Genomic DNA, 116,734 nt, shown 5'->3' on the forward strand with positions numbered 1-116,734 from the left:
CTGGCGATGCACTCCAGAGGACGAGCCAGGACATCACTTCATCTGCCTCCGCCACTTTGTTGACTTCTCCCTCATCCTCCCCTGTTTCTGTCTTATCTCCTTCTCCTGCACCATCAAAGGCACCATCAGGCGCTTCTTTACAACAACCCACCATCTCTCAGACATTGGAGCGCCGGCAGAAATACACCGCTAACCACCCACCCACGCAAGCCTAGAACGCCAACATCGCTAAACTGCTGGCCCAGGAGAGGTTGGCGTTCCGGCTTGTTGAAACTCCCGCCTTCCCGGACCTGATGGCAACTGTGGCACCTCACTATGCCGTCCCTAGCCGTCTCAACTTCTCCCGGTGTGGCGTCCCCGCCTTGCACCAGCACGTGTCACTCAACATCAGGTGGGCCCTTAGTTCCGCGCTTTGCTGCAAGGTCCACTTGACCACCGACACTTGGACAAGCGCCTGTGGTCAGGGATGCTGCAGTGCTTATCTTTAATGACAGGCAGGGTGAATGTGGTGGAGTCTGTTCCCCGGGTGCAAACTGGGGTGGCCTATCTCCTCTCCCAGGCCAAAATTCATGGCAGGAGTAGACTGAAACCCTACGACGCTGCAACCTCCACCACAGCTACTAGCGGCAAACGCTAAAACACTGGTGTGGGGAGACGTCAGCAGGCGGTGCTGAAGCTCATCAGCTTGGGGGACAGACAGCACAGTGCCTCCGAGGTCAGGGATGCCATCCTGGCTGAGATGGCATTTTTTTTTCCCTGCTACACCTGGGGCCTGGCATTTTTACGCCTGTGATAATGGCTGGAACCTGGTAGCGGCTCTGGAGCTTGCCAGCCTCCAACACGTTCCATGTTTGGCCCACGTCTAACCTAGTGGTGCAAAGTTTTTTAAAAACATACCCAAATGTACCGAAGCTACTGTTGAAAATGCGGCGCTTGTGCGCCCACTTTTGCAAGTGCACAGGAGTCGCTGCTAGCCTAAAAACACTCTAGCAAGGCCTACATCTGTCCAAACACAGGCTGTTGTCCGTCATTCACACACGCTGAAACCCTACAATACCATATCTTGAGCAGGGTGTGTGAGCTGCACAGACCTTTGATGGAGTTCCATCTACAAAACCCAAGGGTTCCTCAAAGTCAGCAACCAAAGTTTCTGCACCATGAGTTTCCAGGGGTGGCAGAGTTATGGCTAGGGGAAGAGGCATGGATAGGGATGATGTCTAGGGGCAAAAGCAGTGTGGATGTGGAGGCAAGCTAAGCAGGAAAAACTGGGGGTACAAGCTAAGGCATGGACTGGGGTGATGTCTAGGGGCAAAAGCAGTGTGGATGTGGAGGCAAGCTAAGCAGGAAAAACTGGGGATACAAGCTAAGGCATGGACTGGGGTGATGTCTAGGGGCAAAAGCAGTGTGGATGTGGAGGCAAGCTAAGCAGGAAAAACTGGGGGTACAAGCTAAGGCATGGACTGGGGTGATGTCTAGGGGCAAAAGCAGTGTGGATGTGGAGGCAAGCTAAGCAGGAAAAACTGGGGGTACAAGCTAAGGCATGGACTGGGGTGATGTCTAGGGGCAAAAGCAGTGTGGATGTGGAGGCAAGCTAAGCAGGAAAAACTGTGGGTACAAGCTAAGGCATGGACTGGGGTGATGTCTAGGGGCAAAAGCAGTGTGGATGTGGAGGCAAGCAAAGCAGGGAAAATGGTGGCTAGAGGCAAAGGGATGTCCATAGGCAGCAAGGGCAAAGATGCAAAACTCTCCCGTTTCAAGAATTTTCCTGACTTGTTTCCCCACAAAACATTCCTGGGAGGAGGGCTGAAACACCACCCTCCTCCTCCTCCGCTGTTAGATTTACCCCAGCTACGAGCTGAAAACGCTGCAACACTGGTGTGGGGAGACGTCAGCAGGCTGGGCTGAAGCTCATCAGCTTGGGAGACGGACAGCACACTGCCTCTGAGGTCAGGGATGCCATCCTGGATGAGATGGCAATTTGTTTATCCCCGCTGCCCCTGGGGCCAGGTTTTTTAGCTTGTTGGAGGGCTCTGGAGCTTGCCAGCCTCCAACACGTTCCATGCCTGGCCCACATGTTCAATGTAGTGGTGCAATGATTTTTAAAAACATACCCCAAATTAGCTGAGCTAAGGGTGAAAGTGCGGCACTTGGACACCCACTTTCCCAAGTCTACAGTACCTGGAGCTAGCCGCAATACACTCCAGCAAGGCCTACATCTGCCTGAAGCACCTACTGTTGTGCGAGGTCACCACACGCTCTAACCCTAGATACCGTATGTTCAGCAGGGTGTGTGAGCAGCAGAGACCTTTGATGGAGTACCAGCTACAAAACCCAAGGGTTCCTCAGAGTCAGCTCCCTCACTTTCTGCACCATGAGTTTCCATGGGTGGCAGACTTATGGCTAGAGGCACAGGCATGGATAGGGGTGATGTGTAGGGGCAAAAGCAGTGTGGATGTGGAGGCAAGCTAAGCAGCAAAAACTGGGGGTACAAGCAGCCGGTGACATCATCACTGACAAGCACAGCTGTCTGTCAGCTGACAGGCTGACTTTCACCAAAATGAACAGACAATGGATAGACTCATCATATACATGTCAGTTACATGACAAATTTAGTGCAATTTGCAAGTCCAAGATGGTTTGGAGATCTGCGGAGAGGAATCTCACCACCTCTTGCGGGTGCCATCATTTGGAAGGCAAGCCCTGGGCTCAGTGGGTGAGAGCAAGCGCAGGATAATCGTCGTTTGGCCTGGCGGCCACTGCCTCTTCCACTGTTGACAGGGCTGGCGCTGCAGTCCAGACCAGGAGCCAGGACACCTCCACATCTGCCTCTGACACTTTGGGGAGTTCACCCTTATCCTCACCTTTTCCTGCCATTTCTCCTTTTGCCCGCGCCATCATGCGCCTCTTCCCAGCAACTCCCCATCTCCCAAGCCTTTCATTTCATGCTAAAGTACAGCGCAACCCACCCACATGCCCAAGGCTTCAACGGCCTCATCTCAAGAAATCTGGCCCAGGAGATGTTGGAATCCCGGCTGGGGGACACTCTGCCCTTTTTGGGCAGAGTGTCTACTGCGCCACCGCACTGTGCCGTCCACACCAGCACTTTCCCCCAAACATGAGGCGGTCCCTAAATTCAGCGCTTAGCCCTAAAGTTCCATGTGACCAGTTACGAATGGACAAGTGCATGCGGACAGGGACGCTACCTTTCAATTTGGGCACAGTGGTTGAATGTAGTTGAGGCGTGGACCGGGTCGCAAAATGTGGTGGCCTGACTTGTCTCCCCACACAACATTCCTGGGAGGAGGGCTGAAACACCACCCTCCTCCGCTGTTAAATTGACCCCAGCTACGAGCTGGAAACGCTGCAACACTGGTGTGGGGAGACGTCAGCGGGCCGTGCTGAAGCTCATCAGCTTGGGGGCCAGACAGCACACTGCCTACAAAGTGAGTCATGCCATCCTCGATGAGACGGCAATGTGGTTTTTGCCACTGCACCTGGGCCCAGGCATGTTGTCATGTGTGATAATGGCCGTAACCTGGGATTGGCTCTGTAGCTTGGCAGCCTGCAACATATTCCATGCCTGGGCCACGTTTTTAACTCATTGCTGCTAATCTTTTGAAAAAGGTACCCCAATGTTCCTGAGCTACTGGTGAAAGTGTGGCGCTTGTGCGGATAGTTTTTAAAGTGTATAGTTGCCGCTGCTAGCCTCTATGCACTCCTACAACGCCTGTACCTGCTGGAACAACGGCTGTTGTGCGACGTCTCCACACTGCTGGCACTAAACATATCATGTGTTGAGCAGAGTGTGTGAGCAGCACAGACCTTTGATGTAGTTCCAACTCCAAAACCCTCGGGTTCGTCAAAGTCAACTCCCTCAGTTGCTCAACCATGAGTGGCCATGGGTGGCAGACTTATGTGAAATCCCATCCCATCCATTGCACTGGACACGAAACATTAGCATGCGCTCAGCACAACTTCGGATATGGCAGATGCGTTAAGCAGGGTGCAGGGTACAACACAGACCAGGCCCGAGCACCAGGAACAGGTGTTAGAAATACTGCAGCATCTGCCATTTCCTTCCAATTTTGGGGTTTTGGACCCGCCACCGACTTGTCTGGACCTAAGTGGGGATCATGAGACACAGTTGCCATCAAGGCAAGCTGTGGTCATGTGCGGTTTGCAGTAAGGGGGCAGTGCGCAATTGGAAGAGGAGTTGGTGGATGACGAGGCCACCGACCCCACATGGACAGGGGTGATGTCTAGGGGCTAAAGCAGTGTAGATGTAGAGGGAAGCTAAATCAACAAAAAACCTGGGTAGAAGCAAAGGCATAAACTGGGGTGATGTTTAGGGGTGAAAGCAGAGTAGATGTGGAGGGAAGCTAAGCAGCAAAAACAATGGGTAGAAGCAAAGGCATGCAAAACTCTACCCTGTTGGAAGACTTATTCCTAGGTCTGGAACACGTTAATGGCCCCCCTGGACAAATTACTGCCACTCAGGGGCCTAGTGTCACCAGGAGGGACAAGTATAGGCGCATGTTGTGGGAATACCTGGCCGACACCAGCTCTGTCCTCTCCGATCCCTCTGTGCTCTACAGCCTAAACTTATTTTCTCATCTTTTTTTCTGAACTGCACATCTCTTGCCTGCTTCCTTTGGGATCTTAGAAATGGTGGTCCACTTCCACAGATGGTAACTTCAATAGACAGTGTAACGGGAGTAGCTGAGGGATCGCTGTCTTAACCACTTTTTGGCACAAAATTAACTTCCAAAGCCAAATATGGTGCAAGTATATGATGCAAGGACACCTACACACCTATCTCTGACACATTGGGGAGTTCACCCTCATGCGCCCTTTTGGCCTGCACCATCATGCGCCTCTTCCCAGCCACTCCACATTTCCCAAGCTTTTCATTGCAGGCAGAAGTACAATACAACCCACCCCCATGCCCAAGCCTGTAACAGCCTCATCGATAAACTGCTGGCCCTGGAGATGTTGGTGTTTGTTTATGCTTCTGGAGACCCAGGCCTTCCGTCAGCAGATGGCAGCTGGGGCACCTCCCTATGCTGGGCCTAGCCGTTACTACTTCTCTTGGTGTGCTGTCTCTGCCTTGCGCCTGCATGTGTCCCATAACATCAGTCGGGCCCAGAGCTCTGCGCTTTGCTGCAAGGTCCACTTGACCACCGACACATGGACAAGCGCCTGTGGTCAGGGATGCTGCAGTGCTTATCTTTAATGACAGGCAGGGTGAATGTGGTGGAGTCTGTTCCCCGGGTGCAAACTGGGGTGGCCTATCTCCTCTCCCAGGCCAAAATTCATGGCAGGAGTAGACTGAAACCCTACGAAGCTGCAACCTCCACCCCAGCTACTAGCGGAAAACACTGTAACACTGGCATGGGGAGATGTCAGTAGGCCGTGCTGAAACTGATCAGCTTGGGGGACAGACAGCACAGTGCCTCCGAGGTCAGGGATGCCATCCTGGCTGAGATGGCATTTTTTTTTCCCTGCTACACCTGGGGCCTGGCATTTTTGCGCCTGTGATAATGGCTGGAACCTGGTAGCAGATCTGGAGCTTGCCAGACTCAAACACGGTCCACGCATGGCCCACGTTTTCCAACTTGTTGGTGCCATGTTTCTTTGAAACCTACACCATTGTGCCTGATATACAGGTCAAAGTGGGGCCATTTTCGTAAGTGAGAACTAGCCTCTGCTAGGCAGAAAACATTCAGAGCACACTCCTCTCATCTTCGCACCGTTGGCTGGCGGAGGAAGACGAGGGGGTTGGAGTGGCATCTGATGTCCCTATCCCACACGAGGCTAGAGGGTGCACTTCAGTGCATCCCATTGCTTCACCACAAATGGTGTGAAGGGGAGTGGAAAATGGAGGAAATGGAGAGTGACCCTTACAGTTGGGGCCAGCAAAGGCATGCCAAGTAACACACTGGCACACATGGCTGACTTCATCTTGGGTTGCTTTTCAACACATATTTCACATCATGAAGAACAAATAATACTGGATTTTTTCAAGCCTCGAACCCCGGTCTAGGTCTAATGTCTGTTCCTTTCTTATATTAGGGGAGAGGGAAAAAAAATTACTTCAGTGATACGTTTAGCGTACATAGACTGACTATTAATGTGTATCCCACTTAGTGTTGTTAGGGTTACACACCGTCACAACCTGGCTAAAGCTTCTATAGCTGTTAATAAAGTCAACATAACTTTACGGTATCCAAAAAGACAGCTGGTACCGACAGAGAGCAAGACAAATGTCACCCAAAGCTGTGAGCTCTGAACACCCACAGTGACTTTGGCGTCATCATCATTATAAGGGAGCGGGTGGTAATAAATAACTTGGCAGTGCCTAAAACCCAAAAAGCTTATACAACTATATTTACATTAAGATACACAAATGAAACATTTCAGTAGCATGTCATGAGACAAGCTGATAAGCTCTTCCTTTGTGCAGTGCTATTTGAAAGTTAAACGCTGCCTTTATTTTAATTCTGGAGAAGGTGCAGACATTAGATTTAGAACATGTTGTCTTCATTGTCCAAATCCTCTATATAGGTAACGTGTTTTTCGGGCCGAGCTGTCTGGGAACGAGCTGGTGCAGCACTGACAACCTGGGTGAATATGGCAAGAGCCTGAGATGTAGGGTGAATGAATCCCCAAATTATTTGTGGAATTCCCAGTGAGACAATGGCACTGTATACCAGTATTAAAAATTGTGGGTGCACATAACCCCCATATATTCTTTGAATTCCCAGTCAGACAATGGCACTGTATACCAGTATTAAAAATTGTGGGTGCACATAACCCCCATATATTCTTTGAATTCCCAGTGAGACAAAGGAACTGTATAGCAGTATTAAAAATTGTGGGTGCACATAACCCCAATATATTCTTTGAATTCCCAGTCAGACAATGGCACTGTATACCAGTATTAAAAATTGTGGGTGCACATAACCCCCATATATTCTTTGAATTCCCAGTGAGACAAAGGAACTGTATAGCAGTATTAAAAATTGTGGGTGCACGTAACCCCCATATATTCTTTGAATTCCCAGTCAGACAATGGCACTGTATACCAGTAGTAAAAATTGTGGGTGCACATAACCCCAATATATTCTTTGAATTCCCAGTCAGACAATGGCACTGTATACCAGTAGTAAAAATTGTGGGTGCACATAACCCCCATATATTCTTTGAATTCCCAGTGAGACAAAGGAACTGTATAGCAGTATTAAAAATTGTGGGTGCACGTAACCCCCATATATTCTTTGAATTCCCAGTCAGACAATGGCACTGTATACCAGTAGTAAAAATTGTGGGTGCACATAACCCCAATATATTCTTTGAATTCCCAGTCAGACAATGGCACTGTATACCAGTAGTAAAAATTGTGGGTGCACATAACCCCCATATATTCTTTGAATTTCCAGTGAGACAAAGGAACTGTATAGCAGTATTAAAAATTGTGGGTGCACGTAACCCCCATATATTCTTTGAATTCCCAGTCAGACAATGGCACTGTATACCAGTAGTAAAAATTGTGGGTGCACATAACCCCCATATATTCTTTGAATTCCCAGTGAGACAAAGGAACTGTATAGCAGTATTAAAAATTGTGGGTGCACGTAACCCCCATATATTCTTTGAATTCCCAGTCAGACAATGGCACTGTATACCAGTAGTAAAAATTGTGGGTGCACATAACCCCCATATATTCTTTGAATTCCCAGTCAGACAATGGCACTATATACCAGTAGTAAAAATTGTGGGTGCACATAACCCCAATATATTCTTTGAATTCCCAGTCAGACAATGGCACTGTATACCAGTAGTAAAAATTGTGGGTGCACATAACCCCCATATATTCTTTGAATTCCCAGTGAGACAAAGGAACTGTATAGCAGTATTAAAAATTGTGGGTGCACGTAACCCCCATATATTCTTTGAATTCCCAGTCAGACAATGGCACTGTATACCAGTATTAAAAATTGTGGGTGCACATAACCCCCATATATTCTTTGAATTCCCAGTCAGACAATGGCACTATATACCAGTAGTAAAAATTGTGGGTGCACATAACCCCAATATATTCTTTGAATTCCCAGTCAGACAATGGCACTGTATACCAGTATTAAAAATTGTGGGTGCACATAACCCCCATATATTCTTTGAATTCCCAGTCAGACAATGGCACTATATACCAGTAGTAAAAATTGTGGGTGCACATAACCCCAATATATTCTTTGAATTCCCAGTCAGACAATGGCACTGTATACCAGTAGTAAAAATTGTGGGTGCACATAACCCCCATATATTCTTTGAATTCCCAGTCAGACAATGGCACTATATACCAGTAGTAAAAATTGTGGGTGCACATAACCCCAATATATTCTTTGAATTCCCAGTCAGACAATGGCACTGTATACCAGTATTAAAAATTGTGGGTGCACATAACCCCCATATATTCTTTGAATTCCCAGTCAGACAATGGCACTGTATACCAGTATTAAAAATTGTGGGTGCACATAACCCCCATATATTCTTTGAATTCCCAGTCAGACAATGGCACTGTATACCAGTATTAAAAATTGTGGGTGCACATAACCCCCATATATTCTTTGAATTCCCAGTGAGACAAAGGAACTGTATAGCAGTATTAAAAATTGTGGGTGCACGTAACCCCCATATATTCTTTGAATTCCCAGTCAGACAATGGCACTGTATACCAGTAGTAAAAATTGTGGGTGCACATAACCCCCATATATTCTTTGAATTCCCAGTCAGACAATGGCACTATATACCAGTAGTAAAAATTGTGGGTGCACATAACCCCAATATATTCTTTGAATTCCCAGTCAGACAATGGCACTGTATACCAGTAGTAAAAATTGTGGGTGCACATAACCCCCATATATTCTTTGAATTCCCAGTGAGACAAAGGAACTGTATAGCAGTATTAAAAATTGTGGGTGCACGTAACCCCCATATATTCTTTGAATTCCCAGTCAGACAATGGCACTGTATACCAGTATTAAAAATTGTGGGTGCACATAACCCCCATATATTCTTTGAATTCCCAGTCAGACAATGGCACTATATACCAGTAGTAAAAATTGTGGGTGCACATAACCCCAATATATTCTTTGAATTCCCAGTCAGACAATGGCACTGTATACCAGTATTAAAAATTGTGGGTGCACATAACCCCCATATATTCTTTGAATTCCCAGTCAGACAATGGCACTATATACCAGTAGTAAAAATTGTGGGTGCACATAACCCCAATATATTCTTTGAATTCCCAGTCAGACAATGGCACTGTATACCAGTATTAAAAATTGTGGGTGCACATAACCCCCATATATTCTTTGAATTCCCAGTCAGACAATGGCACTATATACCAGTAGTAAAAATTGTGGGTGCACATAACCCCAATATATTCTTTGAATTCCCAGTCAGACAATGGCACTGTATACCAGTATTAAAAATTGTGGGTGCACATAACCCCCATATATTCTTTGAATTCCCAGTCAGACAATGGCACTGTATACCAGTATTAAAAATTGTGGGTGCACATAACCCCCATATATTCTTTGAATTCCCAGTCAGACAATGGCACTGTATACCAGTATTAAAAATTGTGGGTGCACATAACCCCCATATATTCTTTGAATTCCCAGTGAGACAAAGGAACTGTATAGCAGTATTAAAAATTGTGGGTGCACGTAACCCCCATATATTCTTTGAATTCCCAGTCAGACAATGGCACTGTATTAGAGATGAGCGAACACTAAAATGTTCGAGGTTCGAAATTCGATTCGAACAGCCGCTCACTGTTCGAGTGTTCGAATGGGTTTCGAACCCCATTATAGTCTATGGGGAACATAAACTCGTTAAGGGGGAAACCCAAATTCGTGTCTGGAGGGTCACCAAGTCCACTATGACACCCCAGGAAATGATACCAACACCCTGGAATGACACTGGGACAGCAGGGGAAGCATGTCTGGGGGCATAAAAGTCACTTTATTTCATGGAAATCCCTGTCAGTTTGCGATTTTCGCAAGCTAACTTTTCCCCATAGAAATGCATTGGCCAGTGCTGATTGGCCAGAGTACGGAACTCGACCAATCAGCGCTGGCTCTGCTGGAGGAGGCGGAGTCTAAGATCGCTCCACACCAGTCTCCATTCAGGTCCGACCTTAGACTCCGCCTCCTCCGGCAGAGCCAGCGCTGATTGGCCGAAGGCTGGCCAATGCATTCCTATGCGAATGCAGACTTAGCAGTGCTGAGTCAGTTTTGCTCAACTACACATCTGATGCACACTCGGCACTGCTACATCAGATGTAGCAATCTGATGTAGCAGAGCCGAGGGTGCACTAGAACCCCTGTGCAAACTCAGTTCACGCTAATAGAATGCATTGGCCAGCGCTGATTGGCCAATGCATTCTATTAGCCCGATGAAGTAGAGCTGAATGTGTGTGCTAAGCACACACATTCAGCACTGCTTCATCAAGCCAATACAATGCATTAGCCAGTGCTGATTGGCCAGAGTACGGAATTCGGCCAATCAGCGCTGGCCAATGCATTCTATTAGCCCGATGAAGTAGAGCTGAATGTGTGTGCTAAGCACACACATTCAGCACTGCTTCATCAAGCCAATACAATGCATTAGCCAGTGCTGATTGGCCAGAGTACGGAATTCGGCCAATCAGCGCTGGCTCTGCTGGAGGAGGCGGAGTCTAAGGTCGGACCTGAATGGAGACTGGTGTGGAGCGATCTTAGACTCCGCCTCCTCCAGCAGAGCCAGCGCTGATTGGCCGAATTCCGTACTCTGGCCAATCAGCACTGGCTAATGCATTGTATTGGCGTGATGAAGCAGTGCTGAATGTGTGTGCTTAGCACACACATTCAGCTCTACTTCATCGGGCTAATAGAATGCATTGGCCAGCGCTGATTGGCCGAATTCCGTACTCTGGCCAATCAGTGCTGGCCAATGCATTCTATTAGCTTGATGAAGCAGAGTGTGCACAAGGGTTCAAGCGCACCCTCGGCTCTGATGTAGCAGAGCCGAGGCTGCACAAGGGTTCAAGCGCACCCTCGGCTCTGATGTAGGAGAGCCGAGGGTGCACTTGAACCCTTGTGCAGCCTCGGCTCTGCTACATCAGAGCCGAGGGTGCGCTTGAACCCTTGTGCACACTCTGCTTCATCAAGCTAATAGAATGCATTGGCCAGCGCTGATTGGCCAATGTATTCTATTAGCCTGATGAAGTAGAGCTGAATGTGTGTGCTAAGCACACACATTCAGCTCTACTTCATCGGGCTAATAGAATGCATTGGCCAGCGCTGATTGGCCAGAGTACGGAACTCGACCAATCAGCGCTGGCTCTGCTGGAGGAGGCGGAGTCTAAGATCGCTCCACACCAGTCTCCATTCAGGTCCGACCTTAGACTCCGCCTCCTCCAGCAGAGCCAGCGCTGATTGGCCGAATTCCGTACTCTGGCCAATCAGCACTGGCTAATGCATTGTATTGGCGTGATGAAGCAGTGCTGAATGTGTGTGCTTAGCACACACATTCAGCTCTACTTCATCGGGCTAATAGAATGCATTGGCCAATCAGCGCTGGCCAATGCATTCTATTAGCGTGAACTGAGTTTGCACAGGGGTTCTAGTGCACCCTCGGCTCTGCTACATCAGATTGCTACATCTGATGTAGCAGTGCCGAGTGTGCATCAGATGTGTAGTTGAGCAAAACTGACTCAGCACTGCTAAGTCTCTGCATTCGCATAGGAATGCATTGGCCAGCCTTCGGCCAATCAGCGCTGGCTCTGCCGGAGGAGGCGGAGTCTAAGGTCGGACCTGAATGGAGACTGGTGTGGAGCGATCTTAGACTCCGCCTCCTCCAGCAGAGCCAGCGCTGATTGGTCGAGTTCCGTACTCTGGCCAATCAGCGCTGGCCAATGCATTCTATTAGCCCGATGAAGTAGAGCTGAATGTGTGTGCTTAGCACACACATTCAGCTCTACTTCATCAGGCTAATAGAATACATTGGCCAATCAGCGCTGGCCAATGCATTCTATTAGCTTGATGAAGCAGAGTGTGCACAAGGGTTCAAGCGCACCCTCGGCTCTGATGTAGCAGAGCTGAGGGTGCACAAGGGTTCAAGTGCACCCTCGGCTCTCCTACATCAGAGCCGAGGGTGCGCTTGAACCCTTGTGCAGCCTCGGCTCTGCTACATCAGAGCCGAGGGTGCGCTTGAACCCTTGTGCACACGCTGCTTCATCAAGCTAATAGAATGCATTGGCCAGCACTGATTGGCCAGAGTACGGAATTCGGCCAATCAGCGCTGGCCAATGCATCCCTATGGGAAAAAGTTTATCTCACAAAAATCACAATTACACACCCGATAGAGCCCCAAAAAGTTATTTTTAATAACATTCCCCCCTAAATAAAGGTTATCCCTAGCTATCCCTGCCTGTACAGCTATCCCTGTCTCATAGTCACAAAGTTCACATTCTCATATGACCCGGATTTGAAATCCACTATTCGTCTAAAATGGAGGTCACCTGATTTCGGCAGCCAATGACTTTTTCCAATTTTTTTCAATGCCCCCAGTGTCGTAGTTCCTGTCCCACCTCCCCTGCGCTGTTATTGGTGCAAAAAAGGCGCCAGGGAAGGTGGGAGGGGAATCGAATTTTGGCGCACTTTACCACGTGGTGTTCGATTCGATTCGAACATGGCGAACACCCTGATATCCGATCGAACATGTGTTCGATAGAACACTGTTCGCTCATCTCTACACTGTATACCAGTATTAAAAATTGTGGGTGCACATAACCCCCATATATTCTTTGAATTCCCAGTGAGACAATGGAACTGTATAGCAGTAGCAAAAATTGTGGGTGCACGTAACCCCCATATATTCTTTGAATTCCCAGTCAGACAATGGCACTATATACCAGTAGTAAAAATTGTGGGTGCACATAACCCCAATATATTCTTTGAATTCCCAGTCAGACAATGGCACTGTATACCAGTAGTAAAAATTGTGGGTGCACATAACCCCCATATATTCTTTGAATTCCCAGTCAGACAATGGCACTATATACCAGTATTAAAAATTGTGGGTGCACATAACCCCCATATATTCTTTGAATTCCCAGTCAGACAATGGCACTGTATACCAGTAGTAAAAATTGTGGGTGCACATAACCCCCATATATTCTTTGAATTCCCAGTGAGACAATGGCACTGTATACCAGTAGTAAAAATTGTGGGTGCACGTAACCCCCATATATTCTTTGAATTCCCAGTCAGACAATGGCACTATATACCAGTATTAAAAATTGTGGGTGCACATAACCCCCATATATTCTTTGAATTCCCAGTCAGACAATGGCACTGTATACCAGTAGTAAAAATTGTGGGTGCACATAACCCCCATATATTCTTTGAATTCCCAGTCAGACAATGGCACTGTATACCAGTATTAAAAATTGTGGGTGCACGTAACCCCAATATATTCTTTGAATTCCCAGTGAGACAAAGGAACTGTATAGCAGTATTAAAAATTGTGGGTGCACGTAACCCCCATATATTCTTTGAATTCCCAGTCAGACAATGGCACTGTATACCAGTAGTAAAAATTGTGGGTGCACATAACCCCCATATATTCTTTGAATTCCCAGTCAGACAATGGCACTATATACCAGTAGTAAAAATTGTGGGTGCACATAACCCCAATATATTCTTTGAATTCCCAGTCAGACAATGGCACTGTATACCAGTAGTAAAAATTGTGGGTGCACATAACCCCCATATATTCTTTGAATTCCCAGTGAGACAAAGGAACTGTATAGCAGTATTAAAAATTGTGGGTGCACGTAACCCCCATATATTCTTTGAATTCCCAGTCAGACAATGGCACTGTATACCAGTATTAAAAATTGTGGGTGCACATAACCCCCATATATTCTTTGAATTCCCAGTCAGACAATGGCACTATATACCAGTAGTAAAAATTGTGGGTGCACATAACCCCAATATATTCTTTGAATTCCCAGTCAGACAATGGCACTGTATACCAGTATTAAAAATTGTGGGTGCACATAACCCCCATATATTCTTTGAATTCCCAGTCAGACAATGGCACTATATACCAGTAGTAAAAATTGTGGGTGCACATAACCCCAATATATTCTTTGAATTCCCAGTCAGACAATGGCACTGTATACCAGTATTAAAAATTGTGGGTGCACATAACCCCCATATATTCTTTGAATTCCCAGTCAGACAATGGCACTATATACCAGTAGTAAAAATTGTGGGTGCACATAACCCCAATATATTCTTTGAATTCCCAGTCAGACAATGGCACTGTATACCAGTATTAAAAATTGTGGGTGCACATAACCCCCATATATTCTTTGAATTCCCAGTCAGACAATGGCACTGTATACCAGTATTAAAAATTGTGGGTGCACATAACCCCCATATATTCTTTGAATTCCCAGTCAGACAATGGCACTGTATACCAGTATTAAAAATTGTGGGTGCACATAACCCCCATATATTCTTTGAATTCCCAGTGAGACAAAGGAACTGTATAGCAGTATTAAAAATTGTGGGTGCACGTAACCCCCATATATTCTTTGAATTCCCAGTCAGACAATGGCACTGTATACCAGTATTAAAAATTGTGGGTGCACATAACCCCAATATATTCTTTGAATTCACAGTCAGACAATGGCACTGTATACCAGTATTAAAAATTGTGGGTGCACATAACCCCCATATATTCTTTGAATTCCCAGTGAGACAAAGGAACTGTATAGCAGTATTAAAAATTGTGGGTGCACGTAACCCCCATATATTCTTTGAATTCCCAGTCAGACAATGGCACTGTATACCAGTAGTAAAAATTGTGGGTGCACGTCACCCCAATATATTCTTTGAATTCCCAGTCAGACAATGGCACTGTATACCAGTAGTAAAAATTGTGGGTGCACATAACCCCCATATATTCTTTGAATTCCCAGTCAGACAATGGCACTGTATACCAGTATTAAAAATTGTGGGTGCACATAACCCCCATATATTCTTTGAATTCCCAGTCAGACAATGGCACTGTATACCAGTATTAAAAATTGTGGGTGCACATAACCCCCATATATTCTTTGAATTCCCAGTGAGACAAAGGAACTGTATAGCAGTATTAAAAATTGTGGGTGCACGTAACCCCCATATATTCTTTGAATTCCCAGTCAGACAATGGCACTGTATACCAGTATTAAAAATTGTGGGTGCACATAACCCCCATATATTCTTTGAATTCCCAGTGAGACAAAGGAACTGTATAGCAGTATTAAAAATTGTGGGTGCACGTAACCCCCATATATTCTTTGAATTCCCAGTCAGACAATGGCACTGTATACCAGTATTAAAAATTGTGGGTGCACATAACCCCCATATATTCTTTGAATTCCCAGTGAGACAATGGAACTGTATAGCAGTAGCAAAAATTGTGGGTGCACGTAACCCCCATATATTCTTTGAATTCCCAGTCAGACAATGGCACTATATACCAGTATTAAAAATTGTGGGTGCACATAACCCCCATATATTCTTTGAATTCCCAGTGAGACAATGGAACTGTATACCAGTATTAAAAATTGTGGGTGCACATAACCCCCATATATTCTTTGAATTCCCAGTGAGACAATGGAACTGTATAGCAGTATTAAAAATTGTGGGTGCACGTAACCCCCATATATTCTTTGAATTCCCAGTCAGACAATGGCACTGTATACCAGTATTAAAAATTGTGGGTGCACATAACCCCCATATATTCTTTGAATTCCCAGTGAGACAATGGAACTGTATAGCAGTATTAAAAATTGTGGGTGCACGTAACCCCCATATATTCTTTGAATTCCCAGTCAGACAATGGCACTGTATACCAGTAGTAAAAATTGTGGGTGCACGTAACCCCCATATATTCTTTGAATTCCCAGTCAGACAATGGCACTATATACCAGTATTAAAAATTGTGGGTGCACATAACCCCCATATATTCTTTGAATTCCCAGTCAGACAATGGCACTGTATACCAGTAGTAAAAATTGTGGGTGCACATAACCCCCATATATTCTTTGAATTCCCAGTGAGACAATGGCACTGTATACCAGTAGTAAAAATTGTGGGTGCACGTAACCCCCATATATTCTTTGAATTCCCAGTCAGACAATGGCACTATATACCAGTATTAAAAATTGTGGGTGCACATAACCCCCATATATTCTTTGAATTCCCAGTCAGACAATGGCACTGTATACCAGTAGTAAAAATTGTGGGTGCACATAACCCCCATATATTCTTTGAATTCCCAGTCAGACAATGGCACTGTATACCAGTATTAAAAATTGTGGGTGCACATAACCCCCATATATTCTTTGAATTCCCAGTGAGACAAAGGAACTGTATAGCAGTATTAAAAATTGTGGGTGCACGTAACCCCCATATATTCTTTGAATTCCCAGTCAGACAATGGCACTGTATAGCAGTATTAAAAATTGTGGGTGCACGTAACCCCCATATATTCTTTGAATTCCCAGTCAGACAATGGCACTGTATACCAGTATTAAAAATTGTGGGTGCACATAACCCCCATATATTCTTTGAATTCCCAGTGAGACAATGGCACTGTATAGCAGTAGCAAAAATTGTGGGTGCACGTCACCCCAATATATTCTTTGAATTCCCAGTCAGACAATGGCACTATATACCAGTAGCAAAAATTGTGGGTGTATATAGCCCCAATTCTATTGCTAGGGGACTTGCAGGGTATTTCTGAGGTGAAGGTGGGGGGGCACACCGTTGGAACGGGGATTTGGGGTGTATATATGGGGTATACGGGAATACACTGTCAGTGTGTTCCATTCAGGATCCTGGGAAAGCTGGGTTGCGGCGATTGAGCCCGTCAGTGCCACGTTACACTGACAAGCTTCTCCCTGGAATTGAAGTTATATGTAAGCCCAATATATTCTTTGAATTCCCAGTGAGACAATGGCACTATATGGCAGTAGCAAAAATAGTGGGTGTATATAGCCCCAATCCTATTGCTAGGGGACTTGCAGGGTATTTCTGGGGTGAAGGTGGGGGGGCACACCGTTGGAACGGGTATCGGGGGTATATATCGGGTATACGGGAATACACTGACAGTGTATTCCATTCAGGATCCTGGGAAAGCTGGGTTGCGGCGATTGAGCCCGTCAGTGCCACGTTACACTGACAAGCTTCTCCCTGGAATTTAGCTCTTATAAGAGCTGTTGGTTGTCTTCTCCTTCCTATCCTAGCCTGTCCCTGCCTACCCAGAATCTAACCCCTAGCTAACTGGACGGAAACCTCCGTCCTCGGTGAATTGCAAGCTCAGAATGACGCGAAGCTGGGCGGCGCTGTTCTTTTAAATTAGAGGTCACATGTTTTCGGCAGCCAATGGGTTTTGCCTACTTTTTTCAACGTCACCGGTGTCGTAGTTCCTGTCCCACCTACCCTGTGCTGTTATTGGAGCAAAAAAGGCGCCAGGGAAGGTGGGAGGGGAATCGAGTAATGGCGCACTTTACCACGCGGTGTTCGATTCGATTCGAACATGCCGAACAGCCTAATATCCGATCGAACATGAGTTCGATAGAACACTGTTCGCTCATCTCTAGCTACTATCGGTCTACCAGGAGGTTTCTGTAGCCTTTTGTGAATTTTGGGTAAGGTGTAAAATACTGGTGTAACGGGGGACGTGTTGGTGAGGAATTGTACTGTGTCGTCATCAATTGTACCTAATTGTTTGTGTAGTTGTAATGTTGCTTGAATTCTATCCCTAATACTTCCCAATGGATCTATTCTTAGGGGTTCATATACCTCCCTGTTATTCAATTGTCCCATGATTTCCTCGACATAGTCTGCTTTGTCCATAATCACCGTCGCACCCCCTTTATCCGCTGGTTTGATAATCAGTGATTTATCCTCCATGACAGATCTCAGGGTCTCTCTTTGTTCGGGTGACAAATTCGAGACGCACGAAAGTCTTTTACCTTCCACCTCCCTCCGTAACGAGTGGACGTCCCGTTGAATTAAATTGATTGTGGCTTCTACGGCCGGAATATTCTTTGGGGGCTGGAAGCTGCTCCTATTCCTAAGTCCAAGTGACTTAGAGGAGATGAGTCCCTGATTCTCCGTGACTGGGGCCCTGGTACTAACAGGTTGAGTCGAAAAAAAGGCTTTCAGACGTAACGATCTGAAAAACCTTTGTAAGTCCAGGTCGGTTTGAAACAAATTAAACTTATATGAGGGGCAAAATGACAAGCCTCTCTGCAACAGATCGATGAGCGTGGGTTCAAGGGTCTTAGAGCTAATGTTGATAACCAGCGATTCGTGACCTACCTGGGATCTTGTAGGGATCACAGCTCTTCCCCTGTTCTCACGGTTCGTTCCACGTTGCCTCATATTGCCTCTCCTGGCGGTGGTGGAGGATACCGGGCCACGGTCTCTCAAAAAAGAACGTGTAGAATCAGAATCTGAAGTGGTCGGAGATATGGACCTTGGATGGTTGGAAGGGCCATCTCTGCGGAACCCATCCTGCCATTTATAAACTCGGTTGTAGTTATAGTCGTCAAGGTCGCGTTGAAATTTCTTTCTTTTCTGCGCCTCAACCTCTTTACGATGTTCAGACAATGTTACTCGTAGAGCCTCCTTAGTAGATTCGAATTCAGTTTGGGAGCATGTGCTCCTTAGTTGTTGTTCGGTGGCTTCAACCTGTGACCTGAGAGAGATAATGGATTTCTGGAGGAAGGAGATAGTTAGTAACATTAAATCATATGAACATTTATTGAGAATCATCTCAAATTGCTGTGTATATGAAGTGTCATCTCGGAAGATTGTGGGAAAGGTGGACATCCGTAATCCCCTTGGTATCCTTTGGACCTTGACGTACTCCGCCAGTGTGGCACAATGTAATTCCAAATTTATGAGCTTTTTTGAGTCCTTTTCCAGATCTCTTTGTCGTAATTCAGCAGGGGCTGATGCCAGGAAGTCCCTGGATATCGTAACTTGTGCTAAGATATTAGCAGTTTCCTCCGGGTTGTACGATAGCGTGAAGCGTGATGAATCACCACCTTCCATTATAAAGGGAAATAACAATATAGTAGGTATAATGGATGTGGTTAGATGAGAGGTGGGTAAGGGTCCCAACCCGTACGTAGTATAATAAAGAGTCCCACCAAAAGTAACTTCTTTAGTGTGAATACTTTAATATCGGAAGTTTTGAACAGAGTTGGTGAAAACGATACATAAACGTTTTCGGCCCAGATGGCCTTCTTCAGACTCTACAAGTGAAAGAAGTACCAGACAAAACAACTAGTGAGTGTTTCACCAAAAATTTTCTCATTTTACAATCTATACAAAAATTTGACCATAACCAACTGTACAAGCTATACATACTGTACCCACCTCTCATCTAACCACATCCATTATACCTACTATATTGTTATTTCCCTTTATAATGGAAGGTGGTGATTCATCACGCTTCACGCTATCGTACAACCCGGAGGAAACTGCTAATATCTTAGCACAAGTTACGATATCCAGGGACTTCCTGGCATCAGCCCCTGCTGAATTACGACAAAGAGATCTGGAAAAGGACTCAAAAAAGCTCATAAATTTGGAATTACATTGTGCCACACTGGCGGAGTACGTCAAGGTCCAAAGGATACCAAGGGGATTACGGATGTCCACCTTTCCCACAATCTTCCGAGATGACACTTCATATACACAGCAATTTGAGATGATTCTCAATAAATGTTCATATGATTTAATGTTACTAACTATCTCCTTCCTCCAGAAATCCATTATCTCTCTCAGGTCACAGGTTGAAGCCACCGAACAACAACTAAGGAGCACATGCTCCCAAACTGAATTCGAATCTACTAAGGAGGCTCTACGAGTAACATTGTCTGAACATCGTAAAGAGGTTGAGGCGCAGAAAAGAAAGAAATTTCAACGCGACCTTGACGACTATAACTACAACCGAGTTTATAAATGGCAGGATGGGTTCCGCAGAGATGGCCCTTCCAACCATCCAAGGTCCATATCTCCGACCACTTCAGATTCTGATTCTACACGTTCTTTTTCGAGAGACCGTGGCCCGGTATCCTCCACCACCGCCAGGAGAGGCAATATGAGGCAACGTGGAACGAACCGTGAGAACAGGGGAAGAGCTGTGATCCCTACAAGATCCCAGGTAGGTCACGAATCGCTGGTTATCAACATTAGCTCTAAGACCCTTGAACCCACGCTCATCGATCTGTTGCAGAGAGGCTTGTCATTTTGCCCCTCATATAAGTTTAATTTGTTTCAAACCGACCTGGACTTACAAAGGTTTTTCAGATCGTTACGTCTGAAAGCCTTTTTTTCGACTCAACCTGTTAGTACCAGGGCCCCAGTCACGGAGAATCAGGGACTCATCTCCTCTAAGTCACTTGGACTTAGGAATAGGAGCAGCTTCCAGCCCCCAAAGAATATTCCGGCCGTAGAAGCCACAATCAATTTAATTCAACGGGACGTCCACTCGTTACGGAGGGAGGTGGAAGGTAAAAGACTTTCGTGCGTCTCGAATTTGTCACCCGAACAAAGAGAGACCCTGAGATCTGTCATGGAGGATAAATCACTGATTATCAAACCAGCGGATAAAGGGGGTGCGACGGTGATTATGGACAAAGCAGACTATGTCGAGGAAATCATGGGACAATTGAATAACAGGGAGGTATATGAACCCCTAAGAATAGATCCATTGGGAAGTATTAGGGATAGAATTCAAGCAACATTACAACTACACAAACAATTAGGTACAATTGATGACGACACAGTACAATTCCTCACCAACACGTCCCCCGTTACACCGGTATTTTACACCTTACCCAAAATTCACAAAAGGCTACAGAAACCTCCTGGTAGACCGATAGTAGCCTCTACAGACTCGGTCCTGTCACCTCTAGCAATCTTCTTAGAAAAACTACTGACCCCACTCACTAAAAATACAACCTCGTTTCTACTGGACACCTCAATGTTTCTCACATACATTCGCGCAAACAACCCGATCCCTGCTCACACGATTCTGGCATCCTTTGACGTGGTGAGCCTCTATACCTCCATCACGCACAGCAAAGGCATTCAAGCCACCAGGAAACTTCTGGCAGATTCCACACTACCCCCGCAAGTAACATCATTGGCAATAGATTTACTTAGAATTGTTTTGGAGGAGAACTACTTCCTCTTCCAAGACAGCTATTACAAACAGAGACAGGGTACCGCCATGGGGTCGAATGTGGCCCCACCATACGCTAATGCTTATATGGCAGACTTCGAGGAAACATGGATATACCCACATCCACTGTTTACCAGTCATTGCACTCTATGGAAAAGATACATAGACGACATCTTTTGTCTATGGACAGGCAGCCTGGAGTCTCTTCTTCTCTTTAGGGATTACATTAACAGCATATGGCCAGAGCTTAAATTCACCCTAACCCATAGCAAAAGATCCATTAGTTTCCTGGACACAATGGTCAGTATGGATGACCACGGTAACCTATCTACCGACCTGTTTGTAAAGGAGACAGATAGGAACAGCTTACTCCACTATTCGAGTTTTCACCCGCTTGCAACAAAAAAATCTTTACCAAAATCCCAATTTACCAGAGTCAATCGCATAGTAGATAACCCCGACGTGAGAGCAGTTAGGATTGAGGAAATGAAAAATAGGTTCATCGCACGAGGGTACCCACAATCCATTGTAGATAGCGCCAGATCTAATAATACACAAGGGGTCACCAGGACAAAACCTAAACGCATTCCGTTCATCCACACTTACCACCCCTTCAACTATAAAATTCACCGGATTATCCGCAAACATTGGGGCACATTGAAAAATTCCTATCCCAACGTTGAAGAATTCCAGAATGGGTTCATGCCATGTTACAAGCGACCTCGCAATATACGCGACACTGTGGTTAAGGCGGACCTTGGTTCTAGTGTAAGAGTCCCCAGGCAGACATTCCTGGACACGCCCAGGAAGGGCACCTTTCCGTGTCTAGGGTGTCTGCAATGTTCTAACATTTTGAGGGGGGACAGAATTTACCACCCCCTCTCTGGACGCACTTTCCCTTCAAGGGGTTTTTTCACCTGTGAATCTACGTACGTAGTTTATTTGATTAAGTGCCCGTGCGGTCTCGCATACGTTGGGGAGACCACCCAGCGTGTGCGAGACCGCATACGCCAACACAAGTCCAATATCCGTTGCCGTTTAGTACATCTTCCAATTCCAGCCCACTTCATCAATCAGAATCACAATATTGCTCAGCTCAGATTTCAGGTGCTTGAACAGGTGGACCCACCAAGGAGAGGTGGGGACAGGATCCGCCTTCTGAAACGCAGGGAAGCCTTTTGGATATATACTCTTCAAACTATGGAACCCTTAGGGTTAAATAGGGAATATGACATCGCTGCTTTCCTATGAATTAGGAGCATTTATACTAACATTTTCTTCATCTTTTCCAGAATCGCCGCTAAGACACTTCGGTGACAGCATCTAAGAGGTATCCTTGGTCAACCTTCTGTCACATTACCTAGGTTTCATTATTCTACCTTCTCTTCTCTCCTCCAACTTTCTCTCCTTCTTGTTTTGTATTACTGACCCCTCATTCTCCATATTATATCTTTGGTGACCTGTATCATTGTATCTTCGGTATCCTCTGTTACTATCTGATGTGTCATACTATTATACACATACACTAACATTCACACTAACATTCTCCAAGATTACGGCTGCAGCACTCTACCGGGTAGCTGCTATACATGTAGCGTCTGCATTACATACTCTGGTAGTCATAACAACAGTACCGCCCCTCTCCACACGATCGCAGGGCCGCTCCGTCCCACCCCCATTGACTTACACGGGACGCGAGCGTGGCCGTGCGTCATTACGCACGGCGCGCATGCGCCGTGGTGACTGGGCGGGCCGGTTCAGCGCACGATAAAACGCTGACCGTCCGCATTATCTACCACGCCACCAATGATTCAGGACGCATCACGCACAGCTCCCTAAGGTAAACATAGTATAGAGACGTTAGGCTTGTTGTTTGATTATTACTACAGACCAGCAACTATTGTCCATTATACCCTAGGAGACACTGCACCACCAATGCTTTACTCCTTCAGGCATACCATAGGCGTCATCTTGCAGGTAATATAATTTCACCTGTACTCTTACCGTTAGCTATATATGCTTTCTAGCCTGTTTAGTTTGCTTTAGCCAACATATCCATTATGTTTCTGTTGCAGCCCACTCTGCATCTCTAAACAAACAGCTGACCTGGCCATTTTACTGATTTCTATCCATACTAGGGTAAGCCAGTATCTCATTTGATACTGTTAATAGTATTCTCTCGCTATGTAGTTCTGATGCTATGGTTTATTATTCCATTAGGGTCATCATCCCTGTTCATAGTCTATTACACCACCTGTGTCCATCTTAGAGACACATTTTTGAGGGTGAGCGCCTGCATATTTGCATCATTTCATATAGATTCAGTGCTTTAGTGGAATACTCCACATTCTATTATCACACATCAAATTTCTTCCTACAGGCATATCCCTCTTCTGCTTGGGCTTTCCCTAAATTGTCTACTCCTTTTCAGCTAAACTGATACGGTATGTTCTACAATTATTCTCTATGTATAGTAACTATTCCTATCTGATTAACACAGGGTATTATGGCACTCAAGGGATGATCTTAATTTGCTCACCAAGAACGGCTTATTCACCAAAAGCTTCTCTCTGACTCTATCTTTTTCCCTCTGCGTGACCAAGGACCTCAATTATGTTTGTGCATAAGACAGCGTTTTGTATATAAGATAGCTATCTTTGATTTCATGTATTCCATGCCATTTGGGAGAATCTCCTGGTATATCTGCTTGTTTCCGGGATCCTCGTGATATTTCATCTTGAGTGATGATTATGTATATTTTGTACAGTATGTATAGCTTGTACAGTTGGTTATGGTCAAATTTTTGTATAGATTGTAAAATGAGAAAATTTTTGGTGAAACACTCACTAGTTGTTTTGTCTGGTACTTTTTTCACTTGTAGAGTCTGAAGAAGGCCATCTGGGCCGAAAACGTTTATGTATCGTTTTCACCAACTCTGTTCAAAACTTCCGATATTAAAGTATTCACACTAAAGAAGTTACTTTTGGTGGGACTCTTTATTATACTACGTACGGGTTGGGACCCTTACCCACCTCTCATCTAACCACATCCATTATACCTACTATATTGTGTTTTGAGTGATTTCTGGTATCTCTGGGGGCTGCTGGTATCTCTGTTTTTGTTTGTATGCTCTGCTTCCTGCTATCTAACTTCCTCACTAGTCCTCTCACCTTTCTTCCCCCTCCTTCCTCACTCCCACCCCCTGTCTCTCTAACTATCCCAATCTTTCCTACCTACTCAGCCCAACCCCAAACCCATGGTACATACTTACCCCTCCATGTTTCTTCCGGCAAGATGGCCCCTCCTCCTGTACTGCTCCTGTACTCCTCTTCAGCTGCGGCGAGACACCTCTACTGCACATTTTTGGAAACGCAGCACAGGTGAATTACAAGTGGCAGTGGCACGCACAGTTTAGAAGAGTGTGCACACAGACAGCAGGAGGAGGAGCTGTCTTGCTGGAAGAAGCCTTGGATGGGTACGTATGAGTGGAGTGGATGGGGGGGGCGGACAGCAGTGACAATCCGCTTCCGGAAATTGAGAAACGGATCGTCACCGGATAATCAGAAAATGTCACATGACCACCCCAGGGATATGGGTAACTATACCTTTTTGATAACCAAAGTTATTAGAAAGTAGGAGGGCAGAGGGGGTTTAGAGTAGTGTAGGGATTTTAAGTTATCCCGGAAAACTCCTTTAAATAGAATCAATTTGACAGATCATACTTTCCATTATTATGCAATTAAGCTCTACTGAGATAGACATTTTACCAAACGTGACCTCTGAGGATTTATAACCTAGTATGGTTCTCTGGAGGTGACTACTGGAAGACCTTTTTTAACACCAGGGATGGACATAAAGATAGACCTTGGAAATGTAATCTTTTTAGAATCCTGCTGGAAACTTTACAGGCTCATGGCTCTAGATCGGCTCCGCTCTGACTGCCTGACTTGTTATATGTAAATATTTCCCAAGGACTCTCCTTTGTAATTCTATTTGTATATTACCATGTGCAAATAAGATGCTATTGACTCCCCATAAAATTCCCCTTGTCTTAATTAGATTAGGTTCGTCTAATCAATCCCCCATCCTGTTAGGTAGTACATTATATTGCAAGAGAACCTTTCACGTCCTCAGGTACATGCAATTTAATACACCACTAGAAAGCCAACAGTTGGCTTTCCCATTCTGTGCCCCCAGTGAAGAGCTTTCGGAGCCGTTACCGTAGCTTTTCAGTGTCAGAAGGGCATTTCTGACAGTCTGTCAGGAACACCCCTTCTAACATTAGCGTCTATTGCGCTGTACTGTGAGAGGGGGCGTTCCTTACTGCCCAGCGATGATGCTGAGCAGTGAGGAACGCCTACCCTACTCCTGATAGTACTCGTCCATAAACGAGTCATCGCTAAGCGGTAAGGAATGTCCCCTCCCACAGTACAACACAATAGACACTACTGTGAGGAAGAGTGTTCCTGACAGACTGTCAGAAACGCCCCTGTGAAACTGAAGAGCTACGGTACTGGCACCAATAGCTCTTCATCGGGGGCACAGAACGGGAAAGCCGGTAGTGTTCTGAATTCAGTGCTCTGTCGCCTTTCTAGCAGTGTTTTACACCGCATGTTCCCTAAGACATGAAAGGTCCTCTTTAAGTACATTTACAGCTTTCCAATAAGTACAAACACCTTACAAATGTCTGTATAGTCTGCAACATATGAATCATGGAACTTCAATGATCAATAAATAGGTCATGTTTTGGTTTCCATACAATTAGCATCTTGTAAGATAATTTATGTAAACATGTTTGCAAGTGCCCTCCCAGTGGGCTGACCCAAAATGGTTCCTAGAGATGAGCATCTCGGTTGGCAATTAACCGAATTTGACTTGAATATTCCAAATTGTTCAGTTTTTAACAAAACCAACCAATTTAGAATTAGTCTGAACTAAAATGGCTGTTTTTGGTAAATTATTATACTCTGAGGTCTCTTCCTACCCCAGAGTATAATAGCTGGAGAGTTAATTAAAAAAAATTACACTCACTTTCCGTTATCAATTTTTTTATCTTTCTTTTTTTTCCCCCACTATAGTGGTGTTAACCATAAAGCAAAATTAATTATTATAGTTTTTTTTTTTTTTTTTACATTAAAGTTTATTGAAGGTTTTCAAAGAAATTTTTTACAACAAAGGGGAAAGGGGCAGCAGGGGGAGAGGAGGGAAGGGGAAAAGACCTGGGGCAACAATCCAGGTCCGGAGGGGGCCAGGGAGGGGGGTGGGTAAGTAAGGGGGGTAAGCATAGACTCTGACGCAGCAGAGTCAAACATAAAACAGAAAATTGTCAAGCAACAGTATCAATCAAGTGCAAAGAAACAGGTACACAAGACTCAAGGACACAAACAAACAACAATCTCACAGGGGAACAGAGGGAAAGAGGGAACGGAAATCAGCAGAATAATAGAAATAGTCCCAGAGCAGCCAAGTCTGACGATGATGCCCTTCGTCAGGGCGAAGCTGGGCCATTCAATTTTCCATAGTGCGTAGATGCAGGAATTCCTTCAGCCAAGAAAGGAGTGTGGGAGGGGTCTGAAACTTCCAGAGTCTGGGGATAACAGATCTGGCAGTTACCAGCATGAACCCCAAGAGCCTGCGGACCGACTTTCTAAATTTGCGCGTGAACAAGGAGAGGAGAAGAGGAGCGGGATCATCCTGTAGATCTACCCCTGTAACTTGGTGAATAACCCGCCTAACCCCATTCCAGAAAGGGCGCAGGAGGGGGCATCCCCACCAAATGTGGGCCATCGTGCCTTGAGCAGATAGACATCTCCAGCACCTATCAGATGTGGAGGGATAAATAGCATTGAGGAGAACCGGAACTCTGTACCATCTGGAGAGGATTTTGTAGTTCGTCTCCTGAGCTCTGCAGGATATCGAGAACTTATGACACGCAGTGAAGGCCGATGACCACACACCCAGCGGGAACGAAACCCCTAACTCCCTCTCCCAACTCCCCACAAAGGCCGGGAGAGGAGCTTCAGGATCACCCAGCAACACCTCATACAGGAGAGAGATGGTGTGGACAGGAGGGGACGAGGACAGACAGAGACGTTCAAGAGGAAGTAGAGGTTTATGGAGGTCGTTAAAACGTTTCAAAGAAGAGTAGAAATGGGAGAGCTGGGTAAGATGCCAACACGAGGAGACAGAATCGGGATGCAGAGAACGGGCCAACAGATCCGCACGTGGGAGAAGCGAAGGGGACGAGATGACATGCCGAAAACGGAGGACCGGATCGTCAACGGAGTGACCCAGGAAGGGGGAGTCAAGTGCAGCAGGGAAGTCCGGATTACCAGATATCGGGGTCATCAGTCCGTCGTTTCTAAACAGCTTCCTCATGTCCCCATACGGCACACCCCAAGCGTTTGGCGCGATACAAAAGGGAGAGGGAAGACTCTATCCTCCGTCCAGTATTTTTTGTGCAGCCAGGGAAGGGCGGTAAGAGGTAGGGGGCTCAGAGAGCCCTCCAGGGTGACCCAGAGTTTAGAATGGGAGGCGTGGTGCTAGTCAAGGATACGTGTCGCAACTGCAGCCAGATCCGCGCAATCCGGGACTGCCAGGCTGCCACTCTGTTTTGACCGAGACAACGTCGCCCGAGCAATGCGTGAAGGCTTCGAACCTCAAATAAACTTATTGAAGGCCTGCCCCAGAACAGAGAAGAAGCATGATGGAAGAAGGCAAGGAACAGTCTGAAACAGATAATTATTATAGTTTTATTTTGATATGTTTTCAAGGGAAACTGAGTGATTTAGAATTTTTTATTTATTTTATATTTATTTTCCTTATTTTTTTATACTGTAATTATTAGACCCCCTAAGGCAGGGGTGGGCAATTAATTTTCCCATGGGGCCACATAAGAAATTGAAACTATGCTAGAGGGTCACGCTACGGCAAATTTAACTCCACCCACTTCTATGTTGACTCCGCCCATTCCCAATCATCTTTCCATGTGCCCCCACAAAGTATAATCCTCCTACAGTCACCCGTACATTATATGTCCCCACATTATATAGTATAACATTCCCCTTCCATCTCTGCCCCTAGGTTACTAAGACACACACAGACACAGACAGACAGACACACACACATACATACAGACAGACACATATAGACACACACATACAGACACAGACAGACACACACATACAGACAGACAAATATAGACACACACACATACAGACACATATAGACACACACACATACAGACACACAGACAGACACACACATATAGACACACGCACAGACAGACACACACACATACAGACACACACACATACAGACACACACATACAGACAGACAGACACACACATACAGACACATATAGACACAGACAGACACACACATACAGACAGACACATATAGACACACATACAGACAGACACACACATACATACAGACAGACACACACACATACAGACACAAATAGACACACAGACAGACACACACACATACAGACACACACATACAGACACATAGACAGACACATATAGACAGACACACAGACACATATAGACAGACGCACACACAGACACACACACACATACAAACAGACAGACAGAAAGACACATATAGACACACACTCTCTCTCTCCACCCTGCATCCCCCCTCCCCTCTCAGTACCTTATGACACACACCACATGTCTCCATCTTCTTGCACTGTCCTGCCGGCACTAAGACACACCTCCCTTAGTCAAGCTGTGCGGGCTGGACTGAATCAGTCAGAGGGCCTGATATGGCCCGCGGGCTGGGCTTTGCCCAGGTCTGAAAGCTCAGAACGGAGTCCGGGCGCTAGTGTGAATCCAGTGTAAGTCTCATTCAATTGAATGGGGCTGAACAGCAACAGCAAGCACAGCTACTGTATAATGTATAAAATTGTGCTTTTTTTCAGTGACAAGACCATGCTTGTTCAAACACTGCTTCTCTTCAAACATTTGATCTCAGGTGTCAAAGGATAGGACCTCAATCTTAGGCTCTATTCACATCTGCATTTGGGTTTCCATTCGGGAAGTCTGCTTAGGGGCCCCCAAACTGAAACCTATATGCATAAAAAAGCAGTTACCTAAGGAAATCCATGGACCCCATAGACTATAATGGGGTCCGTGTGGTTTATGCACAAAACATGTGGAGAGAAAAGTGCACAGTGGAAAATTAAAATACAATATCAATGGTAGACTTGCTGTTCCTTCACATTCCACTCCCTATAAAAGTCAATCAGCATATCTCATCAAGTAATAAACAAGCCCTAGTACAACAATATGGATGGGAAACTATAAAAGGCTGTAATAATAAAACAGTGTTGGCACTTAAAGAGTTAAATCCTCAGCTGTTTATGTCACCATAGTAACTGCAGCCACTTACAGCCAATAGGATTGCGGGATCTGAGTTTGAAAAATCAGTTGACTGGTGTCAGTTCCTCCTCCTTGGTGATGGAGGTGAGCGCTCGGCTCTGCTCAGCAAGATAGTAACCCTGGGGGGACGTCTTTGGTAAGAGAGCAGGGCCTAATCCTAATACTGAAGACCTTATCATATATTACACATATTATACATAGGTGGGGGATGGGGTGAGTTGTCAGTAATGACCAGTATTAGCCTCTGTTCACATGAGCTTCATTGTACATTTTTATGCTCATTTATGTAACAAATACAACACATTTCTGTAATATTTCTTCCTCTGGCCGGTGGAATCCGTTTTCATCAGTTTTCTCTGCTCAGTCAGTTTTGTGTTGTTATGGGGCAGGCAGAACAGCGCAGTCAGCACTGCTATTCCACATAGTTAGAGAACTCAACATATAGGCTCAACAGATATCAAAAACTTGGCTGCTATATACCCGTAGTCAGTATATAGATAGTATGATTATTTTTACTTTATAGGAAATTACAACCTGAAATGTAAACTGCAGTATATTACAATGGTGATCTATAGGTGATAAATCCACCTGATAGATGTTCATACTACCATTGTCAATGTTTTTTGCTGCCATCCATCATAGGATGACAGCAAGGGACATTAACTGTGACAGACACAGACGGAGCCCCCTCTATCTTGTCCATTTCCACTGACTCCAATGTAAACAAAATGATGGTCGCTGTCTTCTGTGATAGTTCTTTACTTTTGCCATGGAGTATGCACAACTTTTCTGCCGTCAGAAAACTGAAAAACATGGCAGAAGAAAGCTCCTATTATGTTTATACATTGGGGTGAGTGCAGACAGGAGGGTCCATTTACATCTGTCATTTAATGTCCGTTGCTCTCATTCTCTGATTGGATTAAAGGGGTTGTCCCATCACAAGGATCCTATCTATACTGCTTGTTAATGTGGATGTAAGACTTTTCCTAAATACATTGCTTCAGCAAAACTGCTTTGTTTGTCCACTATCTTACTTTATTCAATTCATTGTTGACACAGCCCTTGACTTATCTGCTCAAAAGTCTAGTGATGTATCTGCCTGCTCTCAGGGGGGAGGGAGGAGGGGCTAAGTGCAGGGAGCCAGCCTATGTATCTAGCTATTCCGATGTCTGCACCACATGGCCTAGCTTTCTGCACTCAGATAGGGGAGGGGAGCTGCTTTCATTTCTGAATGTCTTCTGTTCTCCCAGTTATCAGGCTAGCTAATTCAATTGTGTTCATTATGGCAGAGACAGGCAGTTTCTGTATGTAACACAGAATGGAGTTGCTCCTGCCTGTACTTCATAGTTCAATATTGTGCATATAGTGTTGTTTAAGGACCTTTGATGACATCACAGACCCTTCAGCCACACCATAGGATCACGCTATGCGGTGGGCGGAGCTACATACTAATTTGGGGCGGAGCTAAACGGCAGGGTGCATGTGAAACCCCGCCCACCAAATGATGCAAGAAACCAGGAAGAAAGAAGATTTTACAGCAGTGAAGACTGGTGAGTATGCGAGGTGGGAATACCCCTTTAATGACTAATAACATTGCTTATACTTGTAGCTCTGCATCCCCCCTCCACCATCACCCTGTCGGGTTCTCCATATTAACATGAATGTTGTTGGTGTCTAACTTACACGGTTTTATCATTTTTTTTTTTTCTTTTTTTTTTTTTTTTTACAAAGGACAAAACAGATTGAAAACGGTATCAAGGTACCCCGTATGTAATGTCTATATGGGAGATCTTCATATCCATGTATACATATATGTGCATATCTTTATTTTATGAGACTATATTAGTCATACCAACACTACTGTTGGTGTCCGCTCAGCAGTGTCCTTTGCTATTGTCCATACAAGATTTTAGCAACAGACACTAGCTCGTCCGTTTGCAATTTCCATTGATTTCAATGGGATTTTATCTTTCGTCCTTTAGTGTCCGTTTGTGGCCTTAGGTGTCCATTTACAACCATGTCCGTTTTTTTGTTTGTTTCTTTTTAAAACAGACACTTTCTGAGTGGACACCAAAGGTAGTGTGAACCCTACCTAATATTGACTATTCAGAATTCTGAATGTTTATGTTATCTACATGTCCATATATGAATGTCTCTCTCTCTCTCTCTCTCTCTCTCTCTCTCTCTCTCTCTATATATATATATATGTAAGTATATAAGTAATATGTATATCTAAATAGTGTGTGTAAGGTGTATGCATTGTGTATACTATATATAGTCAGTATTAGCCACTACAGTTATGAATTGCCTTTTTGTCCCATTTGAGTTTAGCCCCAAAGCACTGAATAATAGGAAGGCAGTGGCAACTATCAGTAGCAGTTGCCCCACTATGATTTCATTCTCTATTGTGACACAGTTATGTCACACCACAAGGATAATATTCACACTGTTAGTGTTAGAGCAGTGTTAAAACAAAAAAATCCAAAACATAGTGGACCCAAGCAGCTTCCATAGTTCTGTGCTTTGGCGTTAAATTCACATGGGCCAATCACTGAATGTTTGATGACCACTATGATATGTAATTCCTCTGTTGTACAACTAATGGTCTGTTTATCACTGTATGCAGCAGCAGAGGTGGTTTGATCGGGGCTGGGTGAAGGAGGTGGTAGGCACTGCCAGGCAATTCATTTGAATTGATGGACAGCTCCTGCTAAGGATTTCTGGCATGTTTCTAGCATGAGCCAAGATTGCTGTATTTCAGATGTAACCGATTTACTGATCACAGTTGGATTGCTCTACTGCCTGCAATGTTGTATTGTGGCGACAGGCATTTAACTTGGATGGTCAGTTAATTGGATTGTCTTGGATTGTCACCTGAAATGCTGCACAGCACCTGCCTCCTCCATCCTCACCAGCCCCCTATGCTGCTGCCTACAATGAAAAAATAATTTGTGGCATAGTGGAGGAAGACGCTGCCTGTCATTTCTTCTGTTAAGAATTGTGGCATGTGCAATATTTTCCAGACTTGCTAAGAATTTCCAAGAATTCTAGCCAATCAACAACTTCTTGGTCAAATGTTGTGACAGGTAGCATTCACATGTGGTTGTGATAGCTGACTGCTGCATGAAATTTCTAAGGATCGGGCCTGTTTTTTTGTAGTAACTAGGACGTCATGGGTGGGGAGTCCCCAATGAAAAACTTGGACAGAGAGCATTGCCAGAACCTATTCTAGAAAGTAGGTTGTCCAAATTTCTTAGGGTTAATCATATAGGGGAGTAGGTCCAAAGGCAGGGTAGGACGTGATGCAGAAAGAAAGGAGTATGTTTTCTGCAGAGTGTACCTGGCCGTGATTATATCAGAGAGGAGAGAGTTAGTAGTAGGGGTGGGAGTTAGGATACCTCAGAGTGATAGTTTGTCTGATAAGAACATGAGGGAGGTTTCGAGTTGTATAGCTAGATTGTCACTGGAAAATTGTGTTAAGAGGATCCAGCTCTCTAATTAATGGGTGTGGTAATAGGTGAGTAGGTCTGGGAGTCCAACTCCTCCATTAGTAGGTGGTTGTAGAAGCTGGGAGTATTTGATCCTGGAGCATTTCTGTTACCACAGGAAAGTAGTGATCATACACCTTACCTTGTCAAAGAAAGATATAGGAAGCCACACTGGAGTGTACATAGTAGGTATAAAAGTTTGGGGAGAATGTATGTTATAAGTTTAGTCAATTGTTTCTGGATGTCTTGGAGCAAGGGGTAATAATTGTATGAAAATAAGTTTGCTGGGTCTCGAGGAATACAGACGCCTAAATACTTGATGTCCGTCTGGTGCGAATGGTAAGAGAAGTTTTGTTTAAAATAAGACACCGTGGATTCCTTCTCAGTGATGTTCAAGATTTTTGACTTAAGTTTATTATGAAATTTAAGACAAACCTGAAGGATGAGAATAGGTCATTGAGAAGGGATATCAAGTTTGCATGGTTGGTTATAAGAACCAATTATCAGTTTTGTGAGTGAAATCTCCCACTGTGATACCAGGTATCATCAGCTCTCAATATCAAATTGGGGAATACAACACTGAGCCTGTGCATGTTTCAGGTCATCCATAGTGGAGATGATGATACAGCGACTAGATAGCATGAAGGGAAAGTCAAAAGGGAAGGTCCACCGATGGGCCATATTTTGTTGTCGGAGTCAGGGTTTAAGCTTTTTCATTTTTGTAGAGTCATTGGAGACAAAAACTTGTGTAGTTTGTTTCTATTTATACAATATGTATATTAGTAGCCAAAATGTATACATATATCTACACTAAAGCCTCTTAAGATGACCATACAAATTTCATTGCAATAATGACCTTCTGGTCTTCTAGAGGGGTGATCCTCTCAAGAGAAGATGGCTAGTATGTACACTATATGGCAGAACTAAACATTTGTCACTGGAAATCTGTTCTAAATAAAGGGGAGGTCTTCTTAGAATGGTAAAATATATGTATTGTATGTACAGATCTAGCAGAGTTAAACCGAACCTCTGCAATTGGTTAAACCGCTGTAGAGTGATCTTATCACAGAAGACAAGAAAAAACAAAAAATGTTTTTCCAATGAAGATATCACACTGCAGCAATTTAACAAATTGGAGAAGTTTGAGTTAACTCTACTACATCTGTATATGTACATATATATGTATAGATCTAGTCATGTATGTAAGTACTGTCCACTTATGCAATACACCAGGCATACTCTATAGAATTTTTGTAATGTGAGTGAATGATATGTATAAATATATAGGTATATATTTTTAGACATTTCTGTAATGCCAAGTTTACGTCTGTACTGGATGTGCCCCATTGATAATGGGATTTTTTTGGCTTCATCATTTTAAACATCAAACACTTCCATTGTTTTGCTCTTATACAGAACAACAGAAGCCAAGATGGGAACATAGCCATTGTACCAAAGGAATAATCTCTAAATAGCATATATAAGATGTATATAAAGATTTGAACTAGCATTTGGATGTAGACATGTGAGTAAGCCCACCTTTGTATTAGGTATATAGGAAGGGGTAATAGGCTACTTTAAAAGTGTCTCACTCACCCAAAAACGCCACCGCGACCCTTCAAAGTTGTCGCCTGGTCCACTATCGGGTCGGGCATGACGTCAGCGCAGGTAGTTAGACGCCACACCTATTGCTGCATGGCGGTGTGTGGGTGGGATAGGGAGCCAGCACAGCGGCCCATAGGTTGGCACCGAATTGTGGGGACATGGTGGTTGCCCGCATGCTTCCGAAGGCCACTGACATGCCACCCGGCCACACATTGCCTCAGGCCGGCGTAGCATGCAGCAAGCACCCGGCCTGAACAAACCCAGGTGCACCTACCCTTGAACTCTGCGACCGGGAACACACACAGCATGGAAAGGACCGCACACACGGAAAGGACACACAGCTCCCCAGCATCTACATGGTGAGTGCTGCGGGAACAGGGATCGCCGGCTTGCTTAAGGGGGAGAGGGGTGGGGGGGGGCACGGGTGATCGGTACGGGGGGGGGTGGCTGGTTTGGGGGAGGTGCTGGTGGTAGGGGGCCGGGAGGGTCGGGTTTTCACACCAGAGGGTAGAAGGCAAGTAGGGGGGAGGGAACATGTGGAAAGGGAGGGGGGAAACCGAGCTCACGGGTGGGTGGTGCTGGGGGGAAAGGGGTAGATGTAGGAGGTGACTGGAACTCTAATGGGGGAAAGGGGACCGGGGACGCGGGTGGGGGGTAAGGAGAGAGTCGGGGGCATGAGTGGAGGGAAAGGGGAGGTCCGGAGGTGGAGCAGCAGGGCCGTGGGGTCCCGGCCCACGACACTGTGGGAGGTGACCGCGCTGGCTGCAAGGAAAGGGCCGTGGGGGGCCACGGGCCGCGCTGCAGGTGGATCGCACAAGGGTGAGGGGACAGCAGATGAAGTCGTGGGTTATAGCTAGAATGTATATATATTTATACTTAGTGGTTTCCCTCTCTGACTCATAGAGTGGGGTTTTGAGCAAAGGTTCCCAGTCTAAGCTATGTATATGGCCTCAAAACAATATGTGGATTGGAATTGTACAGTTCAGACAATGTTATAAGATATTTCCCCTTAGTATTAGTATTACAGTAAAACTTCTGCTCTGAGCCTTGTGTTGCTGCTCTTATAGATAATGTATATTAACTAGACATCAATGCTATTTTATTCATAGTGATGCTGTATAACATGACATTTTTGATCCCATCCCCACTTATTGGCTTCGATGGGTCCCTACACTAACACTTCACATATAGGAGAGGAGATTACTTTCTTATATACTTACTGTTACAGCGCAGTCTCTATGAACATGATCTCTGGGGTCTTGTCTGTAGCAGGGGAGTAAAGTCTTAGTGTAGGGACCCATCTGAATGAGGTCGCCGTGACGTGGCAGATGGGCTCGCACAATTTATCGAACTGTGCGCTAAGAACCTCACATTTTAACAGTGATAGACAGTGCTATATGAAAGTGTAGACACAAAATTATTATCTAAAGCTTTGGATCAGAAGTATAAACTCACTTGTTAGAATTGGGTCTAGTCTCCTCTAAAATCTATTCTGGGTACCTCAGTCCTCATTTAATGTACCAGGTATTTTACTTTTCTCATATAGTTTACCTCTTAGCTTGATAAAAGGAATATACCAGTAAGAAACATTTATCCACTAGGTAGATGGCAAGTATTAGATTGGTTGGGGTCCACCCAATCTTATCACCCATGGTTTAGATTTTGGATAAAGCCATTTAATTACATTCTTGAGATTAGTCAGCCCTTTCATTGTATAGTGTAGTATTTTGATTTTATTAACTCTGTATCACTTTATCTATCATATAATATTATTATACAATGTAACCCATATGTGCTATAACGCTTTGCCGAATAAACTTTTTAAAACTTTGCATTTTTTGTGTTTAATCTGTATACAGTCATTAGATTATAAATTGCTAGGTGAGGTTTTAGCTTCTTCGAAGGTCTCCGCAAGTGCCAATCAAAAACACCAAGTGCACGAAAAAAGTGTGGGTGCCACACTAAAAAAAACGTGCCCAGGATGCTTGCCAAAAAACGCACCCTTCCCCTAAAGGGGAGGGAGGTTCCTGACTCAAACTCTTCCCCACAAGGACCAAAAGGTGACAGAGTGGGGTCGAGTATCCGAAAGGGCCATCTGCCGGAGCAGGATGGCCCTACCAACATCCGTTTTCCCCTCGGGCTGCCACCACCAAGGGTACTCAGGATAACCAGTCGCCAAGTTTCTCTCCGGGCTGCCACCACCAGAGGTACTCCTTGGCTCAGGCCAAGAGGTCTGCGCCTGCCCCGGTTCCCCAGGACAGGTCAGCTGACAGAGGGGAGAGACCCATTACAGGCCTCATCCCCAGACAACCGTCAGGAAGCGTCCCAAAAGGGTACAGCATCCCTTCGTCGACACACAAAAAGGTGACAGAGTGAAAATAAAAAAGTGAGAAAACATCTACATAAGTGGTAAAGTGCTCTGTACGAGCCCGGTTTACCGCCGGATCTATAAAAATTACTCCAATGCTGGTAAACCAGGCATTAAGGAGTGGTGTGCTCAAAAGGGTGTGATCTAGTGCCACACAATAGTGCCTAAATCAGTGGGTTTCCCACGCCCAGTGACTTAAGGCACCCTGGGGGCCACTCAAACCCCCAGGGCACGACACCAGAGACCTTCGAGCGCTCCCCGACCTCCAGCCAAGATCCATGACACCCCCGGAAGTGCCATGTGGTCGTGTTGCCAGCGTCAGCAGTCTTCATCGGTCCCCTACAGTGGCCATCCACACACCACTGGCAGAACCAATTACTAGCTGCATCCCCCAGCAACATGCCCAAAGTGGTTCTCACGTTCTCATCTCCACAGATTTCGGTCTACTCCCACCGGTGGGCCCTAGTCCAGCACCTCCGGCGGTTTCACGTACTTTCTGCTTCTGATAAGAACAGATACTACACTTGATCTTAGCCAAAAGGCCGAGAAGCGGCAGAAAAGTAACACTGCTCATCACCCTGAACACACTATCCACACTGTGAAACATGGCGGTGGCAGCATCATGCTCTGGGGAGGCTTTTCTTCAGCAGGTGCAGGGAAGCTGGTCAGAGTTGAGTGGAAGATGGAAGGAGCTAAATATAGGGCAATCCTGGAGGAAAACCTGTTGGAGATTGCAATAGAATTGAAACTGGGAAGAATGTTCACCTTCCAGCAAGACAATCACCCTAAACATACAGCCAGCGCTACAGTGGAATGGTATAGATTAAAGAATATTGTTGTGTTAGAATGGCCCAGTCAAAGTCCAGACGTAAATACCATTGAGCATCTGTGGCAAGACATGAAAATTGCTGTTCACAGGCACGGTCTGTGTGCCAGATTTACTAGCTTAACCCTTAAGTACTATCATGGTGCCTATCATACACCTTTCAATCTTGGTTCCCCCATAATTCTACATTCCATATCTGATCAGAAGCTCCACTCACATAGAGTCAACCAATAGAAACAGAAAGTGTGGTGTTATTTTGGTGGAGATTTGTTCAGTGCTTTGTTAGTTATGATGACATGAAGATCTGCCGATGCCTCAGAGACACACAATAGTAAGTATGTCACTTTTTTTTTAATGATTATGGACATGCTGCTTAACTAACTCATTTAATTAATTATTGTGTTTCCACCTATAGATTAGAAACTGTTGAACTCTGCACCATAATGAATATACAATCTGGTCCTTCTCGTTCTAAACGAGCTAGAAATGACTTTTTATAAAATTTTAGTTTTTTATAATGCAAAGCCAAAGCAAATTATATTATAAGGTTTCTATATGAATATAGGAAGCCTAAGAGCAAAATAGAGAATTTTTTAGGTTTTTGGGTCCGGAACCTGAGGCGGAGGCTGTCTCAGGTTCCGGACCAAAATATGGTTAGCTGCCACTGGATGCTGATGCAGTGCACCGGCATCCAGTCGCACACTCTGCTCCGGATTAGGCCCAAGTGAATGGGCCTAGTCAGGAGGTGTGTCTTCAGGTGGATGTCACAAGGCGAATCCACTTTAAAGAATGAACATGCCGCTTCTTTTTTTCCGGGAGCCAGAACAAACGGCTACCAGAAAAAAAAAAGAACTGATCGGCTCCCATTGATTTAAAAAAAGATGTCTCCCATTGATTTCAGTGGGAGCCGTCTTTTTGGTCAGGATTTTGAGGCGGATATGGCCTCAAAATCCTGACCAAAAAAAACTGTGTGAACTTACCCTCAAACTTCATGCTAGTAGCAGCAGTCCTAGCAGTATAGTTATTTATGATGCTGGGAGTCCCTGACTCCCAGCAACATACTGTCCCTTATCAATTGAGCAGCTAGGACTTTTTTATTTGGATATACAGGGCAAAAACTCTTAAAATGAATTATCAAATTATTTTCCCAAATGCATTTCCATTTAAAATTATAATACTTTTATTTTCCATTTCCTTTCATTTTTTTTTTCTCCAAATTTGAAATGACAATTTATTAAGGTTTTGGATTGCAAAAGGAGTACAAAGCCATAAATATGGCACTGATATACAATCCTCTTGGATTGACATTTGGCTTGGACACGTTCATTCTTCTGGATCAGGCAGTCCATGGATCAGAAAGAACAGGAGACCTGCTATTCGAACTGAAGTAAGGGCGGGTTCACACCTGTGCCCGGTCTCCGCTTTGCAGGTTTTCGTCTTCTGCCCAAGAAACTGGACTGGAGACGGAAAACGGCAGTCAGTTTTCAAACCTATTAATTTGAATGGGTTTGCAAAGTGTCCGCCCATGAGCATCTTCTGCTTCTCCGCGTTGAAACCATTTTTTTTTAACCGACACAAAGTTGGACATGCAGGTTAAAAAAAAAAAATGGTTTCGCCGCGGAGACCAGAAGACGCTCACGGGTGGACACTGACTGCTGGGTTTCCATCTCCTGTCCAGTTTCTTGTGCAGAAGACGGAAACCCACAAAGCGGAGACCGAGCGCAGGTGTGAACCCGCCCTTAGAGAGTATCATGCACTACTTTGTTTTAAAGGGGCTCTATCATTGGGAAAAGTCATTTTTAACTAATCACATCCCTGCATAGCCTTTAGACAGGCTGTTTCACACCTACCTTTAGTATGTAAATTGGTTTCTGAATAAGTCTGTTTTTACTTATATGCTAATGAGCTTCCAGCCAGCACAGGAAGTTCCCAGCAGCACTCGTCTCTGCTATTATCTCCTATGTGTGTATGAAAACAGGAAGCTGAGTCATCAGCAGCAGCCTGTGCTGTACACACCCATAGGAAACAATGGCAAAGAGGGTGCACAATGCATCCAGGGTCGGACTGGCCTGCCGGAGCACCGGGGGATCCCCCGGTGGGCCCCAGGCCCCGACTATATTTTTGATCGTTTTGTTTAAGAAATCGTATAGGCAGGGGCCCGATCTGCATGATCAAGGGCCGATCGGGATGGTTAGGGGACCGATCGGGGCCCTGACATTGCAATTCGGGCCCCTGCCCAGGAGGACGTTTAGCCTGGTGTCCTGTCGGTCGCCTACCTACGCAGAGCTGCCGGATACATGGGGGCGGGAGAACGTCTGTAGTTGGGCCCGCCCCCATGTATCCTGGAAACGAATTGGCCAATCCAGCCGCAGCTCTTTTTCTGATGCGTCAGAGCAGAGCGCGGTGGCTGGATTGAAGAAGCGGAGGCCAGACCTGCAGACAGTGACAAGGTAAGTGGGAATTTTACAATTAAAAAAACCCTGCTTTTATTGTCCCCTATTTTGCCCCCCAAATCTTTCAAATACTACAACTCCCAGCAGCTCCAGATGCCCTGGAGCTGCTGGGAGTTGTAGTCCACCCACTCCATAAGTAATGTCTCACTGTATTGTTATGCTGGAGCCCTAGAAAAGGTCACCAGCATAACAATAGAGTGGGACATTACCTATGGGGTGGGTGGACTACAACTCCCAGCAGCTCCAGGGCATCTGGAGCTGCTGGGAGTTGTAGTGCACCCACCCTATAGATAATGTTCCACTCTATTGTTATGCTTGTGCCCTTTTCTAGGGCTCCAGCATAACAATTTCCAAGTTGCAGAAACCACTCAGGACTTATGCCTGTCACTTTGAAAATGGCTGACACCTGGCGGACTTCATTATGTTAATGAGGTCTGCCACTGTCTGGGTGTAACCGCCATTTTGACAGCCCACCTCTCCGTCATTCTGGTCCCATGGTGGACCTGTATGACGGAGAGCTTGCCGCTGTTGTGAACCTAGCATTAGGCTATGGCTACACTATAACTTCTGTCATGCAACCAAAGATGTGTCGCCCTGTGATTCTTTCCCTTATGTTAGTGAATGGAGTCACATTGCAACCTGACGGACCCAATGCGACTTCATTTACTAATGTGAAAGAGTCCCAAAGTGACACTGGTTGCATGACGGAAGTAGTAGTGTAGCCATAGCCTTATGCTACGTTCACAACAGCGGCAATCTCTCCGTCATACAGGTTTTTTTTTTTATCTTTCAGGTTATGATGGATTGCTTGGATTACATCGGATTCGTTGGACTCCATCGATGATCATCGTTTTTGTTTTTTTATAATAAAATAGTCAACGAGGGTTGTCTGAGGGCGTTTTTATTTCAGTAAAAAAAATTTCTCTCATGTCTCTTGATTTTTTTTTTTTTTTAAATACTTTCTTACCCCCTTAGTAATGGCGACTGTCTGATAGACAGCATCCATTACTAAGGTGTGGCTTAGTGTTAGCTGGTGAATAGTCTAGCACTAACCCTCCAATTATTACCCCGGTACCCAACACCATCAGGGGTGCCGGGAAGAGCTGGGTATCGTCCAATACCCAGCTGTCTAAAGAGACTGCTGGGGATTGGGGTGGTCGCAGGCTGGTATTATAAGGCTGGGAAGGGCCAAAAACCATGGCTCTTGCCACCCTTGTAATGTCAGGCTGCTGCTGCTTGTTATATCTGGCTGGTTATGAAAAATTGGGGGGACCCTATGTCATTTTTTTTTCTTATTATGAAGCAACATAGAATCCCCCCAATATTTCTGAGCCAGACAGATATAACAAGTATCCTGACATTACAAGGGTGGAAATGGCATGGTTTTCGGCCCTTTCCAGCCTTATAATACCAGCCTGTTGTTTTCGGCCTTTTCCAGCCTAAGGGTCAGTGCACACTGAGTTTTTTGGTGCTCATTTTGAGTTCTATTGGGAGGCTTTTTTTGGAGGCTGACTTTGAGGCGGATTTAGCGTCAAAATAAGCACTGACCCTAATAATTCCAGCCTGCGACTGCCCCAATCCTCATCAGTCTCTATTAAACAGCCGGGTATTGGATGATAACCAATTCTTCTCAGCGTTATGTAGCGGGGTAATAATTGGAGGGTTAGTGCTAAAATATTCACCACTAATGCTAAGCCACACCTTAGTAATGGATGCCGTCTACCAGTCACCATTATTAAGGCGTAAGAAAGTATTTATAAAAACTCAAGACGTGAAAGAAATTTGTTTTTATTGAAATAGACAAATCGTTGACCATTTTATTAAAGAATTTAAAAAAAATAAAACAAAAATGATGATCATCGATGGAATCCAACATAATCCAATGGATCATCGTAACCTGAAAGAGAAAAAAACACAGCATAAGGGGCCATTCACATGGAGTAACGCCTCACGTGTATCAGAGGCGTACACGCCGGCGTTACGGCAGGGCTGCTGAGCACTTCCCATTTACTTCAATGGGAGCACTCATAACGCCGCCGTAACGGCGGTGCTACGAGCGCTCCCATTGAAGTGAATGGGAAGTGCTCGGCACGTACGCCTCTGATACACGTGAGGCGTTACTCCATGTGAATGACCCCTTATAAAGAAAAATTATACTCATGTTACGTGCTCACCCGTTCGAACTCCTGCACCATTCTCTTGCTGCATTGTACAGTGCAGGAGGCCTGTCTGCTTATGAGTACCTGCTCCTGGTCTCTTGTCATTGTGTTGTTATTGTTAGGGTGCATTCACACAGAGGAAAATACTGTTGAATTTGGTGTGGAATCTGCATTAGATTCAGCGCTAAAAAAAAGCCTCCCATTGACTTCAATGGGTTGCTTTGCAGAAAAAGGAACCCATTGAAGTCAATGGGAGGCTTTTTTTTCAGCGCTGAATCTGTCACAGATTCCACACCAAATTCAGCCATTTTCCACCGTGTGAATGCACCCTAAGGGGTGTTTGCATTGTGTTTGAAAGCTTATCTGCCAATCAAGCCTGAGACGGGTTCTGGGCTTCCTTAAATGTTTGCTGGATATTGTCTCTGACTTTGCTTTGTCCTTGCTCTTGTTTTGTATTTACTGATCTCTGCTTCTTGGCTTATTGACTACTCTTTTGGATTGTGATTTGGTACTGTTTTGCCTCTCTGGTTTGACCTCGGTTTGCTCGGTTTGCTTCCCTACTGCCTAGGGGAGTTGAGGCAAGTAGAAATTGGCTTCTATTCTGGTGCAGAATTCTGTCACATCTGAATGAGCTATGAAGGGACACATAAGCTATAGATGAGTCCCTGTGTGATTGTTACTCCTGTCAATATTCACCATGATATTCACCATGCATACCCATATATAAAATAAAATATTTTTTTCTATTCAAAGACAGTAAACCAAGGCGCAGCTAAAAGTGATCAATTTAGTACAAATGACAATACAGTTCTGTTTTGCACACTGTATTGTGTGTGAAAATGCACTTTAAACGTGCATAATGGCAAAAACTGGACGGGCAATATTTAATATGGCAGTAGGGTGGGCCCCTGGAAATAATCCCACTGGTGGGCCCTAGGCACCCCAGTCCGACCCTGAATGCATCTAATGCATCCCAGTCTAATTAGCATATTAATAAAAACAGACTTATTCAGAAACCACTGAGGCAATTTACATACTAAAGGGAGGTGTGGAATAGACTTTCTAAAGGCTATGCAAGGATGTGATTAGTTAGAAATGACTTTTCCCAATGATAGAGCCCCCTTTAAGGACTGAATGCTGAAATAAGACGTAATTCACAAAGTGAATAAATAAATTAATGTTGGAAAAATGAATCCCGTATGGAGTCATGATAAACATGACCAGAAATCAGCACAGTCATGTGAATATACCCTAAATTAAATAGCAACAATAACAGTGTGGTAATATGTGTAGCTACCTAGAGATGTAGCAGAACTGGTCGTTTGACTAAACTCGTCCTTGGATGTGATGTGTACAATTCTATATAGAACTCCAAGCAAACATATGACATAGACTAAGTTATTTCAGTTCTGAGAAGAAGCAAACATAGCTCTGCTCCATGAGTACTTATACGTGCTGGTGAAAACACTAGAAACTTGTGCAGCTTTCCACTACCTACCGAATGTTCTAGCTATATGTGTAATGTGCACTAGATGGCGCCATAGCACCGGAGTAACTCTACATATGACACTTCACAGCAGCGGAAGAAGTGAGCAGAATAGGCAAGAAGGAGCAGAGAAGCGGCTGAGGGGATACTATGGTAAGTAGATGGGGCGGGGGTTGTGCCTCTGTTATTACATTAGTTCTCTCTTGTGTAGAGAAGCAGCGGTAAGCAGTCACGGTCCCAACATTGCTGAGCACGGCTGCCTACTCCCGGCAGCAATGGCTTTCCCTGTGGTGTTGAGGCGCGGAGTGATGACAACACCAGGGTTGTCAGAGTCACCTCCGGCATTGCCACTGACTATATTCACTCGTGTGGTGATGTCAGCTCAGATGAGGGTCTATGGATGCACAGTGGTGGTCAGACTAGGCTTCCTGTTCTCAGGCAGTAGTTGTCACCCGCCCCGCCCCCGATAGTCACGTGGGTGAATAACTGCCACATTAGTGGGTCAGTGAACCCTTGAAGCCCTCAGCGACATTCTTACCTGAAATAAAGAGCTTCTTCTGCTTGGGCCTTTATAACTTAGGAAACCAGTGAAGTATAATGTAACATCTGGTGCCAAATATATCAGGATGGCGAATCTTAAATAATACACTTGGGGCAACATGTGGCATGCAGTAGCCATTCCCACTTTTATTAGTATCTCACCCCATTAGTATTTTGGGGCACGGCTATTGAACGTTGATGCGACTGATATGAAATGTGTGGTACATGTTGTAGAAGGGTTAGCATGGCGCATGTCACTGCCAGAGTGGTTAAAGGGATTTCATGTGTGACCGTTGTTGATATGCCTGTTTAGCGGCATCCATATGTTTTGTTTGTATTTTGTAATAATGATAATAATAATGGGTGTGATATGACTTAGGTTGTTTTCGCATTTTGTACATTTTGCTATAGGGTCCACCTAAAATCATATAAATGATCCTGCACGCACATCTTTTCTGTCCGCCATTTTCAATTTAAACAAAGATAGGAGAATAATAGCCTTTCTAAAGGCTATTCCAACATGGTCTTTGTTAAAAAAATAAAAAATCTATCATTAGAATCCCTTTAAAGCAATGCATGTAATTGCTATTTTAGAGAACCAAAGCAACAGACACCTGATGCTAGTGTGAACCCAGTGTTGGTATTTACATTCTTTCATACCCTATCAGATTTTCATAAACACAGTAATAATACAGAAAATAACTGAGGTTCCCGATATTAATTAACAGGTTCCTCTGTTATTGCATTAGTTCTCTCTTGTGTAGAGAAGCAGCGGTAAGCAGTCACGGTCCTAACATTGCTGAGCACGGCTGCCTACTCCCGGCAGCAATGGCTTTCCCTGTGGTGTTGAGGCGCGGAGTGATGACAACACCAGGGTTGGCAGAGTCACCTCCGGCATTGCCACTGACTATATTCACTCGTGTGGTGATGTCAGCTCAGATGAGGGTCTATGGATGCACAGGTGTGGTCAGACTAGGCTTTATGTTTAAATGTGTTGTCCAGCTGACAATATTGATGGTATATCCTTAGGATAGGTCATCAGTATCGGATTAATGAACCTCAGAATGGAATATGAGCTGCAATGCTCTGCGTGACATGTACATCATTACTTGGATAGAGCTATAACTGATTGGTGCTGATCTGATAATGATGATCCATACAAAGGTGAGGCCACCAGTATCAAGTCTTGGAGAACTCCTTTAACCCCTTAAGGACGCAGGGTACTTTGGGCCTTAAGGCTCAGACCCTGTTTTTCAAATATGACATCTTTTACTTTATGTGAGGATAGCTTCATAATGCATTTACCTATCCAGGTGATTCCAAGATTGTTTTTTCGTGACACATTGTAGTTTATGTTGGTGGTAAATTTTGGTCATTATACTTTGCGTTTGTTTGTTAAAAAAAAGGACAATATACTGAAAATTACATAAAATTATCAATTTTGAAAGTTTCTGTTATTCTCGTGAAAACACAGACAGTCCTATCACACAAAATTCTTCCTAATTAACATTTCCCATATGACTACTTTATATTGGCATTGTTTCTTCAATGTCCTTTTACTTTCCTAGGACGTTAGAAGGCTTATAACTTTAGTAACAAATTTTCAAGAGAATTTAAAGATTTTGTATTCTAGGGACCTATTTAGTTGTGAAGTGACTTTGAGGGGCCTATATAATAGAAAAGACCCATAAATGACCCCATTTTTGAAACGGTAGTCTTCAAACTATTCAAAATTGTATATAGGAACTTTATTAACACTTTAGGTGTTCCACAGGAATTAATGCAAAATGAAGGTGAAATTTCCAAAAGTCACTTTTTTATGCACATTTTCCATTTCAAACCACATTTTTCCGTAACAATGAAGGGGTTAACAGCAAAACATACCATAATATTTATTTCTCTGATTCTGCAGTTTGTAGAAATATCCCATATGTGGCCCTTCTGTGCAACGTGACTCAATACGTGTCCTCAGAATCAAAGAGCACCCTTAGGGATTTCGGGCAGCAATTTCATTAGGATGGATTTTAGATACCATGTTGCATTTAACGAGCCCTAGAAGTACCACAATAGTGGGAAACCTCCAAAAGTGACTCCATTTTGGAAACTGCACCCCTCAAAGAATTTATCAGGGGGTGTAGTGAGTATTAGTATCCCAGACGTGAATGCACAGCGGATGGTGAAGAGGTAATATGTAAGCGGTGCGGAGGACATTGGGAGCACCAAATTCCCTACTATGTCCCAGTAGCTCCTATGATTGGGGGGTCACTTTGGGGGTCTCTTCTATAGTTTTTTTTCTTGTAAGCTGCAAAACTTGTCTGTACCCTGATATACGCTCGCACCACTTATATATTCCCCTCCTGACGCATTTGGCGATTTTTTTTTTTTTTTTGTCTTCACATTATTCAAGCTATATTTTTTTTATTTTTGTGTTGATGTGGCCATATGAGTGCTTTTATTTTTCCGGGATATGATGCATTTTGTAATGACACCATTTTTGGGTGCCTATAGCTTATTGGCTATTTTTTATTAACTCTTTTTTTGCTGGATAAAAAAAAAATCAATCTATTCTGGCATTGCATTTTACTTTTTAAATGTTTTTCCACATGGCGTACAGCATAAGTATCATGTGAACTATATTCTGCGGGTCGGTACGGTTACGGCGATACCTCATTTATAGGTTTTTTTATGCGTTAGTAATTTTGCCGAACAAAAACTCATTTGAGGACATAAATCAATGTTTTTTGCATCGCCATCTTCTGAGATGCGTAACATTTTTATTTTTCGATTGACAGAGTTGGTTGAGGGCTTATTTTTTGCGAGACAACCTGTGCTTTTCATTGGTACTATTTTGGTGTACATATGACTTTTTGATCACTTTTTATAGCATATTTTTTAAGGTGAGATGGCAAAAAATCATTATTTCCGGCGTTTTTTTCCCGTTTTTTTTCTCAACATTTACCATATAGGTGAAATAATGTTTTAGTTTTATGGTACAGGTTGTTACGGACGCGGCGATACCAAATATGCATTGTTTTTATTATTTTTTAGGTGTTTTTTTTTAATAACTCATTTGCTATAGAAAAAGGGAATTTTGGGGCTTTATTAATTAATTTATTTATTTCACACACTTTATTTATTTATTTTTCACACTTTTTTCACATTTTTTATTTGTCCTATTAGTGTACTTGAACCAGCAATACTCTGATTGCTGGTCCAGTACTATAGCCTGCAATACACGTGTATTGCAGGCTATATAGGAAGTGTGTCTCTGCAGACGCACAGACACACTTCCGGGCATCAAGGCAGGATCACCAGGTAAGTGAGGGTCCTAGCAGCCCGGGGTCACTTACCAGACCCCGGGCTACATAAAATTCATCAGGGCACCCCCCAATCTCGCCGCGGGGGGGTGATGTCACAGAAAACGCTCCCGATGTCACGGACATGTGTCCGCGGCATCGGAAGGGTTAATACCGCCGATCAGAGCGGAGCTCCGACCGGCAGTTCACATGGGCAGCTCGTCCTGGCCCTCGGCTGTGTAATGCAGCCGAGTGCCGGGTTTAATGGCGCAGGCACAGCTTCTGTGCCGGCGCCATTACTGGTCAGTAATAGTACTGACCTGAGCGCGAACGTGCTACTTGCCAGGACGTACTATTACTGACCAGAGCGTTAAGGGTTTAAAGAGGACCTTTCACCGATTTGGGCACAGGCAGTACTATATACTGCTGGAAAGCCGACAGTGTGCTGTGTCCCGGTACCGTAGCTCTTTACAGTCAGAAGGGCGTTCCTGACAGTCTGTCAGGTATGTCCTTCTCCACAGCAGCGCCTATTGCGCTGTACTGTGGAGCAGGGAGGAACTCCTCCTCCCCTCCTGATAACACTCCCCGCTTACAGTGTACAGCACGATAGGCGCTGCTGTGGAGAAGGATGTTCCTGACAGTCTGTCAGGAACGCCCTTCTGACTGTAAAGAGCTATCAGACCTGGTACCATAGCTCTTTACCCGGGGCACAGATCGGGAAAGCCAACAGTGTGCTGAATTCAGCACACTGTCGGCTTTCCAGCAGTATATAGAACTGCCTGTGCCCAAATCAGTGAAAGGTCCTCTTCAAGGCAAGGTTTCCATCTACAATAAAACATCCATTACAGATTCTAAACCCAAATAGCCAGACAACATAACATGTCATGCTTCACAATTATGCCAAGTAAAATGACAGAAGCCATCATGTGATATAACATGCAGTGCAATTTTCACTTTTTTTTTTTTTATCCTTGAACAGAATGATAAAACTCAAATAATAGTGCAAGTGTGAATATCAGATACTATTCAGTATTTTTAGCATATTTTACCTTCTTATAAAACTATGGAATCTGCAACAGAATAGAGTACATTGTTGATCTAACGATTTACATTGTGTTATTTCCCATGAAAAATCACAGGATTGAGGGTAATTATCTAATCACGGGGATCCAACTGAAAGTTCCCAAGTGATCATAAGAACTGAGTGACCCGGTAGCTGGCCGCCATCCTGCGAGGAAGTGCCCGTCATATTAACACTGGTCGAGGAAGAAGAACGCAATGTTATTCAAAGATAAATCAGATCCAGCAGGTTATATTAGATCTGTACGGGAGCTAATAAGCAGACAGTGGGGAAAATGGCTGAAAAATTTGTCCCGCACACATTAAGCCCTCATATGGTTCTGTGAATGGAAAAATAACAAAGTTATGGGGTTTAAAAGGTGGGAAGTCAAAAATGAAAGTTGAAAAATGCCCAGATTGGTTTCCAATGGACATGACTATAAATGTAGGAACTTTCTATGCTCTTGTCACAATCTCAGTCTTGATTTCCTTACTGTGGCCAGGTTATCTTCTAATGCATGTAGTGTCCCTGTTCATGGGAATATTCCTTTAATTATTAATTCAAGTGTTCAGTCCCATTGCCTCAACTGTACACAGTCCGCACCCAGCCATGCATTCTGCCTTTACACTAAGGCCCCACGTAATGAAACGCAACAAAAAATCCAGCAAAAATGCATCACTTTTTTTTTGCAGTGGTTTTCATTACATTTTTGTCAATGTGGACTCTGGGGACTTTCTGCCCATGTTATACCTATGTCATTGATCTTTTGGATTATGATTTTGTACTGCTTTGTCTCTCTGGTTTTGACCCTTGGCTTGCTGACTTTGCTTTTGTGTTGTTTTGTCCTGTTTGTTCCATGTGACATTATTCAGAGTAGGGTTTGCTGCCAAATTGCTACTGTCATTAGGACAGTTGTGGCAATTAAGTAGGGACAGGGGCTGGGTCGAGTTTAGGGCTCACTGTCTGTCTCCCCTCCTTACATTGTCCCCGCAGCAGTACTAGGGAATTACAATTCTCTAACAAGGATATTATACTGCGTTGGGGATGATAAACAGCATTATACTGTGTGGGGTCACTAAGGCATCACCATCCACAGTAGCAGCACTGTGTATGAGATTTCTACAAATCTTATCTACCTGCTGCATCTAAAACCTCTACAGTTTTAAAACCACAAAATGTATTTTATTGATTTGGCTCTTCGTGCACTGCAAAACTTGACAGCTATGGAGGGTCTACAGTGATTGCAATAACCGGGTGGATTCAGATGTTTTTTGCTACGGTGATATATGATTCATATGAGAGAGTTGACATACAGTACAGATATACTCAACTGTAAAAGTACAGTTTAGGGAGAATATATGTTGTGTGCTTCCTAAGTGTCCAAAAACATAACTTAAAAACAGGAAGAAGAAAATGTTCTGCAAATATATGGGTTATTTTGAAGTACTTTTTACAGCAGTTTTATTTTACCTTATCCTTTCTTCTTTCTGTTTGAACAGAACCTTAGTGTGAATGAGCCCTGATATAAACCAACAGCTAATTAGCAACTCGCTGTGAATCAACATTATATCAGGGTCATTGTTGTAATGTGTAGTGCTGCTACTTTCCATGCATGTTTTTTCTTATCTTGGACGTTATGTCACTTACAGGCAAGCAGTCAATAATGGATGATTGCAAAGCTTTTGATGCCTTTTCCTATTCACTCTTGCTGTAACTAAGGGAAGTGCACAGTAGGTTTTTCTAAATATGTAATCAAATGAATAATCAATGTGGTTTCAGCTTCCTTCCTGTTGCCAGCAGTACTTCCTCTGCAGCTAGAAGGAAAGGCGAGAAACACAGTAGAACACATATTGAAGCTGAGACGCTGTCTTGACAGACAGCAGAACTAACAATTTGTATGTAGTCTGGATCCCCTAAACAAATGAATCTTCAGCAGCATTACTTTCCTCAGCTAAGCAGGTAATTACATCTGGGTTTTGGTTAATTCTACATATGTTTTATATTCATTTGTTTACATGCATTAACAACTATGTACATGTAGTCCACAGTTCTCACAGTTTAGAAAAAAAAAAGAATAGGTAAAGAAGTGGGATTGTTTCATTGCACTCTCAGCGATAACTACAAGAGATCACAGGTTGGGCAACAGGAGAATACAGGAATGGAGCATCAGCTGGTCCAGTTTGATTGTCTACATGGCAGAGTTTCATTTTCTTAAGATTTAAGTATAGAGAGGAGGTTACATAGGTTAAGATGGAAATGCAGATGAGCACACGTTTGGTAAGTATATGATTTGGGGTTAGGCATGAAAAAGGTAAGAAAACAGGTACATGACGTGGGGTACAGTACATTATATATCTCACTTATTAATGTCTTGCTTTCATATTCATGAAAACTGCAACAGTTTTGGAAATTGCAGCGTAACAGCTGCATGTATTTTTTGCAGTGTTGTAGGCTTTGTAAGTAAGCATGTTGTAAACAGATTAGTTTGCAGAGTCACTGGAATGGCTCCACTATTCCTTTACAATAAAAGTACTATGAGTAAATCACTTGCATAGATTTTTGTAATTGAAAATTTGTTCTATCGGATTTGTTTTATTGTAAATGTGTTCCTTCTTGGTTACACATTTTCTTCTTCTTCTTCTTCTTTTTTTTTAAATTCTGTAGAGGAGAAGTGATGTAATGTAAAGCTACCAAGTTACCAAACGTCTCTATCCCAAATTTCACATTATCTGTGTAAAGTTGAATTTAGGCTAGGTTTTACATAAGCAGATTTTTAGCCTTTAAATAAGACTTGATAGTATCTAGATGTTGGCCCCATCAGGATATTTGCACATAGTAAAATTTTACTTACGGTAGTTTTTACAGTGTCAAAGTGTAAAGGCACACCCTGCTGACAAGGGAAATGATAACAGCAAGTTTTCAATTCATTCACAAACTCCTAGGGGAAATAAGATGAATGGCACAATGAAGAGTTATAAGACAAAAAGGATTCCGAATTCTTTTTTTATTTATTAACCAAACATGGAAGGAGCAGTGGCCAATCTAAAGTTAAAGGGGTTGTCCAGGAATTACAGATCTCTGGCAGGAGGCTGGAGAAAGTTAAAAAAAAAAGGAAAAAAATCAACAAATGAAAACAAAACATACCTGTTTCTGTTACTTTAGTGGTCACAGGAAAGGACATGGGACATTACCGGTGATGTATTCCTGTGATGTTCCGTGTCCTTTCCTGTGACTGCTGAGGCTACTGATGGCCTAGATTAGAACTAGCAAGCATGTAGTCGCGCTGAATTACTTCCATGCGATTTCTGGACAATACCTCAATTTTTTTATGCAAACATTGTACTGACATGTATTGAAATATAGAGATAATCATTTGTACGACTTCAGTTCATAGGGGTTGGATGTCACATTCAAGTTGAAATATGCTTTTTATTTTTGAATTTTCACTGCAGCTTTAAAGCTTTCCAATATCTGCACTAAACGTTAACACAGGTAAGTAGCAGAGATGGCACACAGCATGCTAACCTATCATCATTCATTCCAGTAGTCACTATGGCTTGGATAATATTTGTATGACATTTGTGTGTGGATAATATCTATAACATAGTAAAAACGGCTATAGAACTATTTTTTTTCCATCCTCATGCATGCTGGTTACATTTAGCAAGTAGCATAGTTGTCTATTAGAGCAGTGTACAATGCTAATACACAGTGGGGCAGCTTTACTATTACGTTCTAAAATTTAGACAGGATAAATGTAGACTAGACTAGTTCTTAAAATGTGCCAGATTTATCAAAGTGGATGATAAATCTAGTGTATCTTTAGACTGTCTAGTCTAAGTTTACAATCTCCTATTAGCTGGGTTAGTTTTTGGACCACTAGGTTGCATAATAAGATACGCTCAAGTAACAACCATTTATCAGAAAATCTGCAAAAAGTCTAACGGTAAGCTCACACAGGGTTTTATGGATCGGAACCTGAGGCGGAGGCCACCTCAGGTTCCGATCCAAAAACCGGGTAGCCATGACTGAAAGTCAGTGCACTGCACTGGCATCCAGCTGTGCACTCTGCTCCGTATTAGGCCCAATGAATGGGCGTAGTCCGGTGGAGGGAGTGTCTTCTGGCCGAATCGCGAGGCAACTCGGCCTGAAGAATGATCACCTCGCTTCTTTTTTCCAGGAGCCAGAAGAAATGGCTCCCGGAAAAAAGACCTGAGCGGCTCCCATTGATTTCAGTGGGAGCCGTCTTTTTGGTCAGGGTTTTGAGAAGAAAACTCTGTGTGAACTTACCCTAAAACTAAAGCCCTACGTAGAGAGGTGCAGTCATAAAACTGCCGCGTAAAAAACAGTGTTTTTCACAGTGTTTTTCATTGAGTTTTTGCTGCTTTTCTTCCCCTATTCAATATATAGAGAAGACTCTGGCAATTCTGCAGCTAAAATTAACACACTGCGATATTCAAAAACACTGTTGTTGAAAATCCATGATATTCAGACTGGTAAATCTGGCACACACACAGGTGAAACGCAGTCATGTGAATATGGGAATACTCTGGTCTGTCATCAGATCGGGTTTTTAAATGTTTACCAATGCAGCCATGTGATCATTAAAGGGACACTATCATATTAATTCATTAACTTCCTTTGTTTTATTTATTGGCCACATAGTATAAAACTACAGCTAATTGGACATTGGAAACATCTAACTTATTTCTATTATAATGAATCAGCGGACTTAAATGCTGTTGAGCTGTGTGCCTCATTATATTCATATTTTTGATTTTTCTTGTACATGCAGTCCTTTCTGTAGGCAGAATGTTATAGGTCAGGAGTTGTATAGCAGATTTGTGGGAAAAGATTCAGTTAATAATTTGTGATTTATTCATTTAAAGAGGATCTTTCACCAAGTCTACCAATTCCAGTTCTTAGCATCTGTTAATAGCCACCGCTACATTTAGGCTTGGTTCACATCTGTGCCTGGTCTCCATACAGGCATTCCATTCCCCTCTCTGCATTTTATGCCCTGTTCAGGTGGAAACCGAATGGAAACCATGCGGACCCCATTATAATCTATGGGGTCTGTGGGTTTCCTATGGTAACCGCTTTTTTATGCAGATTAGGTTTCTGTTCAAGGGGGTCTCCAAGCAGACCCCCCTGAACGGAAACCCGAGCACAGATGTGAATCTAGCTTCATTTGGTGCCTGATGTACTATTGAAGAATGGAGGTATCAGGCAGGGGGTGTGATTCAGAGCTCCAATCAGAGACAGCCAGTGTCAGAGCTTAGAATCACACCTGTTACCTCCTCCGGTCTGGTACCACCCACCTGACAATACAGAGCCTGAATAGCATATCAGGCACCAAAACTAACATCATTGATTGTTTGGGAATGGTGGGGACTAGAGGAAAAGTTCTAACTGTGCTAGAATCAGTGGAGCAGTAACTATTTAATTGATGTAAAGAGCTGGATTTGTTGGATGTGATGAAAAGTCCTCCTTAAATGCTGCTATTTTTTGTGCTTAAGTGTCCTGTGGGTGGTGCTACTATATAACAGGCAGCTATGCACATACAGGCTGTTAGTCTAAATAAATAAGACAACTCATTTGACTCCTAAGCTCATAATGGGCACCTTTTTAAGTGAATAAATAAAAATAGATACATTTCATATATACATTAACAATATCCACATTTCACAACAATAACACAACTGAGTATCTGTCAACTCCGGCTCTATAATATACTGCCTCCAGATAGAATACAGTGTGACAGGTTCCCTTTTAATAGCCATATGCATGCTCTGTTACTAACTATATTATACATAAACAAAAATGTCAGCTATGTTAATACATTCTGATTTTTCTTCTTGTAGCTGGCATGGAACTGGAGAGTTATGAGCAGCCGGTTGTTCTGAGGGATGAAAATAAAAGGAGAAGGCGAAAAATGAGGCCTCACTCTGCGGCAGCATCAAACATGTTTTCTATGGAGGCAATTCCTATAGAATTCACTTTGCCTACCAGTCATAAAAACAGCAAAGTACAAGATACAATTCTATTAGAAATTGCTGGTAACTGCACAGTTGAACAAATGAAAGCACAGGTTTGGATGAGTGCAATAGAGAAAAGCCACAACAGTGATTTCTATCACAGGCTCGCTCCAGACCAATTCCTTTTGCAATATCAGAAGAAGGGCCAGTGGTATGAAATCTATGACAAACATCAGGTGATCCAGACTTTGGACTGTATATTGTATTGGAAGGTTTTACAAAAAACTGTGGGAAAGATTTATATTATCCAGAAAGAAAAACCCTCCGAGGAAACATTAGAGTATCAAAAGCAATTAAACTATCTGATTGGATATGACGTTACTGATGTAAGCAATGTACATGACGATGAGCTAGAGTTTACCCGCCGCAGATTGGTTACACCAAGAATGATTGAGTTGGTGAAGAGAGATGCAAGGTTATATTCAATGGACCCTTGGGTTACATATAAACCACTTCCAGAATATTTGAGTAAAAAACTTTCCTCCAATAATATATTCATCATAATACACAAAGGTATGACCAGTCATACAATTAGAGTCTCCATTGATGACACGCCAGATATGATACTTCAGAGCTTCTTTACAAAAATGGCCAAGAAAAAATCATTGCTGGACATTTCAGAGGAACACAGTGAACTGGATTTTGTTCTTCGGGTTTGTGGGAGAGATGAGTATATCATTGGAAATGCACCCATCAAAGATTTCCATTATATTAGGCAGTGTATTAAGAATGGTGATGAGATACATTTTGTCTTGGATGTCCCGCCTGACCCCTCAGACGACAAAGTCCAGAAAGAAGAGTGGCCGCTGGTTGATGATTGTACTGGTGTCACGGGTTTTCATGAGCAGCTTACAATTGATGGAAAAGATCACGAGAAAATTTTCACAATATCCCTTTGGGATTGCAATAGAAAGTTTAGAGTAAAAATAATTGGGATTGATATACCAGTTTTGCCAAGAAATACTGAGCTTATTGTTTTTGTAGAAGCCAACATCCTTCATGGACAGCAGGTGCTCTCTCAAAGGAGGACATCATGCAAGCCGTTTACAGAAGAAGTTCTGTGGAACACTTGGCTTGATTTTGACATCAAAATCAAAGATATACCAAAAGGTGCTCTTCTAAATTTGCAGATATTTTGCTGCAAAGCTCAGACCGCCACAGGGAAAGCTAGCATACAGTCACCAGATTCTACTAGCTCAGACTCCAAATTTAAAAACCAGCTCCTCTATTATGTCAATTTGTTATTAATAGATCATAGGTCTTTGTTAAGGCAGGGGGAGTTTGTGCTTCATATGTGGAGAATACCTGGTAAAGGAGAGGATCAAGGCAGCATAAATGCAGATAAGCTAACATCTGCCACAAACCCTGACAAAGATACCTCAATGGCTATTTCTATAAGTCTGGATAAATACTGCCATCCTGTTGCTCTTCCAAAACACAAGTCAGTATCAGATCCTGAATTAGACAGGGCCAGAACTGAAATGCCCAATCAGCTACGAAAACAACTTGAAGAAATTATATCGACTGACCCACTGCACCCACTCACTCCTGAGGACAAAGAACTTCTGTGGCATTTTAGATATGAAGTTATGAAGAACCCAGATGCCTATCCGAAATTACTGAGTTCTGTAAAGTGGGGACAGCAGGAAATGGTGGCCAAAACATACCAGATGTTAAATAAAAGAGACGCTTGGGATGCCTGCTCTCTAGATGTTGGACTAACCATTCAACTTCTCGACTGCAACTTTTCTGATGAAAATGTTCGAGCTATGGCAGTCCAGAAACTGGAAAGTTTACAGGACGATGACGTATTACATTATCTTTTACAGCTAGTGCAGGTAATACTTTTCATCTAGTTCCTCAATACAGATTTCAATTTGCATAGGCACAATGACATATTTATGTGTCGCAAACAAGTACTTCTTCTATTTTGTAATCTCAATGTGGCTTTTCTATGTCTTCTTTGTAGTCATTTGACTTGGATTAGTTGTTTGTTTATTTGCTTTCTTCAACTATATTTTCTTTTGAGCTGTGCCAAGAGTACATAAGGAAACCAAGAACCAGTCTTGAATATGCGGTAAACACACCCAGTATTCAATTTCTGGCTTTATAGGTGTGAACTATGAAGCATTTTGGAAGTTATTAGTGTATTGCAGCTCTTAGTTATTTTATATTTATTTTTATTTATGCTATTTTTATAAACTTTATCCCATAAGGATGTATATTAAACGTTCTTGAAAGGGTAGCTTGCCGCACAAGATCATACAGCATTGGGATCAGGATGTCAGCTTTTACTACAGCCGGACAATGAGCACAGCTATGGGAGCCGCCATAATGTGGCTCCCCTCTATTCCAGCGGTCACATGAACACAGGAATTCTGAGTGCTGCTGGGTCCTAAGTGACAAAGAATAGCTCTAGAGCGCAGCATAGGAGGCTGTATTCCTACTTTCACTGGGGCCTCATTTACAGGAGAAATCATCACAAACAAAAAAAAAAAAAAAAAGAAAATGTTCCCCCCCCAAAGCTCTATTATGAGCTTACGGAGCGGTACAGTGTGTTAAAAAAAATAATAATTTACAATTTTTTCGATTTTTAACTAGAGAAGAACAGAAAGCAACATAAAAGTAAAGCCCTATTGATCTCCCCAAAAAACCACGAAAATTATTTGAATGATCCAAAGGAAAAAAATATATATATAGTTCTCAAAACCAAAGGTACGGAAAAAAAAAAAAAGTCCGATTCTGAACCATGAAAAAAAAAACCTCTATAAAAGTGGCTACGTTTTCAATACCGTATAAACAATGCAGCCTACATAACAAGAGTACAATTCACTTGCAGAACAAAGGAAATCAGAACAGTGGATAAAGTTGAGATACAATAATATGAAAGTGACATAGCCCCCCTCCCTAACTCCCAGATAATTTCTTATGGCATATGTGGTAAATGCTGGCGTTTTTTTTATGCAGGACAATAAAGAAACTACTTTTTTATTAACCCCTTACTGAACATGAGTAGTACACAATTCCAGCACAGCAACATGAACATAATATTTTTCCTAGTACTAACAGTTCTTAAAAACAATGGTCTTAAAGGGATTTTGCAGATTATATTTTTGGCAAATCAATTAGATATGTCAGAAAAGTAAGATTAGTGGTGCCTGGCTGTTAAGACCCCTACCAAAATGGAAAACATAAAAAAGAATGGTAGATATAAAGTAGAAATAGTTTTGTATTACTAATGTGGTAATTAATGTTTCCCCTGACTTTTATACTGTCTATAGCTGCCACCAATGTTTATAAGATAAAACCGTACTGTGTGTTCCTATATCTCGTGATCATTCTTATTAATCTCCTGGCTGTATGTGACTTTTCTCCATCATTATGGAGTCCTTTCAATAAAGTAGAAAACAACCTTTACCATATTGGGTAAGAATAGTTATAATATAAACAATCTTATGAATTACTTAAACCAAAATTACTTGCTAGGCTACTAGTGCTATACCAAATGTTTAGCTATGTGCTCAAAAACTTAAGAATATGTCTTTTGAGTTAGGGGGTCTTCACACTTGCAAAACAGTTATCAGAGAAACCACACGGCCCCTATAGACTATAATGGGGTCCATGTGTTATCTGCGCGGTGTTCACACAAATCATGCAGAGAGAAAAGTACTTCAAGCATCACTTTTCTCTCTGCATGATTCCTGCAGACACCGCATGGAAAACACATGGACCCATTATATACAATACCGAATGCAAATGTGAACCAGGCCTAATTTATAATCCTGCTAGACGGATGCCAAGTGCAACACATCGGGAAGGGAAATTCCTTGGCAATCCTATGGCAATCTGAATTACCATAATACCTGGATCAATGTCCCATCTCCCATATAGTATATTAATCCAGCAATATACTTAGGTCTATTCAGCTGATTGTAACACATTTTCCCCATGAAAATTTGTGCTTCCCCTGATATTTATTTATTTTACAATATGCGCAGTCTGGATCGAGCAGTCTGGAGTGCCAATAATTCCTCCATACATGCTCCAAACTGCAATGCTCCTCCTTTCCTATTCTCTTCTTTGAGTGACTGGGCCATGGAGCTAAGATGAAATCTTAATTGACCCTGTCACTAAATAGAAGAGAAAGGAGGCTTGTATTAGAGCAGTGTGAGCAGTAACTATAGAGCCACCCTCAGTGCTCCAGATTGTTAAATTGCATATTCAGAAATAAAAAAAATCAGTTGAGCCAGACCTATGTATCCATATTCTTGTAAATAAATGCTTCACCCTTTAAATGGAGAGTCTTGCCAGTAAATGATCTATTGTTTAAATGGTGTTTTTTTAAAACATATTTAAGAATACTTGGTGATTTAAAAAATAAAAAATAAAAGTTTTGTTTTTTTAAAATCTTAAAAATCTTTCAATTCATTCTCTTGCCACTAAGCCTAAGGGCCCATTCACACAGAGTAACGTGCCGCGTGACCTGGCACGTATACGCCGTGTGAGATTTGGCGGCCCGTATACGCTCCCATTGATTTCAATGGGATCGTGGATCGTACACGCCGCGTTATTTTGCGGCGTTTACGATCCACGCTCCCATTGAAATCAATGGGAGCGTATACGGCCCACAAAATCTCACAGGGCGTATACGTGCCAGGTCATGCAGCATGTTACTCCGTGTGAATGGGCCCTAAAATAGTTTGTGGCTTTCTGTCTCCTGGAGATGGACCATGAGTCATACAGTCAATGGTCTAGAGCAGATCCTATTGATTTGTATGGGAGTGTTTTCTAGGCATGCTCTGTGACCTGTTCAGAGGTCATTGCACATGGGAGGGGTAGATAAGTTGTGAAATCAGCTATTGCGATTGGTGGATTCTGTGTCTTATCTACATATATGATAACTGTGATCATCAGTGAAAACAAGAAGTCTCAGTATATTATTTGATTTAGGGTGCATGCACACTACGTAACGCCGGGCGTGTATGAGAGCCGTACACGCCGGCATTACGGCAGACTGCCGAACACTTCCCATTCACTTCAATGGGAGCGCTCGTAACAGCGGCGTTTACGAGCGCTCCCATTGAAGTGAATGGGAAGTGTTCGGCAGCCCTGCTGTAACGCCGGCGTGTACGGCTCTCATACACGCCCGGCGTTACGTAGTGTGAATGCACCCTTAGAGTCAAAACTTTTTAAATAATTTTTAATGTAATGTTTAACATAAAACTTGATGAAAAAGTTTTGGGAAATTGCAGCATGTCTGCTGCGTGTATTTTCCCTCAATGTGTTGATTGGTTTCGCAGAGACTGTTAACCGCTGTGCTTTTTTCCGTGTTGTTTCCACTGTCGCCAAACAGCAGTGTTTACATTGGGCTCCAGTCTTATAATGCTTATATTCTTGTAGTTGTTAGCAACTCATAAGTGTATTATTAATGTTTGTAGATCCTTAACCTGGAACATATTTTTTAATATTTTTCATTTGTAGGCTGTTAAATTTGAGCCATATCATGACAGTGCATTATCCAGGTTTTTATTGAGACGTGCCTTAAGGGTAAGATATTTACTTTATGAATACATTGTTTTTTTTACTGTTTACTGATTATAAGTTGTATCGATAAAGCATATGTCACAAGTTTATTAAAAAAGGCCTTTCAGCACCTCCATCAATCCTCAATCTTTGCATCTTTCAATAGATGTCACTTCACTGATTCCCAAATATTTTAAGTAGTTTTATTCTTGCTCTCACAATTTTTGAGCAATTTGTGTTGTCAGTTTTCATATCCAGTATTATTATTAGGTTCTTTGTTGTTAAGTGGGTGGTTATGGACTTAGATAGTCTGAGAGGCTGCCCACTTGACAGTAGAGATGCCGACCAACATATTGGGTGCTGAAATTAACAGCATCAGTTCTTTAGGAATGGTTGGAGCTAAAACAATATTAAGCAAAATTGTGTTGAAATCGGTGGAGACTTGGAGCTGTTGGTGGTAAAATGTTCCCTTTAAACCCTTTCTAACATCTGCCATATTATTACAGCCGAAGTTGGGCATTTAAACAGGGCAGCCGCTCATATTATACAGCACAGACCCGGCAGTAATGCACGTGATCAGAGGTCACTCCAATCACGGGTATTAACCATTTCATGCTGGCCCCAAAGTAAAAAATTATTCCCATCTACGTTGCTTCCACCATACCTATGAGTTCTTCTTTCAGTCGTCATGACAGTCCTGACTTAACTATATGCCTATTGAGGCATGCTTGTGGCACTCCTTAATAGGTATAAAGTGATTTAGTCATAGGCTGCAAAACAGTGGTATTGCAGCCTATGGGACAATCACTCTAAAGATTGTAGGTTCAAACCCCCTAAGTAGACAAAAAAAAAAAGAAAAATATAAAAAAATGCACTCTCTCTCTCTCTCTCTCTCTCTCTCTATATATATATATATATATATTAAAATGTATTATTAGTTAATTAATTAGTTATTAATTATTTTATCTTCAAAAATCACTCCCTTTTTCCTTAATCTTAAATAAAGATAGATAAACAAAGATTAACATAAACAAATTATGCATGCCCATGTCCAAAAATGTCCAGTCTTCTAACTAACAAAAATAGTAGAAAAAAATCAGAGCGCTCTTGATCCAATAAAAGTAAAAAGCACTGGAGCACTAGGGACAGGTGAGTATGTTTTAGTTTAGTTTTGTTTTTTAAACACCTTCCCCGGCCAAAAATGAAAAAAAATCTTGGACAGGGACAGAGGAACATGGGTTAAAACTAGGGACTGTCCATTCAAAAGAGGGACATTTGGGAGTTAAATATGGATCCATATTTAAATGTAGTCTACAAAATGCTCTTAATAGCAAATCTGTCACATTGAAATTACAGTCTAATCTGTATGCAGCATGTTCTAGAGCGAGAGATGAGCACATTAATATATAATTAAGTGGGAAAAGATTCAGTAGAGCGTGTATTTTATTCATTTATATATTTGCTCATTCATGTATAAAACCAGTCATCTAATAGTCATAAGGGTGGTCCTTTTAGTGATTGATAGCTTTCTGTGAGTGACTGGAGCATACAGAGATAGCTGTGATATCATTGATAAGACCTCCTTAGGCCGTGGAGCCATGTGGAGGAAATACCGCAGAAAAAAACGCTGCGTTTTACAGTTCCAGCAATGTGGATGGAATTGTAGCAAATCCCATCCCTACTTTGCAGAAAAATATGTGCAGTGGACACAAAATAGTTGTGGTTTTGTAAATCGCAGCATGTCAATTGTACCTGCGGAAACGCCGGCAGTTTCCGTGTATATATAATTAAAGCAGAAAGTCCACAGAGGAAATCTCTGTGAACTTTCTGTGAAAAGTGTTGCGGGAAAAACCGTAATGCATTGCCGCCACGGTTTTTCCTGTAGTGCTTTATTGATGCGGGACATTACATGAGGCTTTAGCCCTACAGTTTCTATGTATAAATATATATGAGAAAACATGTTATACTGAGTCTTTTCATACAGAACTAAGGTATGTATCAATCTTCTCAAGTCCTCCTGCTCTGTAACATGCTGTAGACTGCATATTAGACAGAATTTTCATGTGGATGGGTTCTTTTTAATGCAATATCACATTAAAATTTAATTCACAAGTGTTTAATTTCTGCAACTGCCCTATCTGAACGTATTTTGAAGAAATGTGTATTTGCTTGGTTCCAAAGCATCGTTGTACAGATGAATGGAACTTGCTTTCAGCTGCATACATTTCTTCACACTCTTCACATATCCTCTATGGAAATACTGGAAGTGGCTTTTCCATTTCTTTTGAATCCAATTATCACTTTAGCTAAAAAAAAAAATGCATCAAAAAGTGCATGTGTGATTTTATCTTGAATGCAAACACATACAATTATATTCTTGCCACAGAATGTTTGTTGTACAGAAAAAGCCAAATCACATGTTTCCATAGTCTTGTGAAAAGTTACATTGCATAAACTACATATGTATTCTACACTTGGATTCTAAATCTGCTTCTGTTTGCAGAGTAAACGTATTGGCCACTTCTTGTTTTGGTTCCTCAGAAGTGAGATTGCGCAGTCTATGCATTATCAGCAGCGTTTTGCAGTAATTCTGGAAGCTTATCTAAGAGGCTGCGGCACCTCAATGTTAAGTGATTTCATGAAGCAGGTTCAAGTCACAGAGGTTCTTCATAAAGTCACCATGGAGATCAAAAGTGTTTCTGCTGAGAAGTATGATGTCACTTCACAAGGTAGATGCCCTGCACTTTTCCATGACCATCAACAAAAACTAGAAATCACTTTTTCAAAAAACATTAGGGCTAAGGACCCACAGGACGATACACAGCCCTAAAGCGCTACAGTAAAAACCGCGACGGGAACGCATTGCGGTTATTCCTGCAGCACTTTGAACAGAAAGTTCATGGATTTTTCCTCTGCAGACTTTCTGTTACCATTATATCTAAAAGCCGCAAGCGTTTCCGTAGATATAATGACATGCTGCGATTTCTAAAACCGCGCCATGGGCCGACTCTGGAGGTTGCTGCCGCCAGGCAGAAGCCGTGGCTCAGCGAGCCGCAGGAGCCGCCTGAAGAAAGGGCAGCTCGCTTCTTTTTTCCACTAGCGGCAACATGCCATTAGTGAAAAAAAGAACGCTAGTGGTCTCCATAGACCACCACTGTATGGAGGCGGATTTTGAGGCGAAATCCGCTGTCAAAATCCGCCTCCTTGCCCCCGTGTGAACTAGCCCTTACACGTGTAAAAAAACACGTCAAAAAGTGTGCCAAAAACAACGTGTTTTTTTTAATGTGTTTTTTTACACGTGTAAAAGATTTCATTGAAGTCAATGGGAGTGTTATTTTTACATGTGTATTCTATAAATGTGTATTATGCTAAAATACACTCGCGTTAACTCCGTATGCACGAGCCCTAAGGCTAACACCCAATGTAGCGGATTTCAGCAAAAAAGCACTGCGGAAAAAACCATGGCAGCAATGCATTGCAGTTTTTCCTGCAACGCTTTTCACAGAGATTTCTTCTGTGGACTTTCTGCTTCAATTATACTAGCGTTTCGATAGGTATAATTGATATGTTGCGGTTTTGAATACCGCCATGGTTTTGGCAATCATAGTGTGTCCGCTTTGCATATTTTCCACAGTGTGTGGTTGGAATTCGCTTCCACTTTGCAAGGACTATGAAACACTGTGTTTTTTTTTGGGGGGGGGAGGGGGTTGTGCCATTTGCACCATGCAGGGCCCCGACATTACAGGGATATTCTCCCCTCGAAGTAACGTTAATAGGGAAGAATATTCCATGGAGCATGCCATCTTTTTGCTATTAGATTAATAAACATCCTCTATACTCTGTATTAAATTATGTAGAGGCCAATAGAAGTTGTTGCATTAAAGCGCCATACTATGTAATCTTATAGTACTCGTGCACCTGGGGCCACACTCAGATTCCTGCTGATATACTGAACTGATCTGGACTTCATTATGTTTCATTATGACTACATGGGTGCCCTGGTGCAGGCTATAGTTTTCTGAGTTAACGTAATGAATTTGATTTAATTCAGACTTCATATATCAGTTTATATTATCTTTTGTTTCTTAGTTATCACACAACTCCGGCAAAAGCTTGAAAAACTACAGGGATCTCTTCTTCCGGAGAGCTTTAGAGTGCCATATGATCCTGGACTAAGGGCTGGAGCACTGGTCGTAAGTCATGTCTATTTGTCTTCTCTACAGGTTGCATTCAGCTTGTAAATTGTTTGTACTTTTGCAGATAACTATAACTAACTAGCTTGTCCAGCAAGTAAAAGGTTGTTTGTTTGTTTTAAGCAAAACGATTAGAATTAGTTAAAAACATAAAAGCCCCAGTACTCATTTAATAATCCCCAGCTGCTCATGTTCTGACACTTCTCAGGTTCCCCACTAGTCTTTCTCTCCTGGTCCATCTGGATACCCAAGAAATAATGCTCAACTGATGACTGACTGAGGTGGGTCAATGCTTCAGACAATGATTGACTGAGCATTCATTTCCTATTAACAGTGGGCCAGGAAGTAGAGAATTTGGGAAGCTTCAGAACAGGAGCAGCGAGGGATTAGTATCACTTCTAGATTTTTTCACCATTCTGAACCTGGGCGTAACTAGCAGGGTAGCAGACACAGCATCTAACATAGAATATATAGAAAAGCTTTGACATCCAGGATTTATAGTATATAAGCTTGCCAAAAAGGTGGAGTATCTGTCTGTAGAAGAGATACACTCTCTGTTAGTTACTCAGGGCTCGTTCACATCTGTGCCCGGTCTCCGTTCTGCAGGTTTCCGTTTCCTGCACAAAACAGAGGCAGGAAACGGAAACCTGCAGTACTCTTTCATACCCATTCATTTGAATGGGTTTGAAAGAAGTCCGGCCGTGAGCGGCGGTGAGCGTTTTATGCTCTCCACCGCGAAACCGTTTTTTTTAAAATCGGACACCAAGTTGGACATGCAGTACTCTGTGTCCGGTTTAAAAAAAACGGTTTCGCGGCGGAGAGCATAAAACGCTCATGGCCGCTCACAGCCGGACCCGGTCTGACAGCTTTCCGTCTTCTGCATTCAGAAGACGGAAAGCTGAGAACGGACTCCGGGCGCTAGTGTGAACCTAGCGTCAGTCTCATTGATAATGTCTTCTGTTAGTTTGTCTATAGAGTCTGATGAAGGTGCAGATGGCTCGTGGCTTTATTGTGCTTTACTTATATGAATAAAGTGCTTAAACTGCATATTTAAAGAAACAGGAGTATTTAGTCCTTTTGATTATCTACAATAGTGCTGGGACCCTATGCTAAGCAGCTTGGCGCTATTCAGCTCACACCTTACACTTCATGTAATTGTAAAAGAGACCTACTTTTTTTCCTGGGTATCCAATGACCTGTTTTGTTTTATGTCATTGCTCTATTTATTATGTACACTATCAATGTGACTAAATGCTAAAAATGATCACACAATCTCCAGTGACACAAATGACCATCTTTCTTCTATAGAACGAAAAGCAAATCTGTCTTCTTCCATCTTGAAACCTGATGTATGGCTATGTCAATGAGACTTCACTGTGACGCTGTTAGATATCAGATTGTATTGTACTATAGCTTGATCATGACTGCAGTATTCATAGAATAACTTTTTTGTACTTCAGACATTGGAATTCTGTTTTATAATGAATTCAGCCATAAATTCTCCTTCAGTTGATATATAGATCACTTTACATGAACAAAGTGGTCACAGTTTTGGCCACCACTGCATATACAGCTTACTCATTGCATATTTAAAAAACATCCGTAATTTCGCTTCCTTGCTTAAGCTGTTTGCTTGCTGTCAGTGAATAGACATTGCACTTAACAGCCTATGCGCATGTTATCTGCATACAGAACTTGAGAAAAGCAGAAATGGCTTTTTTTGCCATTGAAAGTTTCTTTAAATAATAAATTGCGCATGATATTAACATGATATTATTTTTGTATTTATACAAGCTACCAGCAGAGGGAGGAAATAGTGTTAGTGCAACGTTCATACTGTTGCAAACCACTATATTACACTTATCCACCATTCTAATAGCCCTTTTTTCTACGTACCACCACAAACGCCTTGGTTGCGAGCAAGAAGAAATCAGAGTGCTTTGGACAGTGCTAAGGGGGAAACTGAAAGGTTCCTTGTACAGGGTACATGGTGCTGACCAGCTTAGATGCTAGTGCTTGTTTCTCATTGTCTTTCTCATAATAGACAATCAAGCAGGATATGTATGACATCATGGGCAGTACATGCGTCTCCTCCTTGCTAGGATTATTATGACACAGGACCATATTGTTATTGCCCATTGTTAAAGTCTCTGTATGTAGATACATTGCTTGGTTTCCTATGCAGAAAGAGCAGTACAGTAGTATGGTCAGCTATATGTTTTAGATTTTGTAATAAAATAGTAAATATAGTTATGATGACAAGCAGGGACTGTCATATCAGTCAGGCAATAAGAAATGTCTTTGCTTCACAAAAGGTGGAAAAGTGCAAAGTAATGGCGTCAAAAAAGAAGCCACTGTGGCTGGAGTTTAAGTGTGCTGACACAACCGCTCTGTCAAGTGAGACTATAGGAATAATATTTAAGCATGGCGACGACCTCCGTCAAGATATGCTCATTTTACAGGTAAATTTTTTGTCAACTATTGATCACTGGGTGTGGTAGTACCAACTTATATGGTTGAACAAAAAGGTTGAACAAAAGATTTGAAAATGATTCCCTAAAATGTAACTTTTAATAACAAATGCATAAAATACAGCGTACCCTAAAAATAATGGAGGCATCCCAATTCTATTAGTTTGGACCTCACCCAAACATTTCATGTATTGGGAGGAAAAAAGGAAAATACCTGTTCCCTCATGAGATGTTTGGGTGAGGTACAAACTAATAGAATTGAGAGACCTCCATTATTTTTAGGGTACGCTGTATTTTGTGCATTTGTTATTAAAAGTTATGTTTTAGGGAATCATTTTCAAACTTTGATTCACACTCATGGCATCATATATATTTTATGTTTCTTTTATAAACACCCCATGTGAAACTCAGGACACACATACAATACTCTCTTATGGCTGTTTATATTTATATGGACGGATTTCAGCTCTTAGAAATTCTATATACTGCTCAGGCTAGGTTCACATCTGCCACAGCCTCCCCTATAGATTCCATTTAAAACTGACAGAAAACTCAATGGTCACTCACAGATCTCATAGTAGTCTATGAATTCTGCAGGTAACCGCTTTTTTAGTGGACGGGCTCTCCATCTTTTTGGACCCCATACGGACCAGAACAACAGAGAGCCGAACACTAGTGTGAACCTAGCACAAGTGATAGCCTCTTGCATGGTACATTACCATGTGTGCCTCAGTATGATGACTCAAGCAAGACCCCAAGTTATATATTGACAAGAACAGTGAGAAGAACCTAACATCAGAAAAGTATCTTCAACATAATGAGCCATCTTTCTGTAATTTTGGTAGTATTAGATTTCATGGACATGGCTATTTTTCATGCAACTGAATAGTGTATTCCATGAGATGAATGCAGCATATACTGTACTAGGGGTTCTCTTTCTATAAGTTTCTGTACAAATCTCACAGAAACAAAATCGTCCCATGTACACACACCGTTTTGGTGTATTCTGTATTAACAATGTACAGTATACTAGTTTGTCTCCTAGAGGTTGAACCCTAACCAGCCAGAAATTTATGGCGCATCTGATTAGTATGATCAAACATTTTTTAGGTTTAAATAAATTAATTTGATGTATTCTTTATTTGGTTCAGATACTTAGAATTATGGAATCTATTTGGGAAGGTGAATCACTAGACCTTTGCCTGCTGCCCTATGGCTGCATTTCTACAGGAAACAAGATAGGTAAGTGATGGGGTGTGATAAATCTGCCTTTTCATGTGGTATACAGTATGTATATTTTTCTAATGTTCACAACTGACTGGTTATATTCTAAAACGTATGCATCATTTCCATCACCATTCCACTAGAGTGTGTTCTAGCTCTATGAATAACTGTTTGGTCATTGACTACCATTCACCACATTATGATTAATATGTTGTAAATATTTAACTATATAGAGCAGTTCATAAAATATATGGATACCAGAATATCTCAATTAGGGTATGTTCACACTGAGTATTTTGCAGGCGGATTTTGAAGCGGAATCCGCCTCAAAATCTACCTGCAAATTCATTTCAATGGGAGTCACTCGCTTTTTTTCCTGCTAGCGATTTTTTTCAGCCAGCAGGATAAAAAAAGTGGCATGCCCTATTTTCACGTGGATTACGCAGCTGAGTCAGCCACGACGTCCGAAGCTCAAGACACCCTCCTGCCGGAAAAGGATTCCGCTGTGTGAACTTACCCTAATCTGGTCCAAGCAGCCTCAACTTTTTTGAAATTGCTTCCTTTACACTTTGATTATGGTTGGTAAAATTCTCATCCATACAGTCATAAAAACATTGATGAGGCTCCAAGGTTGGGCACCAGTGTTAGTCAATAAGGCCTGATTTACAATTGTTTTTTCAATTTATCATAAATATCTTTGATGATGGAGATTTTATGGCTATATACTTACATGGCTATAATTGTTTGATATATACAGGTCCTGTCTCTAGGACGCTCAGCTATCACAAACATGTTTGCTAATTCTTTGCAGCCACTTTCCTTATCCAGTTCTGTAATGCTCTCATATATGTAGAAGTTGGAAAATAAGTAAACAAAACTGTTACATTCTCACCCACTCGAACTCCTGTGCCGTCTTCTGGTCTCCTTGTACAGCGCAGGAGGCATGTCCACTCATGATTACCTGCTCCTGGTCTCTTGTCATTCTATGTTGGCAAGGTTAGGGTTAACATTTGTGTGCTTTGTGATTGGCAGCTTATCTGCCAATCAAGCCTGGGGCGGGTTCTGGAGTTCCTTAACCACATGAGGACCGCCGTACGTAAATTTACGGCCTCATGTGCTGGTACCTAAAGACCGGACTATTGCCGAAATACGTCCGGCCTTTAGGTACCTTTCTGGCGGGGGGAGGGGTGCGGGGGGGACAGGGGTTAGGTGTTACTAACACCTAACCCCTTCCTCCATAACGTCCAGTCGGAACTGAGTCCGACTGGACGTGTTAACCCTTTCGATCGCGCCGTCAAACATCACGGCGCGATCGAAAGGGATCCGCCGACAATTGAAAGTGATCGGCACCCCCCGTGGCGAGATCGAGGGGTGCCGATGTCAGTAGAAGGTAGTCTGGGGTCTGGCCAGTGACCCCAGACTACCGGAGCCCCCACATACCTGGTGATCCTGCCAGGCGGTGGAGGAAGTGAGCGATGTGTCTCACTTCCTCTGCAGCTTGCAGGACACGAGCAGGCTCATGTCCTGCTCGTGTCCTGCAAGCTACTATACAGAATCAGTTGGTGCTTTCATCAAAGCATCAACTGATTCAAGTGTCCTAAAGGGACACATGAAAAAGTTAAAAAAAAAAGTTTAAAAAAAAAAAAAAAGTGTATGAAAAAAGTAATAAAGTTCTAAAGTCCAAAAATCCCTTTTTTCTATACAAAATGAATTATGTAAAAAAAAGCACTAAAAATTAAAAAAAGCAATACATATTTGGTATCGCCGCGTCCGTAACAACCTGTACAATAAAACTGAAATAATATTTAATGTACACGGTGAACGTCGGGGAAAAAAAACGGAAAAAACTCGCCGGAAGTAATGATTTTTTGCCATCTCATCCTACAAAATATGCTATAAAAAGTGATCAAAAAGTCATATTCACCCCACAACAATGCCAATAAAAAGCGCACATTTTCCCGCAAAAAATAAGCCCTCAACCAACACTGTCAACCGAAAAATAAAAATGTTACGCCTCTCAGAAGATGGCGATGCAAAAAACATTGATTTATGTCCCCATATGTGTTTTTGTTCTGCAGACTTAGTATCGCATAAAAAAATAGCATAAATGAGGTATCGCCGTAACCGTACCGACCCGCAGAATAAAGGACACATGTTACTTATACTGTACGCTGCATGGCGAAAAATTTAAAATGTAAAACTCAATGCAGGATTGATTTTTTTTTTTTTTAATCCAGCAAGAAAGAGTTAATAAAATGTAATCAGTAAGTTGTAGGCACCCAAAAATGGTGTCATTACAAAATGCATCTCATCCCGCAAACAACAAACCCTTATATGGCCATGTCACCAGAAAAATAAAGAAAATATAGCATCTAGCAATGTGAAGGCAAAACCCCCCCAAAATCGCCAAATTATTAGAACACAACTGGCTGCGGCAGGTAGGGAATATATAAGCTGTGCGAGCGAATATCAGGGGACACCCCAGATTTACAGCTTATGAGTGAAAAAACACCAGAAGTGACCCCCAGAGTGACTCGACCAATCATAGGAGCTCCTGGGACATAGTAGGGAATTTGGTGTCTGCAATGTTCTCCGCACTGCTTATATGTTCCCTCTTCGCCATCCGCTGTGCAGTCACGTCCAGGATACTAATACTCACTACACCCCCTGATAAATTCTTTGAGGGGTGCAGTTTTCAAAATGGGGTCACTCCTTTGGGGAGTCCGCTTTTCTGGTACCTTACAAGCTCTACAAACATGACATGGCGTTCAAATACCAAACATCCAAATCTGTGCTCCAAAAGCCGCATAGCGCTCCTTCGCTTCTGCGCCCTGCTGTGCGCCCAAACTGCAGTTTATGCCACATGTATGACACATGTATGACACTGGTGTACCCGTTATATCGGACGTAATGTCATATGTGGTATAAACTGATATTAGGGCACAGCCAGACACAGAAGGGAAGAAGGGTTATTGGGTTTTTGGAGCACAGACGGTTTGGTTTTTGGATGCCATGACGCTTTTGCAGAGCTGAAACGCCAGTAACGTCCCTGATATGAGACGTTATTTTGGAAACTACACCCCTGAAGGATTTATCCAGGGGTACAGAGAGCATTTTTAACCCCCAAGTGTTGCTATAACTTATTATCCATAAATAAATACGAAGCTGATTGTGAAAGGTGAAAATGACAATTTTTCCAGGAATCCGTCATTTCAGTGCGTAATATATTGTGCCCGACTTGTATCAGAGATGAACGCTCTAAAAGCTGTTGTGCCCGGGATACCCGCTTACCAGTTTTTGGAGTGTCTCTGCTGACATAAGTTGGGCACAACATATCAGATACTGAAATGGCGAATCTCTGGAAAATTTTCATTTTTAACTTCTCATTATCAGCTGTGATTTCATTTCTGGAAACTAAATAAATGCAACACTCAGGGGTTAAAAATGCTCGCTACACCACTTGATAAATCCCATGAGTGGGGTAGTGTCCAAAATGGGGTGACATGTCTGCAGATTCCACTTTATTGGCAATTCAGGGGCTTTGCAAAAGTGGCATGACTTCCAAAAACCAAACTGTGCTCCAAAAACCAAAATAGCGCTCCTTCCCTTCTGTGCCCGGCTGTGCCCAAACAGCCATTTATACCCACATATGGCATTAAGTACGTTATCCGGGGTACCCCAGTGTCATACATGTGGGCATACACTGCTATTTGGGTACCCAGCAGGACGCAGATGTGAAGGAGCGATATGTGCTTTTGGAGTGCAGATTTAGATTCTTTGTTTTTGGACACCACGTCACATTTGCAGAGGCCCTAAAATTGTCCCTACAAAATGGGGTCACTTCTTGGTGAATTCCAGTTTACGGTCACCTGTGTAGTTTCTAAAATGGGGTCACAATGGGGGGTTTCCATTGTATTGATACTTTAGGGGCTCAGCTAATGCGACATGGCACCTGAGAACTATTCCAGCCACATCTGCTTTCTAAAAGCCAAATAGCGCTCTTTCCATTCTGAGCCCCACTATGTACCCATACAGCAGATTATGGCCACATATTGGGTATTTCCGTGTTAAGAAGAAATTGTGTAACAAACTCTGGGGGGCTTTTAATTCTTCAGCTACTTGCAAAATTAAAAATATGGCGCTAAATGGATAATTAATTGGAAAAAAAAGTAATTTTTCATTTTTACGTCCCATTGTTAATAAAATCTGTGAATCAGCTGTGAGGCCAAAATGCTCACCAAACCCCTAGATAAATTCTATGAGGGGTGTAGTTTCCAAAATGGGGTCACTTTTAGGGGGTTTCCACTGTATTGGTACTTTAGGGGCTCTGCAAATGCGACATGGTACCTGAAAAATATTCCAGCAAAATCTGCCCTTCAAAAGCCGAACAGCGCTCTTTCCATTCTGAGCCCCGCCATGTTCCCATACAGTAGATTATGGCCACATATGGGGCATTTCTGTGTTCAGGAGAAATTGTATAACGAGCTTTTTCTCCTTTATCCTCTTGTGAAAATGAAAAATTTGGGGCTAAATTGACAGTTTGTTGGAAAAAAAGTAAATTTTCATTTCCATGTCCCAATGTTAATAAAATCTGTGAAACAGCTGTAGGGTCAAAATGCTCACTCTACCCTTTGATATGTTCTGTGGGGGGTGTAGTTTCCAAAATGGGGTCACTTTTAGGGGGTTTCCACTGTATTGGTTCTCTAGGGGCTCTGCTAATGCAACATGGCACCTAAAATTATTCCAGCAAAATCTGCCATCCAAAAGCAAAATAGCGCTCCTTCCATTCCAAGCCCCTCCATGTTCCCATACAGCAGAATATGGCCACATATGGGGTATTGCCGTGTTCAGGATAAATTGTTTAACAAACTTTGGGGGGCTTTTACTCCTTTAACCCCTTGTGAAAATGAAAACTTTGGGGATAAAGTGACATTTTAGTAATTTTTCTTGTACACATTCCAATGTTAGTAAAATCTGTGAAACAACTGTAGGGTCTAAATACTCACTATACCCCTTGATGAATTCTGTGAGGGGTGTAGATTCTAAAATGGGGTCACTTTTGGGGGGTTTCCATTGTTTTGGTACGCTAAGGGCTCTGCAAATGCGACATGGTGCCTGAAAATTATTCCAGCAAAATATGCTGTTCAAACACCCAGTGTCGCTCCTTCCCTTTCGTGCACTGCCGTGTGCCCAAAAATCAGTTTACACCCACATGTGGGGTATTTCTGTGCACGGGAGAAATTGCATAACAAAATGTGAGATGCATTTTCTCCTTTAACCCTTTGTGAATGTGTTAATTTTAGGTCTAAATGAATGTATTAGTGAAAAAAAATGAAATGTCTAAATTTGACCTCCATATTATTTTTATTCTTATGAAATGCTTAAAGGGTTAACAAACATCCCAAATGCTGTTTTGAATAATTTGAGGGGTGTAGTTTTGAAAATGGGGTGATTTATGAGGGTTTCTATTATATAGGCCTTTATAATTCCTTTCAGAACTGAAGTGTTCCCTAAAAAATTAGTTTGAGGAATTTTCTTGTAAATCTGGAAAATCGCTGTTACACTTGTAAGCCTTGTAACGTCCAAAATAAATTAAAAGACAATCAAAAGATGATGCAGATATAAAGCAGAGATATGGTAGATAATATTTATTCATGTATTTGGATGGTATGACTATCTGCCTGAAAAGCAGAGAATTTCACATTTTGAAAATTGCAATTTTTTCCAAATTTCCATCAAATTTGCTAGTTTTTGTATAAATAAATACAAAAATATTGATTAGTGTTTACCACTAACATGAAGTATAATGTGTTACGAAAAAACAATCTCAAAATCACTTGTGTAAGTTAAAGCGTCTCAAAGTTATTGCCATTTAAAGTGACACATGTCAGTTTTGAAAAAAGAGGCCCGGTCCTTAATGTACTTCTGGGCCTGGTCCTTAACCGGTTAAACAGGTCATAAGTCTTCACATGGTTGCTGGCTATTGTGTCTCTGGCCTTGCTGAGTGTTTCCTTTGCTCTGGTATTGTATTTGCTGAATTCTACTTTTTGGCTTTTTTGACTAATCTTTTGGATTGTGATTTGGTACTGTTTTGTCACTCTGATTTGATCCTTGGCTTGCTGACTCCTGTGTTGTGTTGTCTTGTTCTGTGTATCACTTATCTAGAGTAGGGTTTCTCATCCAGTTGTCCCTCTCATTAAGACAGTTGCAGCAAATAGGTAGGGACATGGGATGGGTCGAGTTTTAGGGCTCACTATCTCTGTCTTCCCTTTCCTTAGCAGTGTTTATTGGGGATTACCTTTGGGTAATTTTAACAAAAACAGACCATACGTATGATGAATTTGATGTAGCTGTATACATTAGAAAAAATACTTGGACCATGTAACATGCTGCAGTTTGTAAGGCTGAAAAAATGTCACTTACATCCATGTTCACCTTTCAGGAATGATTGAAATTGTTAAAGATGCCACCACTATTGCTCAGATACAGCAAAGTACAGTGGGAAACACTGGTGCATTTAAAGATGAAGTTCTAAGTCAGTGGTTGAAAGAAAAATGTCCTCTTGAAGATAAGGTATAATTTCATAATATGGTTTTATCCACAGATCCATTTCTTATTCCTGTATATCGAAATTGTAAATGATAGTAGTTGTAGTGGCTAATGATGGAAAGTATTTTGTTATATGAAATCTACAAGTGTATAATCAGTTACAGTTGTATTACTGTAAGTTACTAGTCACTGCTGTATGGAATAGTGCAGTCTGCTGCATTATTACATGCAGTAAAAACCTTTGTAGGACATATAATAAGTGTCCTTATGTCCTTATCACTAATCTGTTTACAATTTTCTACTTTTAATCCCCTTATCTGTCCTCTAGTCAAGTCTTCTCCTAGATTAAAAGAAAAAAAATATCTAACGTAAACTGACACATTTTAAACGGACAGCATTTGCTATCAGCATAAAAAGGTATCAGTTTGCAATCAGTATGTGCATCATACTCAAACGGAATTCAAATGGACTGATCACATAAGCATGTGTAAGGGAGCATTCACACTACCGTCGGTGTCCAACAGCTAGTGTCCGCTGTTAATGTCCGTTCAAAATCTTGTGCGGACATTAGCTTTGGACACTAACTGTGTCCGTGACATTTTGCATTGATTTAAGTGGACATTGGGTGCATTCTTAAAAGTCCGTGGGTGTCCTTAACTGTCCGTTCCCAAAGTTGTCCGACTTTTCAAACGGACAGCAAAACCCAAAAAGATTTGTAGCTGGCGTCAGAAGTTGACTTACTGACTCCACAGCCCTGGAATGGAGGCCATCCACTTATATGATAATAATTTTCAACATTCTGCATTCAACATTTTACAATTTTAAAGTTTTAACTTCATGTTTTTTTTCCATCCATTTTGCAGATCATTCAATGGATGCAGTAAAGAATGCAACAAAATAATGCAAACAGCCATCTGATTACATAGACAAAAAAAAAACTGATCTGTTTCTGTACATTTTTTTTGTTAGATACAGAAGTGTGGTATACTACATTTGTAAGTCCAATGTAAATGGAGGGCCATCCTTTTGCATCTGTTTCTTCATTAGTTGTTTGCATCCATTGAATTGTGGACAGGTTATCAGACATGCACATTACGTGTGTGAGAAGATAACCTGGCTACAATAAGGAAATCATGTCTGATTTTCTGCCATAGAATCTTATTACATTCATGGTCATATCCATTGGATACAGATCAAGACAACAGACTGTCACCACTAAGGGCTCGTTCACATCTGCGCCCTGGGTCTCCGTTATGCAGGTTTCTGTTTCCTGCACGAAACGGAAACCTGCAGTAATTTTTCAAACCATTCATTTGAATGGGTTTGAAAAGTGTCCGGCTGTGAGTGCCAGTGAGCATTTTGTGGTCTCCGCAGCGAAACGTTTTTTTTTTTTTAACCAGACACAAAGTCGAACATGCTGGACTTTGTGTCCGGTTAAAAAAAAAAACAAAACAGTTTTGCCGCGGAGAGCACAAAACGCTCACCGGCGCTCATGGCCAGACACGGACTGTCAAGTTTCCGTCTTCTGTCTGCAGGTCCCCAGGTCTGCATAAGACGGAAACCTGAAAACGGAAATCAATCGCTGGTGTGAACCCAGTGTAAGATGTTTAGAGAAAATCTTAAACATACTGTAAACTTTTTATTTACTGATATTTGCAAAAATGTTTAATGTTCAATTGTCTAGAAATTAAAGATGGTTATATTCTATTAAATACCCCTATATATGTCATGATGGTGCTGTCTAGCTACATAAAAGGTTGTGTGGATGTTTTGCAAAGATAAATTACTTAGATTAATATAAATATGAAATCTGCAGTGATGTCCCAATGTCATCATTCCTCTTCTGGTGCTGCGACTTCTACTTTCACATTGGTTCTGAAAGAGGCAGGCAGCTGTCTGTGTCATGGGGCAGTCTGTCTGCAGTGGTGTGTAGGCCTGGTGCTGAACTTCTGCTTTATTTTCCTACTGCTGTCACTAGGTTTACCACTGCAATGGCAGCACAACCATGAAAGCAGTAAGAAGTTTCAAAAGTAAAACCAGTACTTGTTCAAAGGAATTTTCTAAGCCATATAATAAAAGAGACATCTGAAAAACTTCTGGTAGAAAAAAAACCAAAACGTGATTCCTTTATTCACCAGACATGAACTGTGACATTTCAACCCCTCCACTTGAGAAAACCCCTGTAGGGCTGAAATGCCACAGTTCGTGTCTGCTGCATGCCTGGGTTCAGCTGTTTTTCAGTGCTGCGGTTCTCTCTTTTATTCTAATCACTGAGCTGCCCCTAGTGGTGGCTACTAGCAGCAAGTGTTATTGCTTGGAGATGCATAGGAGAAATTTATCAATGGATTTATACCCATTGTCTACATTGAATGTTCAGAATGTACACCATATTAATATGATGGGTCCATTTAATATTGTAACATGAGGACTCACTGTAGTTATTACATTTTATGGATTCTCTGGATTTCCGAGAATCACTTAGACACAACATGCAAATTTTCTAAGAGCATATTAAATAAAGCAGATGATAAGCTTATGAAGCTTTGCAAGATGTTTCTGCTGAATTACGGATCTAATGCATCATTTTGCTTCTTAATAGTTGAATGCTGCTGTGGAGAGGTTTGTGTATTCCTGCGCTGGATACTGTGTTGCAACTTTTGTACTTGGAATTGGGGACAGACACAATGATAATATAATGGTAACTGAAACAGGTAAGATCATAGTTTGTAGACCACTGTAGTGTATAAAATTCATGTCCACAGTATTTATTGGTATAGTTTGATGTACTTTGCCAAATAACAATGACAGATGAAATAAATAGCAAATGCAGTTTGTATTTTTTAAGTGAACATGAGCTGAATGTGTCATTTTTTTTCCCTACAACACAGGATTGCTTTAAATATTTAATCTCTACTAAAATATTTAACAACTCATAATGGCTCAGTGACATGGGAAATGAAAACGGATTAGAGCTAAGCCTAGAATGTTCTCTTTTCGCATACCCTAAATATCATTATTAAACTTACTGTTGAAAGCCAGGACATTATTTAGAAATATCAGTTTATGTTATAACTGATCAACAGTACATATATAAATGTGACAATATGCACTAAGAGAGCCATGTCTTGCTGGCCTTCACTAAACCTAAAAATGAATTATATTAAGAGTGATTGGGGATTCATTTTTTTGTTCTGCTGCATACAGCAGAGGCTTGAGCTAAAGGTAGTTACAGGAATAGGAGTGTAAGGAGAAGTAGAGTGAGGGACATGGCTTTAGCTCCTGGGACACATTCAGAATTTTTTTGTTTTAATATGTTTCTCATTAAAAGGTTGCAGTGTTGTTCTGGGTTCTGCAGCGCTACAAAAAGTAGGATGTTCTGAGCACTGCAGTCACAGCACTTGCACAACTACGGTGAACCCTTACTGTGAATCAAGTTTTATGTTAAACATATTTCGAAAGAATTTTTGTGAGGTTTTTAAAAAATTCTCCATTTTATTATATAAAGTTATATATAAGTTTTAAAAGAAATTCCAAAAATCATGCAGGGCATTAGCCAAATAACATGCTGAGACTTTGTGTTTTCTGTAGCAGAATACTTTGCAGCAGTCACCTCACTTACCAGCACACTGATGATCACAACTATCATGTATATGTAGATAAAACACAGAATCCACCAGTCACAATAGGTTATTTCACTTTTTTTTTTTTTTTTACTCCCCCCACCGTGTAATGACCTTTGAACAAGTTCCAGAGCCTGCCTAGAACACACTCCCATAGAAGTCAATAGGATCTGCTCCAGACCATAGTGTCTATGGCTCATCACCAGACAGTAAGCTACAAACTATTTTAGGTTTAGCAGCAAGTGATGGAATTCAAAGATTTTTAGGCATTTTTAAAATATAGATAATAGAGATGAGCGAACACTAAAATGTTCGAGGTTCGAAATTCGATTCGAACAGCCGCTCAATGTTCGTGTGTTCGAACGGGTTTCGAACCCCATTATAGTCTATGGGGAACAGATACTCGTTAAGGGGGAAACCCAAATCCGTGTCTGGAGGGTCACCAAGTCCACTATGACACCCCAGGAAATGATGCCAACACCTCTGGAATGACACTGGGACAGCAGGGGAAGCATGTCTGGGGGCATCTAACACACCAAAGACCCTCTATTACCCCAACATCACAGCCTAACAACTACACACTTTACACACTCAATACCACCTCTCTGACAGTAGGAAAACACCTTGAAACATGTGTATTTGGCACTTGCAGTGAGGAGAGCTTGTCACCAGCAGTGAATTTGGCCCTTGTAGTAAGTTGAGGTTGGCACCAACATTTGTTTTGAAAATCAGGGTGGATTGAGCCTCTAACCAGCAGAGTTTGGGCAAATTCATGGTGGAGGGAGCCTCTAAAAACCCCAGTTTGGACCAATTCATGGTGGAGGGAGACTCTAAAAACCCCAGTTTGGACCAATTCATGGTGGAGGGAGCCTCTAAAAACCCCAGTTTGGACCAATTCATGGTGGAGGGAGCCTCTAACCAGCCCAGTTTGGGCAAATTCATGGTGGAGGGAGCCTCTAACCAGCCCAGTTTGGACCAATTAATGGTGGAGGGAGCCTCTAACCAGCCCAGTTTGGACCAATTAATGGTGGAGGGAGCCTCTAACCACCCCAGTTTGGACCAATTCATGGTGGAGGGAGCCTCTAACCAGCCCAGTTTGGACCAATTCATGGTGGAGGGAGCCTCTAAAAAACCCAGTTTGGACCAATTCATGGTGGAGGGAGCCTCTAAACAGCCCAGTTTGGGCAAATTCATGGTGGAGGGAGCCTCTAACCACCCCAGTTTGGACCAATTCATGGTGGAGGGAGCCTCTAAACAGCCAAGTTTGGACCAATTCATGGTGAAGGGAGCCTCTAAAAACCCGTTTGGACCAATTCATGGTGGAGGGAGCCTCTAACCAGCCCAGTTTGGGCAAATTCATGGTGGAGGGAGCCTCTAAACAGCCCAGTTTGGGCAAATTCATGGTGGAGGGAGCCTCTAACCAGCCCAGTTTGGACCAATTCATGGTGGAGGGAGCCTCTAACCAGCCCAGTTTGGGCAAATTCATGGTGGAGGGAGCCTCTAAACAGCCCAGTTTGGGCAAATTCATGGTGGAGGGAGCCTCTAACCAGCCCAGTTTGGACCAATTAATGGTGGAGGGAGCCTCTAAACAGCCAAGTTTTGGGAAATTCATGGTGGAGGGAGCCTCTAACCAGCCCAGTTTGGACCAATTAATGGTGGAGGGAGCCTCTAACCACCCCAGTTTGGACCAATTCATGGTGGAGGGAGCCTCTAAACAGCCAAGTTTGGACCATTGGAGGGAGCTCTAAAAACCCCAGTTTGGACCAATTCATGGTGGAGGGAGCCTCTAACCAGCCCAGTTTGGGCAAATTCATGGTGGAGAGGAGCCTCTAACCAGCCCAGTTTTGGACAATTAATGGTGGAGGGAGCCTCTAAACAGCCAATGTTTTGGGAAATTCATGGTGGAGGGAGCCTCTAACCAGCCCAGTTTGGACCAATTCATGGTGGAGGGAGCCTTCTAACCAGCCCAGTTTGGACCAATTCATGGTGGAGGGAGCCTCTAAACAGCCCAGTTGGGCAAATTCATGGTGGAGGGAGCCTCTAACCAGCCAGTTTGGACCAATTAACCTGAGTGGAGGGAGCCTCTAAACAGCCAAGTTTTGGGACCAATTCATGGTGGAGGGAGCCTCTAACCAGCCCAGTTTGGGACCAATTCATGGTGGAGGGAGCCTCTAACCAGCCCAGTTTGGACCAATTCATGGTGGAGGGAGCCTCTAAAACCCCAGTTTGGACCAATTCATGGTGGAGGGAGCCTCTAACTAGCCCAGTTTGGACCAATTAATTGTGGAGGGGAGCCTCTAACCAGCCCAGTTTGGACCAATTAATGGTGGAGGGAGCCTCTAACCACCCCAGTTTGGCAAATCATGGTGGAGGGAGCCTCTAACCAGCCCAGTTTGGACCAATTAATGGTGGAGGGAGCCTCTAAACAGCCAGTTTTGGGAAATTCATGGTGGAGGGAGCCTCTAACCAGCCCAGTTTGGACCAATTCATGGTGGAGGGAAGCCTCTAAAACCAGCCCAGTTTGGGCAAATTCATGGTGGAGGGGAGCCTCTAAAAAACCCAGTTTGGACCAATTCATGGTGGAGGGAGCCTCTAATTAGCCCAGTTTGGACCAATTAATTGTGGAGGGAGCCTCTAACCAGCCCAGTTTGGACCAATTAATGGTGGAGGGAGCCTCTAACCACCCCAGTTTGGACCAATTCATGGTGGAGGGAGCCTCTAAACAGCCAAGTTTGGACCAATTCATGGTGGAGGGAGCCTCTAAAACCCCCAGTTTGGACCAATTCATGGTGGAGGAGCCTCTAACCAGCCCAGTTTGGGCAAATTCATGGTGGAGGGAGCCTCTAAACAGCCAGTTTGGGCAAATTCATGGTGGAGGGAGCCTCTAACCAGCCCAGTTTGGACCCAATTAATGGTGGAGGGAGCCTCTAAACAGCCAAGTTTTGGGAAATTCATGGTGGAGGGAAGCCTCTAACACAGCCCAGTTTGGGCAAATTCATGGTGGAGGGAGCCTCTAAACAGCCCAGTTTGGGCAAATTCATGGTGGAGGGAGCCTCTAACCAGCCCAGTTTGGACCAATTAATGGTGGAGGGAGCTCTAAACAGCCAAGTTTTGGGAAATTCATGGTGGAGGGAGCCTCTAACCAGCCCAGTTTGGACCAATTCATGTGGAGGGAGCCTCTAACCAGCCCAGTTTGGACCAATTCATGGTGGAGGGAGCCTCTAAACAGCCAGTTTGGGCAAATTCATGGTGGAGGGAGCCCTCTAAAAAACCCAGTTTGGACCAATTCATGGTGGAGGGAGCCTCTAATTAGCCAGTTTGGACCAATTAATTGTGAGGGAGCCTCTAACCAGCCCAGTTTGGACCAATTAATGGTGGAGGGAGCCTCTAACCACCCCAGTTTGGGCAAATTCATGTGGAGGGAGCCTCTAACCAGCCCTGTTTGGACCAATTAATGGTGGAGGGGAGCCTCTAAACAGCCAAGTTTTGGGAAATTCATGGTGGAGGAGCCTCTAACCAGCCCAGTTTGGACCAATTCATGGTGGAGGGAGCCTCTAAACAGCCCAGTTTGGGCAAATTCATGGTGGAGGGAGCCTCTAAAAAACCCAGTTTGGACCAATTCATGGTGGAGGGAGCTCTAATTAGCCCAGTTTGGACCAATTAATTGTGGAGGGAGCCTCTAACCAGCCCAGTTTGGACCAATTAATGGTGGAGGGAGCCTCTAACCACCCCAGTTTGGACCAATTCATGGTGGAGGGAGCCTCTAAACAGCCAAGTTTGGACCAATTCATGGTGGAGGGAGCCTCTAAAACCCCAGTTTGGACCAATTCATGGTGGAGGGAGCCTCTAACCAGCCAGTTTGGGCAAATTCATGGTGGAGGGAGCCTCTAAACAGCCAGTTTGGGCAAATTCATGGGTGGAGGGAGCCTCTAACCAGCCAGTTTGGACCAATTAATGGTGGAGGGAGCCTCTAACCAGCCAGTTTGGACCAATTAATGGTGGAGGGAGCCTCTAACCTGCCCAGTTTGGACCAATTAATGGTGGAGGGAGCCTCTAACCACCCCAGTTTGGACCAATTCATGGTGGAGGGAGCCTCTAACCAGCCCAGTTTGGACCAATTCATGGTGGAGGGAGCCTCTAACCAGCCCAGTTTGGACCAATTCATGGTGGAGGGAGCCTCTAAAAAACCCAGTTTGGACCAATTCATGGTGGAGGGAGCCTCTAAACAGCCCAGTTTGGGCAAATTCATGGTGGAAGGAGCCTCTAACCAGCAGAGTTGGTGGAAATCAGGGTGGAGGGAGCCTCTAAACCAGCAGAGTTGGGGGAAATCATGTTGGAGGGAGCTAGTATTAGCAGAATTGTGCAACGCTTATGGTGGATGAGTATGAGGATGCGGAGGAATTGGAGAGGTTGAGTACAGACATGGAGTTTCATGTTGGGGTGCTTTACACAGGTGGGCACAAAATGAAGGCTCTATCCAGTGGTGGTTCATTTTTATCAAAGTGAGCCGGTCGGCACTCTCAGCTGACAGACGGGTGCGCTTGTCAGTGATGATGCCACCGGCTGCACTGAACACCCTCTCAGATAGGACGCTGGCGGCAGGACAGGACAGCACCTCCAAGGCATATAGGGCAAGTTCAAGCCACAGGTCCAACTTCGACACCCAATACGTGTAGGGCGCAGAGGGGGGGAGGAGGGTCGGAGGACAGGGCTGTGGTCGGAAAGGTATTCCCGCAACATGCGCCTATACTTCTCACGCCTGGTGACACTAGGACCCTCCGTGGCGGCACTTTGGCGAGGGGGTGCCATCAAGGTGTCCCAGACCTTAGACAGTGTGCCCCTCGTTTGTGTGGACCGGTGAGAACTTGGTTGCCTACTGGAGGAACTGCCCTCCCTGCCGCCAACGTCACATGCTGAAACATCTCCATCATATTCTGCACCAAATTGCCTGTGGCAAGCATTGATGCGATTGGCCCTCCCCTCTACCGGAATAAAGACGAGATGTTGTTTTTATACCGGGGGTCAAGGATAGCAAAGATCCAGTACTGGTTGTCCTCCATGATTTTGACAATACGCTTGTCGGTTGTAAAGCACCCCAACATGAACTCAGCCATGTCTGCCACAGTGTTAGTTGGCATGACTCCTCTGGCCCCACCGGAAAGTTCAATCTCCATTTCCTCCTCATCCTCCATGTCTACCCATCCGCGCTGCAACAATGGGACGATTCGAAGTTGCCCGGAAGCCTCCTGTATCACCATCACATCATCGGACAACTCTTCTTCCTCCTCCTCCTCCTCCCTCCTCCTCCTCCATTAAACGCAGTGAAGCGGACAGATGTGTGGACCTACTCTCCAGCTGTGACGGATCGGATGCTATCCCTAACTCCTCTGTGTGATCTGAGTTATCCCTGATGTCAATCAGGGATTCTCTCAGAACACACAAGAGCGGGATTGTAAGGCTCACCATCGCATCCTCAGAGCTCACCCTCCTTGTGGACTCCTCAAAGACCCGTAGGATGTCACAAAGGTCTCTCATCCATGGCCACTCATGGATGTGAAACTGAGGCAGCTGACTTTGTGGCACCCTAGGGTTTTGTAGCTGGTATTCCATCAAAGGTCTCTGCTGCTCAACCACTCTATTCAACATCTGAAACGTTGAGTTCCAGCGGTGTGGGGACGTCGCACAAAAGCCGGTGTTGTGGCACATGCAGGCGTTGCTGGAGAGATTTTAAGCTAGCAGCGGCTACTGTCGACTTGCGAAAGTGGGCGCACATGCGCCGCACTTTCACCAGTAGCTCTGGAACATTGGGGTAGCTCTTTAGGAAACGTTGCACCACTAGGTTGAAGACGTGGGCCAGGCATGGAACATGTTTGGAGTCCGGCAAGCTCCAGAGCTGCTACCAGGTTCCGGCCGTTATCACAAACGACCATGCCTGGGCCCAGGTGCAGCGGCTCAAACCATATTGCCGTCTCATCGAGGAGGGCATCCCTCACCTCGGAGGCAGTGTGCTGTCTGTCCCCCAAGCTGATCAGCTTCAGCACAGCCTGCTGACGTCTACCAACGCCAGTGCTGCAACGTTTCCAACTCGTAGCTGGGGTCAATCTAACAGCGGAGGAGGAGGCGGTGGCGGAGGAGGAGGCGGTGGCGGAGGAGGAGGCGGTAGAGGAGGAGGAGGAGGGGGGTGTTCTTCTCGTGTCCCTGCCAGGAATGTTAGGCGGGGAGACGAGGTACACCGGGCCAGTTTGGGAAGCAGTCCCAGCCTCAACTACATTCACCCAGTGTGCCGTCAGTGAAATGTAGCGTCCCTGTCCGCATGCACTTGTCCACGCGTCGGTGGTCAAGTGGACCTTTGTGCAAAGCGCGGAACTAAGGGCCCGCCTGATGTTGAGTGACACGTGCTGGTGCAAGGCGGGGACGGCACACCGGGAGAAGTAGTGACGGCTAGGGACGGCATAGCGAGGTGCCGCAGTTGCCATCAGGTCCAGGAAGGCGGGAGTTTCAACAAGCCGGAACGCCAACATCTCTGGGCCAGCAGTTTAGCGATGTTGGCGTTCAAGGCTTGCGCGTGTGGGTGGTTAGCAGTGTATTTCTGCCGCCGCTCCAATGTCTGAGAGATGGTGGGTTGTTGTAAAGAAACGCCTGATGGTGCCTTTGATGGTGCAGGAGAAGGAGATAAGACAGGACCAGGGGAGGATGAGGTAGAAGTCAACAAAGTGGCGGAGGCAGATGAAGTGGTGTCCTGGCTCGTCCTCTGGAGTGCATCGCCAGCACAGTCAGCAGTGGCAGTGGCAGAGGCAGAGGCAGTGGCAGTGGCGTGAACGGCAGGCGGCCTTTGTCCTGCCGTTGCTGCCTGCCACTGATTCCAGTGCTTGGATTCCAAATGACGGCGCATTGAAGTGGTGGACAGGTTGCTCTTCTCAGAGCCCCTAATCAATTTCGAGAGGCAAATTGTGCAGACAACACTATATCTGTCCTCGGCGCATTCCTTGAAAAAACTCCACACCTTCGAGAAACGTGCCCTCGAGGTGGGAGTTTTTCGGGGCTGGGGTACGAACTGGAACATCTTGGGAGATTCCGGGTGTGCCTGGCTTCGCCTAAGCTGCTGACCTCTGCCTCTGCCTCTAGCTACCCTTTTTGGTGCTGCACCTGCCTCAACATCCACACTACTTTCCCGCTTGACATCCCCCCTGTCCAGGTCGGGTCAGTGTCCTCATCATCCACCACTTCCTCTTCCAACTCCTGTCTCATCTCCTCCTCCCGCACAATGCGCCGGTCAACTGGATGCCCTGACGGCAACTGCGTCACATCATCGTCGATGAGGGTGGGTTGCTGGTCATCCACCACCAAATCGAACGGAGATGGAGGAGACTCTAGTGTTTGAGCATCTGGACACAGATGCTCCTCTGTTAGGTTCGTGGAATCGTGACGTGGAGAGGCAGGTTGAGGGACAATGAAAGGAGCGGAGAACAGCTCTGGGGAGCAGGGACAGTTTGGGTTATTGTTCTGTAAAGCTTCGGAATTTTGGGAGGAAGGAAGACAAGACTGTTGGGTAATAGGAGGAGAGGAGGCAGAGTCTGACTGGCTGCTGGACAATGTGCTGTAAGCGTTCTCTGACAGCCATTGCAAGACCTGTTCCTGGTTCTCGGGCTACTAAGGTTTGTACCCTGCAGTTTAGTTAATGTGGCAAGCAACCCTGGCACTGTGGAGTGGCGCAATGCTTGCTGCCCCACAGGAGTAGGCACGGGACGCCCTGTGGCTTCACTGCTACCTTGCTCCCCAGAACCATTCCCCCGACCTCGCCCACGGCCTCGTCCACGTCCCTTTCCGGGAGCCTTGCGCATTTTGAATTCCTAGTTAGAAATTGGCACTGTATACCAGTAGTAAAAATTGTGGGTGCACGTAACCCCAATATATTCTTTGAATTCCCAGTCAGACAATGGCACTGTATACCAGTAGTAAAAATTGTGGGTGCACGTAACCCCAATATATTCTTTGAATTACCAGTCAGAAACTGGCACTATATGGCAGTAGCAAGAAATGAGGGTATTTGTATTCCCAATATACTCTTTGAATTCCCAGTCAGACAATGGCACTGTATACCAGTAGTAAAAATTGTGGGTGCACGTAACCCCAATATATTCTTTGAATTACCAGTCAGAAACTGGCACTATATGGCAGTAGCAAGAAATGAGGGTATTTATAACCCCAATATATTCTTTGAATTCCCAGTCAGACAATGGCACTGTATACCAGTAGTAAAAATTGTGGGTGCACGTAACCCCAATATATTCTTTGAATTCCCAGTCAGAAACTGGCACTATATGGCAGTAGCAAGAAATGAGGGTATTTGTATTCCCAATATACTCTTTGAATTCCCAGTCAGACAATGGCACTGTATACCAGTAGTAAAAATTGTGGGTGCACGTAACCCCAATATATTCTTTGAATTACCAGTCAGAAACTGGCACTATATGGCAGTAGCAAGAAATGAGGGTATTTATAACCCCAATATATTCTTTGAATTCCCAGTCAGACAATGGCACTGTATACCAGTAGTAAAAATTGTGGGTGCACGTAACCCCAATATATTCTTTGAATTCCCAGTCAGAAACTGGCACTATATGGCAGTAGCAAGAAATGAGGGTATTTGTATTCCCAATATACTCTTTGAATTCCCAGTCAGACAATGGCACTGTATACCAGTAGTAAAAATTGTGGGTGCACGTAACCCCAATATATTCTTTGAATTACCAGTCAGAAACTGGCACTATATGGCAGTAGCAAGAAATGAGGGTATTTGTATTCCCAATATACTCTTTGAATTCCCAGTCAGACAATGGCACTGTATACCAGTAGTAAAAATTGTGGGTGCACGTAACCCCAATATATTCTTTGAATTCCCAGTCAGAAACTGGCACTATATGGCAGTAGCAAGAAATGAGGGTATTTGTATTCCCAATATACTCTTTGAATTCCCAGTCAGACAATGGCACTGTATACCAGTAGTAAAAATTGTGGGTGCACGTAACCCCAATATATTCTTTGAATTACCAGTCAGAAACTGGCACTATATGGCAGTAGCAAGAAATGAGGGTATTTGTATTCCCAATATACTCTTTGAATTCCCAGTCAGACAATGGCACTGTATACCAGTAGTAAAAATTGTGGGTGCACGTAACCCCAATATATTCTTTGAATTACCAGTCAGAAACTGGCACTATATGGCAGTAGCAAGAAATGAGGGTATTTATAACCCCAATATATTCTTTGAATTCCCAGTCAGACAATGGCACTGTATACCAGTAGTAAAAATTGTGGGTGCACGTAACCCCAATATATTCTTTGAATTCCCAGTCAGAAACTGGCACTATATGGCAGTAGCAAGAAATGAGGGTATTTGTATTCCCAATATACTCTTTGAATTCCCAGTCAGACAATGGCACTGTATACCAGTAGTAAAAATTGTGGGTGCACGTAACCCCAATATATTCTTTGAATTACCAGTCAGAAACTGGCACTATATGGCAGTAGCAAGAAATGAGGGTATTTGTATTCCCAATATACTCTTTGAATTCCCAGTCAGACAATGGCACTGTATACCAGTAGTAAAAATTGTGGGTGCACGTAACCCCAATATATTCTTTGAATTCCCAGTCAGAAACTGGCACTATATGGCAGTAGCAAGAAATGAGGGTATTTGTATTCCCAATATACTCTTTGAATTCCCAGTCAGACAATGGCACTGTATACCAGTAGTAAAAATTGTGGGTGCACGTAACCCCAATATATTCTTTGAATTACCAGTCAGAAACTGGCACTATATGGCAGTAGCAAGAAATGAGGGTATTTGTATTCCCAATATACTCTTTGAATTCCCAGTCAGACAATGGCACTGTATACCAGTAGTAAAAATTGTGGGTGCACGTAACCCCAATATATTCTTTGAATTACCAGTCAGAAACTGGCACTATATGGCAGTAGCAAGAAATGAGGGTATTTGTATTCCCAATATACTCTTTGAATTCCCAGTCAGACAATGGCACTGTATACCAGTAGTAAAAATTGTGGGTGCACGTAACCCCAATATATTCTTTGAATTCCCAGTCAGAAACTGGCACTATATGGCAGTAGCAAGAAATGAGGGTATTTGTATTCCCAATATACTCTTTGAATTCCCAGTCAGACAATGGCACTGTATACCAGTAGTAAAAATTGTGGGTGCACGTAACCCCAATATATTCTTTGAATTACCAGTCAGAAACTGGCACTATATGGCAGTAGCAAGAAATGAGGGTATTTGTATTCCCAATATACTCTTTGAATTCCCAGTCAGACAATGGCACTGTATACCAGTAGTAAAAATTGTGGGTGCACGTAACCCCAATATATTCTTTGAATTCCCAGTCAGAAACTGGCACTATATGGCAGTAGCAAGAAATGAGGGTATTTGTATTCCCAATATACTCTTTGAATTCCCAGTCAGACAATGGCACTGTATACCAGTAGTAAAAATTGTGGGTGCACGTAACCCCAATATATTCTTTGAATTACCAGTCAGAAACTGGCACTATATGGCAGTAGCAAGAAATGAGGGTATTTGTATTCCCAATATACTCTTTGAATTCCCAGTCAGACAATGGCACTGTATACCAGTAGTAAAAATTGTGGGTGCACGTAACCCCAATATATTCTTTGAATTACCAGTCAGAAACTGGCACTATATGGCAGTAGCAAGAAATGAGGGTATTTGTATTCCCAATATACTCTTTGAATTCCCAGTCAGACAATGGCACTGTATACCAGTAGTAAAAATTGTGGGTGCACGTAACCCCAATATATTCTTTGAATTACCAGTCAGAAACTGGCACTATATGGCAGTAGCAAGAAATGAGGGTATTTGTATTCCCAATATACTCTTTGAATTCCCAGTCAGACAATGGCACTGTATACCAGTAGTAAAAATTGTGGGTGCACGTAACCCCAATATATTCTTTGAATTACCAGTCAGAAACTGGCACTATATGGCAGTAGCAAGAAATGAGGGTATTTGTATTCCCAATATACTCTTTGAATTCCCAGTCAGACAATGGCACTGTATACCAGTAGTAAAAATTGTGGGTGCACGTAACCCCAATATATTCTTTGAATTACCAGTCAGAAACTGGCACTATATGGCAGTAGCAAGAAATGAGGGTATTTGTATTCCCAATATACTCTTTGAATTCCCAGTCAGACAATGGCACTGTATACCAGTAGTAAAAATTGTGGGTGCACGTAACCCCAATATATTCTTTGAATTACCAGTCAGAAACTGGCACTATATGGCAGTAGCAAGAAATGAGGGTATTTGTATTCCCAATATACTCTTTGAATTCCCAGTCAGACAATGGCACTGTATACCAGTAGTAAAAATTGTGGGTGCACGTAACCCCAATATATTCTTTGAATTACCAGTCAGAAACTGGCACTATATGGCAGTAGCAAGAAATGAGGGTATTTGTATTCCCAATATACTCTTTGAATTCCCAGTCAGACAATGGCACTGTATACCAGTAGTAAAAATTGTGGGTGCACGTAACCCCAATATATTCTTTGAATTCCCAGTCAGAAACTGGCACTATATGGCAGTAGCAAGAAATGAGGGTATTTGTATTCCCAATATACTCTTTGAATTCCCAGTCAGACAATGGCACTGTATACCAGTAGTAAAAATTGTGGGTGCACGTAACCCCAATATATTCTTTGAATTACCAGTCAGAAACTGGCACTATATGGCAGTAGCAAGAAATGAGGGTATTTGTATTCCCAATATACTCTTTGAATTCCCAGTCAGACAATGGCACTGTATACCAGTAGTAAAAATTGTGGGTGCACGTAACCCCAATATATTCTTTGAATTACCAGTCAGAAACTGGCACTATATGGCAGTAGCAAGAAATGAGGGTATTTGTATTCCCAATATACTCTTTGAATTCCCAGTCAGACAATGGCACTGTATACCAGTAGTAAAAATTGTGGGTGCACGTAACCCCAATATATTCTTTGAATTACCAGTCAGAAACTGGCACTATATGGCAGTAGCAAGAAATGAGGGTATTTGTATTCCCAATATACTCTTTGAATTCCCAGTCAGACAATGGCACTGTATACCAGTAGTAAAAATTGTGGGTGCACGTAACCCCAATATATTCTTTGAATTACCAGTCAGAAACTGGCACTATATGGCAGTAGCAAGAAATGAGGGTATTTGTATTCCCAATATACTCTTTGAATTCCCAGTCAGACAATGGCACTGTATACCAGTAGTAAAAATTGTGGGTGCACGTAACCCCAATATATTCTTTGAATTCCCAGTCAGACACTGGCACTATATGGCAGTAGCAAGAAATGAGGGTATTTGTATTCCCAATATATTCTTTGAATTCCCAGTCAGACAATGGCACTGTATACCAGTAGTAAAAATTGTGGGTGCACGTAACCCCAATATATTCTTTGAATTCCCAGTCAGAAACTGGCACTATATGGCAGTAGCAAGAAATGAGGGTATTTGTATTCCCAATATACTCTTTGAATTCCCAGTCAGACAATGGCACTGTATACCAGTAGTAAAAATTGTGGGTGCACGTAACCCCAATATATTCTTTGAATTACCAGTCAGAAACTGGCACTATATGGCAGTAGCAAGAAATGAGGGTATTTGTATTCCCAATATACTCTTTGAATTCCCAGTCAGACAATGGCACTGTATACCAGTAGTAAAAATTGTGGGTGCACGTAACCCCAATATATTCTTTGAATTACCAGTCAGAAACTGGCACTATATGGCAGTAGCAAGAAATGAGGGTATTTGTATTCCCAATATACTCTTTGAATTCCCAGTCAGACAATGGCACTGTATACCAGTAGTAAAAATTGTGGGTGCACGTAACCCCAATATATTCTTTGAATTCCCAGTCAGACACTGGCACTATATGGCAGTAGCAAGAAATGAGGGTATTTGTATTCCCAATATATTCTTTGAATTCCCAGTCAGACAATGGCACTGTATACCAGTAGTAAAAATTGTGGGTGCACGTAACCCCAATATATTCTTTGAATTCCCAGTCAGAAACTGGCACTATATGGCAGTAGCAAGAAATGAGGGTATTTGTATTCCCAATATACTCTTTGAATTCCCAGTCAGACAATGGCACTGTATACCAGTAGTAAAAATTGTGGGTGCACGTAACCCCAATATATTCTTTGAATTACCAGTCAGAAACTGGCACTATATGGCAGTAGCAAGAAATGAGGGTATTTGTATTCCCAATATACTCTTTGAATTCCCAGTCAGACAATGGCACTGTATACCAGTAGTAAAAATTGTGGGTGCACGTAACCCCAATATATTCTTTGAATTACCAGTCAGAAACTGGCACTATATGGCAGTAGCAAGAAATGAGGGTATTTGTATTCCCAATATACTCTTTGAATTCCCAGTCAGACAATGGCACTGTATACCAGTAGTAAAAATTGTGGGTGCACGTAACCCCAATATATTCTTTGAATTCCCAGTCAGAAACTGGCACTATATGGCAGTAGCAAGAAATGAGGGTATTTGTATTCCCAATATACTCTTTGAATTCCCAGTCAGACAATGGCACTGTATACCAGTAGTAAAAATTGTGGGTGCACGTAACCCCAATATATTCTTTGAATTACCAGTCAGAAACTGGCACTATATGGCAGTAGCAAGAAATGAGGGTATTTGTATTCCCAATATACTCTTTGAATTCCCAGTCAGACAATGGCACTGTATACCAGTAGTAAAAATTGTGGGTGCACGTAACCCCAATATATTCTTTGAATTACCAGTCAGAAACTGGCACTATATGGCAGTAGCAAGAAATGAGGGTATTTGTATTCCCAATATACTCTTTGAATTCCCAGTCAGACAATGGCACTGTATACCAGTAGTAAAAATTGTGGGTGCACGTAACCCCAATATATTCTTTGAATTCCCAGTCAGAAACTGGCACTATATGGCAGTAGCAAGAAATGAGGGTATTTGTATTCCCAATATACTCTTTGAATTCCCAGTCAGACAATGGCACTGTATACCAGTAGTAAAAATTGTGGGTGCACGTAACCCCAATATATTCTTTGAATTACCAGTCAGAAACTGGCACTATATGGCAGTAGCAAGAAATGAGGGTATTTGTATTCCCAATATACTCTTTGAATTCCCAGTCAGACAATGGCACTGTATACCAGTAGTAAAAATTGTGGGTGCACGTAACCCCAATATATTCTTTGAATTCCCAGTCAGAAACTGGCACTATATGGCAGTAGCAAGAAATGAGGGTATTTGTATTCCCAATATACTCTTTGAATTCCCAGTCAGACAATGGCACTGTATACCAGTAGTAAAAATTGTGGGTGCACGTAACCCCAATATATTCTTTGAATTACCAGTCAGAAACTGGCACTATATGGCAGTAGCAAGAAATGAGGGTATTTGTATTCCCAATATACTCTTTGAATTCCCAGTCAGACAATGGCACTGTATACCAGTAGTAAAAATTGTGGGTGCACGTAACCCCAATATATTCTTTGAATTACCAGTCAGAAACTGGCACTATATGGCAGTAGCAAGAAATGAGGGTATTTGTATTCCCAATATACTCTTTGAATTCCCAGTCAGACAATGGCACTGTATACCAGTAGTAAAAATTGTGGGTGCACGTAACCCCAATATATTCTTTGAATTACCAGTCAGAAACTGGCACTATATGGCAGTAGCAAGAAATGAGGGTATTTGTATTCCCAATATACTCTTTGAATTCCCAGTCAGACAATGGCACTGTATACCAGTAGTAAAAATTGTGGGTGCACGTAACCCCAATATATTCTTTGAATTACCAGTCAGAAACTGGCACTATATGGCAGTAGCAAGAAATGAGGGTATTTGTATTCCCAATATACTCTTTGAATTCCCAGTCAGACAATGGCACTGTATACCAGTAGTAAAAATTGTGGGTGCACGTAACCCCAATATATTCTTTGAATTCCCAGTCAGACACTGGCACTATATGGCAGTAGCAAGAAATGAGGGTATTTGTATTCCCAATATATTCTTTGAATTCCCAGTCAGACAATGGCACTGTATACCAGTAGTAAAAATTGTGGGTGCACGTAACCCCAATATATTCTTTGAATTCCCAGTCAGAAACTGGCACTATATGGCAGTAGCAAGAAATGAGGGTATTTGTATTCCCAATATACTCTTTGAATTCCCAGTCAGACAATGGCACTGTATACCAGTAGTAAAAATTGTGGGTGCACGTAACCCCAATATATTCTTTGAATTACCAGTCAGAAACTGGCACTATATGGCAGTAGCAAGAAATGAGGGTATTTGTATTCCCAATATACTCTTTGAATTCCCAGTCAGACAATGGCACTGTATACCAGTAGTAAAAATTGTGGGTGCACGTAACCCCAATATATTCTTTGAATTACCAGTCAGAAACTGGCACTATATGGCAGTAGCAAGAAATGAGGGTATTTGTATTCCCAATATACTCTTTGAATTCCCAGTCAGACAATGGCACTGTATACCAGTAGTAAAAATTGTGGGTGCACGTAACCCCAATATATTCTTTGAATTCCCAGTCAGACACTGGCACTATATGGCAGTAGCAAGAAATGAGGGTATTTGTATTCCCAATATATTCTTTGAATTCCCAGTCAGACAATGGCACTGTATACCAGTAGTAAAAATTGTGGGTGCACGTAACCCCAATATATTCTTTGAATTCCCAGTCAGAAACTGGCACTATATGGCAGTAGCAAGAAATGAGGGTATTTGTATTCCCAATATACTCTTTGAATTCCCAGTCAGACAATGGCACTGTATACCAGTAGTAAAAATTGTGGGTGCACGTAACCCCAATATATTCTTTGAATTACCAGTCAGAAACTGGCACTATATGGCAGTAGCAAGAAATGAGGGTATTTGTATTCCCAATATACTCTTTGAATTCCCAGTCAGACAATGGCACTGTATACCAGTAGTAAAAATTGTGGGTGCACGTAACCCCAATATATTCTTTGAATTACCAGTCAGAAACTGGCACTATATGGCAGTAGCAAGAAATGAGGGTATTTGTATTCCCAATATACTCTTTGAATTCCCAGTCAGACAATGGCACTGTATACCAGTAGTAAAAATTGTGGGTGCACGTAACCCCAATATATTCTTTGAATTACCAGTCAGAAACTGGCACTATATGGCAGTAGCAAGAAATGAGGGTATTTATAACCCCAATATATTCTTTGAATTCCCAGTCAGACAATGGCACTGTATACCAGTAGTAAAAATTGTGGGTGCACGTAACCCCAATATATTCTTTGAATTCCCAGTCAGAAACTGGCACTATATGGCAGTAGCAAGAAATGAGGGTATTTGTATTCCCAATATACTCTTTGAATTCCCAGTCAGACAATGGCACTGTATACCAGTAGTAAAAATTGTGGGTGCACGTAACCCCAATATATTCTTTGAATTACCAGTCAGAAACTGGCACTATATGGCAGTAGCAAGAAATGAGGGTATTTATAACCCCAATATATTCTTTGAATTCCCAGTCAGACAATGGCACTGTATACCAGTAGTAAAAATTGTGGGTGCACGTAACCCCAATATATTCTTTGAATTCCCAGTCAGAAACTGGCACTATATGGCAGTAGCAAGAAATGAGGGTATTTGTATTCCCAATATACTCTTTGAATTCCCAGTCAGACAATGGCACTGTATACCAGTAGTAAAAATTGTGGGTGCACGTAACCCCAATATATTCTTTGAATTACCAGTCAGAAACTGGCACTATATGGCAGTAGCAAGAAATGAGGGTATTTATAACCCCAATATATTCTTTGAATTCCCAGTCAGACAATGGCACTGTATACCAGTAGTAAAAATTGTGGGTGCACGTAACCCCAATATATTCTTTGAATTCCCAGTCAGAAACTGGCACTATATGGCAGTAGCAAGAAATGAGGGTATTTGTATTCCCAATATACTCTTTGAATTCCCAGTCAGACAATGGCACTGTATACCAGTAGTAAAAATTGTGGGTGCACGTAACCCCAATATATTCTTTGAATTCCCAGTCAGACACTGGCACTATATGGCAGTAGCAAGAAATGAGGGTATTTGTATTCCCAATATATTCTTTGAATTCCCAGTCAGACAATGGCACTGTATACCAGTAGTAAAAATTGTGGGTGCACGTAACCCCAATATATTCTTTGAATTACCAGTCAGAAACTGGCACTATATGGCAGTAGCAAGAAATGAGGGTATTTGTATTCCCAATATATTCTTTGAATTCCCAGTCAGACAATGGCACTGTATACCAGTAGTAAAAATTGTGGGTGTATATAGCCCCAATTCTATTGCTAGGGGACTTGCAGGGTATTTCTGGGGTGAAGGTGGGGGGGCACACCGTTGGAACGGGTATCGGGGTATATATCGGGTATACGGGAATACACTGACAGTGTATTCCATTCAGGATCCTGGGAAAGCTGGGTTGCGGCGATTGAGCCCGTCAGTGCCACGTTACACTGACAAGCTTCTCCCTGGAATTTAGCTCTTATAAGAGCTGTTGGTTGTCTTCTCCTTCCTATCCTAGCCTGTCCCTGCCTACCCAGAATCTAAGCCCTAGCTAGCTGGACGGAAACCTCCGTCCTCGGTGAATTGCAAGCTCAGAATGACGCGAAGCTGGGCGGCGCTGTTCTTTTAAATTAGAGGTCACATGTTTTCGGCAGCCAATGGGTTTTGCCTACTTTTTTCAACGTCACCGGTGTCGTAGTTCCTGTCCCACCTACCCTGCGCTGTTATTGGAGCAAAAAAGGCGCCAGGGAAGGTGGGAGGGGAATCGAGTAATGGCGCACTTTACCACGCGGTGTTCGATTCGATTCGAACATGCCGAACAGCCTAATATCCGATCGAACATGAGTTCGATAGAACACTGTTCGCTCATCTCTAATAGATAATATAATATGAAAAATTAAAAACAACAGCACCAAATATTTTTAAAAAGATATGTTAAATATAAAAATCTGATTTAAACAATAGTTAGTTTCCTGGCGACTGTTTCCTTTTTATAAGTCCTCCTCCTCCAAACACATTCGGCTGCCAGTACCTTGTTGTAGAACAGATTCCAGTGATAAACTACATACCTTTGAAGTCTTATGCAAAGAATGGGGGTGGGCCTTCAACTGCCGGAGCACTGCCCTTGCTGCCTTAGTAGAATGGGTGATATCATAGCGGTGGATGATCAACTCCCACTGTATGGGGGTAGGAGATGGTAGAGGTCTGAGAGTCAAAAACAGTGCTTCTGTACCTGAATCCCCTTCCCATTCAGTGCACCAACTGCTTCATTTGCATAACATTTTATACTTGTTTTTCTAAAAATCTACAAAAGTCACATACATACCACAGGTATGTTATTTATCACTGCAATGTAACATGGTGGACAGTTGAAAGTGCTTGGTGAAAATGTTCCTTTAAGGATTATGGTTGGTTCACAGTAGGTAGAACGTTAGAAGTAATATATTAAATGTTCATAATTGTAACATATTTTTGATCTTAGGCAATCTATTTCATATTGATTTTGGACACATCCTTGGTAACTATAAAAGCTTCCTGGGCATTAACAAGGAAAGAGTACCATTTGTTTTAACACCAGATTTCTTGCATGTGATGGGAACTTCAGGAAAGAAAACAAGTGAATATTTTCTTAAATTCCAGGTATTACTTTTGTATATTATATTTTGTATAATATTTACAAATTGAACACATTGGGGCAGATTTACTAAGAATCTGAGCCACTATTCTGGTATCTCCACATCCATGCTCCCTGACCTTACTTATGCCCATCATTTACCCTGTGCCTGGTCAGATCTTGACCTCATACTGATTGATATCGCCTTCCAGCCTCCCACCACCCCGCGTCCCAGCTGCCATTGTAATTAATCCATTTTAATGACCTTGTTGCTCTTAATGTCTCATACACAGATACAGCTATCAAATGGGTATCCCATAAGGCTTCAATCCAGGGTTCACTTTATAGCTGAAGCCTCCCGCCTGAATGCCTGAACTTTGGCATTCAAAACAGGGATAAATTCCTACTGTACTGTACTGTAAATTCCTACTTGGATAGGTAGAGTAGCATTTTGACTGAATGCACTCTACCTATCCAAGACAATGTGGGAGATTGCCAGGTGGTAAGATCCTTTAAAAGTTTCTGGACTAACATAGTATAGTTCCATTTAAAGTGGTCATCAAAGGAGTGGCAGACTTTAATGCCTAGAATTAAAGTCTGCCACTCCTTTGATGCCCACTTTAAATGGAACTATACTATGTTAGTCCAGAAACTTTTAAAGGATCTTACCACCTGGCAATCTCCCACATTGTCTTGGATAGGTAGAGTGCATTCAGTCAAAATGCTACTCTACCTATCCAAGGTACTCTGCTGACCCCGATGTCTTCCTCCTCCTCTCTAACTACCTTTCAGAAGGGTATATTCGACTTTATCTGAGCATACAAACGACTGCATATTTGCAAACACATTATGTATTTTAATAGAAGATTAGGTGGACTGTTGGTTCCTCATATCTATAACTGTTACGTTGTTGCTAGGCTCTCTCCGTTGTGTACCATTTATGAGCTGGAGTGCCCGTAGTGGGTCACAGTAGAATCACCGCTTGGCATCCCTGCAAACCCTACTCCCCCCGAGGTTGGCTGCCCATAGAATGCCCCCTTTTACATCTTTACATTGGTTATGTGATTCTTACCACGTGTGCCCTTTGTACTGTATATATGACATCTTTCAATAAATACCTTTTACACTAAATACAGTGCATGAGAAGGAAGTCAAATATGTAAGAAATAATGAAAGAAGTAGTCACACATCTGTACTACTAGTCCATTCACACACATAGCTGTAGAACCATTGTATTTATGATTGCTGAGGGTCCAAAGGAGAAATATGATAGAAGATTGGATGGGTAGAATGGGTAGAGCTTGGCGAAGATCAAGCTGGGGCAGGGATGCCTCAGTCTGACAGATTTACTATAACTTTTGCTGTAAAACTGGAAGGTGTATTCACACGGAGGAAAATGGTGAAGAATTTGGTGTAGAATTTTCCACGCTGAAAAAAAAAGCCTCCCATTGATTTCAATGGGTGCTGCTAGCTTTTTTTCCACTAGCGGAATTTTCCTCTAGCGGAAAATTCCGCTAGTGCAAAAAATAGCTAGTAGAACCCATTGAAATCGATGGGAGGCTTTTTTTCGGCGTGGAAAATTCCACACCAAATTCCTCACCATTTTCCTCTATGTAAATGGACCCATATAGCTGAGATTTCAACTTCCTAAAACGCTCCAGAATTATTAAGAGTTCAGCGTCTGTTGCACGTCAATACACAAATGGATTAAGACTGGTGTTGTACAATTTCTTGAGCTTTTTAGCTAACTGAATATATACTTTTATTTTCAGGACGTCTGTGTTAAAGCCTATTTGGCTCTGCGACATCATACAAACCTTATGATCATCCTGTTCTCTATGATGCTCATGACAGGAATGCCTCAGTTAACAAGTAAAGAGGACATTGAATATATTCGAGAGTCACTTATTGTCGGGAAAAATGAAGACAATGCTAAAAAACATTTTCTTGACCAAATTGAAGTTTGCAGAGACAAAGGATGGACCGTGCAGTTCAACTGGTTCCTTCATCTTGTTCTGGGCATTAAACAAGGGGTTGAAAAGCATTCAGCTTAAGCCTACATTCACATGATAGAAGTACAACACTGCCGTGAAAAACACCCATTTTCCATGGCTGTTTTGCACTTGAGGGGCAGCCATTCTCACAGTTTCCTTATATATTAGTGCAAGGGTCAGCAACCTTCAGCACTCTAGCTGCTGTGAAACTGCAACTCACAACATGCTCCAATAACTTTCAGAGGAGTTCCAAGAACAGCAGAGTAAGTATGCATGCTGGGAGTTGTAGTTTTTCAACAGCTGGAGTACCAAAGGTTGTCTACCCCTACGTTAATGTATGGAGGGATCTGTGAAAATAGACAAAAATAGAGCATGACCTACATTTGGATGATCCATAACAACAGACCATCCAAATATCGGGCATATGAGTAGTTCCCATTCACTGACGGTGAAATGAATGTAGTCACAGTCATGTAAATGTAGGCTTACTCTGCTGGTGGCATGGCATCAAACGACTAATGACTGGATATTTTGGCATGATGAACTAAAGCAGCATTAACACACAAAAAATTTAATTGATGGCGCTAATCTACAAAGGCTTAAAATGGTAGTGGATTTCTTGATGATTCTAAAATTCAGAGTTGTAATTATGACATTTACTAAAAACATAAACCTTTAAATAAATCTCCCTTAAAACGTCAGTTTCCCATGACTGCTTTGCAGCAAAGACCATGAGCAGCAGAATTTACTTTCTGGCCTCTATGGTTTATTGTAGTAGACAATTTCAGTATTTACCAATGTCTAAAATGTAAAATAAGACCAGTCTGAAATGAATGGCTCTTGCTGTTTGATAAATTTGGTGTGTCTTAGACATTTTTATTTTCCTTATGTCACCTCCTAGTTGGCTTATTTTACACCAATATTTTGCTATGAAATTCAGCACATTTTGGTGCATTTTAAACCACATCCCTTTTTTTCTAAATATAACTTCTTTTCTATAAGCCACACTCCTTTTCCATACACTGTCTAGTGAGGCAAAAAAGTGTCTAAGCCATACAGCATAATAAAACATACAGTATAATAAATCTGGCATAAGGCATGTATACCATTACCAATTGTGGTGAAGAAGAAATAATCATAGGTTACATGCCGCAAGATTGATGATTATGAAAGGCAGGCGGTGGACCTCTGCATGATTCAGTTGCCTTATAAATCCCATTGGAAATATGACACAGAATTGCACTATTTTATAATATTTAAAATTCTAACAAAATCTATTTTAAATGAATTGCTTAGCAAGCATTCCTATTTAGAAAAAAAAAACTATATATTTATAAATAAAAGGATGGGTGCCATTATTTGCAAACTTGTATCTCAACATTTTTTGTGCCATATTGTAATAAAGTTTATCGCTGCTAAATGGATACTAGATATTTGTATTACAGACGTTTAGCAGTTTTATTAGACCTCAGGCATGAAAGAACATTGGGTGGGACAGTTATCATGACAACCATCCAACACCCTGCATCATGTATATGTCCTAGTAGAATAGGACACTTGTATGATACTGTCCTATGGTGGTGTGCAGCAGGTCCTATCCACACCCAATGTCAGAACATGTAGGACAACACATTTAGGATCATGCCCCATGTTGTGGAATGCAGGTAAAAAACCCTTTGGCAAAAAATGCAGCAGAAACTCACTGCGTTTTTTTTCTGTAGCATTTTTCATTGTGTTTTGCTGCATTTTTCTTCACTTATCACATTTTTAGGGAAAATGCAAGTCTTTCCATAGGTAAAATTGACATGTTCGTACTGTAAAACACAGAATTTATTTTTTTGTTGCTGCTTTTCCACAACAGGAAAAATGCTGATATTTCGCAACATGGAGCAACAGCCTTAGGGAGCCTTCACACGGAGTATACGCTCCGCTTATTCTGAACGTAAAACTCTGTCAGAATGAGCGCGTAAAAAACAGCTCCCATTGACTTGAATGGGTGCCAGCATACGCGCGTATCACATTGAAAGCAATAGGGAAAAAAGCCTCCCATTGATTTCAATGGGTAGCGCTCGTATGTCGGCACCCATTCAAGTCAGTTGGAGCTAGTTTTTACGCCACTCACTCTGAACGAGTTTTACGTTCAGAATGAGTGGAGCGTATACTTCGTGTGAAGGCTCCCTTAGGCAAATTTTGCTTTGTTTTTTTCTGTGCCATACTTAGGAGTGAGAAAAGAACTGAGAAATATAAAGCATGCACTTATACCTACTGCACTATCCACTCTGAACTTTGGGTCAAAAGCCCGGGTTCATGCACGGTATTTTCGACCGGAATTTGATGCGGAGGCCACATCAGATTCCGGTCCGAAAACCTATGCACTGCATCGGCATCCAGTCGTGGCACTCCACTCCAGATTAGGCCCAAATGAATGGGCCTAGTTGGGAGGGAGTTTCTTCAGGCGGACGTCCTTGGCTGAACAGCGGCATCCGCCTGAAGAATGAGCATGTTGCTTCTTTTTTCCAGGAGTCGGAACAAACCACTCCCGGAAAAAAGAAATGACCGACTCTCATTGATTTCTCATTGATCCCCATGTGAACTCAGCTTAATATTACTTACTGGCAGCTTTATTGTGAAGTTAAGTGCTCACCTCCAAAAAACAGACCTGCTTTCTTCTCCTCTAATTATTTATTAAGACTGGTGTTTCCACTCACCTGTAGGCACAAGATGCACCAGAATTATTAAGAATTATGGGGCTAAGCTGCAATAGTGCAGCAAAGTCAGTGCACAATGTACAGAGCCTTTTGGCGCATTGTGGTGTAAACAGCTGTATGGTGAGGGTGCTGGATGCTGATTAGAGATGAGCGAGTACTGTTCGGATCAGCCGATCCGAACAGCACACTCCATAGAAATGAATGGAAGCACCTGGTACTTCCGCTTTGACGGCGGCCGGCCGCTTAACCCCCGCGTGCCAGCTACGTCCATTCATTTCTATGCGAGCGTGCTGTTCGGATCGGCTGATCCAAACAGTACTCGCTCATCTCTAATGCTGATCTGGTATAGCCTAAGGATAGTCCATCAGTGTAACTACTGAATAACCCCTTAAACTAAAGCCCCAAGTAGCATCCTGCAGCACAAAAAAAAAAACGCTGCATGTGCACATCACGGTTTTTCCCGCAGCGCTTTTCACAGAAAGTACACAGAGGTTTCATCTGTAGACTTTCTGCTTCAATTATATCTAGCTATAAATGACATACTGCGGTTTCCAAAACCTCAATGGTATTAGAAATCACAACGTGTCCTCAACGTGTATTTTTCCGCAAAGTGAGGATGGATTCGCCACATGGTTCTCCGGCCTTAAACTGTTTTTCTTTGTTCTCTATGTGTGTGAGAGCAGAGGGATGAGTCATCATCAGCAGCAGCAGCCTCTCGACTCTCACACACATAGAGAATAGCAGAGGGTGCTCACAGACACTTCCAAGGTGGAGGCTAATTAGCATATGAATAAAAAAAGGGGCTCATTCAAAAACTACTGAGGTGATTTACATACAAAAGGTACGTGTGGAATAGTCTTTCTAAAGGTTATGCAAGTATGTGCTTAGCTAAAAATGACTTTTCCCAATTATAGAGCCCCTTTAAGGCCAGAGCCCCACGGGCCGGAAACGCTGTGATTTGGCTGTGGCGGAAACGCTGTGGGAAAAATCGAGACATTTTACAGTACTTGCAAAGTGGATGGGATTCATGCAAATCCCATGCCCACTTTGCGGTAAAAACCGCAGCACGGACAGGCGCAGTTTTGGAAATCGCAATGTCGGAAATGCCGGCGGCTCTCCCGTAGATATAATGGTAACAGAAACTCCACGGAGGAAAACTCTGTGAACTTTCTGTTGAAAGCACTGCGGGAAGAACCGCAAAGCATTTACACCACAGTTTTTCCCGCAGTGCTGCGTATCGTCCTGTGGGGCCTTAGCCTAAAGGAGGTTTTTTGGTCCCAAATGTATACTTCATACTGAAGATCTATCCACAGATCCAGTTCATCCTCACATGACATCTGACAGGTTTCCTTTAAGCTACTTAAATTTCACAGAATTTATATTACATAGTTTGAAAACAACAATGCTTTTTCTATTAATTCTTATATCACCAATCTTGATTTCCTCATTCATTTAAAGATTATTTCTGTTTATTTTAACAGCACAAGACGTTCTTGTTGACCTCATCACGTTCATATTAGGTGCAAAAACAATACCCCTTTTTTCATACAAGTATTGCAAGATTCTTACAAAAAGTTCTCGTGATTTTGTGTTGCATTGTCGTTTTAATATGCGAGTTACAAATAGTGTCAAGGTAGTTTATTGTAAGATAGACAATGATTCAGTATGACAGTGGTAAATTACAAGTAAGTGATTATCTGTTACTCCTGGATTCCTGTCAAGGTCTTTTAATTGTCTAAGCTAGTCTTAAATTGTGGAGCAGGAATCACAATTACACTATCCTAAGTGTCTCAGGCAGGGCAGGCTATTATTCAGATTTATTTTTCCATATAGCTGTGTTTTATATTGTATTGTACTGTACTATTAGTAATCTTGAATGGGAGATAGAGGTGTTTGATTTAAAAAATATTTACTTAATAGGGAGAGCATTGGAGCTTACTGAACACAAGCCCCTGGTGAAGGCTACAGGCAGACTGAATTGTATTATTTCATTTCATGGCTTTTATATGCATTTAAAGGGAAAGTAGCACCTATAATTTTTTTTTACTAAATCCTCTTATGTCTAATTTGTTTTCACTTTATTTTTTATTCTATTGTTTGTACATGATTTGATAATATTATGGCAGCCATCTTGCCTAAGTTGCTGTTAAAAAGGACCTTTCACCATATCTGGGCACATGCAGTGTTATATACTGCTGGAAAGCTGACGGTGCGCTGAATTCAGCGCACTGTCGGCTTTCCCGATCTGTGCCCGGTGTGAAGAGCTTACGGTCCGGTACCGTAGCTCTTCTATGGTCAGAAGGGCGTTTCTGACCATTAGCCAGAGACGTCCTTCTGCCTCGCGGCGCCTATCACGCTGTGCTGTGGAGCGGGGAAGAACGCCCCCTCCCTCTGCTCACAGCGCTCGTCCATAGACGAGTATTATCAGGAGAGGGAGGGGGCGTTCCTCCCGGCTCCACTGTACAGCGCGATTGGCGCCGCGAGGCAGAAGGACGTCTCTGGCTAATGGTCAGAAACACCCTTCTGACCATAGAAGATCTACGGTACCGGACTGTAAGCTCTTCACACCGGGCACAGATCGGGAAAGCCGACAGTGTGCTGAACTCAGCGCACTGTCAGCTTTCCGGCAGTATATAACACTGCATGTGCCCAGATATGGTGAAAGGTCCTCTTTAACAGCATTTAGAGATTTGCTTTTTGACTAGATAGACACAATAATCTAAAAATGTTTATTGAAGTCTATGGGAGAGCTTTCTATACATATTTTGTGACCTGTGCATAGATCATTGTGAGGGAGTGGGGGTGAATAAGCTGATAAGCCTATTATTAGGCTTCAAAATATAGATATAGAAATGGAACATTTGAAAAACAAATCACCGAAAAATATTTTAAAAAATATGCTTGGCATAAAGAATTGCTTTAAAAATAGGTCAAGCTCTGTTTACAATAGCGACACGTTAACCAATTTCTTTTTGGTTTCTAAATTTTGGCCTCCCACACGACATAGTGTCTCCTTTCCTGGAGCCTACACAATAAAATGTTGCCTTAACTGGCCCTCAAACAGTATAATGTCCCATTTACAGGCCCCCACATGATATAATGTCCCCTTTTCTGACCTCACCTGGTATAAAGGTCCCCCCACACTATATATTGCCTCTTTATCGGCCCCTATACAGTTTGCTGCCTCCTTTACTGACACCTCACAAAGTATACTACCCCTTTATTGGCTCCCCTGCAATAAGTGTCCCTTTTACAGGCCCCCATATAGTGAGAGCTAGTGACTTTACGCTGCCACCTGCCTTAGGTCTCTATGGAGTGTGTCCAATCCCTAGAAAACCCCTTTAAGAATAATGTCCCATCATGCATAAAGTTAGAAGAAAACATGTCTATAATAAAATATACTACGAAGTTTCTTATAACCACCTATACTATTCATTTATGAAGAGTTGTTTATAACTGACGGTACATTGTAAGTAAAGCTACCCCAGGTTTCATCTAGTGCATGCCTGACAATCACAGTGAGTTTGCATAGGTTGTCTAAGTGGCCCCTCCACACAGTATAGTGTCCTATAGTAGCCCCTTCTCATGGTATAATATCCTACAATGGTACCTTCACACAGTATAATGTTCTATATTGGCCCCTCCACATACCCTGTTTCCACAAAAATAAATCATCCCCCGAAAGACATCCCCCAATAATAATAATCTTTCAGCACAAAGATTGTATGAAGAAAAACATTGAACACTGTGCACGATGTTCATTGTGCACAGGTATGCCGGCTGCTGACACCGCTGCGATACGTTATATCCACTGTTCCTGCTGCTGTAGGATGAGTTGGGAGATGCCTTCTGTGCATACACTAAGCATTGTATGTGGCAGGGGGTTCCACTCTCCCAGCTCATCCCACAACAGCAGGAACAGTGGATACAACGTACGGTAACACAGCAGCGGCAATGTTTTTCTTCATACAGTCATTGCGCAGCAAGCACATCTCAGCATAGCGCAGTGGTGGCAGCAGCACACAAAAATAAGACATCCCCTGAAAATAAGACATAGCATATCTTTAGGACCAAAATTTAATATAAGACACTGTCTTATTTTCGGGGAAACACGGTAATATAGTGTCCCACAGTAGCCCCTCCACACAGTATAGTATCCCATACCGTAGTGGCCCCTTGACATAGTATAATGTGCCATACTGGTACCTACATTTTTTTGTTATGCATTTTGCAAAGATTATGGGTCCTGGCGCCAGTCTTTGGGCCTGTTGAATGATGCCAAAGACCACTGAGGACTGTAATTGAGTCTGAACGGTCATGTAGTTCACACCAGCGTAAAGCCACACAATAATGCAGAAGTAACCCACATGACTGAAGAGCCCTAGTTACAGGCACCAGTGGTCTCTGGCATCATTCAACAGGCCCGAAGACCAGAGCCCAGGAGACGTAACACTATTATTTATGTTTAATTACCTCTTCTGATGCTCCGATCATTATACTCTGGGGTCTGATGAGAAAAAAGTTGAGAAAAAAAAAACATTTATCCACAATAAAATATACTACAACGTTTCTTATATTCACCTGTACTATTCATTTCTGAAAAGTTGTTTATAGCTGGTGGTACATCTTAAGTAAAGCAACACCAGGTTTCACCTACTGCATGCCTGAAAATCACAGTGAGTTTGCGTAGGTTGTTAAGTGAAAACACAATCCAGAATAATAGCACATCTAGAGAATATTGTTATTTCTGAAAAAGTTCCGTATGCTAAAATGTACACTATGAAGCATTAAAATGTTGATATTCTGAAACAGCAAAAGAATACTGCTGCCTCAAAGCCACCACTATGAATGTGGATTGAGACTCTCTTCACATTGTGATGCAGTTTTTGTAGCAAAAACTAAGAATGAATACAAAGTAAGAGGGGACTTTTTTTTATAGACTCCATATAGGCTTGGCTTGGACTGAAAAAGAAAGAAACATTCAGAAAGTGCCATTATAAAGATCACACTTGAAAGTGCATGTTACCTTCACCTGTTACAGGTTGATAGTACAGTAATATTTAGTTTTGAGTCAACGTAAGGCCACCACAGATTCAGGCTTTACAAGTGGTTGGACCGTTTGAAACAATCCTGCCACAAGTCTGGCTATATATAAGTATACTACTACAAATGATCAAAAGTCTGTATATACATCAGGAGGTTTTCCCAGGGCCAGCTCTGTACCACAGGTACATTGTAAATTTAGCCTTTCTGAACTGCTTATGTTCTGAGTACTTGAATTTAACCCCTCCCCCCCATTTTTTGATTTTCGTTTTTGACTCCCCTCCTTCTAAACCCGGAACCCGGAGCCATATGAGATCTTAATCTTTGCGGGACAAATTTTTCTTCATGATGTCACCTTTAATTATTCTGTATAATGTACTGGGAAGCTGGAAAAAAATTCTGAATGGGGTGGATTTGAAGAAAAAATGCATTTCTGCGACATTCTTACGGACTTTGGTTTTACGGCATTCACTGTGCAGCCAAAATGACATGTCCCCTGTATTCTGTGTTTCGGTACGATTCCAGGGATACCAAATTTATATGGTACGGCGGATGTTGGGAAAGGGTTAAACAACCAATCAGTTTAATACAGAAGGCACCTTATTGCTGGGGCCACATGTGGTGAAAAAAAAACCTGGCGTTTTATAGTCCCTGCATAGTAGATCCAATCCACACACTGCGGAAAAATACGCGCAACGGACATGCTGCAATTTCTAAAACTGGTTTTGGAAACAGCAGCATGCCAATTATAGCTATGGAAACGCCAGCATCCCTATCCTATCCCTATATGTATAATGGCAGCAAAATTAGACATCTGCGGACTTTCTGTGAGAAGCGCTGCAGGAAAAACTGTGATGTGTTGCCATCGTGGATTTTCCCCACAGCACTTTTATGCTACGGCCCACTATATAGGTACTTAACCAATAATGGTAACATTTAACCCCTTCCCGCCAATGGCATTTTTTGATTTTCGTTTTTGACTCCCCTCCTTCTAAACCCCATAACTTTTTTATTTCTCCGCTCCCAGAGCCCTATGAGGTCTTAATTTTTGCGGGACAAATTTTTCTTCATGATGCCACCATTAATTATTCTATATAATGTACTGGGAAGCTGGAAAAAAAATTCTGAATGGGGTGGATTTGAAGAAAAAATGCATTTCTGCGACTTTCTTACGGGCTTCGGTTTTACGGCGTTCACTGTGCAGCCAAAATTACATGTCCCCTATATTCTGTGTTTCGGTACGGTTCCAGGGATACCAAATTTATATGGTTTTATTTACATTTTGACCCCTTAAAAAAAATCCAAAACTGTGTTAAAAAATTTTTTTTCTAAAAGTCGCCATATTCCGACGGCCGTAACTTTTTTATACGTAAGTGAACGGGGATGCATAGGGCGGCTATTTTTGCGGGGCCGGGTGTACTTTTTAGTTCTACCATTTTTGGGAAATGTTATTGCTTTGATCACTTTTTATTCAAATTTTTATCAGAATCAAAACAGTGAAAAAACGGCGGTTTGCCACTTTTGACTATTTTTCCCGCTACGGTGTTTACCCAACAAGAAAAATATTTTTATAGATTTGTAGAGCGGGCGATTTCAGACGCGGGGATACCTAACATGTATATGTTTCACAGTTTTTAACTACTTTTATATTTGTTCTAGGGAAAGGGGGGTGATTTGAACTTTTAATACTTTTTATATTTTTTTATATTTTTTTTTACTTTTTTAAAATTTTTTTTTTTGCATTTATTAGACCCCCTAGGGGTGTTGAACCCCAGGGGGTCTGATCACTAATGCAATGCATTACAATGCTAATGCATTGGAATGCATTGCAAAAAATCATCCTCTCTTTTGCAGGCTGCATAGACCAGCCTGCAAAAGACAGGATTTGCAGACAAGCCTGGGAACCTTGTACAGGCTCCCAGCTGTCACGGCAACGTGACGTCGGCCCTGGAGCATGCTCCAGGAGCCGGCGATCACCAGCAAAATGGTGGCGCCCACGCGCCGCCGGGAAAATGGCGCCTCCGGCGCCTTTGATCGCGGCGCCGGAGGGGTTAATGCCTCTGATCGGTCCGGGGACCGATTGCAGGCATTAGAGCCGGTTGTCTACTGCTTAAAGCAGTAGACACTCGGCGGCTATGGCGGCCGCCCGGCTCCCGGGCGGTCGCCATAGTTACAGACCCGACATGCGCCGTACTATTACGGCGCATGTCGGGAAGGGGTTAAAGGGGAGCCTCCCATCTCAGTCTTTCTGCCAAGCTGTATGCAGTGTCTGCTTCTCACTTCCTGTATTTGTCTTTCTCCCTACTGCTGAACAGGACAAACAACACTTCTGCAGGTCAGATAATAAGTAGATTCTTGTACAGAAGGACTCAGTGTTATCTGTGTCATTTGCGAGCTTTATCAGCAAAGTGCAATTAGCTGAAGTCAGCAAGAGCAGTAAATGAGTGACGTCACTTGTCCTATAGGTCCGTGGTTATAGCAACGCTGTATAAACAATGGGAGGAATAAATTCACATACCAGGCAAACAAAGCAGAATTTCTAAAGAAATACATTTAGAAAAAGGCTTCAATTTACATAAGCTACCAGTATAGATAGGATCCTTGAGATGGGACAACCCCTTTAAATGAGATTACAAATCTGAAATGCTACGCCTCCCTGCTATACTGCAGACATTGTTCTTGTTGGGTCTAGTTTGTTAGCATTGTGCCACACTGTAAATAACAGTGAACATGAACACTTGATGGAAGTCATCTAAGGATAAACTGCATTGGCTCCTTCATATGAGTGCTATCAGTGGCTGGTAATCTAATAAACATAAACTGGGTACAGCAATGTAAATGTAAGGATTTGTAATCCAATCAGGCTAGTATTTACTAAAGTGATTTTATTTTACTTTCTTTCTTGGTTAAATCCCATTATTGTAAACTGTGGCTCTGTAAAGGAGACACAAAATATGAGGGATTAATAGAAATAAAGTCCTTAATCTGAAATAGTCTTACTTACCAGATATCCCATTATTTATATGATCTAACCATTCACAAGCTTGATATGTTTTATTTTTTGCACACATTTTCAATGGGAATTAGAATGTCATGACTTTACTTTGTTTTTTTTTTTAATGGTTTTTGATTTTAGTAAACAATGCAGATATGTTACATGCCATAAGATCTATACCATGCCAAAGATATGGCTTACTGGCAATAACAACTGATCGCAAAGGGTTAGAAAAGCCGGGCCAGCGACTAGCTAATTATCAAGCCTAGAAGTCTATCTTCAAGCTCCTGGGCCCTAATGCAAAATCTACTTTTTACCATTTAAAATAGAGGTTTGTTTTATTCTGTGTGATGCAGCCGCAATTACAAGTTAAAGACAATGGTGAAGCAGGGAATCGTCTGTTACCTGTTTCACCACCTGGCCGCTGTCTTTGCTCCTGGTGTCCCGGTGTAACAGGCCAGAGTAACCCTGTCCCAGATTAACCCCGGGTATTATTTGGCCTAGGCCAGAATATACCCCGGGGTATAAACTGGCCTAGGCCAAACTATACCCTGGGTTGTAAAATAGCCTAGGTCAAACTATACCCCTCCAGGCCAGAGTATACCTATCTAACATGGAATCTGGGGTTAAAGTGGCCTAGGCCAATTTATACCTTTCAGGTCATATTATACCGCAATGAAATCAGCATTGAGGGATTTGGTGTATAATTGACCTTAATTTCTACACCTGGTGTATACTGGAAAAATTGTGCAAAAAAATTCTACACCAGGTGTAGAAAATAAGGGAGGATAAAAAACTTGAATGCTAATATTATAAGAAAAGTTATAACATCCAGAATGTAAACTTGTAAAGGTGGTTTTACATGGGGCGAATGTTTATGATTCACTTGATCAGTGCATGATACAGCATGTTCCATTGTTGACTGCAGATTGAAGCTTGCAGGATATGTCAACCAATGCATGGAGTCACCGACGTTTGTGTAGATGATTATGTCGCAGCTCAACAGATTCGCTGTGGCCATGATCTCTGCATCAGTTGCACAGACTCCGTCACAAGAGATTCCAGAGATGTCCACATGTTCATTCACATTTTGGTTCAAGTAGTCCTGTAGTTTTTTTGTCAAGTCAGTTTTCATGTGGTCGATAACTTTATCTCTGAGAAGGGAATGGTTGTCCTCTGTTTCTTTTTTTTTTTTTTTATAAATGTAGATTGTGAGCCCCACATAGAGCTCACAATGTACATTTTTCCCTATCAGTATGTCTTTTTTGGAATATGAGATGGAAATCCATGCAAACACGGGGAGAACATACAAACTTCTTGCAGATGTTTTTTTGCCCTTGGCGGGATTTGAACACCAGGACTCCAGCGCTGCAAGGCTGCAGTGCTAACCACTGAGCCACCGTGTGGCCCTTGGTTGTCCTCTGTTTCTGTCAAGATGTAGCTGATGGCCCCAGAGAAGCAGTTCCCTTCACCTTTGGTTTTATATGTACGCCGTGGTTGTCCAAGGTCCCTTCTGCATCCATAGTATACAACCCTACTAAACATAAGGCCAAGAGTGGTTCTAAGATACTTCCTTCTTGAACTTGGTAGTAGGTTGAAAGTCTTAGGGTGAGTTCACATGGAGTAAAGTGCCGCGTGATGTGGCACGTAGATTTTGCGGGCTGTATATGCTCCCATTGATTTCAATGGGAGCCGGGATCGTATACGCGGCGCTATTTTGCGGCCGTGATTTTGCACCGCGTATACGATCTCCGCTTGGCATCTGATTAGCATATGACACTTCAAGTTTTTTTCTGGTTGAAGTAAAAAAACAAAAAAACAAAAACAAAACAAAAAGTCTGTGAGGGGAATGTACCATTGCCTTTATTTTCTACGTGTGGGGTAAAATTGCGCAGTTACTATTTAGATGATAATTTTGTGCAATCTTAAGGCATTTTGGTTTGCACTCGGCTTGTTACTTGCAAGAATTTTTACTTGCTGTTTGCGACTTTTTAAAATTTGCGCCCGATAAGGCGGGAGGATATAGTCTGGCCTAAGCTATTTTACTCCCCCGGTGTAGAGTGTATCACCAGGGGTATACTATGGCCTGGACCAGACTATAACAATGTTTCACATTTTTGTACACATATTGGCGCAAACTGTGAATTTAAATTAGCCTAGGCCGATTTGATCACAGGTGGGTAAAATATGACCTGAGAGGTATGAATTGACCTAAGCTCATTTATACTCCGAGATATAAATTGGCCTAGGCCAAAATAAACCCAGGGTTTATTCTAGCCTAGGCCAATTTAACCCTGGTTATAGTCTGGCCTGATGGTATACTCTGGCCTGTTACAGTTTGGCCTAGGCTATTTTACACCCCAGGGTATAGTTTGGCCTAGACCAAATATATCCGGGGTATAATCTAGTCTAGGCCAATTTAACCCCGGGGGGTATAATCTGGCCTAGAGGGGTATACTTTGGCCTAGGCTATTTTATACCCCGGGGTATAATTTGGCCTAGGCCAAAGTATACCCCGGGTATAATCTAGCCTAGGCCACTTTAACCCCGGGTATAGTCTCGCCTGAGGGTATACTCTGGCCTGTTACACCGGGAGCAGGTGGCACAATGTTTTGACATCATTTACATCGCCCCTGTTGCTCCCTGAAGACTCCAGAACCAGAGAAATAAAAAAACAGGGAAAGATGAATATTAGGCTAAAGCCTCATGTAGCGTCCCACAGCAAAAAAGCGCAGCGGGAAAAAAACGCAGCGGTAATGCATTGCGGTTCTTCACGCAGCGCTTTAGACAGAAAGTTTGCAAAGCTTTTCTCTGCAGAGTCTCTGTTTTAATTATACCTATGGGGAAACTGCCGATGTTTCCGTAGGTATTATTGAGATACTGCGATTTCCAAAACCACGTCGATTTTGGAAATCCCGACGTGCCCGCAGCATGGTTTTTACTGCAAAATGGGCATGGGATTTGCTAGAATCTCATCCACTTTGCTCCGACTGTAAAATGCCACAATCTTCCCCGTGACGTTTCTGCCACGGGCAAATTGTGGTGTTTACGCCATATAGGGCCCCCCGGCCTTAAAGAGGACCTTTCACCATATCCGGGCACAGGCAGTTCTATATACTGCCAGAAAGCTGACAGTGCGCTGAATTCAGCGCACTGTCGGCTTTCCCGATCTGTGCCCGGTGTGAAGAGCTTACGGCCCGGTACCGTAGCTCTTCTATGGTCAGAAGGGCGTTTCTGACCATTAGCCAGAGACGTCCTTCTGCCTCGCGGCGCCAATCGCGCTGTGCTGTGGAGCGGGGAGGAACGCCCCCTCCCTCTGCTCACACAGCTTGTCCATAGACGAGTATTATCAGGAGAGGGAGGGGGCGTTCCTCCCGGCTCCACAGCACAGCGCGATTGGCGCCGCGAGGCAGAAGGACGTCTGTGGCTAATGGTCAGAAACGCCCTTCTGACTGTAAAGCGCTACGGTACCGGGACCGATAGCGCTTTACACCGGGCACGGATCGGGAAAGCCGACAGTGCGCTGAATTCAGCGCACTGTCAGCTTTCTGGCAGTATATAACACTGCATGTGCCCAGATATGGTGAAAGGTCCTCTTTAAGGTTTTGTTTTTTTTAATATATGATATATACAGTGTGGGAAACTAAGGAGGGCATGAAACTGTGGGGGAAACCTTGGAGGGAAGCATAAAACTGAGAGAGCTACATGAAACTACAGAGACAACCTGGAGGGGGGACATTAAATTGTAGGGGGCAACCTAGAGGGGGTCATTATAATATAATGAGGGGCCACAAAGATGTGAGACAGGTTAGTGTCTGAGAGGCCACGGGAGGGTCAGGTTAAAGTGTGATGCATGCAGAGGTATGACTGTGTGATGGGCCACTGAGGAGCAATATATTATATGGGGCCACTAAGAGGGTATATATATACTGTGTGAGGGCCAATAAGGGACATTATACTATGTTGGGGCCACAGAAGGGGCATTATATTTTGTGCAGGTATTTCTAAGTGGTGGTGATGGGGGGGACCACATTGGCCCACCAATGTGTTAAAACAGCCTTGGATTCAGGACCTGATAGCGACTGTTATCGGTACAACACTTAAAGCAATACCCCGCAAAATCACGTGCCGTATACCATCATAACCCCCATTGAAATCAATAGAATCTTTTTTGAGCGCGCAAACTCTGACACGCGTATACGTGCAAGATTGCGCGACAGTTTACTCCGTGTGAATTCAGCCTTATAGAGATTTTGTCATGTCGTAATACTTTCGAAATCCTATGCATCTTTTCCATCCATGAAGCTGTGTAAGGACTATTGTAAGTTGTAGTTTTTAATTGATAGACTTTTGGGGAGTGCATCAAATTTTAAAATGGTCACAAACTGGCATTTTGATGTCTGTTACGGTATTTATTGTTTGATATCATATTTTGATAGTACAGGCCTTTTCAGAGCTGATTGCATGTTTATTTTTATCTTTATATGTTTAAAATCTCATTGATTTTTCGGGACTTTTTTTTTTTTTTAAAGCTTTAGGGGCTTGAACAAACAGTTGTCAGGTACTAATGTATTGCAGTCTACAGTAAATTCCTCAAGCCTAGCCATGAACGTGTGAAGCCGACAATCTCAGCAGCTCCCGGACCCCTGGCAGCTTTTACCTTACTAACAGTGGTCCAGACTGTATTTGGACCGTTCACCCACTATGGTCCGCCGCCTGGGACGGCATCACCTCCTCCAAGGTGGATTCGCAGATGGCCCGATTTCTCCTATCTTCTGCCTCTTCCCCGGCTCCTGCTGGTGAGGCCAAGATGGCGTCGGTGCGCGCTGACAGTGAGAGACACGACCTGCCTCTCCAGCATCCAGCGGCACCTCCGCTCACTCGGCCGGCTCCAGCACCTGCCTCCGCCCATGTCTCAGTCCTCCTCCCTGCCGAAAATCAAGATGGCGGCCGCCATGTGGTGTGGCCACTCCAGCGGCCTGCAGTTTCACTGTCTCCCCCTGCCTCTCTCCTGTCCCTACCTGAGATGGCTGCTGCTGGCTCCCTGCTGCAAATTCCTGGGACCTCTTCCTCTTCACCTGCTGTGTTCTGCCCTCCTGGTGCTCCTGCTGTCTCCATCTCTCAGCCTCTGCAGCAGGTCTCAGTCCATAACGTGGGGTCCTCCTCTGTCACACCTGGTGTGTGTCCCCAAGTTACCTGGCTCTCCTCTGCTGACCCCCCTCTGCAATTGTGGGAGGCTCAGGTCCAGCCATGTATACTCTGGACTCGCTGACGCCTCCTGGGCCACCCCTCCAGATCTCTCAGCCAGATGCTTCTGACGTGACGCCTGCCTCTGCTCGCTTTCCACCTGAACTTTGCCTCTACCCCTGCGGCCTTACGTTCTCCTCCCTCTTCTGACATGTCCGACACCTCACTTCCAGAAATATAAAACAAAACGAAGACACCAAGCGCACTAAGTGTAGTATTTGAGAGTACACAAATGATTAAAAACTGGGTAAGTATTAACGTGGACCAGATGGCCTCTCACCTTATGAGGTTGTGAACAGTCACAACACTTGAAATCGTATTAGGGTGAGAGTGGCAGCAGTTCAATCCGTCACTGGAGAACCGGAGGAAATACTGAAGGAAAAGGGGGACCAAAGGTCCGTTGAGGGAGAACCGCGCACACTGGTATGTTTAAGAAGATGGTAAACCAGGGTCCAATCACATAGGGTTTATTGGGTAGTTAAAAATACAGCATATAGCACGACGCGTTTCGGGCCTTACACTGGCCCTTTCTCAAGTGCAAAAAACGAGAGCAGGTCCCGTCAGGTCAGACGCTTCTACCGTTGGTCCTGGACCCCTTTCCTCACTCTCTGCCCTCGGGCACTCAATTTGGCTGCTCGGGGAATGGGTGGCACTCTATTGTAGTTCTACCTTTCCCCCGTTAGTTAGTTTGGTGGCTCTTTGGGAACGTAATGCAGTGTGCTTCCAAAACCTGCTTTAATGGGCTTCTCCACTGTTTTTTGTGCCCTGTTCTCGGACTAGCTGGGATCGGGGTTATTTGGTTTTTGTAATTGTCTGTTCCGGATTAGCTTGGAGTGGATTTGCTTAATTGTCTTTGTTGTCTGTTTTGAATCTCCTTTCCCTCACCCCCTGTCTGTTCTTGACCTTTCTTCTTCCCCACCCCTCTCCCCTTTTTTTTCCTCTCTCTCTTCCTTCTTTCAGGACCCCAGAACCCGTCCACGGTCTCCTTTGCTTTCGTCTCCGTTGCTGCAGACAATCTCAGTACTCTGGAGGAACATTCCTCCCTTCCCTGCCTGCTTGGGGGTAGGGGAATCCATGTCGCTTTTATACATTTTCGGGAGGTGCGGCCCCCGTTTTTTTCGTTACATACGTTCCCTGATGTGTACCTTGGTTGCTACTCTGAGTCCAAACCCGGGAGGTTGGTCCAATGCCTTCTACTTGCTTCTGGAAAAAAACACAAAGAGCACCGCGCAATACCTAGCGCATTATCCCTAGATAGTTGAAATCTTAATCACTGATTAGGGCAATAAATAATCACCTTTTGATATGTATTTAAAGTGTAAAACAACAATATCACTCAAGAGGGTTGTTCAGCAGCAAGGATCCCCATAGT

The 116,734-nt window shown here is 42.9% G+C and overlaps 1 protein-coding gene and 1 pseudogene across 2 annotated transcripts; one reads left to right on the forward strand and one right to left on the reverse strand.

The window, feature by feature from the left end:
* Positions 1 to 37,573: 37,573 nt before the first annotated feature.
* Positions 37,574 to 37,721, reverse strand: LOC142205704 (U2 spliceosomal RNA; annotated as a pseudogene).
* A 6,459-nt stretch (positions 37,722 to 44,180) lies between these two features.
* PIK3CG (phosphatidylinositol-4,5-bisphosphate 3-kinase catalytic subunit gamma) lies at positions 44,181 to 100,631 on the forward strand. 2 transcript variants are annotated; one of them, XM_075274091.1, is made up of 12 exons: positions 44,181 to 44,244; positions 52,440 to 52,479; positions 54,852 to 56,863; positions 60,507 to 60,572; positions 63,052 to 63,277; positions 64,638 to 64,741; positions 67,057 to 67,203; positions 68,364 to 68,454; positions 74,879 to 75,009; positions 77,585 to 77,696; positions 97,244 to 97,401; positions 99,148 to 100,631. In XM_075274091.1, exons 3-12 carry the CDS (start codon positions 54,857 to 54,859, stop codon positions 99,427 to 99,429), a joined length of 3,324 nt encoding a protein of 1,107 aa, XP_075130192.1. In that variant the 5' UTR covers positions 44,181 to 44,244; positions 52,440 to 52,479; positions 54,852 to 54,856; the 3' UTR covers positions 99,430 to 100,631. The 2 variants fall into 2 exon arrangements, with proteins under 2 accessions (XP_075130192.1, XP_075130193.1); XM_075274092.1 differs by lacking the exon at positions 52,440 to 52,479 and having other exon boundaries at positions 44,194 to 44,244.
* Positions 100,632 to 116,734: the final 16,103 nt, after the last annotated feature.

This window comes from Leptodactylus fuscus, chromosome 5, assembly GCF_031893055.1.
Source record: "Leptodactylus fuscus isolate aLepFus1 chromosome 5, aLepFus1.hap2, whole genome shotgun sequence".
NCBI classification, from domain to species: Eukaryota; Metazoa; Chordata; class Amphibia; order Anura; family Leptodactylidae; genus Leptodactylus; species Leptodactylus fuscus.

Coding starts and splice junctions, on each gene's coding strand:
- PIK3CG (XM_075274091.1), top strand. CDS start 54,857: ATGGAACTGGAGAGTTATGAGCAGCCGGTTGTTCTGAGGGATGAAAAT. Junction 60,573..63,051: donor TATTGAGACGTGCCTTAAGG/GTAAGATATTTA, acceptor TTCTGTTTGCAG/AGTAAACGTATTGGCCACTT. Junction 75,010..77,584: donor AATGTCCTCTTGAAGATAAG/GTATAATTTCAT, acceptor GCTTCTTAATAG/TTGAATGCTGCTGTGGAGAG.